This window comes from Haliotis rufescens, unplaced genomic scaffold, assembly GCF_023055435.1.
Source record: "Haliotis rufescens isolate VD_foot unplaced genomic scaffold, xgHalRufe1.0.p SCAF_13, whole genome shotgun sequence".
NCBI lineage: Eukaryota > Metazoa > Mollusca > Gastropoda > Lepetellida > Haliotidae > Haliotis > Haliotis rufescens.
This window is the reverse complement of record NW_025963813.1, coordinates 21,269,238-21,413,416: the sequence shown is the minus strand read 5'-3', so window position 1 is coordinate 21,413,416 and position 144,179 is coordinate 21,269,238. Positions and strand designations below refer to the sequence as shown.

General features: G+C 40.2%; 1 protein-coding gene across 1 annotated transcript; it reads right to left on the bottom strand.

Annotated features, from left to right (window-relative positions):
- Window positions 1–57,153: 57,153 nt before the first annotated feature.
- On the bottom strand, window positions 57,154–121,727 carry LOC124132314 (neuropeptide Y receptor type 4-like). Its single transcript, XM_046496160.2, has 2 exons — window positions 121,365–121,727; window positions 57,154–58,986 (listed from the first exon to the last, which is right to left on the bottom strand). Exon 2 carries the CDS (start codon window positions 58,944–58,946, stop codon window positions 57,702–57,704), a length of 1,245 nt encoding a protein of 414 aa, XP_046352116.1. The 5' UTR covers window positions 58,947–58,986; window positions 121,365–121,727; the 3' UTR covers window positions 57,154–57,701.
- Between the last annotated feature and the right edge of the window lie 22,452 nt (window positions 121,728–144,179).

Below are 144,179 nucleotides of genomic sequence, written 5' to 3'. Positions count from 1 at the left end.
CTGCCATGAGTACAATGCTGTGGAAGCCCTTGTAATTATAACAGAGGGAGCCTGCTTTGGGTGGCTTCTTCATAGCAACGTGCTTGTCGTCCAGGGCCCCCAGACAGTTGTGGTAGTTCAATCTGGAGCTGAACATCTCAGCAACCTCCTTCCACTCTACTTTAGTTTGGGGACAGCTGAGCACTTCGTCCCTGAATACCTCAATGATTGCTTTGCACACCTCTGGTAAGAACTTGCAGATTGTACTTGCTTCAACTCTGAAGCTGTACTGTAGACTTGGATAGGAATTTCCAGTGGCTAATAAGCGGAGGGTGGCAGCCAGCTTGAGTCCAACTTCAAGCGGTTCTCTCATGAATGTGGTCTGTTTCATAAGGTGAGGGGTTAACTTCTCCACCATCTCTTGGAACAGGTCGGGTGTCATTCTCAGGTAATTCCTGTAGCCTCTGGGATCTTCGTTGTGGAGTTCTATCAATAGTTGATCATAATGCCCGAACTCATGTCTTCTAGCCAACCATTGCCTATCTCACACTGTCCTTGCTTTCCTAGTTCTAGTTAGGGTTGTCTCTTCTTCTTTCTCATGCTCTTCCTCTTGCTCTTGCTGCCTTTTCTCCTGCTCTTCAAGAAGTAATAGTCCTGCAGCTGCAAGATATAGACACCTTCTCTGTTCTAGCAATAACAGTGTTTCTGGTATTCAGCATGTTGTATCGTCCACAGCGAGTCGAGGAATGAAGCGTCTCTTCACTTTGGAGTTTATATACATACGCCAACAGCGGGATTTGAAGCGTGCCGTTAAGCTGGACAAAGCGGGACCAAAAGTGCAGGGACAAAAATCATGGAAGTGTCAGGGTGGCTTAAAGGTTAACATGATTTTTCCAAATGAGTTCACAAGGATATCGCATGAGTAGCGCTTTAGGTCAATATATTCACAAACAATCGCCGCCAAACAGTATGTGAACCTCTCCAAAATTATGCAGTACTTCAAACAACCATTCAATGAGTATTGTTATTCCACAGTTAGAAAGCTTATATACATACCATGGTGATGTACTTGGGTCATGTAAACACATGCAACAAGGATGTCGTTTCCTAGATTCAACAATGACCTAAAAATTACAATATATACAGCATTATCCCCAATTACATGTCCTTTCGACCCGTGAAGTTTCCGGGGTAGAATAGGTCTTCAGCAACCCATGCTTGCCGTAAAAGGTGACTATGCTTGTCGTAAAAGGCGACTAACGCGATCGGGTGGTCAGGCTCGCTGACTTGGTTGATGCATGTCATCGATCCCAATGTCGTGGATCGATGCTCATGATATCAATCACTGGATTGTCTGGTCCAGACTCGATTATTTACAGACCGCCGTCATATAGCTGGAATATTGCTGAGTGCGGCGTTAAACAACAAACCAATCAACCAACCAACCAACCAACATGTCCTTTCACATACTTGACTAATGAATTTCTTATTAATACAGTGATACCACCTGACAGTCTTCCAAATACTTGGAGACTTAAGTCCTCGATTTCCCCATCAGTTCAGAAGCATGTACCTATGTTGAGTCAACTACATGTACATGTTGAGAAACGTGTGGGCCGCGACGTCAACACCGTCCCCTGCTTGTGGCAAAACGAATCTGTTTCTTAAACGTTTTAATTGACTTGTGAGCAGCAGAATCTCTGCACTTGTACACAGCAGACGTATTTCAAAATTATCAAATCATTTTATCAGTTTAACAAATCAGTAAATGCACTATCGTGTCACTTGATTGTCTGGTTTGTCTACAGGCCGCAGCCGCATGGTAGGAGTACTACTTTGCGGCGTCTGGCAATACATGTCCTTATTTTATGCCAATTGTGTGAATTTTGTTGACGTTTTGTATACACAATTGTGTGTTTGACAGTCGAGCTTCGTTAAGATTAATGTTTCGATATTAATGTTCCATATAAGAAAATAGTTTGCTTCTGTTTATCCGAGGTACATGATAAATGATATACATTATTTAAATAGATACATAGATAAATGCACAACTAGACAAACAATCAATTATACAGAAATCATTATAGCACAGTGTACCCTTGGTATGAACCTTCAGTTTCTTTTGATTTTTCACGCATGCAAAACATAATACATAATATTACATAGAGACGCTCGTTATATCTACACTGTTGGACCTTCTGATAGGGCACTGCGTGTTTGTTTGTCTGGTCTACATCCAAAGTTTACAGCGTGGCCCAACATATCAAAGGCCCTTCAGGTTAAAGAGTGTTTCGTCTAAATAGTGATACCTCTTTCTCCCTGGGCGATGCCAGTCTGTGGCCAGTTAAAATCTGCAGACTGATCCCTCTTGAGGACTGAAATAAGCTAAAACAAAGCACGGATAATACTTTCAGGAGATGACAATCAGAATGTGATGGCAGCTTTCGACGATGTCGTTTTGGGGTCGATAGGTCTCTTTTCAACGAGTTTTTGTTAATAAAACCATCATTCTTTAAATGACATCCTCAACACAGAGCATCCTCGACGTCACCAGCTGTTTCAAATTGTAAAGCAAGCGCCGCATTACATCTGACAAGTAGACCCAAGTAGGCGGCGTCTTGGTCGTGGCCCACTAGACCCAACACCTGTACCCGACGCCACATACATTACATATAGTGGATGAAGCACAGCCGTACGTGTGTTGTTGATTGGAAGACAATTCTCACGTAGGTAGCTTCCTCAAAGTCAAGTGACTCGAGTCGCGCCATATATGACGATGACCTTGCAGCATGAAGAATGCAAGATTGTTTAAACATATTTCCTTGACATCAAAAAGGTCAATTGAACTAGGGAGAACGTGTGCAACTTACATATACTCTTCACAAAAGGAAAGGCAATACGGATGTTTTGGCAATAAAAGCAAAATTAGCGGACCAAGAGGTGCAAAAGGAAGAGGCTTAATGTGTTATAGTCTCAGCGATAAATTTCCCGGATCAAAATGATCACAACAGGGACATGAAAACCATTAGTCGCGAAACACGTACGATTCGGGAAAAAACGCACCCAGTACATTAATAAGAAGGCCATGGTGCTGCACGAACTGCACGTGCAGCAGCACTATGAACGGTATCAAAGTGCAGGGTTTTTGATTTCCTGGCGTCTGCGTCAATCGAACAGTGACAGTTCAACAACATGCAAGTGTAAAGAAACAACGTCATAGGCCGCTTGCAGGCAGGGGAACCCCGATCAGCTGGAGCCAGGGTTTTCAATGTAGCACGATCCCAAGACTATTGGATCGGTTTCAACAGCATGGGTCAACACGTGATCGGCCAAAGTCGGGGCGACCAAGAGTAACCACCCCGCCCAAGATCGCTACATCCGTCTGCGCCACCTACGTGAAAGGACGACCGCAGCCACCTTAACCGCATCCCAAATACCCGGACTGCACAGAATCTCCGACCAGACGAAACCGTTTAAGAGCAGGATGCCTACGAGCAACACATGCTGTTCGACGCGAAATATCGAGTCGACAACATCGTCAACAACGACTGCATATTGGTGTCGTCAACACAGGGTATGACCTCAACTGCGATGATGAGATGTGCAGCGACGAATCAAGATTTCTTCTCCGTCTAAGGGATGGCAGGGCACGGGTCTACAGACGTCGGGGAGAACGTTACGCAGAAAACCGGGTACAGGAAGTGGACAGGCTTGGTTGGGGTAGCGTTATGATGTGGGTGGCTATCTCTCATCATGACAGGACAGGTTTGGTCAATATCCAGGGCTAACTTACGACTCAAAGATACATCAACGAAATTCACCTACCACACGTCCTCCCCATTGCAGCCAACGGCAACGGTGTATTCTAACAGGACAACGCTCGATCGCATACAGCACGGATCACAGGAGCCTGTCTACACAACAAGAACATTGATGTTCTCCCCTGGCCTTCCAGATCCCCGGATTTGAACCCGATAGAGCACCTGTGGGTCGAAATGGATAGATGGCTACGCCAACGTCAACCACAACCTCAGACGTTGTGGATTTTGCGTTGCAGGTCGAGTGGGCCTCAAATCCCCAGCATATGACTCGCATACTCGTCTCTTCCATGGGCAGATGCCAGGCCGCTATCGATTCCAACGGGGGACATACGCGTGATTGATGGTAGCTGACCTTCACCTAGGACTTTAAATGACTTAGATGACAACAATCACCAATTGTTCTCTCCACAATATTTTGGCTCAACTCCTTGTACGGTTCCTCGTATAAATGTATTTTCCTACCTCACACAAATCAGGCTTTGCGTTTCTTTTTTTGAAGAGTATATAATAAGAAGGAAGAAAATGGTTTCATTGTTCTTATGAAATGGCATGACGTGAGCTCATTTCCAGTCAAATGGATGGGTGAAGCATTGTAGAGATTTATGAAAGATAGTAAATAATGGAGTTTAAATTTTATCTGCTAGTCGTTGTTCATGATCTTTGATTAATGTTATCAGCACCACTGAATTTATCACACGATACAGGCTTGATAAGGTCGCCAATTTCGTGCTCATGTATACTTGCGGGAAAAATAACCGTGCTTCATGTGGAGTTAAAAAAAATAATTCTGAAATTAAATAATGCATCTTTCATTAGATATTCATGAAGATATCTCAACTTGTAAGGTCGTGATTCACAGTTTGCACGTGCTTGTTAATGTACGCCGCACAATGCATGTTTGCGTGTTCGTTGGGAGCATGATAATTACACATGGATTTTAAATCAGAAAGGCACACTTTACTTGTTAGCTATCAGATGTTCATAAAGACTTATGCAATGCCACGGCTTGGTGAAAATCAAAGACAACGACTATGCTGCAGACAGAAATGGCGCAAAACGAAGACCACAACTCATCATTGTTAATGGAAATTTGGTATGACGTACTCAACCGGGACACATCGTTCGAGATCATGTCCTATCATGGAAATGCAGGGACGTAACGTCACTTTGTAGCATGATAATGTCCGCCCACGTGTAGCACATTCTGTGACAGTTTTATTGATTCGGCCTAACATTACTGTGCTGCTGCTAGATGTTGCCACATGCATGTGATCAGAAGCATTACCTGGGTGTTGAGCACTACATGTGAACAGAAGCATAACCTGGGTGTTGTGCCCTGCATGTGATCAGAAGCATTTCATGGGTGTTGTGCCCTACATGTGAACATAAGCATTACCTTGGTGTTGTGCCCTGCATGTGATCAGAAGCATTTCCTGGGTGTTGAGCACTACATGTGAACAGAAGCATTACCTGGGTGTTGTGCCCTGCATGTCATCAGAAGCATTACCTGGGTGTTGTGCCCTGCATGTCATCAGAAGCATTTCCTGGGTGTTGTGCCCTACATGTGAACATAAGCATTACCTGGGTGTTGAGCACTACATGTGAACAGAAGCATTACCTGGGGGTTGTGCCCTGCATGTCATCAGAAGCATTACCTGGGGGTTGTGCCCTACATGTGAACATAAGCATAACCTGGGTGTTGTACCCTGCATGTGATCAGAATTATTTCCTGGGTGTTGAGCGTTGCATGTGATCAGAAGCATTACCAGGCGGTTGTGCCTTGCATTTGATCAGAAGCATAACCTGGGTGTTGTGCCTTGCATGTGATCAGAAGCATTACCTGGGTGTTGTGCCCCGCATGTGATCAGAAGCATAACCTGGGTGTTGTGCCTTGCATGTGATCAGAAGCTTAACCTTGGTGTTGTGCCCCGCATGTGATCAGAAGCATAACCTGGGTGTGGTGCCCCGCATGTGATCAGAAGCATAACCTTGGTGTTGTGCCCCGCATGTGATCAGAAGCATAACCTGGGTGTTGTGCCCCGCATGTGATCAGAAGCATAACCTTGGTGTTGTGCCTTGCATGTGATCAGAAGCATAACCTGGGTGTTGTGCCTTGCATGTGATCAGAAGCATAACCTTGGTGTTGTGCCCCGCATGTGATCAGAAGCATAACCTGGGTGTTGTGCCCCGCATGTGATCAGAAGCATAACCTTGGTGTTGTGCCTTGCATGTGATCAGAAGCATAACCTGGGTGTTGTGCCTTGCATGTGATCAGAAGCATAACCTGGGTGTTGTGCCCCGCATGTGATCAGAAGCATAACCTGGGTGTTGTGCCTTTCATATGATCTGAAGCATAACCTGGGAGTTGTGCACGGCGTGTGACCAGAAGCATTACCTGGATGTTGAACCCTGCATGTGATTAGGCCAGGTAAATAGCACCACATGTGTCTAATTCAAATACGTATTCTTCAACTTTCCAACAGTCAACTGTAACTACCTTATAGTTAGCAAACACTACCTGCAATCCACTCACACAGTATACTTAGATATAAGCCTGATTTAACAAGTGAGTATTACCACAGACCGCCAGGCTTTTACGTGGCGAGATAGTGGCACACACCTCCAAATTAGGGTCAATACATATCATCGGATTATCCAAAGTATACTCAACTTATCCGCGGATGATTCGCAATATTAAACTGTTGTATATGTTGAATATGTCAACCATGATAACGCCATTACAAAATCAGCTGTATTCAACTTATTACTTGGTAGACATGTTTATGCGCATAAGACACAATGCACGTTGTTCAACACAAATATTTATACCAAAAGCATTATAATAGCTGGAATACTTTACACAATAGTCTTCAAATATTAACTGCAAACCCATTCACCCAGCACCACCATATTCTAAGGCATAATCCTAACGTGTGTAAAATATATTATCATGGCCCTCGTTATGGCGTCCACAGTGCCTTGAAACTGTTAATTAGGGCCAAACAAAAATATGTTAGTTTTACAGAAATCGCAGATTTTTTCCGTGTTTTATTTGCAAATTTTTATCCGCAAATTACAATAATAAATTTCGGCGTTTTAGTGAAGGCACGGTATCCATTAAAACTTGGTGTTTTCTTCTAAAGCTTTGGTAGGACATTGATTTAAAAACTTATCTAAACACAAAAAAATTATTTGACCTAAGTTTTCTTGCAGGTATATGCCCATTCTGATTGGTTGGTCGTGTTTCCGCATTTAACTGTCATCAATTAGGGACCCACCATGTGAGGTTTTACAAAACAATTATCTGTTGCAGAAATAAATGTGGCCAAAAAATTATGCCTCGTTTTTTTACCCCAGACATTGTGCACGTACTGAGAAAAAGTGTTTGAAATTTGTTCGCTCCTCCTTTGAGAGCAAAAACACATATGTCTTGACGCAAAGAATGCAACAAACCTGTCGTCAAAAATCCTACTGACAGTTCACAGAACGTGGCGATTGGTGCCGACTGAGATTAGGTATCTCCTTGCGACATGCATTTTTGATGAGTATTTTAACTAGTTCTACAGTTCATAAAATTAGAAAGACTCTTTACAAAAGACTAATTAGAGGTTCCCTCCGGTATGACTGTTCGTGGTTCCCACGCATTGAACATAGAATAAAAGAGTGGGTAAAATGTCACAGAAACTATACATATTGATTTTATAGGAAATCATGTGAGGTACAAATATTCACATGATCTATTTGAAGACTTTAATATACACATGTGCGTCACGGTTACCTACTTAATTCGTATGGAGTTAAACTACGATGCCTTGTAGATACATATATATGCATAACAAAACTAAATAATCTACTTTACATGCAAAAACACTGTGACCAACTGCATGAAAATGCCAACGATCAGGTATAAAAGGTTTCTGTTATGAAAATATCGTCTTCGTTCATAAGGTGAAATTAAGGAACGAATGACCAAGTAATTGTTTTTCGTTACGGGTAGGCAATTCAAATAGTGCATGCCCACAGGTTTGCTTGTAATATGTGTGAGTGTCCTCTCAACGTCCAGGAAACCTAATTGTTGTCTGTCGAAAATGTATGCATGATGATCATTGTGTTATTTTCCGAAGGTTGAATATTACCACGGTGTCCTTCAGGAGTCTTACACATGTAACGTGGACATGACTAAGCAAGTGCACACGCCAATGTACTTGACGGTTGGGTATAAGAATATTAGTTTTTGATTATATCATAATGGTCGGAAGGAACATTATTCTAGATAAATATTCTCATGGCAACCTGTGATTCTTGAATTGTCACATATACAGTTTATAAACATGCACTGTCACAAACATTATTAAATGTATATATTGTCACAGCAGTGAGCTTGAATATATAAGGTTTGTTATCTTGGGATTAGTAGCGAAGATCCTATTATGATATTAGATTAAAACGATTTACCGAACGTTTACAACTGAGCTGATTTCACAGTCAGGGTCACCTTTAACAACACATTAAAAATATAAATTGTTACAGGAAAATCGCATGGAATGGAATATTGTGAAAGAAGTGTCATCTGGAATCTTTCTGGACCATGTGTTGAGCAATGTACGTGCTGACAGAGTTCTCTGATTTACGCTTCCTTTGGTTAATATTGAGTAGCTACTTTGGTAGGAATGTCATTTAGGTGTTAGAGTAGTTGCTTGTATAGCCAGTGTTTATTTAGGAGTTAGGGTCGATAGGTGGATTTATTAAATTAATGTGAAGCATGTGAAGTTAACGTGGTGTATCATAAATTATCCTCCACTATTGACCAGTCACAAGAACTGCTATGCTTTAGCAATCTAACGTGTAGGACCAGTTATAGTCCGTTTGCTGGAAAATCGTTCGGATGAAACGCAAAACAGATATAAGTCCGAAAGCAACAATTCGTCTTTAATGGCATCAAAGTTATTTATTTGTTCATACCAACTCGTCACCATAATTTCAGACATTGTCATGAAGTAGAAAAAAAAGTTGTTCAACAAACACTCTTGTAATTGTTAGTATTTAAAACACCAACAATTACACGAGAGTTTGTTAAACAACTCATTGGATCGTCATATATCAAGATGCCATAATATATTGAGTAAATAAGTTCGTCTTAAGCTCTGTTTGTGACACGGAATGCTTGATGTGATTGTTCATAGACTATGAACTTGTTTTTCCCATCTTCACTAGGCAAATATCAAATCCTTCAGTAACTCAAAGATCAGAAAGTGCAACTGTCTTAGATTTTCTATGTTGCATTACAGGGCCTACAGAATCAGCCATCATTTCTGATATGAAGTGACACATAAACATATCCTTTTTTACAGTTGATGTTTTATATCTAATATATATATCTCTATAATAATGCCCTTCCTTAACTTCTCATAGTGCAATGATGAGAAAGATTCTGTTCTATCATCATTGTATTTTTCATCTTTGACTGGAATAGCCCTTGGTAGAGTTTAAGGATTTTCATGTTGTATATATTTGTTGTACTAATGTGGTCAAGATGGATGCACAGCTCTTAATTGGGAAATCTATCTCCACTCTTATTTGTGCTGGGTCCCACTTCTTTCCTTGCGAATCCAAGTGTTTTTTTTAATTCCCCAGCAAGTTTTATACTATGTTTCCACTGTTTAAAGTCAGTGTTCCATTTGACCCATTTAGTGTGATACTAGAACCCATAAAGCTAAACATTTCAGTATTGGATGAACATACACTATAATATCCATCAGGCATAGGTTGATGTTCTTTGTTTATTTAGAATACATTGTTTCCTCACACAACATTTATGTTGGTCCACTGGGGGTAATATGCTATATCGCAGAGAGCAACTTCAAGTTGTCCCATTGAGTTATCAACAGAATGAAGCAGTTGAATAGACTGTCTGTTTGTTATTCCCGGGAGTGTGACATACATATCAAATATAGAAAAGGCTAAATAATAACTTCAGTATAGAAGGGAAGAAGAATAAAAGTATAGAAGCAACTGACCTCACGACGTCAATGATTGTCTTTGATGTCTCAGGTACCAAGTTTCAAACTCAAATTCCCTGATATCTTTAGAAGTTACGGGGCCACAACAACGAACATTCAAACAATTGTAAAGAAAATTAGTTGTAATGAGGTCTTGAGTATTGATGACAGAGATGAATACTACTTTAATATGGATCTCTGGAGAACGGCGGGAAAACGGAACAACTTACATTATCAAGGTATTTATACAACCACTAATCGTAATCCAACTGTGGGTAGGTTCTTCTATTGGTCTTGATAGATTTTTAGAAAATAAGTCTATAGCTGATGCATCAGGTAACTGGTTCTACATTCCACTTGACTTATTACTAGAGAGCCACATGCCCTTCTTCCAAGCATCCCTAGGTGATAGGTTAGAATGAACTGTTGATGTATTCGGTAGAGTAATCAAAGCTACTGGTGATGCAGAAGCTGGCTATTCCATTGAAAAGATCTCATTGGAGTATGATATAGTAACATATCCCAAATTAACAAGACAAATTCAAAACCAGAATACTGGAAGTTTGGCCATTTTGTATGATCATGTCCTCCGCCATCGCAAAGGGACAAAAGTGATATGCTGTGGAACATCCATCTGGATATGCCAGCTAAATCATTGAAGTTTTTTTTAAACTGTTTCGAAGATCCCTGAACAGCATTTTACAGGGAATCTGAGGAATTCTACAAACCCCAGATTACTAAAGTAGAAGTGACTATCGAGGGTGTGCCTAATCAGTTATACAGTCAAGGCATGCAAGCATATCAACAGTGGGAAGAAGTTAAGAAACTACCTTCTATAAGACATAGTCCGGAAGTCAGTGCGGTCGCAAAAGATCTAGCTCTTGCAGATGTATCACTCGAAGTATGTGCTATTGCTCGATATGCAAACTACAGATGATGAACAAATAATGGGCAGTGTTTAGAGAACAGAGAATGCTAGTGAGGGTTTCACAGATAATGAGGAAGGCTGAAACGGCTGGCAAATTAAATTTATATTAGTATGTGATTATGGATGCTCAAGTTAATAAACAAAAAGATACGTGCAAGCAAGCTATTAACAATCTTTAAACAAAAGAACGTCACTGCACCATCATCTCCAGTCACACAGATTGTGGGAAACAGCCTTTATTCTCGACATTACACAAGGCCATTATTACATTTTTTCGTGCATATTATTATTCTATATCATTCTATAAATGTTAATAAAACATACCTATCAAGAAAATGGGTAATGGAGGATCCTGAGGTGCACAAAGGAGAACCATCCCTTTCTATTATAGGCGACTGCAGAGCGAGTAAAGAACTTACCAAAAGAAAGATATGCTGTCATATTTAGCATTCTCCTGGGGACATTTTGAACATAGTGTTTGTGGTCTTTCTATAAATTACAACATAGTCCTGAAAGATCTCAGAAAGCGGACACGATGGATTGCCCTGTTTCCTTGCAAGGACCCTGATTCATTTGAGGAATGTCTCCGCGAAAGTGATGTTATTCCCACCAAGGGTGAGCGAGATCAAGTTAAAAAAGTGTTAAAAGAAACTAAGCACTTTAAACTCATGTTCAAAACCGACTAACCAGCTGCGTATACTACTGTTTAGCAACTGCTTAGCAAACTATAGCAACTGGTCCACAAAATGTAGAAACTGCTTAGCAAATTGAACACTTACAACCATTTGCTTATACATTACTGTGGTGGCAAATAACTCAATTTTCCACTTTAAAAATTGCTTAGATGCCGGATGAAGGAATTAAAAAAACTATGTTTATGAGAATTGAGTATAGACGAGGAGCTACAATGAATCAAACAATAGTTTGGCTATTTTACAACTGTACACAATTATGGCTAGTATGTTTCTTCCTATCCCACCAGAAAATGAATCCCACCAGAAAATCAGCTGTATCTATGTGAAGCTCTCGAAGAGACCCATTTGTTGTAAATGCTTTAAGTGAAGTAAGCTGTGAGTTTTACCATAAATACAGAATGTTCTTAGCGCCATTTATTACTGTGCTGATAACGGCTAAGTACTGTCAATGTGAACATAGGTGCCCACCTAATAATAATAATAGTAGTAATTTATATCACTGAATTTTCTGTCCCCTTTGACACCAATGTGATTGTCAAGAAGCGGACCTCGCTTTCGAAATGTCCCACTTGCATCCCAAGTACCAAGTTGTCCTACTCCTGATTGTTCTCGGTGCCTTAGGTTTGGTACCTCCCAATCCGCTGACTGACAATTGGAGAGTACCCGGGTTTGCTACCAGGAATACAGCCCACCTGACAATCTGGGTAATGCAGACGGGTGCAGTGTTGGGGAGTCTTCACATTCTCTGAAAAGCTCTTGGTGGGTTTGACTAGGCAGCGCTTCCTGGGAGAAGTCCCATTTGCTGTCTGGGCTGTGTGTAGAGGGGGGCAAGGGCCCTAAGCTGATGATGAGCCTAACCAGCCAGACTGTGCCAGGATCACCCAAACCCTCTTTGCTGCATTTTTTATTTTAATCTGTAAATAATAACACCAATAACAATAATGGAAGTGGAAACACCAACACAAGTGGAGAGAGTTACCTCCCTTCGGACCATAGGAAAGTAGCAGCAGTTAATAAGGAGCTCAACACAGTTCATAACCTGCGAGCAGTTCACATACTGAACGGGTTAAACATTGGGCTCCATAAGCGGCTCTAGCTGGGATTGTTATAGCAGCAATATGGTTTCTTAAGTCAGTGAAAACACCACCAGTTCAAAAAGAGGCAAAAGCCGAAATAGAGATACATCCCCATGTTATCCCATATGAAAAAGATACTACTCCTATTACAGATGGTTACTAAAATGATTACTAAAGCACCAGCACCCAAGCTAGATTTTAATGGTTATGATATTGGCATGAATGTCCTTGATCTAGGTCTAGATCGTGACACACATTTAGACATATGTTCCCAGAAGTGTTTTGCACAACAGCGGGTGAGAGACATGTGTGTAAGTTTGTGCTGATGGGAAAATCCACGACTTGCGGAAGGAGGTGTGTTGGTGAATATTGTGGTATACGTGTCATGGCAATAAGGAAAGGACATGTTAACTTTCTATGCTCTGTGTGTGGAATTGGAATCAAAGGTCCATTTTGTTTATGCAAGGCTTAGGGAGCGGACAAAAAACGGATCCAGATTTTTTATTTTAAGAAGATGGAGTACCTCAATGAGAGAAATAGATTGGGTAGAATTAACATTTATAATACAGACAAAAAGAACAATTAGTGATTAGTTCACAGTTAATTATACTGCACAATGGCTCTTGTCAGAAAGCTGAAAGCCTTGGTAAAAGAGGTTATTCACGAATGAGAAAAGCTGAATTGATTACCTCTCTTGGTTTGGACTATAACAAGAGGTTCAGGTTGGGTTATTGACACTATATATTTAGATATAGCAAATCATTATACCTTTGAAATATATTTTACCCCCATATTATAAGAAGAAAAACATAATTAACGTAAAAAATACTGATGATTACTGCTTAAGATGGGCATTTAGATCTGCCTATGTCCTGCAAACAAAACAAAAATTACACAGTTACATTGTCTGTAACCAAGCCTTGGTTAGCTCTTAGCCAAGTAAAGGTTTATGTTATGTAATTGTAGATTGTTTTTTTTGTCTCTTCAAGGTGGATAAAGACAAAGTGTTCAGTATATATAGATAGATATAGATACATTGAGTACATTATACAGCTCATCTTTGAACTTGATATTTTCTCTATCTCTCCACCTCTCTGACCTCTGTCTCTTTCACTCTCTCTTTCTCACAGGGGGCACGGGTGGCCCAGTCGTCTATGGCACTGCGATTCGCTGTGCAGAGTTGCGTCCCTTGGGCACGACAGAAACCTATGATTGTGGGTTCGAATCCCGGTTCGCCCCGATTATGTTCATAGGTTTGTCAGCACCATACCCGTGCTCGTGGGTTTCACCGAAGTGGTAAACGTCTGAGACCTGCATCACTTCGGGATTCTCCCACATTAAGCTGACACGCCGTGATATAACTGGAATACTGTTAAAAGCGGCGTTAAACCCAACTCACTCACTCACTCTCTTTCTTACATGCAATTGATTGATCACAACAAAAGAAATATACATTTCGGAAAGGTACTGATAATCCCTAGCTGGCTTAACAGTATCTCTGTGATCATGCGAGCACAGTTAACAGTGACACATCGAACATGCAAAAGTTTGGATTGAGGAAAACTATAAGAGGTGCAACCCTGAGTGGTATATTCTCCCTGCAGTGTTTTATTTTTATAAACAACGACCGTGAGTCGCTTTTTTCTCATATTTGTTTTGTTTGTTTGATTGGTGTTTAATGCGACATTCTGCAATATTCCAGCTATATGGCACCATTCTCTCAATAATCGAGTCTGGACAATCCATTGGTTGACATCATGAGCTTCGATCTACACTAATGGGATACAATCAATTGCATCAACCAAGTCAGCATCTAATTTACGACGTCATGAAGTTGCGGGCGCTAAAGTGTTCGAATTTCCAGAAATGACGTCATGAAGGTACAATGTTTAATCATGAAATAAACCACGCTTCGTTCTTCATTGTTCTTTGATATAGATACATTGTATTATGAATTCTTATAACACCTACTATAATAGGTAACAGTGTGATACAACGAACCATGTGATGTTGTGTGATGTAATACTTATGGCATGCTGTTTTGTGGTAGGCTAACTTTTCAAAACGTCATAATCAATCTCGAAGATCTGCCGAGAGAGATGCCATGCAGCGTTGTAAATTATATAGATAACTCCTGGAGCTAATGGATCAGACTTTACATTGATGTCAGATGATGCCACTGCTTTGAATGTTTTTTAGTCATGCCCCTATTTTGTCCTCAGACTGAACTTCCTCTCATTCCAAAATCATATCAATGACGAACATGTATTCTGTCAATATTTTACTTGGTGATGGCAGTAGAAGGGTTCCCGTTCTTGGGTCATCTTTGAGGTCCTCTCTTTCCTTCTCGAAATCAGCTGCCCGTCTCTTAGCAGTGGCGAAGAAAGGGGCTCAATCCCCTAAAGCTGACACCATGTCCGCTTGAATGGTTTATAATCGATGACTGCGCGGTAGCCAATTTTGTCCATTTTCATCAGAGTATGCCTGGTCACTTTGCTACCTGCAGAAATATGTTGCCTGATGCCTGGGTATTAGGTTCAAATGCATACAATATACACTTCGTAGTTAGGCTCAGAAGCCACCCCTCTGATGTTGTTTGGGTTGGATAAATGGCAGACAGAGATAGCCTGAGGAGCTGCAAGTCGCTACGTAGACGATTCGCCGATCACGGTGTTCAATCCCAATTTATTATCATATGATGATGAATGCATATTTACGTTGCCCGTATCCATCTTCCTGATGGTGCTACACATGTATTACCCAGGACAATATGGGCAGTGTGGCATTCTTATCTTCCTGATGGTGCTACACATGTATTACCCAGGACAATATGGCCCAGTGTGGCATTCTTATCTTCCTAGGCAGTATGCAACCTTTTAGGCGCTACAATGTACTACATTCACATTCCTCGGATGGATATGTCGAACGAAGACAACTGTATAAAGAGACACCCATCTTGCCGAGTCAAGAGAGTCCACTAGCCTTTTTTTTATCAAAGTCTAGTTTCAACCATTGCCACATCAAGCCCACTTTCCTGTGCTAAATATGATTGGTCTATCGCACATATCGAAAGTCCAATCAGCGACCGTATCACAAAATCAACATCCACGACTGGTACACCTTCGTATGAAAGTGATTTACCCCTGTCTGTCATTGTTGACGCGAATATGTATTTTTCATCTTTTAAACCCTTGAAAGATTGCCTATGTTTTTGTGTCAGGGATGAAATCGCGAATGTTTTCGTCGCCTATGGTAGTCTCCATTTTTTGTGAAGCTATACGAGACAAACAGATCTGATTGGATAACGCGTTTTCATTACAAGTGGCACAACTCGTGGTCTACGTGAGTCGGAGCCAGGATCGAGCCTAGAATGAGGCAAGGGTTGAAACCTGGCTTTGGTATAGGCTAGTTGACACGCTTGCCTCGGGAAGATGAGAGACACAATGCATTTCGTAGCCCTTGCTTCAACATTGGGTGGGACCGAAACCCCAGGAACACCAAGGAGTCAAGCTGTCAGGAGGCGATCACTCATAAGCGCCTTTGACCTTTGGCATTCCTCGCAAAACAAACTGATCTTGACAGCCGTGATGAACTGAAATGTGTTCCGATGGTAGTTCACTCATAGCGCAATGAAAATCTGACGATTCTACCCGACAATCTAGGAACATGTTGTCGCCTCTATATACGTGTATGCCTTTGGAACTCATTGCTAGTAGCACTACGATTAAGCCCAAGCCCATTACAACTTGTGCTTACAACATTCCTCAGCTATGATCCTGCAAAGTGTAGGTTAGGCTTTTTGGCGTACAGGAAGAAAGCTTCAGATTATTCCATGATTGTATGTGAACCAGTCAGCCTGATGCTGCTTAGTCAGTCAACTACCATATACAATGTATTTTAAGAGAATAAACACAAAAGTGCATATACATATTTGTACCTATTCTGATGACCCCATCACGTTCAGTTTTACACTTTTGACATGCACATGTGTAATTATCTTAATGTACAATATCAATATAATATATATATTAACATCCTGTTTTGCTGGAGCTTCTGTTGTGCTTTGATGAATAGTTTAGCATATCACCGGGTAAACGTTATTGCACATATCAACTGCCGATATGTGAACACATTCACAAGAATATATGGACCAGTGTCAGTGCGACTTCAAGAATAGTAAATCCTATATCGTGCCTGAACACATAATGAATTATCTTTCAAGTCAAGCTTTCTTTTTTCATCTTAAGCGATAAATTGTTCCGTGCAGGTGTTCCTTCGCACGCTTCCCAATGTATTGGTAATGTATGAATATATTGGTCTTTAACATAGCGCGATGCACAGACATACCCATTTTTGCTTGCGTACCCACATTAATCAATGTTACCACATAACAAACACTATAAAAAGCATAGAACTTCATGTATTCCAGCAGAAGAAGTACTTGGGGTCTATTTTCGTCTCAGCAAAATCTAGGAAGATGAGTGTTTCTTATGCTCATAGCCCTTGAAGCCCCAAGGTAAAGTGAATTGAACGTATTAATCAGTGTTTGAAGTGCCCACTCGAGCCGTGTTTTAAATGTAACAGTCGTGACCGGAAATTAGCTTCCAAGAAATGGATCATGGCAAACGGGAATGTAACTCAGGCTGAATTGATACCACTTCACAATGCTGTGTGTCGACACCTGATATCAGCGTTGTGTGTCGACACACAATGCTAATATCAGGGGTCGACACACAATGCTGAGTTACAGGTGTCGACTCACAATGCTGATATCAGGTGTCGACTCACAATGCTGAGTTACAGGTGTCGACTCACAATGCTGATATCAGGTGTCGACACACAATGGTGATTTACAGGTGTCGACACACAAGCATGATTAACAGGTGTCGACACACAGTGCTGATATCAGGTGTTGACACCCAATGCTGATTTACAGGTTTACATTTGCTGATTTACATGTGTCAACACACAATGCTGATGTACAGGTGTCGACTCACAATGCTGATTTACAGGTGTCGACCCACAATGCTTATATCAGGTGTCGACACACAAGGATGATTTACAGGTATCGACACACAAGGATGATTTACAGGTGTCGATTCACAATACTGATGTCAGATGTCGACACACAATGCTGATTTACAGGTGTTGACACACAATGCTGATTTACAGGTGTCGACACACAAGGATGATTTAATGTATTGATTATTTAAAGATCTTAACACACACTGATCATTTACAGGTGTATCAACGCAATGACGATGTGTATGTGTTGCAAAGTAAGGGCGTGAGTTGGGGTCAACAGCGAATCCGACTATAAATGATTGTCCATACACCGTTATTTGCGGTATGATGAAGTCAATTTGGATGCTTTTTAACGGCAATGTTTGTACATATATACAGATGCTATTGGCGCCGACAGTACTTTAATCCTGCTGTACTTTATCCTCGGACGCAAGCGTCCTAGTGCTTTAACTATAATGGTTCAGGGCAAAACTATACTTTATTACACTTTATAAGATAGCTACACCATAAATGGCAAAGAACAATGAAGAACGAAGTATGGTTTATTTCAAATAAAACATTGTTCTAGCATGACGTCATTTCTGGAGATTCGAACATGCGCTTGCAACTTGATGACGTCGTAAATTGGACGACGTTCTTTTTTAGAAGGAACTGTCTTGTGAGTTGTTCCCCATATATGTCGCTGGACAGCGCAGATGAACGCAATGGCTGAACGATCGCACCCAAAAGTTAGAGAGATATGACAATCGGTATTGGGAGAAAAGGTACAGACAATCGACGTGAAAATTGTGAGAATATGCGGGAAAGACCACATTTATCCCCTATGTTCATAAATAGGACATGTCCGATATTGCCACGGTCGGATTCAAGTTAATGAGTGAGTGAGTGAATGAGTATGGTTTTACGCCGCTTTTAGCAATATTCCAGCAATATCACGGCGGGGGAGACCAGGAATGGGCTTCACACATTGTACCCATGTCAGGAATCGAACCTGGGCCTTCGGCTTGACGAGCGAACGCTTTAACCACTAGCCTACCCGACCGCCCCTTCAAGTTAATGAGTCCTGATAACTTAAATACGGGTATATATTTTTATAGCGTGTACTTTTTACTAAAATCCTTAAATAGTGAGGGAGTGAGTATGGTTCTACGGGGGACACCAAAAATGGGCTTCACACATTGCACCCATGACGGAAATCGAACGCGGGTCTTCGGCGTGACGAGCGAACGCTTTAACCACTAGGCTAACCGATCGCCCACATCCTTCAAGAGGCTTACGTAATGTTGATATCGCACTTTAAGAAATAAGAGACTCCTGGTCGTTGTGTATCGTACAATAAAACATATATTGTATATGTAGTTTACATCAAAGATTACGTCAGTGTAAACGGAAGCACACACATGCCATACTGGATGTACAATGTACTTTGCTTCAATGCAAATATTTCAAGATTTCACATGGCATGATATTACTAGGCCCACTACATTCATATTTCCTCAGCATATTAATCATTCAGTTGCCAAATAAAAAAGTATGGTTTTCAGCTGATCCTTTACTCCGTGCATGCGACTTTGCACTGAGAAGTTGTAAACTTCCATTAACTCTTATCTGTGAACATTACATGGCCATGCCCCCCTCTATGTCACCAAAAGTATCTAAATGAAAAAAGGTCCTCGCTAGAAAACCAATATCTCAACAGTAGCAAAATCGCTTTTCGCCAAAAAAGACTTGGTGGAAGCGAACTCACAACAAGACAAAACATACGATATCAACCATTTTACTTCAAGGACCAGCGTTTTACCCGAGAACCAGAGGGGAACTGATAATGGTTGTGGCAACTGTTTGAAGCTGCCTTATAACAATAACATGCGACTATTATTCGGACATCAGTTTCTAGATCTGCTGTAAGGGGATACAATGTTGGCCAATGCTCTACATGAGGAATCAATAGCATGGGAAGGAAAAGCTAGCAGCTATTGTCCTATGGTTCCTATCGGACGAGAACTTTATTTTCAACACCGTCATAATATATCAATCGATTAGTGACATACTGATGGAACGAAATAAGAAACATATGAACTGGGATATTCTAGACTATTCTAGACATCCTCTATGATGTAACTTAATTTAAACCAAATGATCTCCAATGCCGTACTTTATTAGTTCATATAGGGACATAGTTTCATATGTAGCATTCAGATTGATGTGCGATGCCTGTGTGTAAACATCCTGCTTAAGCATGACTTTCCAGACTCATGTCAACAACGCTTTTATAGTAAAAATTCAGAAAAATATGCCGAGAAGAATACAGATATATTAATGCGCATTAACTCTCTCTAAGTTTCATTTGTTTCTAAGACGTAATTCCAGTTTGCGTCATGAATGTCTGAGGTCTTGACCTGGATTAACAATCACCGTCTACAGAGTCTAGTGTCGATTCTCGGAAATGAAACATTCATTGACTCATTGTCCCTGTAACACGCTCGTGGGTATTTAATACACTTAAAACGAACTATCTCCTTTGAAATAATGAGAGATTTCTACACGATTAGGTTTACTCTGGAAGTCTATTTAATGGATGATGGTTTTTATACATTGGTATAACCTTTGTCTTTCAAGCGTCTGTTTCACATGTTAAATGGCGTGTACTATTCGATTATCTCCGCCCTTTGAAATAAATGTGTTTTACTAACTACTTTACCTTTCTGGCGGTCCTGGCGTAGTTGCCAGATACTATTGTTGATTACACAGAACACGGGCAAACCGTGATGAAACACAGGCGAAGGATGACACCCAATAACCCGTATCTGAGAAACCACAAGAAAACACAACACGAATGTTGCTATTATGGTATCAATGTTATGCACTCGACATCTAAAAAACCAACTGAATAATTACAAATAAGCACAGTTGCATAAGTTTTAAATGGTGTTCTATTTTAGGATTGTATTATCTTGTTCAGCACATTTTCTGAAGTTACCATGTGTGTACGAAACAACCTAACCACTTTTCAGACAATGTTTTTTTTAATACAAACAATATGCAACAAGCAACCGTGCTGTAAATGAACCTGAATTAACTGTCGTTCAACTGCATTTCCATGTTGAACAAGAGTCGGCACGACAGGGCGACTCGGTGACTTTCCATTCTACAACGTTTTGGATAGAAGTTCAGGCTCAGTGTTACATTGGAACAAAGTTGTGGATGTCACCAACGTATTACTAATTGCGTATGGTGCCGACAAACCATGGATCATTTGTCAGGACGAATCGTAGATTTCGGACCCATGCTCAGCGGATCCTCAGACGACTGGACAATCCTTGCCTCACAATGTTACAAAATAGTATTATAACCCGCGTTATAACTATGCACAGTGTTCAAATAATCGTTATGTTTATGTGTAAACACCATGTACCCATTTTGAGTTATAAACACTGACGTAGAGAACAAAGCAAACTATGTCAATATGAAACAAGGTCTCCTTCTTACTGCAGGTTGCAGGTTTTTCATATATTCTGGAAGACACTCAATAAAACAAATCTCATTGGCCATGTCTGCATGGTTCAATGACTAAATGGCTTGTAATGTAAAGCTTTTAGTAGCATATCATTGAAGCTGTGTCAATAGTATGTGTTACACACACCTTTAGCAAAAACAACGTAATGATGTTCTTTTGTCTCTATTTCGAAATCCCGCTTTCCTTTTATGCACCGATGCCTGTCTCAAATGAGAAGTATCGGTCCGAAGTTTCAAGACGTTTCCCTTAACGGCCGAACACATCTGGCGCTTATTTGATCATTAATTCGTGATTAAAGATAAAATGAAATCTCAGCAGATTGTTAGTTTTGGGTCTCGTGCATTCAAGATATTTTAGGAAAGCTTTTGAAGTTTTTAACATTAATACTTGTTGTTCGATTCATCCCAACTCGCTTTGCTGCTTTGTTTCGTGGAAATTACTAACGCCAATTGATGATAATTTTGTCGATTCTAAGCTCCCAAAAAACGCAATCCTTCTACAGATCCTAATTAACTACAGTAAGACATGCTCTAGTTCATTTTGTGTTATTGACAGCTGTTAAATCAGAGATAATTGTATCACGAACATTCTAACTACCCTTGTCAGGTACAAAGATATTTTCGTTTGGTCGCGTCCTTTATATGCGTAAATATAATAATAAACTATCAACCACCAAATGTTAATTACAAAATAATCTCAGTCAATGCACTCCCATTGAACGACACTCTCGCATCTCCCATTGCTAGCGTCTGTGTGGTTGGCAGGATGAAAAGTTATGTGTAGTGTTTGGTCTTGTAATGAAATGTTATTATTCGAGATTATTATATCGTTCAAAGTAACTTACTTCACACTTCACCTTACACACAGTTATCTGTTATCAGGATACAACTTTACATCCGATCTACAGCGAGGCGTACACCTTATGTTTCTAGATAAACGACACAAGTTTTGCCTTAAAGACGGGATAGACATGGTTAATTACATGGCTTCTATATACAGACTATAGCTGAGGTGACATCTAGGTGTCCATTCCACCATGGAATGGTGTCGTTAGCTGTACACTACCGAGGCTTCTCTCCATGATGGTGCCTGAAGTTTACTAAACTAGGAGTAACACCACGCACATTCGCACTTTGAAGACATTGGATATGTGTCAGAGTAAACACATCATAGTGTCCTTTTATTCAGTCCATTCGCAAGAAGAATTCTTGTGTCTGGGAGTTGGATTATTAGTTGTTTTGCGACGACTTTTACAAAACACCATTTACATATCGATATAGATCGGCAGCCCCATTGTGACGTAACATGTCAAAAGGTTAATGAACGAATCGTGTTCTGTAACTTCGTTGGAGTTGACAGTCTTCTCAGCTTCAACTCAGAACCATCGTTATTTCCAAACTTTATTTGAAATGTGTCGACAGGATGAATTCAGATAAATCACGTGTATGCGAAAGGTATAAAGCAAGGATGAATATTATTATTTCCGTCTTTCATAACACTCATCGCTTGCTTCACCATCAAAGGTTATTCCCTTATTATATGGCTGTTGAGGGGGCACGGCACCGGTGATAATTGTCATTTATAAACGCCTGAAACTGATGGACTCTCCTCCCACGTCAAGCTGACAAGTCGTGATAGAACTGAAATACTGCACAAAGCAGCGTAGAACGCAACTCATTCGGTTACGGCTTGTTGATGAAATAAGATACACGATTTACTTATTGGTTACTTAATACGTTGTAACACTCGTGTGTGTAAAAAGACGTGTTTCTGCAAACCTAACTTACATATACTTCCAAATGACCTTTAACTTTGCTGACTTGCATTGATGTATCACAGTGGATGCAATACGCACTGACCAGTGACCTACATTTATGTTTCCCACATTTCATCTTCTTTTCTCTGGGATGGGATGATTAACTTTCTGGCATTCAGAAAGGAATGAGTAATTGGATTGTTTCTATGTCAGTAAGTATGCATTGTAGCGCTCATTTCTATTCTTTTATAAATTGTTCAGAGATGGGTTGTAAAATTACGTCATTGTCATCAGACGTATTTCGTATTAACTGTAAAGCCTTGTATCAATGTATCATGGCTCACAAAAGTATCAAATAATGCGATCATGTCCCGTTATAAGAGAATTCATACGAAATTAACACACCATGGTCTTTGGCAACTAGCTTTTCTTTACCCGGAATATGGACCTGCTTTACAGCTTTGTGTGAAAGTCTCATAACACAGTATACTTTCAAATGAGTGCAAGCTCTGTAATAAGCAAGCTTTCGACTAGTACAGCCACATTATTTTATATTGCGAAGCGCTTTTTCAGAAGAAATTCGTTTTTCTCACATTGACTTACTTGACGTTAAAAAATATGGTGATTTCGAAATGCAAGACGAAACAGATATTTTAATCATTCTTATTTGGGGCTGAACCAGAATTTAATCTCAATCTGGACCAACACATCTGGGAAACTATCATACCATAATTCGACTCGTATTTGTCCATACTAAAGCATATTTTGATATATATCTTTTAATGGATATCTGTCTTCGTATAATTTACAGCTGTCGGAAAATCTACCTTCAACTTACGCTTAAAACATACATTAAATGATCTCGACAATGTTGTCAGAAAGACTATTGTGTTAAAAAAACATAGCAGCCTCATCGACTCTACTTTTCATGTTCATTTTCAGTTTGCAAAATGACAGCCTTTGTTTGGAACTTCATCTGCAAACGTATGATGTCACTTCCGGAAGGTGATGAAACTGGTAGACCTCCACTTCCAGTGTTTCCTCTCCTTGTTTTATTACACCGCTCAAATCGACTCCACGTATTCCCTATCAGTAAGAATTTATACGGATCAACAAATATGTTTAACTGGTGAGATTTCTCTAAAGTTACTGAATAATATAAAGATTTGAAGTAGACCGTGTACATGTATACTCTTACAAAAAAGTAGGGAATCGTGAAATATAAATGTTAACACCAAGTATTAGACACATCCTATGCAACAAAATGTGTGCCCTTAAAACTTAACACCAAAACATATCAAATAGTTTGCACGTGCCTCACACAGTAGTGCCAAACCCGTGCGAAGGGTGTCATTTAGGAGATAAACATGCTGAGTTTTCAATGTAGAGATGAGTTAACGTAATGAAACTTAGCTCTCCATTGAAAACCTAGTCTGTTTCTCTCCATTCGACCATGACTAAATGAAACGCGAACGTTTTGGTGTCAGCTGATACACTGAGGGAAACGACATGGGTTGAGTCCAGTGTTTTTGAGTGGGTTGTCGATCAGCAATTAAAAATAATATGGCTCTCTCCATGCTCAAGCAGTTTGTTTATACCGTAATACTTCACTCAAACTTATGACATGCAGTCAAAGTATGTAAGCACGGCAACTTCGTAAGCTAACGCGAGGTGGGAACCCCTAAAGAAAAACAAGCAAGCCTTGCAAAGGTTTCGTTCAACACCGTACGTCAATATTACGGTCGTATATAGAAAAAAGAGCAAGTCCTCCTTTGTCCTCAAAACTAGAAATACATTCTCTTTGTAAATTTCTATCGTGTTTTCTGCACGATATGTATTGCCACATATTCTTTCAATATTTTAGTAACCGCAACTTTGCTGTGTTTTCAATGTATGCAGTATGATTTGTATATTTGTATTATGTCCCTGTGAGTGTGAGAAAGTTATTTGATAGCTTTTGTCTTCATAAATAGAGGAGTCACTACGACATTAACATCAAATTGCATTATGTTGTGTTCAGGGGCTGTGTTCACCGCTATATCATGATGACGTTAAGCTATCAGCTGTCTCACTGTTAAAGCTTGGAAGTCACCCATCAACATGACTAGTTAGTGGATATGTATCATATGGAGAAAACTTAAACATATTTGACAAAATGATAGTTCAATTATTGTGTTCTGTTCGTTGTGTTTAAATAGAATACGCCTAATAACATGGTCCTTGGAGAGTGTGGCAGATTCCCTCTCCAAAATGTCCACAAGACAAGAGCTATACAATAATTGTCTAAATTAATTTACCTAAAAAAAATAATTGACTACTTTATCAGCCGTACACCATACTTTAATCTCTTGGTGATGCTGGGAGATACAGATTGGCTACTTGAATTAAGAATATTTAATTTGACGTAGGATGTTGTAAAGTCTGGATTCTGTAGAATATTGGAGGTGAGGATCTTTCTATGTATACCAAAACCTGACTCCCCAACACACCCGGGACATTGCACGTGGAACATGCAATATCTCCGTAGTGGTCAAATCCTGATCTGGACAGTATCATTATTGTTGATTTTCATAATCAACAGTATAACGTAAGCTTTCTTCTCTTGCTTCAATGCCATATGTGTGATCATGTTGGGAATACCTCGTCTCCAACGTGGTCAACGCCAAAGGGTTATTGGCATGCTTCAAACTGGTGGAACTGAAAAGATCTCGATCTGTCATTTGCATACTTTGGAACAGGTTTCTGCAGACACAAAATGTTGACCATCGGCCCCTAGCAGGGCGCCCTACGTCAAATTACATGTCCAAGATCGATTAATCAGAAACCAGGCTTTAAGAAAGCGAGTCCAAACAGCCGATCTCATCGATGTTCACTTACGCCAGGCCACCGGGGTTAAAAGTACTTGCCAGACGATATGAAATCTTCTGCATGCCCGGCGATCATGTGTGGAACGTTAACGAATGGGCACATTCTTGCCAGACGCGGATAGTATTTAGGGCGTTGAAACTCGAATTATCATGACCTCGTGTAATGTTTTCAGATGAGTCCAAATTCACTCCGGATGTTTCGGATAGGTGCTGACGTTTCTTGAGGAGTTCTAAGGAACGTAGTACGAACAGCAAAGTGAGGCAACATGACAGATTTGAGGATGGGTCTGCAATGATATTTGGCGGGATCACTATGACTGCCAGAACGCCACGGCATATTGTTCATGGAAGGGTCACTATACAATACTACATTTGTGCCGTTTGTGCGCAATCCTGGCCAACCTTTTGTCGTTCAAGATGATAACACTTGTGTCCACCGTGCACGTGTAGGAACTGACTGTCTACACCAGCAAAGCGCCACCCGATGATCGGTAGACGTGTACACCGACATCAATGGAAACACGCTCGTTAACCGAAATGAACCAGGCGCACCAAGAGGACTGGACAAACCGCCCTCAGATTGTCATTGGGTGATTGAATCGGACTATGGCACGCCGTATAAAGGAACGTTTGCCCAGTCGTGGGGGCTGACCCATAATTGATCCAGTCATCTCAAACGTTCAGTTTTAACTAGATGCCTTGTCATTCATGATTGATTGCACCTTTACAATACACCGCCAACATATTCTGTTGCTTGTCATGTTATACCTGGTCCTTCCTTTTCCTTATCCTTATCATCATTCGAAACCTCTTTGTATTTCTGTAATCATCTGTTATTTTCGATGAAGATCCGGGTAGAGACTAGAACTTCAGCAACCGATGCTTGTCGTAAGAGGGGACTAACGGGATCGGGTTGTCAGGCTCGCAGACATCGTATCCTAATTGCGTAGATCGATGCTCATGATGTCAATCACTGTATTATCTGGTCCAGACTCGATTATTTACAGACCGCCGTCATATAGTTGAAATATTGCTGAGTGAAATGCCACGACTGTCACAGGAGCAGAGAGATAGAGAGCCAACGGTATGGCCGAAATGGGGGCAACACAGGTCCAAATTGCCAGAAGGTTTGGTTGTACAACATTGACAGTAGCCAGGCTGATTCAACGGTACAGGCAGACAGGGTGGACACGGGACAGGACTAGAACCGGACGACCCCGAGTGACAACACCACTGGAAGACGGTCAGAAACGGCTCATTTACCTGCGAAACAGATTCGTAACGGCGACGGCGACGGCAGCAACAGCGTTGGGACATCCCATTAGCCAACGTACTGTACTACGACGACTTCGTGCTGCTGGAATCCGAGCGTATCGTCCTTTCCGAGGAATGGTACTGACTGCTCAACATCGATGCCTGAGACTGCGATGGGCGAGGCAGGTTCGACGTTGGCAAGTGAGAAATTGGCGTCGAGTGCTGTTTACTGATGAAAGTCGGTTTAACTTGTTTCTAAATGACGGCAGAGAACGAGTTTATCGACGCAGAGGGGAACGTTTGGCTCCGGCGTGTATTCGAGAGGTCCATCCCTTCGGCGGGGGAGGTGTCATGGTGTGGGGCGGTATTTGTGGAGATCAGAAGACTGACGTCATCGATGAGGCAGCATGCATTGAGGCAGCTGGAGGTCATACACGCTATTGAAGGCAACTGTGTCGACAATGAACTTGTAGTGTGTCTGACAATTTTGTGGTGACATTTCATACAACTTTTGAAAATGAAATATCTTACCCCACCATGGTTTACCTTGAGCTTACATTTTACCTGTGATTGCACAATTTCATTCAAACTGTCGTTGAACAATCATTTGTTACCCCTCCCTAGATTATATTATACTTCATACCAAAACCTCTTCTTGTTATTTGTTTACCGATCATGGAACTCGAACTATACTTTCTTTTGCCGCCCAGTTTATATAAAATACTTGACTGCAATCAGCTAAAGTTTTTGCAATAAGAAACCAAGTGTAATACTACTGTGATACTAATACTCTTTTATATGCAGGATATCACCTTTTAAATATTTTTGGTGTTGAAGGCCGATGCCATTTAGTACATAATAGATTAGTCTGTCTGTCCGTCTGTATTTAGAAGTGGTCTTTAGGCTGTGAGACGATAGTTCATATCATGTGTTTGTTTTCAAAACGTGTTTATTTTTTAGAACACACCATGTGTGTATTCCGTCTTGGATTTAAAAACATTCCTTCGCATATGTTGTATGTATTTACATTCTAAAAACATTTCAATGTGGAGCGTTGAGCCTGTTTGATCGTTGTTAAACTTTCGTTTTTATTTATTTCTTCGACTCAAATCCTGTCCATGACTATGCAATATCCAATATCTACCTTCCATTACGATAACTACCCTGGATTAATTTCTATTGTTGCTTCGTTTTGAGCCCGAATTAAATTGCACGACGCCAAATTTCAAGTACTCCCCAGAAAGAAAGTATACTCAACAACAAACGCTCCTGTGACACCAATATTTTAGTGTATTTTTCAAACAAGTAAAGTTTGGTTTTCACTATTGTAGTACATGTATGGAATCAAGTCACAAAAACGCAACTGCTAGAGAAAAGCATGCATTCCATGCAAAAGTTGACTTTTATACAAGCCCCATGCATTTCACTACCCAAGAATGGGTATAAAACATGTGCGTTAACGGGATTCCATATGCATTGTTTAGCATCGTGCGGACAACAACCACTCAGAAAAACAACAAAATTATGCAATTATACAACATTATGAAATGCCACGCCTGTCCGAAAATGAGCGTCTGCGAGCCATTGGTATGCTTGAAGCAGGATCGAGTCAACGTGATGTTGCAAGACAAATTAACGTCCACAGAAACACCAGTTGGTGTTTGTGGCAACGATGGCAACAGACGAATGCAGTCAGAGACCATCCTCGGAGTGGCAGGCCACGTGTAACCAATAATCGACAAGACAACTGGATTCGACCAACACACCTACGAAATCGATTCAAGGCAGCAACAGTGACTGCAAGAAGAAGCCCTGGCCTTCGACGAATATCTTCACAAACCGTACGTCGTCGCCTCAGATGTGCAGGGATTTTCGTCAAAAGACCCGCCAGACGTCCCATTTTGACAGGAAACGTCAAGCACGTCTACAGTGGGGCAGACAGCGTCTACGCTGGACGGCCATGCAGTGGGGACAAGTTCTATTCACTGATGAGTCTCGTTTTCACCTCAGCCACAGCGATGGACGGATTCGAGTGTACCGACATCGAGGTGAACGTTACGTCAATCATTGTGTCATGGAAGAAGATCGGTTCGGGGGCGGCAGCATTATGGTATGGGGTTGGATTACAGCAAGAAAGAGGACTCGTTTGATAGTGGTAGAGGGAAATCTCAATGGACAGCTCTACCGCGACGAGATCATCAGCCCTGTTGTTCTACCGTTTTTGCGTCGTCATGGCCCAGGCATTACCTTTCAACATGACAACGCCCGGCCTCATATTGCTCGACTTGTTCAAGATCCCTTCAACAAAACAACGTGAATGTCATCCCCTGGACGGCTCGCTCCCCTGATCACCAATCAAGCACATGTGGGATGAGATGGATCGGCGCCTTCGACGTCAACCACGTGTTCCACAGACACTCCAGGAACTTGGAAACATGCTTCGGCAGATATAGACAGATATCCCACAGGAATTTGTGCGACGCCTGGTCCATTCCATGAGACGAAGATGTGTTGCTTGCATCGCAACCAGAGGCGCACACAGACGCTGTTGATTTGTAAATTGACATTTTTGCATGTTCATGGGTTTTTTTTATGAAATCACGCATTTTCTGAAGTCAGTATGGCAAATTAAACCATTTGAACACCTACAGGAGTCGTTTATCTGTTGCAAACCGAAATTGTTTCAGATTTGGTAAAAAACATTACTTTGCATTAAATTTTATTCAATGTCACAGGAACTTTTGTTGTTCAGTATACGTGCTAACCAACTGATAGGAATTTCAAAGGTGATGCGGTACCACAATATTGCCGTTCTGTGGACGGAAATGTGCGAAGGACAATATATAGTGTAGTTTATAGGTTAAGTGTATTTTATAACAGCCCTGTTCGAGAATATTTGATTGGACGTACACAATAGTGTGTCTGTCAGCGTCCCGGGCAGGCAGGTAGGCACGATACTACATACATTTATATGCTATCACTGATCGATATCGTGAATCTTTCAGCATTAAAACAGCACAGATTGCATCTCTTGATTACACTGTGCTTGATACGACACATAGATGCATCCTCATTGTATGGGTCATGCAGTGAGTTTTTCTAAGGTGTGATGCTTTTTCAAGGTAAAAACACGTGAAACAAACTACTAAGGCTGTCATAGTCAGCTGACATAAATGTGATCATTTGCTTGGCGAATTCTCTCCTGAGAGATTTCTTTACTCGGCCTTTAAACACAGGCACCTGCTGAGACTACCTCCCGGATGCATGGCACGCTTTTTCTATCTTTAGCACTAATAGCGAAATCTGAGACGGCCAAGTTGAGAGAAATCTGAAAGAGAGATGCTTCGGGTGAACTGAACCTAAAGATGGTTTTGAAGTAAAGATCACTGACGTTTATAAAACAATGTATGTGAACACATAGTAAACATTGTTTAGGAACCTGATATCTATTTTCATAACTTTAATCAGTGATAAAAATGCATAATTGTTATTGGTTATTAAAGCTATCAATCCTATTACGTGCTTATTGCAGCCCTGCCCACCAACTATTTGCTGTAAACCTGCCCTGCACTACTGTATCCGTGCTCTCACACTACCACACTTTGTCGCAGGATCACGAGGGGTACATGAGGTTTAATGCGTCCTGCGTTAGATTTTAAATCACGGACATTCTTTAATATGACATTGTAACATAATTCAAACAAAGTCAAAATTGATAGAAAACAGCTGTTCGTTTGAACTGAGGTCAGCTTGCGCTATGTCACGTGACTTCCACTGACCCGGAAAAAGCGTGCGGCTTTTTGCTCTAAAGCGGGGTATAAAGGATATATTCTTCCTCTCAGAAATCAACGTGCAGCATGACTTGTTCGTGGCAGGGTAGACGAGATTTATTCCCCCGTTGAGACATTTATTCCCCTCCATGGCTGGATACAAAGTATTTTATCAAGATCACGTGGACAATTCAGATCTCATCATTCTAACATGGAGGGGGCACGGGTGTCCCGGTCGTATGAGGCGCCGCGATTCGCTGTGCAGAGTTTCGTCCCTTGGGCACGACAGAAACCTATGATTGTGTATTCGAATCCCGGTTCGCCCCGATTATGTTTCTGGGTTTGTCAGCACCATACCCGTGCTCGTTGGTTTCATCTAAGTGGTAGGGGTGGTCGGGTAGCCTAGTGGTTAAAGCGTTCGCTCGTCACGCCGAAGACCCGGGTTCGATTCCCGACATGGGTACAATGTGTGAAGCCCATTTCTGATGTCCCCCGCCGTGATATTGCTTGAATATTGCTAAAAGCGGCGTAAAACCATACTCACTCACTCACTCATCTATAAGGGGTAAACGTCTAAGACCTGCATCACTTCGGGCTTACCTCCCACATTAAGCTGACACGCCGTGATATAACTGGAATACTTTTAAAAGCGGCGTTAAACCCAACTTACTCACACACTCACTCTGACATGGAGGTATGATAAGATTTGTTGTACATATGTCCTCCATTATTTCTCTACCTCTGCCTCTATTTCCTTTTGTGTACTGCCCTACTCTACTTTCTTCATCCGTGAACTCAACTACCTTATGAATCATTGCCCTCAGCAACCTTCTGTACTATTGCCCTCCACTATCTGATGTCTCACTGCCCTCCACTACTTGCTGCGTTCCTGCCTCCACTGCTTGCTGTGTAACTCACCTCCGTTACTTGCTGTCTGTCTGCCTCCACTACTTGATGTCTCCCTGCCTCCAGTACTTGATGTCTCACTGCCCTCCACTACTTGATGTCTCACTGCCCTCCACTACTTGACGTCTCACTACCCTCCACTACCTGATGTCTCACTGCCTAAAATACCTGCTGTCTCACTGCCCCACTACTTGCTGTGTCCCTGGCTCCACTGCTTGCTGTGTAACTCACCTCCGTTACTTGCTGTCTCTTTGCCTCCACTACTTGCTGTCTCCCTGTCTCCAATACTTCCTGTATTTCTGACACACACTACGTGCTGCGTTCCTGCCTAAAATACCTGCTGTCACCCAGCTGCACTACTTGCTGTGTCCCTGCCCTCCACTACTTGCTGTGTTAATGCCCTCCACTACTTGCTGTGTTAATGCCCTCCACTACTTGCTCTGTCCCTGTCCTCTACTACATGCTGTCTCCCTGTCCCCCACTACTTGGTGTGTTCCTGCCCTCCACTACTTGTGGAATCACTGCCTCTTCTACCTGCTGTGTCCTTGCCTCCACTACTTGCTGAATCACTGCTTCTTCTACCTGCTGTGCCCCTACCTCCTACACTTGCTGTGCTGTGTCCCTGCCTTCACTACTTACTGTGCCCCTGCCTCCACCATTGCTGTGTCCCTGTCTGCACAACTAGCTATGTCCCTGCCTCCACTACCCGCTGTGTCCCTGCCTCCACTACTTGCTGTGTTCCTGCCCCCACTACTTGCTGTGTCCCTGCCCCCAATACCTGCTGTGTCCCTGCCTCCCCTACTTCCTTTGTTCCTGCCCTCCACTACTTGCCCTGTCCCTGCCATCCAATGCTTGCTGTGTCCCTGCCCTCCACTACCCGCTGTGTTCCTGCCTCCACTACTTCCTGTGTTCCTTCCCTCCATTACTTGCTGTGTTCCTGCCCTCCACTACTTGCTGTGTTCCTGCCCTCTACTACATGCTCTGTCCCTGCCCTCCACTACTTGCTGTGTCTCTGTCTCCACTACTCGCTGTGTCCCTGCCCTCCACTACTTGCTGTGTTCCTGTCCTCCAAGTGAGACATAATATTTATCAACAAGTTTATATTTTAAACATGCTTTCCATGCACCTTTCGAAACGGACATAAAATACATTTTCCTGGCGTACGTGTACTTCAAAAAGAGTTTCATATTATAATCATTTTGGTTTATCCGCGTCCACTCTCAAGGCTACATATGCGAAAAGTTCGATGAACTGAAATAAGTAGAAAACTGTCCGTGCCTCAACTACTTGCTGTGTCCCTGTCCTCCACTACTTGCTGTGACCTGCCCTCCACTACTTGCTGTGTCCCTCTCTGCACTACTAGATTGTGTCCCTGCCTCCAATACGTGCTATGTTCCTGCCTGCACTTATTGCTGTGTCCTTGTCCTTCGATAATAGCTGTTTCCCTACCTCCATTACGTGCTGTGTCCCTGCTTCCACTACTTGATGTGTCTCTGTCACCGCTACGTGCTGTCTCCTGCCTTAACTACGGCTGTGTCCCTGCCTCCACTACTTGCTGTGTTCCCGTCCTCCACTACTTGCTGTGACCCTCCCCTACACTACTAGCTGTGTCCCTGCCTCCACTACGTGCCATATTCCTGCCTGCACTACTTGCTGTGTCCCTGTCCTTCGTTAATAGCTTTTTCCCTGCCTCCACTACTTGCTGTGTTCCTGCCTCCACTACGTCCTGTGTTTCTGTCACCGCTACGTCTGTCTCCTGCCTTAACTACGTGCTGTGTCCGTGCCGCCACCACTTGCTGTGTTCCTGTCCTCCATTACTTGCTCTGTCCCCGCCCTCCACTACTTGCTGTGTTCCTGGCTCCACTACTTGCTGTGTTCCTGCCCTCCATTACTTGCTGTGTCCCCGCCCTCCACTACTTGCTGTGTTCCTGCCCTCCATTACTTGCTGTGTTCCTGGCTCCACTACTTGCTATGTTCCTGGCTCCACTACTTGCTGTGTCCCTGCCCTCCATTACTTGCTGTGTCCCCGCCCTCCACTACTTGCTGTGTCCCTGCCCTCCATTACTTGCTGTGTCCCCGCCCTCCACTACTTGCTGTGTCCCTGCCCTCCATTACTTGCTGTGTCCCCGCCCTCCACCACTTGCTGTGTTCCTGCCCTCCATTACTTGCTGTGTTCCTGGCTCCACTACTTGCTGTGTTCCTGGCTCCACTACTTGCTGTGTCCCTGCCCTCCATTACTTGCTGTGTCCCCGCCCTCCACTACTTGCTGTGTCCCTGCCCTCCATTACTTGCTGTGTCCCCGCCCTCCACTACTTGCTGTGTTCCTGCCCTCCATTACTTGCTCTGTCCCCGCCCTCCACTACTTGCTGTGTTCCTGGCTCCACTACTTGCTCTCTTCCTGCCCTCCATTACTTGCTGTGTCCCTTCCCTCCATTACTTGCTGTGTTCATGCCCTCCATTACTTGCTGTGTTCCTGCGTCCACGCCTTGATGTGTCCCTGCCTCCATTACTTGCTATATTCCTGCAGTCAACTACTTGCTGTGTCCCTGCCTCCACTACTTGCTGTGTCCCTGCCCTCCACTGCTTGCTGTGTCCCTGCCCTCCACTGATTGCTGTGTTCCTGCCCTCCACTACTTGCTGTGTCCCTGTACTCCACTGCTTGCTGTGTCCCTGCCTGCCCTCCACTGCTTGCTGTGTCCCTGTACTCCACTGCTTGCTGTGTCCCCGTACTCCACTGCTTGCTGTGTCCCTGTACTCCACTGCTTGCTGTGTCCCTGCCCTCCACAGCTTGCTGTGTTCCTGCCCTCCACTACTTGCTGTGTCCCTGTACTCCACTGCTTGCTGTGTCCCTGCCCTCCACTGTTTGCTGTAACACTGCTTATACGTGCTGTATCATTGCCCGTCACGACTCGCTCTACGCCAGCCCCAATCTACATTCTTGTTGTAAATGATAAAAACTGACACTCGGGGAGGAGGGAAATTGGAGAGGGCTGCAGTTAAGACCGGAGTGGGGGTGATTATCCAATTCGAATATCCGAGAGAAAAATGAGACAGAATATTTATCAACAAGTTTATATTTTAAACATGCTTTCCATGAACTTTTGGAAACGGACATAAAATACCTTTTGGCGTACGTGTACTTGAAAAAGAGTTTAATATTATAATCATTTTGGTTTATCCGCGTCCACTCTCCAGGCTACATAAAAACATTTGTCGTTTGAACTGACATCATTCAGCACATTTCCTCATTTAGATTGTGTCCAAATATAAAATGAAGATCTCGCGAGGGACATTCTTTGGAATATCTCTATTTTACAGAATATCCACGAGATAGAGCGATATTTCAGAGAAAGTGATGAGACGAATGACCACATATTATGTTACACCACTTATATGAAGTACAGTATCAGTAAAGTATTTTTAAGTGCAAACGATGCACCTAATCAGGATGGTCTTATAACTTATGTTAGTTCAAATGCTTATCCAAGGTTAAGAGCTCTGGCTGACCGCTAGGAGGTTTTATTCTCTAACGCCCGCGCCTTGTCGCCTCAAACTTTTATAAGCTTAATGCTAAATATACTCCGTGAGAAAATCCCGAACTTGAGTTGGTGCCGCAGTAGCGTCGGTAAAACTAAACTAGGTTTAGTGCATTTTATGCTTTCTTGTCCCCGCCTACCTGTCAGAACCCCTCTTATTGAATGAAATAAATGTATATCATGTATTTCAAATGACACTACAGTTGAATAGCTTTATTTGTTTAATTGTGTTTATTTCAATGAGAAGAAGGTTCCTTTCTCCATATTGCATTAATCGACCATCGGTTTTCAAACAGATCTACTCCGTGCATACTTTGTACATTTATATATAAAAACTGTTGTACATTGCCGTCATGTGATATGACAAAAGACCTCTGTAAACTCCTCATTATGCTGTGTTCATGCCCTGGTTGTGTTATCAGGTTTGTTGCACTCTAACGATCTAACTGCCGAGCTCGTTTTATTCGTTTTCAAGCACAACCCTTTCTCCGGCTATTTGATGAGTACGGTAAGGACGTCACATCTATTTTTTTCGAAGTCTTAACATGAGTGACAATAATGTGAAAGGTTAGAGACAAAGGCAGAGTCCCTTATTTATTTATTTATGTATGTATGTATGTATGTGTGTGTGTGTGTGTGTGTGTGTTTGTGTGTGTGTGTGTGTGTGTGTGTGTGTGTGTGTGTGTGTGTGTGTGTGTGTGTGTGTGTGTGTGTGTGTGTGTGTGTGTGTGTGTGTGTGTGTGTGTGTGTGTGTGTGTTTGTTTGTTTGTTTGTTTGTTTGTTTGTTTGTTTATTTATTTCAAATCCCACATTCATTTAATTAATCACTTTTAAGTGTTCAGGATGTTAATTTTTGTTAGTGTCCATTTTATGTGTTAGAAACACTTTTCTATATGTTGCAGTCGTAAAAACAGTATCTTAAGAAAACATTGTCAATTTCAGCTGTACAATAAGAATATTAGTACAAAATGTTGGAATGTATCATTTATATGTGTATCATGAGTATTCGTATTGATTTTGACTGTGGGATTGTTCGTTTTCGCATGTCATTCAAGTGGGAAGTATCATAACTCTTGGGTAACTCGTGGATACCTGGTGTTTCGGGGTCGTAAAGCAAGTCTGGTCACGGTCTCGTGAAGCTCCGCACCCCCGCTGTAATTCCATCACCGTTCGGCAAAGTCCGGTGGTCATCCTTGCACAGTGTCATCTCATTCGTTGTTAGAGAATTAGTGACCCGATTATTTCATTCTCTTTAGATTTAATGGCATACTCTTACAATGTATTGACTTGATGTATTTTTTCTCATACATGTTTGCTATGATATTCATGTTTTGAAAATGTTTTTGTGACTGTGATTTTTAAAACATTAGGGGAAGATCCATGTACTTACAGATATTTCTAATGTATTTTTTATCGTTTCTGCCTCCTCGATAATTGTGCATGGCTGTTGTAGATCTTAAATGCTATTGCTTGCAATTGACAGCTTATGTTCAGGGCTTGTGAATATAGTAGTTAGTTTGCTAATATTCAGATGTTCCCCTCTTAAGAAACAGACATGGCTAAGCGCTCCAGGCTATCGTATTCCCCGGCTGACCAGGAGAGATTGCAGGCAGGTATAAAACCCATGTCAAGATCTTGTGTCTTTACCCCCTGGCCGTGTTAAATCGTTTACGGGTCGACTTGTTACTGGGCGGTCATTCGAAACTTTGGTTTCGTTAGTAATTGATTACGCGGCACTTTTGATCTAATACAGACTCACTCTGGTTGTATTGAGCTAACGTATTAGCTTGGTTTTTTCATACTCAGTTTTTCTAGTAATCCGCAGATAACCAACCTTCCCGTGATTGTCTAGCTTTTGGGGGAATTTTAGAATTTCCTTGCTCAATCAATTTGACTGAATCCTTTGTCTTTTAGACTAGTTATTTCCAGACGTTCTCGTCAAGTTTATTATCCAAGTGATATTTTAGGTATAGGGCCTCTGTGTTAATTTCCCGCTATTTGACCCAGCCGAGGTTATTCACTCATTAGAGGGTATCCTACCATTAGTTACACGCCGAATTCGTCACACACCTCAAAATAACATAGACTGACTGGTCTACTCTATGTAACCTAAGTTTTAGAATAGAGTGATCCAAGAAAAGTACATAAGATACTGTAGAAATGTATGCTTGTACGTTTTTTTTGTTAATTATATACACACAAAGACATATCATGCTATAATTATATAAAAATCCTTTATTATTACTGGTAGTAGCACTGATTAATTGATTAAGTTGACTGTCTCTGAACAGTCATTGTTTACTCCAACCCTGCATAGAAGCCTGCAGCATCCAGGAACTGGAGTGGAGTCTTGAGTCCCTGACGAAGCTGGTCTTTCAATCTCTCCAGATAGTTTTCAGACTCTCTGTAGACTCTCTTGCGGTTGGGTAGAGCTGCTCCAAAATCAATCCGGGACCTCTTAGCGCGGTAATCCCTATCGAGTTCTCTGGTATAACTTCGAATGAATCGGTAGATTTTCGGATGGTCGTGGGGTTGTTCTCGATTGAGTCGGTTGTGAAATCCCCCAAGGTCGTTCCTCTTGCACGGTGCTGCTGTCTGGTGATGGTTCCAAAGACGAAGGGGAAATCTGGCTTCGAAGACAACCCACTCCATCAAAATATGCCAATGAAGCCCTTCGCACGGGGAACAACAAGTGTCTCATCCATGGCGTCAACCAGATGCCTTGTACTTGTCCAAGAGGGAGGTGTGATAGTGCCGCATCTCGCTGTACCCACTGCTTCACGTAGGGATCTTCTTTGTAGGGGACGGCTAAGCCAAGAGTCTGTGTCTTCCCACACAGCTTGACTGAAGTGGAAGTAGCAGCGCTTCATTTCAGCAGCTGGGAACTCAGACTGAACAGTGCGAATTACAGCTGGTTCAAAGTCGGTCTGGAAAGTTCTCACTGGAGACGTGTAACTAATGGGATATAATCCATTAATGCGTTGACTCAGGTGTTAATTGGTCGCAGCCGACGTAATTGACTGTCTACGTATCTTGTCAATGTTTTGACAAAATGTTGTTTCAGCTTCTCTCATTTTATTACTGTAATACAGTTGCTTAGCTAATCAGTTTGTGCACTGGCTTTGATTTATTTAATCAGAGATCATTGTCAGTATAGATCGAGCTTATATCCTTTATGTTGCCGCCTATTGATACAATTAACTGCTAGTAATAAACCTGTGAACCTATCATCGCGTTTCAATTTTTACTTTATTCTTGTTTGATGACATCCCTGATCACTGGAGCACAGCTCCGTGATACCGGCATACAGCGGTGCGATTACCCGCTATGTTGAAGCACAAGCCTGTACTGAACTAAACTGTTAATACCTATTACGACAGAGTTGACTTGTGATGTTCAATTCTATATTATTCTCATGTGGAAATACCCCAAGTCGTAAATTAAAGAAGGGAGCACAGGCTGATATTATCGATGGGCTGACCAAAATGGAGTCATATCTTTCTTAATAGAATTGTTTAAAGTTTTAAATGACTTTGATAATTTGAAAAAAAAAGAAAATAATATTTTCAACGAGACCTCATTTATACAATACGAATTTGATTTCTAAGTATCATATACACTGAAACGAATAATGATAAATAGAGCCTGTTGTAGTACTACATCTGCCACATATGAAATATGGACATTGTTACCTCCAACCGAAACTACGAGCTGCTTGAATTACAGTTGCCTGACAACCACATGTAGACACAGGGTATGTCATTGACTGTCACAAATACCAGGGTATGCCATGGACTGCCACAAATACCAGGGTATGTCATTGACTGCCACAAATACCAGGGTATGTCATTGACTGTCACATATACCAGGGTATGTCATTGACTGTCACAAATACCAAGGTATGTCATTGACTGCCTCAAATAGCAAGGTATGTCATTTACTGCCACAAATACCAGGGTATGTCATTGACTGACAAAAATACCAAGGTATGTCATTGACTGCCACAAATACCGGCATTCCATTGAGTGTCACAAATACCAAGGTATGTCATTGACTGCCACAAATACCAGGGTATGTCATTGACTGCCACAAATACCAAGGTATGTCATTGACTGCCACAAATAACGGCATTCCATTGACTGTCACAAATACCAAGGTATGTCATTGACTGCCACAAATACCAGGGTATGTCATTGACTGCCACATATACCGGCATTCCATTGACTGCCACAAATACCAGGGTATGTCATTGACTGCCACAAATACCAGGGTATGTCATTGAGTGCCACACATACCGGCATTCCATTGACTGCCACAAATACCAAGGTATGTCATTGACTGCCACAAATACCAGGGTATGTCATTGACTGCCACAAATACCAGGGTATGTCATTGACTGCCACAAATACCGGCATTCCATTGACTGCCACAAATACCAAGGTATGTTATTGACTGCCACAAATACCAGGGTATGTCATTGAGTGCCACACATACCGGCATTCCATTGACTGCCACACATACCGGTATTCAATTGACTGCCACAAATACCAGGTTGTGTCATTGACTGCCACAAATACCAAGGTATGTCATTGACTGCCACAAATACCAGGGTATGTCATTGAGTGCCACAAATACCGGCATTTCATTGACTGCCACACATACCGGTATTCAATTGACTGCCACAAATACCAGGTTGTGTCATTGACTGCCACAAATACTAGGGTATGTCACTGACTTTCAAAGCTGAACAACGAACCGAAGACGACGACATGCACATTGAAAATTCCTTCATGGTGGATGTGATTTTAAGAGCGTTTCAGTTACATTTCCATTGAAATGCTTACAAACAAAATACAGTTATCTGTTGAAGAGACATTATTGTGTGGGAATTGCTACTTAATAACATATTTGTTATTATACAATGATCCGGGCAAGAGATTACTGTGCTGAAGCAGGACTGCATTGAATCGTTATATAGACATGGTGTTAATGCAAAGATTTGCAATGGTTGATGAATTCTGAAATAACGACTCGCTTATCTGTTGCAGCAGCGAGCGTCAAATGTATTTTGCGTATCCGTTTGGGCTGTACACGAATATCCTGCCGGAACCGACTTATAGTCGTAGTGTTGGTTTCTGATGCAACATCAGTGTACGCAGCTAAAGGTTACAAACGCCTGGTGACAAGTTCCTTCGTTAGATAGAGCGTCTGATGACATAGTCCTCTGTTAGATAGAGCGTCTGATGACATAGTCCCCCGTTAGATAGAGCGTCTGATGGCATAGTCCCCTGTTAGATAGAGCGTGTGATGACATAGTCCCCTGTTAGATAGAGCGTCTGATGACATAGTCCCCTGTTAGATAGAGCGTCTGATGACAAAGTCCCCTGTTAGATAGAGCGTCTGATGACATAGTCCCCTGTTAGATAGAGCGTCTGATGACATAGTCCCCTGTTAGATAGAGCATCTGATGGCATAGTCCCCTGTTAGATAGAGCGTCTGATGACATAGTCCCCTGTTAGATAGAGCGTCTGATGACATAGTCCCCTGTTAGATAGAGCGTCTGATGACATAGTCCCCTGTTAGATAGAGCGTCTGATGACATAGTCCCCTGTTAGATAGAGCGTCTGATGACATAATCCCCTTTTAGATAGAGCGTTTGATGACATAGTCCCCTGTTAGATAGAGCGTCTGATGACATAGTCCCCTGTTAGATAGAGCGTCTGATGATATAGTCTCTAGTTAGATAGAGCATCTGATGGCATAGTCCCCTGTTAGATAGAGCGTCTGGTGACATAGTCCCCTGTTAGATAGAGCATCTGATGGCATAGTCCCCTGTTAGATAGAGCGTCTGATGGCTTGTGCAACAACTGGGGAAACTCTGGCGTGACGAGCGAACGCTTAAACCACTAGGCTACACCCCCACCCCTGTAAAATGTAGATCTCTACGAGTTTGGGACCTTTTCTCAAAATTTGAAACATTTGGATACGGTCGAAATAGCTCTACTTGTCATAAGTGACGTCATTTCGTGACACAATGATTTGCCAGGCAGGCTGAAAGCAGCGTTTCACAGACCAGCCTAGCTTCTTTCAGACAAAAGGCAATCACTCTTACGGGCAAAGCGATGGGATTGACGATTGACAAAAGGCGATCACTGATATTGAAAAAAATATTTCTAAGCAGTTGTCACTTTGCCTATACGCAGATGCCTATTTGTAAATGCAAGGCTGCGTTGCTATGCAAAGCATTTCGCAAGCTCTAGTATGCGTTAGGTTTGCCTGTTATAACGTATGATGCCGCGGTATGGGAAACTGAAGAGTACAGTTGTGTAACTAGAGTTCAAAATCGGGCGCGCAGATATTTTTAGGTGTGGGGAAATATACCCATTAATGTTTCAGCAAATGGGGACATGTGATTGTCATTGGAAATCAGTTTGGGGACATCGCCGGAGATTGGTCAACATGAACGAGAGTAGACGAAATAGAGTTGTGTTTGTATGGGCGGAAATGTGTCAGTCAAGACATTGTAAAAACGAGAATTGCAAAGATGTTAACGTTTTCATGGCTTGTCCATTAGTTTCGTGTAGGTCTCAAGATATTGTGATGGAAAATATAGAAATATTAAGTTCGTGGTGGTAGTGTATTATTAAGGCTAAATTACCAAAGAGTTAGTACGATTTAAAACAAGCATTGGCAAGTAGTGGTTTGCATAGCTTGGTGTGAAGCGAGTGCTGAGAAAGTTAAGTAGTGGGCATTTGGCCCCTGCTATACGGCCCACGAACACGTGGTATGAGAAATATAATCGCACATTGGAAAATTGCTGCAAGTGTTACTATCTAATCATTCGTTACCAGCACAGGAACATTACCATAATTGCTTTCCAAGAAAGAATGCACTTTTTTGCTTGTAAGAGCACTGTTAATCAGTTTTAGCATACCAGAGGTTCTAGGATACAAATACATGATGTGCGCACGAAAAAATAGTATTCGTTCTTATGTTGTGTTATCCATTAGGTTACCAACAAATTGTCCATTTGAATCCAATACTGAACACATGCAGTGCATCCTATCATTTGTGAAACTGTCCGTGATCATGGTCACGTTTATGTGTTTCGCTTATGAAAGGTCGTACATGCTGTCTATGAATTACAGTATTTTCTTGTTTCCGTAAAATAAATGTTTCCCCAAATCAGACTTGGTCGTCATGTTAAAGGTGTCACTAAGCAGTGCAGACGCTGGCAGTTCTGTACATGTATTAGTTTGACGGGGTGATTTCAGAATATACCGAGAAAAAAAACCAGTACGTAAGCAACAAATAAACGACACTAATGTAACCTTTGTTTATTTTATTAATTCAGTTCGTCGTGGCTTCACACAGTGTGGTTTCACTTTGAAAGTACTGAATCTCTTTGCTATTCTATTCCAAGAATAAGCCCGGCATTCACGATGTATGTACGTTTTGATTCTCCATGATTCATATACCCTTTAACTGTGTTTCACCATGGCGCACGTTCACCGAACTATTCGACAGTGCTTCTCCGGTGTTCCAGTTGCAAATGCTCTTTGACAGTGGTACTCCGATGTTCTAGTTGCAAGTAGTCTTTGGTTGTGCTTTTATGGTGTTCACGTTTCTGTTGTCTGTGCATGCCTGGTGATCACGTTGGACTTTCTCTTTAACTGTGCGTCCCCACTTTTCACTTTTGCCTGTCCGTCGTTCACGTTGCAAGTGTTCTTTTTCTTTGCTTGCTCTTTTTTCACGTTGTAAGTACTCTTTGACAGTGCCTCCCAGGAGTTCACTTTGGAGGCATTCTTTCATAAGGATTGTCCGTGTTATTAACTGCACAGATGCTTTGGTGATGCACCCAACGGTTTACATTGCAAGTGTTCTTTGATTGTGCTTCCCCGCTGTCCATGTGCCAGGTACTGTTCGAGCTTGCACCTCCGTACAAGTACACTTTAATTGTGCTTCGCTTATGTTCACATTGCACGCACCCTTTGAGTGTGCTTTCCCAGTATACATGTTGCACGTACTCTTTGAGTGGAGCTCCCCAGTGTTCGTGTTTAACGCTGCCGTACACATTGAGTGGAGTTCCCCAGTGTTCACGTTTAACGTTGCATGTACTCTTTGAGTGGAGTTCCCCAGTGTTCGTGTTTAACGTTGCACGTACTTCTTTGAGTGGAGTTCCCCAGTGTTCGTGTTTAACGTTGCACGTACTTCTTTAAGTGGAGTTCCCCAGAGTTCACGTTAAACGTTGCACGTACTTCTTTGAGTGGAGTTCCCCAGAGTTCACGTTTAACGTTGCACGTACTCTTTGAGTGGAGCTCCCCAGTGTTCGTGTTTAACGTTGCACATACACATTGAGTGGAGTTCCCCAGAGTTCACGTTTAACGTTGCAGGTAATTCTTTGAGTGGAGTTCCCCAGAGTTCACGTTTAACGTTGCACGTACTCTTTGAGTGGAGTTCCCCAGAGTTCATGTTTAACGTTGCATGTACTCTTTGAGTGGAGTTCCCCAGTGTTCGTGTTTAACGTTGCACATACACATTGAGTGGAGTTCCCCAGTGTTCGTGTTTAACGTTGCACATACTCATTGAGTGGAGTTCCCCAGAGTTTAGGTTTAACGTTGCATGTACTCTTTGAGTGGAGTTCCCCAGAGTTCACGTTTAACGTTGCATGTACACATTGAGTGGAGTTCCCCAGAGTTCACGTTTAACGTTGCAGGTAATTCTTTGAGTGGAGTTCCCCAGAGTTCACGTTTAACGTTGCATGTACACATTGAGTGGAGTTCCCCAGAGTTCACGTTTAACGTTGCACGTAATACTTTGAGTGGAGTTACCCAGAGTTCACGTTTAACGTTGCACGTACTCTTTGAGTGGAGTTACCCAGAGTTCACGTTTAACGTTGCACGCACCCTTTGAGTGTGCTTTCCCAGTATACATGTTGCACGTACTCTTTGAGTGGAGTTCCCCAGAGTTCACGTTTAACGTTGCACGTACTCTTTAAGTGGAGTTTCCCTAGTGTTCACTTTTAACGTTGCACACACTCTTTGAGTGGAGTTCGCCATTGTTCATTTTTAACGTTGCATGTACTCTTCGGGTGGAGTTCCCCAGTGTTCGTGTTTAACGTTGCACATACATATTGAGTGGAGTTCCCCAGTGTTCACGTTTAACGTTGCATGTACTCTTTGAGTGGAGTTCCCCAGTGTTCGTGTTTAACGTTGCACGTACTTCTTTAAGTGGAGTTCCCCAGAGTTCACGTTAAACGTTGCACGTACTTCTTTGAGTGGAGTTCCCCAGAGTTCACGTTTAACGTTGCAGGTAATTCTTTGAGTGGAGTTCCCCAGAGTTCACGTTTAACGTTGCATGTACTCTTTGAGTGGAGTTCCCCAGAGTTCATGTTTAACGTTGCATGTACTCTTTGAGTGGAGTTCCCCAGTGTTCGTGTTTAACGTTGCACATACACATTGAGTGGAGTTCCCCAGTGTTCGTGTTTAACGTTGCACATACTCATTGAGTGGAGTTCCCCAGAGTTCACGTTTAACGTTGCATGTACACATTGAGTGGAGTTCCCCAGTGTTCGTGTTTAACGTTGCACATACACATTGAGTGGAGTTCCCCAGAGTTCACGTTTAACGTTGCAGGTAATTCTTTGAGTGGAGTTCCCCAGAGTTCATGTTTAACGTTGCACGTACTCTTTGAGTGGAGTTCCCCAGAGTTCACGTTTAACGTTGCATGTACACATTGAGTGGAGTTCCCCAGAGTTCACGTTTAACGTTGCACGTAATTCTTTGAGTGGAGTTACCCAGAGTTCACGTTTAACGTTGCACGTACTCTTTGAGTGGAGTTCCCCAGAGTTCACGTTTAACGTTGCACGCACCCTTTGAGTGTGCTTTCCCAGTATACATGTTGCACGTACTCTTTGAGTGGAGCTCCCCAGTGTTCACGTTTACCGTTGCATGTACTCTTTAAGTGGAGTTTCCCTAGTGTTCACTTTTAACGTTGCACACACTCTTTGAGTGGAGTTCGCCATTGTTCACTTTTAACGTTGCATGTACTCTTCGGGTGGAGTTCCCCAGTGTTCGTGTTTAACGTTGCACATACACATTGAGTGGAGTTCCCCAGTGTTCACGTTTAACGTTGCATGTACTCTTTGAGTGGAGTTCCCCAGTGTTCGTGTTTAACGTTGCACGTACTTCTTTGAGTGGAGTTCCCCAGTGTTCGTGTTTAACGTTGCACGTACTTCTTTAAGTGGAGTTCCCCAGAGTTCACGTTAAACGTTGCACGTACTTCTTTGAGTGGAGTTCCCCAGCAGAGTTCACGTTTAACGTTGCACGTACTCTTTGAGTGGAGCTCCCCAGTGTTCGTGTTTAACGTTGCACATACACATTGAGTGGAGCTCCCCAGAGTTCACGTTTAACGTTGCAGGTATTTCTTTGAGTGGAGTTCCCCAGAGTTCACGTTTAACGTTGCACGTACTCTTTGAGTGGAGCTCCCCAGAGTTCATGTTTAACGTTGCATGTACTCTTTGAGTGGAGTTCCCCAGTGTTCGTGTTTAACGTTGCACATACACATTGAGTGGAGTTCCCCAGTGTTCGTGTTTAACGTTGCACATACTCATTGAGTGGAGTTCCCCAGAGTTTAGGTTTAACGTTGCACGTACTCTTTGAGTGGAGTTCCCCAGAGTTCACGTTTAACGTTGCATGTACACATTGAGTGGAGTTCCCCAGTGTTCGTGTTTAACGTTGCATGTACACATTGAGTGGAGTTCCCCAGAGTTCATGTTTAACGTTGCATGTACACATTGAGTGGAGTTCCCCAGAGTTCACGTTTAACGTTGCACGTAATTCTTTGAGTGGAGTTACCCAGAGTTCACGTTTAACGTTGCACATACACTTTGAGTGGAGTTCCCTAGTGTTCGTGTTTAACGTTGCACGTACTTCTTTGATTGGAGTTCCCCAGAGTTCACGTTTAACGTTGCACGTACTTCTTTGACTGTATGCCCCGGTGTTCACCTTGCACGTACTCTCAGTGTTTCCACGCATTTTCACATTGTACGTATTTTTGTGAGTTTTCCAGTTTTCACGTCGCAAGTGAGTACTGTTTGACAGGGTTTCCCCGTGGTTCATGTTGCAAGTGCTGTGTGTCCCGTCGGTTCACGCTGCATGTAAACTCTGCAACGAAAAGCGTTGCCGACATCCAAGCAAAATCAATACCAAAAATGAATTTGTCGTTTCTGCATGGACTGGGATTGATTTGAGTGGAAAGAATTAGGTACTGCAGATATTTGGTGAAAAGATGGTACAATCGGAAAAAACACCAGCTTTAGATCCAAGCGCCGAAACACACCAACATGACATGCACATGCAACATCACATGTTGGGCTCTAAAAACGTTGGGTTTTCATTTGCATGCTATCATAATTTTAAGTGAAAAGTTAAACCATGCCACGCCTGACGGAAGACCAACGAAAAAAATGTCATCGGCCGGAAAACAGGAGACTCATCTTCAGCTGTAGCCAGCTTTCGTCAATGTAGCACCAAGCACCATTACAAGACTGTGGAACCGTTATCAGACACACGGGATAATACGCGACCTTCCTAGATCCGGTTGACCACGTATCACTACTAGAGCACAGAAAAAATTCAAACGGCTACGTCACTTTCGTGAAAGAACCACCACGGCCACTTCTACAGCTACGGCAATACCAGGGTTGCGTAGGGTATCGGTCCAGACAGTGAGGAATGTTTTACGCGCTGATGGTATTCGAGCTAGACGTCCAGTTCGAGGTGTAATTTTGACGGCCCTGCATCGTCGGCTGCGACGTCAATGGTGTCATAGTAAATGTATGGCCACAACTGCGATGAAGATAAGTAAGGCTTAGTGACGAGTCACGTTTTATGCATCGCCGTGTGGATGGTAGACGTCGTGTTTACATGCGTCGCGGGGGACGCTATGCACGAAACTGCATACAGGAAGTGTACAGATTTAGTGGCGGTAGTGTGATGATGTGAGCAGTCATCTCCTATTTAACGGTACAACGTTACACGTCCTTCCCAATATGCAACAAGTGACGTCGTTTTCCAACAAGAAAACGCTCGACCCCGCACGGCAAGACTGACAACAGCTTTCTTCGGGAATCACAACATCCAGGTCCTGCCATGGCCCTCAAGTCTCAAGAACTCAACCCAATCGAACATTTATAGGATGCACTTGATCACTGCGAAGACGTCAGCAACAACCACAGAACCTCCGACAGTTGACAAAGGCCCTGCAGGCAGAACATTCCCAGGACACATTTCGGGATATGATCGCTCCATGGGACAACGATGCCAGTCGGTTTTGGACTCTAATGGTGGCCATACAAGCTACTGTTCAAAGTGTGCCATATGGAACCTGAGTCAGTGACAATTGTGTGTGCCAAGTTTGAACAATCGATTACCAACTGTTGGTTGTTTATATTACATATGAATATACAATGTCATTTAAAATCACTTTTGCGTGTGTTTTTTGTAGTGTATACTTTTCTTTGATTGCAGTGTCCAGTAGTTTACGATGTAAGCACCCTATAACCCTGGCTTGAGTTCCATGGGAATCACGTATTAAGTACTCTTTGTCTTGTGTTTTCCATTGTTCACGTAGTAGGTACTGCTTGAATTAGGTTCCCTGGTGTGAACATTGCATCTACTCTATGACGTTGATACCTCCTGGTTCACGTTGGTTGTTGTAACATTCCCCATAGTCAACGTTGCAAATATCAAGGAGTGTAAGGAAACACGTATTTAGAAATGTGTAACTGTTCCTACACGCACTGTAGTGACGTTTTCGGAGTAAAATACATTCGGAGTGAAATGCCGTCTCCTCGGCTTATGTATTACCTAGGTAAAAAACAAGTGAGTGATAATCTCCTAGCTGTACGTTATTGTGTAGATACGTGCAAATGTATGTTTGGTGGCAAATTCGCCAGACTCAATAATCGCCACACGTAGGCTATCACGTGAACAAGAAATGTGTATTAGTTACGTGAACAAGAGTAGAACCTGAACTCATTCCTGTCAAAATATAAGTTTTCACCTCCGTCCAATGCCATACTGCCAGTCATTGTACCCCCACACTGACAATATATCCTTCAGACAGCTGCAGCTGTTCACGCTTATTACTTTCACAATTAGGTGTCATGGCTGCTGTACAAAGTCTACACACGGACACTTATACACGGTGGTCGACCCTGATACATACCTGTCGACGCGTCTACTCAGGTTTGATAATTTCAAAAATGGCAACAGTGTGCCAAGTGACAAGAGCGAGTTAGTAGTTCCATTTTTCTTTGGCCGTGTCACTGAATCACACCTCACCGAAACCGATCGATTGGGTATGTGCAGGTGTAGTAACATTTAATTGACAGAAATAAATTCGTATTTCCCTCTTGGCGTAATCGTACAGCTCGATCTGCAATAGTCAGAAGAGGACATTAGTGTCAAAAACGTTAAAACACTTGTCATTCAAGTCTCCTGGGGAACTGAAAAAACCTTCCTCGGATGTTATTAAGCATGCCTCCAGATGTCTCCCTTTTTCAAAACGAAGAACACATTTATGAGACATTCTTCAGACATTTCATAAAATATATGGTTTATGTTCATTTATTATATTTTCAAAGGTTATATCGATCATGTGACCTGTGTGTTGAAAGAAGAGTATGTTTCCAGCATCTCTGTTTACCAGACTGCATGCAAGAAACATATTCCCACCCTTGATTAATCAAGGCTAAAGACAAGTTATGAATTATTTATATCTTATATATGATACAACTATCATATTATCTTTGTTAGATTGAGGGTCAAGTAACTGTGATATCAGGAATGATATCCGTCTCTACAATTTAGATACATGATCTTATTGTTTCTCTTAAACTGGCCCATTTGGCTGGCTAGACTGCATATAACATGTCGCTATTTAATGCCCACGTTGACAGAATAATTTGTATTTGTGTATAAATGCAGTGTAATACGTATATAAAGCCATGGATATCTCGCCAGACACTTGTACACTAAATCACCATAATATGATTTCTACAGTTGACACATATTGTAACAACAACGTCACCTTTAACAAGGTTGACATTGAATTGAGGCAGGTTTGACAAAGGACATGTACGTGCACTGTATACAAGGTTATATATATATATATATATATATATATATATATATATATATATATATATATATATATATATATATATATATACATGTACAGTGTGCGTTTCAAATTTTGGATGAATATGCCTTTGAATCGATTCAGAAAGCAGGGAAAGTGCCCTTTATAGTAGCAAGAATAGTAAGTAAACTTCCAAAGTAACTGTTAAAATTCTCTAATATTTTCTACATTCATATTTTATTTTGTTTATATTGTGGCAACTATGGTAGCATTTGGTTGAACGAATGTCAAATTTGTTGCTTTATGTGAGTGACGAACGATATATTCCAATCGTAGTGAACGTAACTACTGGCTTGTCAAGAATTAGCATGGATACTGCTGAACATCCACTCCTTCACACTATACTCAGTGTACAACTGAAGTCGATGAAGTGTCCTTATTCCATAAAAGTTGTTTTTTTTGTATGTAGTAGTATGGCAGTTTAACCCCGACTGGTCATATGGTATTTCCTGTCGATGGTCATAAGTAAACACGACAGTAATCTGTGAGAATGTAAAAATCACGTTTTCTGATTTCCAGACTTGGTACCTGACCCAACTCATGTTTGTGAAAAAGATCTATATATACTGAACAGCATTGAAAACGCACCACCATGAAAATGGATGTATTTTTATCCGGGCTTATGTCATATGAAAATATATAATTGAATGAGTAATATACGACGTTCTGGACGAAGCATGAAGAAGAACAGCTCGTCAAAACACATTCCTAATTTTTTGGTGAGTGACAACGCCAAAACGCAACAAATTGCGTGCGCATCATGAAAAACGTGTTTTGTTTCACGGGAAGCATGCAGAATAGGGCTATAGAAGACATACTTTTTTAAAGCCACATCACTTGCTGCTGCAGACGTAAAGGGTACTGACACAAGAAATGCCAAGATTAACAGCAGAGGAACGTGAACGTGCCTTGGGCATGCTTCAAGTTGGTACGTCAAGTAGAGTCGTTGCACGGCATCAGTCATAACCATCGAACAGAGCTCCATGTTTGTCGTGGAAGAGTTAATGCCCTTTACTACAGGAATAACATATTGGCAAATGACGTCATCCCATTCTTTCATCAGCACCAGGATATGCACACCTTCCAGCAAGATAATGCAAGAGCGCACACAGCACGTGTTTCAACACAGTACCTAGGAAACAATAATGTGCCTCTGCTTCCGTGGCCAGCCCTGTCACCCATCTATCGCCAATTGAACATCTATGGGATTACCTGGGACAACGCCTCTCACGTCGTCCGAAAGTATGGAACCTGAGAGAACTTGAAGATACACTACGTCAAGAGTGGAATGCTATCCCACAGAACACTATTCGCAGACTTATTCGATCAGTGAAAAGACGTTGAATGGCCTGTGTTGCTGCCAATGGCGGACATACCAGATATTGACTTTTCATTTTAACCCTATGTGTCTTCCTCACACTGATGACGTAAATGTAATTACTGTGTGTTTCCTTTGTCGTCTTTCTTAATAATCCGTCTATGTCTGTTCTAATTAAAATCGATCATTGCTGAGGTTGTTTTTGTAATATTTCAAGATTTATTGCTGGTGCGTTTTCAATGCTGTTCAGTATATATATATATATAGTAAGATTAGGGTATCCTGTTAGGGTCTCACCCTTCACAGAACGCCTTGCTTTCGGGCGGGCGGTTTTTAACTTTAACTGCAAATGTTTCCATTTGCCTTACTGTTATTTTACGGAATTTTCTACTGATAACAGGAGCAGATTTGAATCCATGGCTTGAATCCATTGAATCCATCGCAGCCACTTTGGCTTCTGTGTGCACGTGCATCAAGTGCTCTTCGTGCGGGATGGTCAATTTCATTATGATTAGATGTTGCGTTTAGATGCAACGCCACGGTATTGTAATTGTGCATCTCAAAGATAGCTGCATTCATATCAACAGTTCCCTTATATTTGTCGGTAGCATATCTCGAAAGAAAGTCAATCTTAATTCATGCATGTTCCTCAACTCGCTAAAGTAGACTGCCATTTAATGTATATAAGAATATCAACGTAATATATTAGTGACGAATGCAATGTAGTTCACACATCAGTTAACATGTATGACTTCTATCGTCTTGCGTTGGTGGCGGCACACTGATGCTCTACTTCCGGATGAAGAAGGTTTTATGGAATTTGGAAATCAGCGCAATCAACGAGAGGTTGTGATATCGGTCACTAAGTTTTTGGAGTACATCGTAATGTTGGATAATATATTACTCAGGTGTTGGTGATGTTCAGAATCTTTTGATCAGGCTGTCTATGTTGGAGAACATCCAAAATATGTTCTTTTTGGATTCAAGTCAAGGAAGAATTGGCTGGCCAATTCATGCTATGTATTGTGTACCTCAGACGATTTGGGCCCTCTCTGGTCAGAGACCGCCTCCGTGGTCTAGAGGTAGAGCGTCCATCCGGAGAGCGGAAAATACAGGGTTCAATCCCCGACCGCGTGATACCAAAAGACGTTAGAGGATGGTACGTGTTGTTACCTAACCTGGCGCTAGACAAATCAAGGGGCTAAAACAAGTACTGGTCGCCTCGGAGACCAGCACTGGCAAACACACACACGCGCGCACGTTCATACATAATCAATAATCTTACAATGCAATAATCTTGGAGGCGACGTTAAACCCAATTTCACCTCACCTCTCTGGCCAGACATTCGAACGAAGTCGTCATTTCTGCATAAAACATGGACATAAAATCTGACGCTGACACGCGGGTGAAGGGACTCATCGGGATACCTGACATCACTCAATGTTCTACTCCTTATCACGTTTTGCTCGGCAGTTCTCCCCAAACCATAACTTGCCCGCCACCAGTTCTGCCATGTCATCTACACAGCAGTCAGCAAATCGTGAAATTCCAAACAAAAATGAACTGAAAACAGAACAGAACAGATTTCAAATGTATTGCATTCCATTTGACATCATTTTCCTGAGGCAAGCTTGACCACCTGCCGATATCAAAGTCTATTTCCAGACAACATTTCTAGCCAACAAATTATGAATGGATTATTGCACATATGAATAGTCCAATTAGAGAACAGTTTACAAAATCTACATCCGTGTTGCGAAAACGAGGTTGTTGCTATGGCCATAGCCTTCGCCTGTTGAATTTGAGCTGAAATTATTCCAAACATTAAGCTGAGGCATATATTTTCGAAATGATTAAAAGATTCCAATCAAATCGCCCAAGTACGATTATATCTTTTGGCATGTGATTGTTTGTTAAATCAAACGACTGAACGCTTTTCGCAATGATTGAGATGCCGTGCTATTCGCAGTGTTACTTGACACTGTCAAAGATGTATGTGCGTCGTTGATATTTGGTAGTTTTACTAGTCCGTTTGCCTTTGTTATCATAAGAGCGATATGTGGCAGCAATAAGCATATTTACTGAGGTAATCTGTGATTTTGTTTATCTTTATCTAATGTGACCGACCAAGTCGTCTGCTGTGGTAATCATCCGTGTATGCCCATTCGGAATTAGAACAGCGATTTGCTTGGATATCGCGTTTTCATCACAATTGACACAACTCTTCTAAACGGGGTGGCGCCCCGATCGAGGCAAGACAAGTAGGCTTGAAATGGCAAACTAGTCTTTGATATGGGCTAGTGGACACTCTTGCCTCTGGAAGATGATTTCACATCGTCTTACCAAAATTGAGACAGGTTGCTGCAATAGCCGGTCTCCGAAATCAACATTATTCATGATCAGTTCTTTGTGTCTATATCAGTTTAGTGAAAATAACGATTGCTCATTTTCCTCAGAATGTGGTGACAATGTGTGTGAGATTTGTGTGATTTCCTGTAACGAAGAAAGTTCAGAAGTCGATTTATGTACCCGACCAATCGCTTCCTGTCCTGTGGCCTTGACCATGAGCCATGTGTAAATACCGCTCTGGGCTCCCTCAGCATGCACAGCTACAACAATTTGTTGGTTCGTGCATTCACATGCTACCATCTGTTGAGATTGAACTCAGCGGAATGGCTTTCCCAATAGTTATCAGTTAACGTTTTACTGCCATGTATAGCACTATTTGCCTGTTGGGGAGAAATACCCGTGTTCGAATCCTTGTAACAAGGTGCTCTTCACTTTGCAGAAAGAAACAACTAATGTGTAATGTCTTATTTTGTCCATGGTCATTTTTAGAATATCAGAGGCATTGTGATCAAGTGAAGCCTGCATGCACATGTTACACGTAATGTAACTTTAACATATGTCGATCATCCATCTGCGAGGGTGCACGGGTGGCCCAGTCGTCTAAGGCGCCGCGATTCGCTGTGCAGAGTTGCGTCCCTTGGGCACGACAGAAACCTATGATTGTGGGTTCGAATCCCGGTTCACCCGATTATAGTTCTAGGTTTGTCAGCACCATACCCGTGCTCGTCGGTTTCACCGAAGTGGTAAACGTCTGAGACATGCATCACTTTGGGCTTTCCTCCCACATTAAGCTGACACACAGCGATATAACTGGATAACTGTTAAAAGCGGCGTTAAACCCAACTCACTCACTCGTCTGTCTGCGTCACGTGAAGATCAGCAGCAGCTGGGTGCACCACACACTGCCCATGTCACGGTCTTGTGCCGCTCTGCTCCCAGGCTTTATTTCCCACACTGCTCGGGGGGGTTATATGTACACTCAGATATTTATCATGTATTTATGATGATTGTTGCCTCATCAATAAGTGTTCATAGCTTGTTGTAACTCTGTAATTTTACAGTAAGATAGCTTTTGTTCAGCGCTTTATTGTGAAACTTACATCTTCAGTATGGATATGGTATTTAGTTTGCTATTCGTGTTTTCCCCAGTCCAGGGGAGATTGTCTCCTCGGACGTCCGCGCGCTGGATCTTTAGACTTTTTCTTGATCTCGTGTCTTCAATCTCCAGCTTTCGTTAAATCTTTGACCCCTGTCTGGCTACTGGAGTAGACATGTTGCGTCAGTAAGTGGTTTCGGGGCGCTATAGTCTGGTCGTACTGAACGTAGCTCAGTAGCTAGGGTTTGTTATACTCAGTTTTTCTAGCAATCCGTGGATAACAAACCTTCCCATGATTGTCTAGTAGTTAGTAACTAATGTTTCCAATACACCGTTTTTCTAGTAATCCGCGAATAACCAACCTTACCGTGATTGTCTGGCTATTTGGGAACTTTAGTATTTCATTGTTCAGTCAAAATACAGAATCTTTAGTCGTTTAGACTTATTTGATTTTCTGACGTACTCGTCTATTTTTGAGACTAAGCGACTTAGTTTAAGGATAAGCCCTTTGTGTTTATTTCCCGTTATTTAACCCAGCCGAGGTTATTCACTCACTTGTGTTTTAGTTCATGAGATCAGTTAATTGACTCAGGTGTTAATTGGTCGCAGTCGACTTAATTGGCTGTCTACGCATCTGGTCGGTATCCTGTCAAAGTGTTGTTTTAGCTACCCACATGTTTATTAGTGTTATAAAGTTACTTTTGCTCTGACGTAATTAATCAGTGAGCTATGTCAGCGTAGATTGGGTTTTTCTTATTTTCTATTATCATCTCTTGGTACAATTTGTGCTATTAATAAACCTGTGAACCTAATACCACGTTTCCTTAAGTACTTTATACCTGTTTAATGACACCCCTGATCACTGGAGCACACACCACACACAGTTGAGCAGTGATGCTTCTTTAACGTTAATACGGCGCAATCAAAACCACTTTCCTTGTGTCCAACTAACTATTTTATATAATAGGATAACGGATATCAGTACTCGCCCGTTGAAGATACCACTGTTTATAACAATAAGCTGGTATTACACAGTGTGTACCAGCAAAGCGTGTGCTCGTGTGCTACCAGAACTAGTTGCACTACTCTAAACATCCCCAAGTTTATTCAATGGTATTGCTTGTAGAGATCATAGATCGCTGAGAGGAGCTTATGGGTTATGCGTTTGTAAACTTTTAGTGCATGGCCCCGTTCCACAAAGTGATCGAAGCGCAACGGCAGTTGTAAGTCAATGTGAAGTATGGGAGTTGCGGTCACCTTAAAATGGTATCTTTGTGGAGCGGAGCCCTGATTTCTAAAGGTAGGCCGTTGTATGGTGTAAGATAAATACGTGTCAACTTTTAAGGTGTTTGAAGTATTATTCTCTTCATCTCAAATAGAGTATGCTGTGGATCGCGTATATGTCTGCATATATACAAACGACAGTGAACTTTTAAAAAGCTAAAAGAAACGGCAAGAAATAAATAACATTCTCGCCCCCGTTTAATACAAATGTTAAGAAATTCGTGAATAATCCAGGACTATTCGCGAGTTATCCAGTCATTATGTCAGAAAATAAAGTTGCTGATGTGTAAGTGTATTTAAAAAAGTTTAAACGAAATGACTTGATAATGTTTTCATATTTATCACATAAAATCTTATTATGCAAAAAATCTGGTAAATTGTCAATGTGTAAAATAAATGGAGTGCAATCATCGTAAATACTGTGCTGTATCGTCGAAAATATATTATTTGTATACGACATTCACAGACCGTTGCAAAATTATTGTCAAACCATGTGTATTCTTCAAAACAAATGGGGGAGTCATTTGACCCTGGGGAGTTATCTGAGCCTACGACGGGGGAGTCGTTTGGGCCTTAGGGGAGTCATCTGAGCCTAGGCTCAAATAACTCTAGAGTCGTCTGAGCCTGGGGAGTGATTTGAGCCTCCTACACCGGAAGCTTGTGTCGTAGTTTATACTCATAGTTTACATTCAGCTATGGGTCTCGTGCATTAGGAGTATCGCCTGCCTGAAACTTCGCTCAGACTGAACAAGTTACCTAATAGTTTTGGACGGACATAATCAACTGACATTTAAACATTTCAACCTACGAGTACATGGAATTATGAAAACAGTGAGTTGAGTACAGCGTGTGATGTTCGTAAATTGAATCAAACATATTACTATGTCTAACATAGTCTATGTGGGGAATACAAACAGTAAAATCATTACATACTGCGTGTACTGAATATGTCATGTCGATGAAATCAAATTCCGTACATCGTTCGACTAATATTTATGTATGTGTCACACAAATAACTTTTACATATACGTCATTTATAATACTTGTATTGTCTCATAAAGCATATAATTTGATATATCTAGTGTCTAGGGGCAAAATGAAGAAATCATTTAATTAAATTTCAGTAACAAGGTATAGCTGGCGTCAAGGCGGCTGTTGTTCCTGATGGAAATTGTACAGTCACTCAAATGAACAGATGTTAACAGGCAATAGTTACGGTAAGAAATTGATAGTCGCACTGAAAATGTCACAGCACTGAATCGGCCTCTCTCGCCAACATAAGAATAACTTGGCATCAGCTGTACATTTATATTAACAACCTCTAAATTAAAAACAATCGGTCTAATAGCAGGAGCTGCAACGAGGAGATTAGACATCAAAACACACTTTATAAGCAACTGACGTTTTCTACAGGTTAGGGTAAGTACGGTGTGCTGGTATGTATTTAGGTTTATAGGTTGTGTGGGTGATGATGATATGTATACGGGGGATACAAGATCATGTTATGTGTCTGCTGTAATGGTTGTATGTTACAAATGCACTTTATGTGACCTAACACCATTGGTAAGTGGTAACAATGCTTAATCGCGAATGTCAGCATGTTGCCATTTCAGTGCCAAAACCTATCGACAGTGATAATAACTTGGGGCATGCATAAAGATGAGTATATATAGATACAAGTTCTGTATGCATTTAGTGATTATAATATTAGAAAATATATAGTTTCACTCGAACCATATAACATTTCTGCCCAAGTTCGTTCAACCTGCCCATATGACACTATGATTTTCAGATCAGTAAGAAAATACATGATAATAAATAGTCACAGAACATTTTATCAAAGATACTTAAACCATCCTTCACATTGTGTGATGACTTTAAGAAGCTCTTCATCGTGTATCCTATACAAAATACATACATGCTTACATACATACGTACCCACTGATCAGAGGCAGTGATGTCTGATGGCAGCATGGTTATCATATAACAATTATTCATAGTCTGGCATTAGTGCTCACATTACTTCACTCTGTTCTCAACGGCTGCTGGACCATATAACAGCTCCCACACTTATTAAGTTTAGAATAAAGGAAATACTGAAAGTTTCAGGTAGACAAGCAATGTGTGAAATATCAATGGCGTTTATTGCAAAGAAAACGTATTACGACCTTTAAGATACATTTAATTAAGCAATCATAAGAGCCAAAAGAAAAATATTCAAATTTCTAATTATCTAAAACCAGTCGGTCTCAATATGCATGATAAAAGATAGCAAAGCGTCACAAAACCAAGACCATGAATACAGCTCCTTTACTCATCTCATTTACCAAAAGGTATAAGACGTTTTAAATCTTCTCTAAATGTTTGGTTCATGAAGGCGTAAATTACAGGATTAACTACATTGTAAGTAAAATACATGTAAAATACGACAAGGTTGAAGGGCAAGAGTCCATGTGCCATCAGCCAGGAAGGCAGGAAGGCGATGATGAACACCAACGTAACTACAAACAACATGGCTGCCGTTTTGATGTTGGCATAAACGTTTGTCTCGCGTAATGTGCTTTGTCGTTTAACGGACCCCTTGGAACCGGCCTGGGTTTGATTCTGTTGTGGAATATCATTTTTTTCAGCACTTGCATTGCCATTGATGGTTGTCATTTGTGTTTCCCCCGCAGCCCCTTCAGCTCCGGCTACACTGTGATAGTGACTCCTCTTCTTACGCTTGGCTTTTTTGGCTCGTCTCATAAGAATTGACTTGTAGATAAGAGTATAAAGTACTGCTACTGCTATGAACGATATTATGTACACAGCAGTATATACCTTTTGATAGCCTTTCGTGAATTCTTCGCTAACAATGAACTCGTTCATTCCACATTGTCCGGTGTAAACAACTCTAATTTCAGAAATCTCATATTGTGTAATGTTTTCATATTGTGTTGGCATGTCAGGTATAACGTACGTACCGGGTTCTCTAACCGGCGCTTCCTGGGCAGAATAGTGAATCACCTCGGTCTCCGTCAGGTTCAATGTTACATTTGCATATGCGGTCATGTTCATGTATTCATTTCCATACACACCAAATGACAGGGAGGTGAGTGTGCCGAACGTTATTGACATCAGTGCAAGACATCCAACAGTTATTTTAGCTCTTGCAATGGTAAATGCGTGTAAGAAAGGATGGCAGATACAGAAGTACCTGTCAAAGCCTATGGCTACCATAATACATGCAGAAAAGGGAATGTTTGATGTTTGGAAAAACATAAAGAGTTTACAGAAAACGTCGTACACCACAACAGATCGTAACATCTCAAATGCGATTGTGTATGGAATAATAACTAGACACGTGAAGAAGTCACATCCCGCCAGGGCAAGAATGAATATCACTGAGGTTGACTTATCTCGTCGACGAAAGAAAATGTAAAATGCGATAGCATTTCCGAATACCCCCACTACACTGTAGACGACCAGCATGACCGTCACGACGATGTACGATGGTTGGGGGAATGGATTGTCCTCCGTTGTGTTTGCGGTGTAAACGGACATATTATCCATGGAGCTGGACATCTCAGGCGGTTAATGAGCTCCTGCCCAGATGAAACGCCTTCTGAAATGAATTAGAAACATAGTGTTAGAAAAACTCCCGAGTTAACTGACGCACGGTGCTCTTTAATTTCCTTGATGATTAAACTGTTACACATCAAATTATTTAAATTGGATTTCGCTTAACTTCCTTTCTCTCATACAAGCCCACGACACACATCTACATCCACTGAAACCGCCTGGTCTATGGAAGAGAATGCTATCATGTTTTGTCCAAGAATCAGGACAAGTACTACGTGAACAACAGTGTAAAGTTAAACGGAGCAGAGTAAGACGAAATGTTTTAGTCTTAAGGCTGCATTGAACGTATTTTGATTTAGCCGCAAAATCGAGGCCAATGGAGTAATTGAGATGCACCGCTGTTTAAAACCTTTATAAAATACGAACTCTGAACTTACATGAACCAATTCGATTATTTTGCATACAACATCATGATAGGAATTCCAATTTCATATTAAGTTTGTGTCTCGTGTAGAATAATATGTACCTGTTTTAGCTTTAGCTTTCAGACATGGAAGGATAAAGTTATAAATCCTCCACCGAACTTTGACATACACTTTCGTTATATCTGATAAGTGATGCGAGTGAGCAATAACATTCCAAACTAAGGGTTAATAATTCCGGGGTTAATGACACATTTATGTGTCAGTAAATTGTGCATCAGATTGTGCAAGATTGTTTGCATATTGCAAATTTGCGTACTTTGTAATAACATGTAGATGGTTGACATCAGACAAACAGCAATATGTGCTTTCTTTCTGATATCAACACGTAAGAGAGTCAATGGTCATTTTGGTTCAAATATATAGGAACGTTTTTCACAAACTAATGACAGGACGTCCCTGTTGATACGAAATTGTCAACGGATACTCAACAAGATAAATTTATTTCATTGTTCCACATTATCTGCTTTTCTAAAAGGTTAAATTCAAAAGACGGGGGGGAACGGAAACGTACGAGTCAAACTCCGGTAGAAAAAACCCATGAACATTTACATAATGCTCGCGCAGGCGGTTTATGTAGCCAATTTTCAGTAATAGAAATGAAAAGCCAGGATTTTATGGACCGTCGAAAATTTAAACTAGATAGTATTTAGTCAACATTCAAATATCAGAATGGTGCAAAGGTTGCCTTTTCAAAATAAGGTGGTTCAGCAGTGGAATTAGCGATGTGAACGACTTTCTGACAGGAGAAGTAAAACAAATCTCACATGACTCTGAAGTGTGGTGTAGGTACACCCATGACCATAGTGAAGCCTGGAAGAAGGTACACGTGTTAAGGCGCAGAAGTGTCTCGCAAAGTCTGTCACAGAAGTATTCAGACCTCGTCAAACTGAAAAGACCCAAATGGGCAGACATCTGCAAACAACTACCTTACATTTGTGATGCATCAAAACGTGCCTTCTTTGAATCTCTCCCTCACGACGATGACAATGAGGAGAATCAGGATGAGGAACAAAACTGTTGTAATGACAGCGACAAGACGTTTTGAAAAGCAGAATAAAAAATGTGAATGTGCTGTGTATTTTGCAGTATTCAAGGATGCTCACAACGGAAGCACAATGTATTGCTGATGGAATATTAAGGTTCTGGAATTGCTTGTTATACTGTTCAGATATGTGTTAGTGTTGCACAAGTTTTGACAGATTTAATGATTTAATTAAAAGAGTGTTGAAGGTTTGTAGAGGCAGAGCAATAGACCTGAGTTCTTTGTATTCATTTTAATCAGGGAGTGCTCAACGCAGTAGCAAAAGTATCAATTTGAAGTTTGTGTTGGTTTTTGAATGTAATGAAGTTATGAGGGGTTAGACCTCAATTTGTCTGAATTCTAAGATTTTTCGTTGCAGAAATATGCAATGATACAGTTACGTTTTAATTTGTGGAGAATTGGACTAATCGTTTTAATTTTTAACATTGTGCTTGGGAAGTGTTAGTTGAATGTTTATAGTTACTGTTCATGCTATTGGGCATTGTGAAACGTTGTGAGAGTTACATGATAAAAAAAAGCAACATCAGGGAAATGATACTTTGGATATAACCTGTACAATGCAAGTGTTCATGTTGCACCCTCTTACAGTGTGTATTTAGCACAGAAAATTACCAATGAACATGTTGTTTTGAATTTGATAGTCTTGGTGAATGATTCCCTCTTGAATAAAGATGCTATTGTGTCTGAACCTGTATTTTTATCTTTCTGCTTACGATTGATCGGGTCTTAAGAAATTGATTTTTGGTGATGCCATATTGAATACTAGAATATCATGTAGACATTTTACATGAAAACTATTTCGTTTATCAAATATTATTTTCTCGTATAATTATGACAAATCTCAGGTAAAACAAGTTAAAATATAATTTCAAAAAGATTTCAGGATTTTCATGACTTTTGCATTTGAAAAATTCACTGACTTTGGCCGTCTTGCCTGTATTATTTTGCATATGATATTTTCAGTTTTCCACGACATAAACAAGTAAACCTACTATTCTCTGCCATGGTTATAATTGTTTCCCTTTTTGCTAAAAGTTAGCAGAAAGATTTTTTCATTTCCTCATGCAATTTAAAAAACAGTGTTCTTTGCCTCTCCTGTAAAGTTGCAAAAAGTGACTAAGGCTGGTTTGCTTTGCAGCCCGTCATGTAGAACCGACGTAAGAAGTCTGTCTCTGAGTAATAATTGTTGATCCTGACTTGTACAACAGAATGTCAGCATGATGCACCATTCATTTCTAATTGAAATAACAACTTTCAGACAATTTAATCTTATTGCCTCAAGATGTATATATGTACGCGCTGCAGTGCTGTAGATGCGCTGTTTGGTTCGAACGCTTTTTATATATGTCATGACTGATATCTTTGTGTTGTTTGGCGCGTAAGCCTCCTATATGGCAGTAGGTTAATAATTATTTGAAACACGAACAGATGCACACTCAGTTTATGCTACTTTATTACTGATGGTGCGGGACCAGGTCGTTAATCAAAATTAAATTTGATATGTAGAGATCATTGCGTTGTTTTCATTTACGCCTCCTTGCAATGCATGTGTGACTCTTAGCAACAGATTTTATCGAATTTATCGAAATTCCAATTAAGCAGTATATATGTGAAGACTTCCTTATGAGCTATCCCTTGTATGTATGTTGGTTTGAGTATCATTTTATGCTTGTGTGTAAACTCTATCGTTAATTAAGAAACAAGTATATTCCAAAGAGGTCTATAACTTACCCAAATATTAATTTGTTTTGCATACTCAAAACTCAACCTCAAATATTATTTTATTACAAAATATTGTATTGTACATGCATTGTTAGTTAGAAGAAACACCCATACCTTGCAAACGTTGAACTATGGGCCTATGGCCTTTCAGTTTGCAATGAATAAAACAATTTGAGTATATATATACGCTTGTCGACATACTTTAATCAGCAAAAAGTACATTTGAATTGTTCATATTGAAATATGAGCCCGTTCTTTGTGAGATTAAAGGAGAAAGTGCCATTGATGTACTATATGTGACCCGACAAAGCAAACGTGCATATCCCCAGGCCACTTTACTCACTATATCGATTACTTGCCGAAAAGTTGTCATATTTGATTCCATTCATGTTATATCTAAGTTTCAGTATCAGGTCATCGTGGAATAATACAACGTCCAGACGTCAGTTCCTCTCTTGTCTTAATTGAACTTGAAACAAAGCGCGTGAGGTTTCTAATGAATAATTATTTCCGTCCTGTCGTATGCAACGTGTTCTGCGGGGGCTTATTTCCGTCCTGTCGTATGCAACGTGTTCTGCGGGGGCTTTATTTCCGTCCTGTCGTATGCAACGTGTTCTGCGGGGGATTATTTCCGTCCTGTCGTATGCAACGTGTTCTGCGGGGGATTATTTCCGTCCTGTCGTATGCAACGTGTTCTGCGGGGGCTTATTTCCGTCCTGTCGTATGCAACGTGTTCTGCGGGGGCTTATTTAAATGGTATCCGTGCTTCCGTCCGTGCGTGCAACATGTCGTTTCCGGGGCAGATCTTGAAGACCGTACAATATTTCTCATACCAACTTTGGCACATAAATAGGTCTAATGGTGAAGTGGTGACTTTTGATAGTTTGGGAGTTTTAAAAAACATATTTGTCAGCAACTTTTACATCGACTGAAAATGACGGTATTGCTCGTTTCCGAATTAGATTTTGAAAACCGTTTAATATAGGTCTGGTGGTGAACTGGTGCCTTTTGGAAGTTTGTGATAACTGAAAAACATATATTTCGTGTTTTCATGGCCACACCATAGACGGCTGTGCTTATTTCCGAATCGGATCTTGAAAACCGTACAATATTTCTTCACCAAACGTGGCACATAGACAGGCCTGGTGGTTATCTGGTGAGTTTAGATAGTTTATGATATTTGAAACTATATTGTTTTTAGTTTCCAACAACTTTGACTTAGTCTGAATATAGCGGAAGTACTCGTTTCCGAAGCAGACATTGAAACAAATATTTCGTCACCAAACTTGGCACGTAGATAGACCATGTGGTGTACTAGTGTCGCTTGAAACCATAACATTTGACATACAATCAGTATGACTAGTTGGTGTATTCACAACAAGTATTTACCATTGCGAGGGATATTGACGATTTGTCCTCTTGTTTGTATGCAGACATCGTGTAACTCAATAATAAGCCCCATACTCGGCTTTTAGGTCAAATAGTATTCTCATATAATTATGATTTGAAACGCAATAAAGACTCCCTCTTTCGACAAAATATTTATGCTGACTAATGAACAACAAAAAGTACTCAAATTCATTACTAAACTGCTTATTTGAAAAACAACAACTAACCGTCTGTCAGTGAACAAGCAATCAGGTTGCACTTTGCAAACACAAATATGCCTCAGTACGCGCTTACTCTTATTGTTAATAATGTCTTATGTAAATCTGTTGATTGGCTGCGCGTCATTTGGATTTTATACTTCTAATTCCCCTATCTAAAAAGACATGAAAGCGCCTAATTGAAGTGGTTGTGATATACTTACTTCCTACGACCTCTAACATCCAATGGGAGTTTGACCTTCCAACTGTAATTCTATAAAGAATATAGAAAGTAAAGAGACGCACAATTACATCCTCGCGGCCGGGGTAATGGGTGGCCCAAAACGTAAGAACAAATAAAATGCAAGACATTTGTCCCACACATTGTGTGCATCGTCATCATTAACACTTATAACATGAAACTCCTTACGAAGCCAATAAATTCGCCAGTCGCAACAAATAGGAGTTACAGATAATGTACATGGTAGGTAATATGTGACAATACAAGTGTTTGGTGCAATTGTTTTATGGTATTAAAACCTAAGTCAACAGCTTGTATTGTCACTAGGATATGTACACTGTACCATCACCAACGCCGACCACACTCACAGGTTAAAGACAGATGTTTGGGGACTTTAATGGTTTGTTTCTTTACATACACGCACGCACGCACGCACGCAAGCACGCACGCACGCACGCACGCACGCACATACATACATACATACATACATACATACATACATGTGTTTGCAAACTCGTGTGTAAACATTATTTATCGTTATCTGATTTTTACAGTTTAATTAGCCACGCGTAGAATTGGGGCGCTTGCTGAAATATTCGGAAATTCGAATAACAATAAATAACGTAAATCATGAAGAAGACACCACCAAAGATGATTAAGTTTTGTTCAACATCGCACGTCACTATTATGACGTCACATCGATCAGTGTGGCACAACATATCTTCCGATACATCGCTCAATGTGGCGCAATATACATGACGTCACATCGCCCAAGGTGGCACAACATATATGACGTCACATCGCTCAGTGTAGCACAATATACAAGAGGATACACAGAGAAAGGTGCCAAATTTCGAATTTTCCGTTGTTCCTAAAACTAAAAGGTTTCTCCGTGTATTTTTCAGAATAGAAACAGGGAGTCAACATATGAAAAACTAAAGTAGTGATATTTGAAGTAAGTGCAAATTACTAATCAAAATTATTATTATATTGATATGTTTACCTCGAAGGAATTTATTTCCACAGAAACAGAAGATTTATATTCGCCTTTAGAACATTCATACACAACACAACAAAAGCTATGCCCGTCCCCCTTGGAGGCCTTGTAATATACATGTAACACTGGCATCTTAGGTAAAGCATTCGATGTCAAGATCAAACAAGTCCTCATATATGACTCAGGAGGATGGTGGATATTTACGAATACGTAGACTTAACAAAAAGAAAGTCCACAGACCATCGACGTCGGGTTGTAATGGTATGTGGTGAATTATGAGTATTTCCCTTTTGTATGATTACAATAATGAAAAATATTATCAATTATTGGAGTAGTTCGAAACCACAGAAGACCCTGTTAAACTATTGCAATGTGTATTGATTGTGGCTTCAAATCATAGGGCATTAAATGGCTTCAGTTTTCTTAATATATTCCTAATTAATGTGGCCTTACGTATATTTTTTATAACCTCAGCAATTACAATAGACTGTGTATAATATATAAGGTACAGCCAATTCTTAACCATACATGTGCGTTCTCGACATTGTGATATAGACAGTAGTCGGTAAGGTAAACATGGAATCTTTTGAAAAATGTTTGTTATTCCCCAGGTAAATGTCCTACGCACTCCTTACTTTCAGAACGTCTTACCACCTATAGACACTGTCCGCTGGAATGGCATACCGGAAGAACAAAGAATGTACTCCCTGTAACTTACGAGCTATTCGTGATGAGTTTCACCACCTCTTCAATTGTAAAGCTTTTGATCACGACATAACTGTTTACAATATATTACAATGGCATCAACAGCTGAAATAATAGCTTCTCAAATGTCAATAAATACTATTATCTTAGGGCCTGCTTGTAGGAGTGAACGATATGTGACAATTTATTTGCAATTTCTAGTCTAATAAGCAAAGTTGAGACCATTGTTGTAACAGTTATTTATTTAATGCTTTGACAACTTTAACTTAGTTTTGTCTTAAGCACTTCTTATCCCACTAATTTGAGATGCCCAAGTGAATTTGTTTACTACCTGTATTTACATGCCCACATATCCTCTCACGGAGGGTCACTAAATGTCAAAGAATTGACCACAAGGCGGAAGTACGGGTTTCTCGTGATCAGTAACGAAATCGATGCATTACTACCAATATTGCTGCTTCCGATGAAAATGGATAGTCCCCTGATTGCTGGTGAAGTGTATCTATTATATGTTGGCACGAGTTGTTGGTTCACGATAATCACTAATTTCAATCTGTCGGAACCAGACCATCCACAGATGACACGTTTGTCACAAACAAGATAGGATGCTTGGCGGTACCGAGTCGGTGAAGCTAAACCCCTAAACTCCACGAATAACCGCCAGGAGAAGTTGATTAATAAATAATCTGTCATAACTTATGAAGCTGAATTTCTACATTTATTGAAAGTCTCAGATCACGGTACCTAAGCAGTTAGCTTAGACAGTGTTACTATTTTCGACTATCAGAGGTTATCTATGCATCTTGAACAGGTTCATGAAATACTAAATATTGCTGTGCTAGTCGTTTTTCTAGTTAGTTGATTTCGATATTAGTATTTCGAGCCCATTATCATGTTGTGTGTAAACATTTGGAGAGTTTTACGTTTTCCTCAGTATGTATTTGAAGGCATTTGCAAAGCATTTAGAGACATCATTAAAGGTTCGCATTATCAAGGTCATCCTAATGCCACACTGCTTTGGCAACACGTGATTAACCAACAGGTTTTGTACGACTGATTTCTCGTAATGTCGAAAAGTAAAACAAAACACAATGGAAATCTAACTTGCAGATTTGTATGTAAGTAGATGAAAATAATAATGAAGATGAACAGATTAGATGAACTCTACTAATTCATTGAGACGGATTACTTTATCATGCGAAAAACTTTGACCGTGTGCGACGCATTATGAGTTTCGTCAGTAGCAGCTTACAGTTCACTTTAGAAATGTTACATCCTGCGTACCGCAACTTCTTACGGGTATTGCTGCTCAGGGACAAAATCACTACATGTCGTCAATAACAAAAACACAAATCAATTTCTTCGGAGCAAAACAAGCAACATCTGATGGGAACCAATCAGCGTCTTAATTGGAATTGCGAACATAAATTGATATTCCCGCTTGATCAACTCCAACACTGAATAATGAATATTGTGTTATGTTGCATTACAAAGTGAACATCGAAAGTTCATTAACGTATAGCACAATTGCAATGTTTACGAGGATTGTGTTGGCGAAAGGCAATGATCAGAAAATTGTTTTTCCTATTTTTGACACATATTGCTTTCACTTGATATAAAAAAGTGAACAGTCAATTAGAATGAATGATATTCGACATAATTCGCGATAATAACCATCTGAATGTATATATAGTAGAGCAAGCAGAGTAAGTACCGAAAACCAAGAACCAAAATTTACTATTTTCATCCTCTATTCAACCCCTGGAAATAATGACTTTCCAATAACTTAGAATTTTAACTGTGATTAACATTAAAGCAATCATCACATTAATAATTGCAACGCTATTTGATACATACGCATACATTCGACACAACGGTAAACGGAGGGTATTTCATGTGTCTCGTGAAACATATTTCTCGTGACACATGAAATATCCTGTTTAATATATACATTTTGTTTAGTTGTCTTCCGGAAAATTGATTTTTTTCAAAACAAATGTTAAACCTGAAAACGTAAATTCTCCCGTCCTAACGCGCGAGGATGTTTCCTCACCCGTTGTAAGTGCACGTGCGACTTAAAAAGTAGTTCCGTATTTGAAAAATCTTACAAAATAGAAAGAAAACTAATAAAAACAATGTGATGACAATCATATATTCGGACGCGACTATATACAAAATCAACACTCAACAAACAATATTCTTGAAATCTACGAGACCGTTGGTGGAAGCGAAAGAATACACGTTGGTCAAGTTACATACACACTTCAAAAAAAGGTACGCACAGGTAAATTTATTGTATCTAAAACAGCCGATATATTCATTTTAGTTTCATATATACAAATATGAAATTTTAGAATCCGATGTAGTCACATGTTGTCGTTGTACAAAGGCATTGAAAGCTGTTTATTGTCATGTCAAATATGGCCACAAGGTTGCGCTCGTGCGACCGACTCGGGCAGCAATCACGGCTCTGCATCTCCTCGGCATTGATTGGATAAGTGTACGAATTCTGTCATGCGGAATTCTGCACCATTCTGCGCCATGTAACGCTTGTAACGCGTTGTCCAATTGTGGGAGTGTCTGCGGTGTTTCTGACGTTGACGTTCACGTCGATCGAGTTCATCCAAGAGGTTTTCGATTGGGTTGAGATCTGGAGATCTTGAGGGCCTGGGCAAGACATTGATGGCATTATGAAGGTAATCTACCGCGACACGAGCTGTATGCGATGGAGCGTTGTCCTGTTGAAACAGGTCCCTCTGGCGATTCATGTAGCGATTTGCTGTCAAATTACCCTGAACCACAACCAGATCCACAAGTCAGATCTCGTGGTGTAGGATTCGGACCCCCACACCATGACACTACCGCCAACGATATTGTCGACTTCACGTACACAATGTGGGGCAAAACGCTCATTTCGACGACGATGAACACGTTGTCTTTCATCTCGCCGGTTAAGAAGAAATCGTAATTCATCGCTAAACCACACTCGACTCCAGTTTCTCAAATTCCAAGGCTGTAAAGTATGGCACAAACACAAGCGTCGCTGCCGATGGATCTGTTGCAAAACAGGTACGATAACTTCTTGGTCGGATTCCAGCCTCGCGAAGATGTTGCAACAGAAGACCGCGATTCCCCTCTTTGGATACGTCCTATGGCGATGTTCCGATCGGCAACGGTGAGTCTCGGCATTTTCGAACTTGAAAAATGTTGATAATTAAATGACACATTTTTGGCTTATGCTTGCCTTTTTAAAGCCACTACCAGGAGTTACGAATGCCATTACTTGCACGTGCATTTTGCTTTACTGTTTTCCTCCGTGACATTTTTGAACAAGTGTGAAAACAATGCCGTTTAGGACATTTTAATCGACAAAGGCTGCGTTTTGACGCACCGTTTGTCGAAAATCGGGCCATCAACATTTTCCAATAACATATATCCAATTTATATACCGGATTTTTTTGTTTAGTCAGGTTCAATGAACTACATACTACCTGTGCGTTTCTATTTTTGAAGAGTGTAAATGGCGCTATGCGAGACGAACATTCTCGATTGAAAAGTTAAATGAGACATAGTTCCGTCAAAGTGGCACTGCAGTTTAATATGAAGTGTTATGTTCACTGCAATGGAAATATCACTTTTCTCAACTTCAGATAACACAGTCTTCCACACTGATGCATATAATATATGTAGATATTTATTCATGGTATTAGGTAATACGTGTAAATCGACAAATCAGCGAAATAGACCCCCTTACAGTTCATGGCTACTGGTCATGTCTCAAAGTCATGAACAATATGCCGGATCTTGTCTTCACTTGTCGAATTAAAAGCAAAAGCTCCCCTCATTACTTGTTTTCAGCGTACCTGGATTACCTGAAAATTTGGAAGAACTCACCAAGGAACATATTGAAGAGGATTTACAGTATTTATTTCGTGAAATCAACTTTGACAAACTGGTAGAAATGCATTTGACAGTAAACAAGAAAACAAGCAATTTTATGGATAACAACTTCTGGTCTATTGCATTTAGCGATATTTCGACATTGATTCTTTCATGCCAAGCATTTACAGATATTGATAACGTTGTAGAGATCTACATAGGAACGATGCTTAATGCAATAAACCAGAAGTTGTTATCCATAAAGTTCATTGTTTTCTTATTTATTCACCAACTTCTGGAGTGTCAATCAAACAGTTACATCTGACAGTTTTGCTGCCACATGATCTATTGATGTTGATGAGTTCCTTGGTCAACAGCAAATTATAACCAGAGCAAGCCAATTGATGGCAGTGTTCGCTGATTTCGTGCTCCTCGGGAGTGAGAACGCATGTCCAGAGGATATACCTGCCGATGAAAGGACTAAGACAATTCGTTCAGTGCGGCTGGACGATGATCGTGAGTACGAACCTTGTTCTTTCGGATCCTTTATCTTCTCCATTGAAAGACATGAAACAGAGAGCATATCGTTTAAGTATATATGTGGGTAAAAAAAGTCATCGACAAACAGTTGTGTGCGCAAAAGTAAGCTCACTCAACCGACCTCAATAGTCTGACAAACTGAAACGCAGAATGAACCCACGTGTTGCTATGGTTCTGCAGAATGAAGGATGTACAGCAGAATGAGGCCGCGTCATGCTATGGATCTAACTGTACAGCAGAATGAGGCCACGTGATGCTATGGATCTGACTGTACAGCAGAATGAGGCCATGTGATGCTATGGATCTGACTGTAAAGCAGAATGAGGCCATGTGATGCTATGGATCTCACTGTACAGCAGAATGAGGACGCGTCATGCCATGGTTCTGACTGTACAGCAGAATGAGGCCGCGTCATGGTATGGATTTCGCTGTAGAGCAGACTGATGCCGCGTCTTTCAATGGATGTCACTGTACAGCAGAATGAGGCCGCGTCACGCTATGGATCTGACTGTACAGCAGAATGAGGCCGCGTAATGCCATAGATCTGACCGTACAGCAGAATCAGGCCGCGTCATGCCATGGATCTGACTGTACAGCAGAATGAGGCCGCGTCATGCTATGGATCTAACTGTACAGCAGAATGAGGCCACGTCATGCTATGGATCTAACTGTACAGCAGAATGGGGCCTTGTCATGCTATGGATCTAACTATACAGCAGAATGAGGCAACTTTATGCTTTGTATCTAACTGTACAGCAGAATGAGGCAACGTGATGCTATGGATCTGACTGTACAGCAGAATGAGGCTATGTGATGCCATGGATCTGACTGTACAGCAGAATGAGGCCGCGTCATGCTATGGATATAACTGTACAGCAGAATGAGGCTATGTGAAGCTATGGATCTGACTGTACAGCAGAATGAGGACGCATCATGCCATAGAACTGACTGTAGAGCAGCATGAGGCCATGTGATGCTATGGATCTCACTGTACAGCAGAATGAGGCCGCGTCATGTCATGGATCTAACTGTACAGCAGAATGAGGACGCGTCATGCCATGATCTGACTGTACAGCACAATGAGGCCGTGTCATGCTATGGATCTTACTGTACAGCAGAATGAGGCCGCGTCATGCTATGGATTTAAGCATACAGCAGAATAAGGCCGTGTCATGCTAAGGATCTAACTGTACAGCAGAATGAAGCCGCGTACCCGTCATTCTATGGATCTAACTGTACAGCAGAATGAGGCCGCGTCATGCTATGGATCTAAGCATACAGCAGAATAAGGCCACGTCATGCTATGGATCTAACTGTTCTGCAGAATGAGGCAACGTGATGCTATGGATCTAACTGTACGGCAGAATGAGGCTATGTGATGCCAACGATCTGACTGTACAGCAGAATGAGGCCGCGTCATGCTATGGATCTAACTGTACAGCAGAATGAGGCCACGTGATGCTATGGATCTGACTGTACAGCAGAATGAGGCCATGTGATGCTATGGATCTGACTGTAAAGCAGAATGAGGCCATGTGATGCTATGGATCTCACTGTACAGCAGAATGAGGACGCGTCATGTCATGGATCTAACTGTGCAGCAGAATGAGGACGCGTCATGCCATGGTTCTGACTGTACAGCAGAATGAGGCCGCGTCATGGTATGGATTTCGCTGTAGAGCAGACTGATGCCGCGTCATGCAATGGATGTCACTGTACAGCAGAATGAGGCCGCGTCACGCTATGGATCTGACTGTACAGCAGAATGAGGCCGCGTAATGCCATAGATCTGACCGTACAGCAGAATCAGGCCGCGTCATGCCATGGATCTGACTGTACAGCAGAATGAGGCCGCGTCATGCTATGGATCTAACTGTACAGCAGAATGAGTCCACGTCATGCTATGGATCGAACTGTACAGCATAATGGGGCCTTGTCATGCTATGGATCTAACTATACAGCAGAATGAGGCAACTTTATGCTTTGTATCTAACTGTACAGCAGAATGAGGCAACGTGATGCTATGGATCTGACTGTACAGCAGAATGAGGCTATGTGATGCCATGGATCTGACTGTACAGCAGAATGAGGCCGCGTCATGCTATGGATATAACTGTACAGCAGAATGACGCCATGTGATGCTATGGATCTGACTGTACAGCAGAATGAGGACGCATCATGCCATAGAACTGACTGTAGAGCAGCATGAGGCCATGTGATGCTATGGATCTCACTGTACAGCAGAATGAGGCCGCGTCATGTCATGGATCTAACTGTACAGCAGAATGAGGACGCGTCATGCCATGATCTGAATGTACAGCACAATGAGGCCGCGTCATGCTATGGATCTTACTGTACAGCAGAATGAGGCCGCGTCATGCTATGGATTTAAGCATACAGCAGAATAAGGCCGTGTCATGCTAAGGATCTAACTGTACAGCAGAATGAGGCCGCGTCATGCTATGGATCTAAGCATACAGCAGAATAAGGCCACGTCATGCTATGGATCTAACTGTTCTGCAGAATGAGGCAACGTGATGCTATGGATCTAACTGTACGGCAGAATGAGGCCGCGTCATGCTATGGATCTAACTGTACAGCAGAATTAGGCCATGTGATGCTATGGATCTGACTGTACAGGAGAATGAGGCCATGTGATGCTATGGATCTCACTGTACAGCAGAATGAGGACGCATCATGCCATAGAACTGACTGTAGAGCAGCATGAGAACGCGTCATGCAATGGATCTGACTGTGCAGCAGAATGAGGTCGCATCATGCTATGGATCTCACTGTACAGCAGAATGAGGCCACGTCATGCCATAGACCTGACTGTACAGCAGAATGATGCCGCATCACGCTATGAATCTCACTGTACAGCAGAATGAGGTCGCATCATGCCATAGATCTGACTGTACAGCAGAATGAGGAAGCGTGATGCCATGGATCTGACTGTACAGCAGAATGAGGCCGCGTCATGCTATGGATCTGACTGTACAGCAGAATGAGGCCGCGTAATGCCATAGATCTGACCGTACAGCAGAATGAGGTCGCATCATGCTATGGATCTCACTGTACAGCAGAATGAGGCCACGTCATGCCATAGACCTGACTGTACAGCAGAATGATGCCGCATCACGCTATGAATCTCACTGTACAGCAGAATGAGGTCGCATCATGCCATAGATCTGACTGTACAGCAGAATGAGGAAGCGTGATGCCATGGATCTGACTGTACAGCAGAATGAGGCCGCGTCATGCTATGGATCTGACTGTACAGCAGAATGAGGCCGCGTAATGCCATAGATCTGACTGTACAGCAGAATGATGTAACGTTATACTATGTATCTAACTGTACAGCAGAATGAGGCCGCGTCAGGCCACAGATCTGACTGTATAGCAGAATGACGAAGCGTCATGCTATGGATCTAACTGTACAGCAGAATGATGCCGCGTCATGCTATGGCTCTCACTGTTCAGCAGAATGTGGCCGCGTCATGCTATGGATCTAACTGTACAGCATAATGATGTAACGTTATGCTATGTATCTAACTGTACAGCAGAATAAGGCAACATGATGTCATGGATCTAACTGTACAGCAGAATGATGTAACGTTATGCTATGTATCTAACTGTACAGCAGAATAAGGCAACATGATGCCATGGATATAACTGTACAGCAGAATGAGGCCGCGTCATGCTATGGATCTAACTGTACAGCAGAATGAGGCCGCGTCAGGCTATGGATCTAACTATACAGCAGAATGAGGAAGCGTCATGCCATGGGTCTAACTGTACAGCAGAATGAGGCAACGTTATGCTATGTATCTAACTGTACAGCAGAATGAGGCCGCGTCATGTTATGGAACTTACTATACAGCAGAATGAGGCCACGTCATGCCATGGATCTAACTGTACAGCAGAATGAGGTAATGTTATGCTATGTATCTAACTGTACAGCAGAATAAGGCAACATATTGTCATGGATCTAACTGTACAGCAGAATGAGGCCGCGTCATGCCATGGATCTTACTGTACAGCAGAATGAGGTAACGTTATGCTATGTATCTCACTGTACAGCAGAATAAGGCAACATGATGCCATGGATCTAACTGTACAGCAGAATGAGGTCGCGTCATGCTATGGATCTAACTGTACAGCAGAATGAGGCCGCGTCATGCTATGGATCTCACTATACATATCCTAATCAAACTCTACTACAATGGACACTGTGTACCTTCATCTCACGTACATACCTGTCACATGCCCTGTCGTGTGACGCGTGCACCACCTCGGTGCTCTTGTACGGCTCGAAAAACAACTTCGAACACTGCCGGGCAATCAAAGAACTTCTTGACAAGCCTTGTGACAGGAAACACTATCAGCTGCTACGTAACCATCTTTGTTGCTCCTGAAATGGTTGGAATGGCAATGTCTTGTCCCCAAGCCCAAGCGGCACATCCGCATCGATATTTCAAGACCCATTTAAATTGACTGAAAACACGTGCCAATTTATAATTGACTACTGTCTGACCTGTTTGTGTCTTTTCATACAATTTTGCCAACTTTGTATTTGTTGATTATTTGCTGTACAATTACACTCGACGAATGTTTACAAGCGTCGGTCCTTGTTTCTAGACGAGTACCACATAACAATCAAACAATTAGACAAACAGTTTGGGACTGTTCACTGCATCTTTTGCGAATTCCAGTTGACGAGAACATACAGCGCCTGGCCAAGTTTGGCTAACGTGGCGGGTGAGCTTTGACGACGGCGTACATGTCTCAAGATCACGTCCCTGAAGTTCTCTATGGAGTAAAGGTTAGTATTCATGACTGGTTATTGCATTGTGGTGATGTCTTGCTGCTTGGGGTAGTCAGTTTCGATAGTTGGACTGTGGGCACGAGCATTATCGTTTTGAATGACAACATATGGCCCAGAATGGCGTGTAAACGGCACAAATGTTATCTCGATAGTACTGTTGAGAGGTCCTTCAATGGACAATATGCAGTGGCGTTCTGGCAGTCATAGTGATCCAGCCCAATATCATGACAGAGCCAACACCAAATCTGTCATGTTGCTATACGTTGCCTTGCGCATGACATTCGTAAGGACGTCTCCAGAAACGTCCACATCTATACAGAAAGTCAACAGTGCATCTGGACTCATCTGAAAACACTACACGAGACAATCGGCGAATCTCCCAGTTTCTACGCCCCACACACAACTGCCGTCATGCTAGAATGTGTCCATTTGTTGACGGTAGTACAACACGTGGTCGCCGAACATGTAGATTGGTGGACAGCAGACGATTACTAAGGAAAGACAATTTGATATTCTATGGTTATCCCGGAGTTTGTATTGAGACCAGATAATCTTTCAGCTACAGCTACAAAACCAGATATATTTTTAATTTACACAAAGAGCAATGCTATTCTTTTCTAAAAAAAACGTATTGCAACATTGTGTTTTTTGTGGCAGGTAATTTCTTTTTTTCAATAGACTGTTTGGAGACTTTTCTGGGACAAGTTATATGTTTCGATAAATTCCCGGGCACCCACAAGAATATCAAATGTTTCTAATCGTCTGGTCAATAACTTTAATTCCGGTGGCCTGGCGCAAATGAACATCGATTTGATTGTCTGTTGATATCTTAAAGCCTGGTTTCTAAGTAATCGATATTGGACTTGCGTTGTATAAAAAATGATTAACATTTTGTGACTGCAATAACCTGTTTCAATGTCTGCAAATCATAGACTGAGACACATTGAACATATTGGCTACCTCTCGCTGATTTCTACCAGTTTGAAACATGTCAATTGCCCTGGGGCGTTCATCACAAAGTAGACGACGAATCCCCAAATCTGATCATAAATGCTACATTTAAGTGAGGGTAGGGAGCTCACGTGTTACTGTGGAAAATTAAAAAACAACAATACTTATGGCTCAGAGCGATTTGACGTCCTTTCTCTGAAGTGTCAAAATCAACCAATACTCCGTACCTCCCGCACAGCCTTGCATGGTCCCCATGCAATGTTTCGGGTGTGCTGGGTGTGTTGGGCGTGTTGTACGATACAATGCATTGTCACTTCTCGGTTGTATTTGTTGACATATTATCAGCTGCTGTTGAACGACGTCAACAAACACTGGGATCTGGCACTTGACCGTAAGTAAGGCGTAGAGGGCTGACCGATGATTTTAATCAGCATTCACAATGATTTCATACAATATACGCATGGAAATTATACGCTAAGGTTGATCTCACTTTTGAAATGCAACATTTGAACTGATTTTGTAGGAGGATTGAATGATTATAGACACTGTGTTCCTTGTAGAAAGTCAGGGGACGCAGCACACCCTCAGACATATGTGTGTGTCTACTACATGAAAAGCGACCTTACCTTCGCCCCAGGTAGACAGACCAATGATTGTTGTTCAAGTGCACGCCGGCGCAGTGACTTCGTTGTCAGAACTGACATTACATTTACTTTTCGAAGGCCTTCACATATTACTTGAAAATTAAATCACGTGTCATTCAAGCTTTGCGTTTATGTGGAGACGGTGCAAAGTATTTTATGTTTCATGAATATGTCAAAGTAGGTTCAATATGGCAAATCAGACGCCAAGTCCTTTATGGCTGTGAAATCAAGTCTGGCGACATGCAAGCCTGGCAGTGTTTACACACCTAAACTGCCATGCAAACGAAAGTATACATCCATTATTGATATGGTGGCTAAAAATTAAATAAACAAGAAATGGTTATTCGATGGTAATGTATTTGATACGGATACAATTGTTGTATTTTGGACCTTACGTAGGCAGCGTTTTGACGACTGTTTCCAGCGTGGTAACGTTTTGATAACGATTGTATTTTTTTAGTCAAATCAAGTGTGTATTTTCTTTTCCTTGTCAGTTTAGGCGAACAATATGTTGAATTCAACAGTTGGGAATGATTATGAAACAGACATCATTAATAAATTTCTTGAGAACGATTTTCTATTATGTTTACGTTTATAGGTTTCTTAATTAGATTAACATGTACAATTTCTAACTGCACTTTATTGTGAACATGTTGCCTCATATATGATATGGTATGGGTTGGAAGCTGAAGTATGAAATGGATAGATACTACCTTTGATCCCTGTTATGGTAGTACTTAAAGGGCGAAAGAAAAAATTGCCGGCAGCAACACCGTTTCTTCATTATTATGATATAAATGTAATTAATACATTCTGAATTCTGATGTTACTAAATCCAGTATCAGTATCAATATTTATGTATTCCCTTGCTTACCCTCGGCAAATACAAAAGCTCTGATATTCGTTTCTAAAGAATGGGGGACAGACGTAACAATCCCTACACATCTGTCCGGTGAACTAATGTGGTGCCATTGACGCACCTGTTTCTAATCGGTTGTTCCTTTCACTTTGTATTAACGTGGTCGTTAGCTATGACTACTATCGTATGTCCTATACATTTGGTGGCGTGACGAACAATTTACGTTCAACCCGATACCATGAGTTTCAACGGAATTTATTGACGTCGTAGTTTGTGATAATGTGAACCAAATCGCGTCCTGTTTGTAATGTACCAACATATTATATCTGACAGCCTCGGCGTCACTGCGACACAATGGAATGGGTTCAACCTAACGCATGGTATAAATAGGTAATACATGCTCATGAATGTTGCATGCTGGATACTGGAAAATGATGAAAGGAAATGGCCGTGAATGTACATTATGACTGTGTCATCTTGCGACGTGTTTCAAATGTCAAGCAGGCCACGTAAGTTGATTATCGTCAACAGTAACTGCTGCTGCGGTGACTACATTCTTCATTGACAACTATTGGAAGGACATATTAATTACGCTATAAGACACAGACAAAATACCAGCATCATATCAGAGTTTGTACAGACGTTGTTATTAGAAGCACACAAGAAACGGACATGCACCGGTAACTATAAAAATACTAAGAAACACACAACAAGAAGCACACAACAAACGGACATGCAGTGGTAACTATAAAAATACTAAGAAACACAAAACAAGAAGCACACAACAAACGGACATGCACCGGTAACTATAAAAATACTAAGAAACACACAACAAGAAGCACACAACAAACGGACATGCACCGGTACCTATAAAAATACTAAGAAACACACAACAAGAAGCACACAACAAACGGACATGCACCGGTAACTATGAAACTACTAAGAAACACAAAACAAGAAGCACACAACAAACGGACATGCACCGGTAACTATAAAAATACTAAGAAACACACAACAAGAAGCACACAACAAACGGACATGCACCGGTACCTATAAAAATACTAAGAAACACACAACAAGAAGCACACAACAAACGGACATGCACCGGTAACTATAAAAATACTAAGAAACACAAATATGCTGCAGAAAATATATGAGTAGTATTTGAAATGTGTAACGTAGGCATGCAAATTCCTTATGTACTGTAAAATGTATCGATAAGAAGAACATACGCTGTACATTGTCACAGTCGGAATGACATGAACGCAGTATAACACACAGAAGAACTGGACAGGGCTTTCTCGACTTCAAGTGTGCCGTTCACATGTGTGTAGCTTCCAAGTTTAAATCAAATTATACGATGATTATATTGATACACGCATTTATACGGATCGAGCCTGATGGGATAAAGGCATCGCCAGCATGAACAGTTGCATAAACATGTTTACTACCTTCAGTACAAATAGCAATTAATTAGTATTTTCAAAACATCTTTATGTTATCTTGTGGGACGCTCCTCAAAATCCCTTGAGAATTCTGTCTAAAAGTAGATCATTTATTAAACTAACTATTTATGCCAACCTGAAAGATCAAATGTTGTGTACTATTCTGTTAAAGACCCAGATACAGGCAATTTCAACAGCTTCAGAGCAAAAAAGCAAAACACAGCTTAGGAACACTGAGATAGAAATTCCTTTGAAAACGCCCACGTTTGATGTGCATATCTTTTTGTGCTCTCAGAGAAGAAGGACTCTGACTATTAATATCATCGTTTTAGAGTTTCACGTTGTATGAAGCGTCATACTTCCAGGCGACATTGTCCAGTACCATATTGCAATGATTTATAATGTAGCATTATTCTTTTACGCACCATCGAGCGTTACCAATTTAATTAGCTATGATAAATTCATCTTCTAAACTGTGTGTTTGAATTGATACAGAACTCTATATCAGTTACCTCCCTTTGAAAACTAGTCTGACTAAAACTGAGATATAGAAAATAAAAATATTACAGAACTTACTTTACACCTACCGTTGTTTCAGTCTCTTATCATGGAAACTTTGTATCATAAGGTAATCACCTCGTATCGACTCTTGTCCTACAATTTTGTTTGAGAGGTATGGCGGAAGCACATGCTTAAACCTGCTTAACATCGACATATATACAAGTCAAGTGTATGCCTATTAATACCTTATGTTTGATGGTTCCGTGGCATCGTGCGTAGTAACGTTAACAGGGTCCTCCTCAACCAGTACTCAAGACCTGGTTTACATCGATAATTGAACATGTTACGACAGAGACTGTTTCAATATATACTTCATTAACATCATATACCAAGATATGATTTCGTACCTTTTTATAGTGACTTTTGTACATAACATTTTACAATGCACGAAGCTCGAGCAGTGAAGCCAGAGTACAAATGAAGAGACTACTTGAAGGAATTGTAATTGCGTAGTAGTCATCACACGAGTACTTCAACAACCATACTACAGTGTGTTCTCTCTAACCAAGCCATCTCTTTACATTATAGTATAACGTATACATGACTTCTGGTCCATGCTCCTCTCATCCGCTGGTATGATTACATACCATGTGCAGCAGCTCCATGTCTCAAATCAATGCGCTACTTAAGGTTCTTATCAAATTACGTTATCAGTAGCCCGATAACTTGTCCTCTGTCCATAATCCCCCAGACATTGGAGAGGATTATGCTGGCTCTCGACAAATGAAGGATCGTAATGATAGCTATCTTTGTAGTATCTACCCCAGATTGGCTGCGGACTGGAACCAATTCGCAAACTGAATATCGGTAGATTTACAGAGACGGCCTATAAATAGCCCGATTTAGGGCTAGCCGTGCTGTCTCCAGTGTTAGTAAAGTACAACAATGGCTGTCACGAGTACTTGATAAAATAGATATCAGACGTAGCAAAGGGTAACGATCCGAAGCTAAACCATCCCTGTCTCATGTTCATGTAAATGTGAAATATGTGGTTTGCGACTGTCTTTCATCGTGTTTATATGTCGAGAACAGCGACGAGCTGTTGTAGTTAGCGGCATAATCTATCAAAATGTCAAGATACATACTAGTATATCAATACATATTATATTGATTGATCTAAACAGGTCAAAAGGAATCGCACCTCGCCTCACATGTGTGGTATTAATAATTCAAGATAATGCAGGTCCTAGTGAAGGTATTCAAAGCACACGAGTGCAATCACGTTTTCATGATAATATCGTAAATCTGTCGTTTTGGTACTCGTACATTAATGCCACAAAGCAGTTATGGTTTTCACATTCACATCAAATCGAATACGATACTCATCACAGCAAATATCCATAAGACGTATGATCACCATGTCACTTCACTCTTTTGAAAAATGCTTGTGATTTTCCTCGACGTTTATTTTGCAATGTGCTACAAACATGCTTGAAGCCAGAAATATCGTTGTTGTTCTTTCAATAATAGTTGAAAGGATTTTTCTTTTAGTTCCTAATCACTTTCTCAAAGAATAAACACCAAATAAAGACTAACCACCGACATCTTCAAGGGTTTGCTTGACATTTTGCAATCACGTTCAAATATGTCAAAACGTTTAATTTTCCTTTCAGTTTTGTACACCTCTGTCCAACAAACCTACGGAAAACCTCATCCTCGATCATTTGGGCATTTGAGATCACACATACTAGTATCTATCATCAGAGGTTCGGGACAATTGTCAAAAATGACAACAAATGCTATCTGAAGTTCACTGAGCAAACAATCTGTGAAATGTTGCATTTTACACATTCATCACATCTATGTAACATTTTGGGGATAAGACACCCACTCAAAAAGTAGGCATCCCAATGGGCACCAAATGTTTCCCCATTTCTTGCCCATCTGTTTTCGGAATTGTCGGAATTTCATATCGGATTGGCAAAGTAAAACAAGGTAATTTGGACAAGAAGTTTAACTTGTTTAAGCTTAAGATATATCGATGATCTGATTTCGTTAAATAAAAATCAAATAGATAATTCCCTTCCACTGATTTACCTCGGTGAACTAGACATAAAGGAGACCAGTGAGACTGCTTCTTTTATTTCATATTTAGATCTATGCATCAAGATTCATAGTTACACAAGAATGTGTGACAAGAAGGAGACTTTAACTTTATACAGCAGCTCCAATCATTGGTGTCTACACTTCACAAATATTGAGGTACAGTCGAGCATGCTCTTTCTACGAAGATTTGGCTATTTGACGTCCAAAGGCAGTTCTCTATTTTGACTTGTACCCCATCTTCCCGTGTTTATTTTCAGGTGAACAGTTCACTAGCTTTTTCTTGTGTTTGTGGCGGGTGCCACCGGTGGGACTGGTTACGCTCACATTGTCGCGAACATCAGCATTCTTGTATCGTCACAATTTGATAGCTATTCATAAAGACACGCTCATGATGTAGTCGGAATCGTACAATCGTCTCTGCTGTAGGCAGAGATTACTTATGAACATCGAAAGGTTACCTGTAATATCTGAAAGACAAACATTCATATAGATATTAGAACATAGACATTATAATGTAAAGACGTCTGAAACTAGTGTTTACAGTGTAACAATGAACTTCCACGTCTCGTTCGAACACACATTTTGGAATGAGTTTTTGAACATATTACTCTAACCCTCAGGAAGCAAATACATTCTATATTTCGAGTTACATTCGTAAGAAACTGACACATGATATACCATGCAAGACACACTGTGATGAGTTAAGTTAGTTTCCGATTATTAAACACGGGTGGCATATTCACAATCCATAAGCATTAGCAACACACCAGAGTTCTCTAAACAGTAGTTGCACCTCAAAAAGATCTGCCTACTCAAGCATGTATAAAAAGACTTGAAAGCAAAATGCGATCTTCGGGAAAAGATTGACAGTGAAGAAAACATGTTCCAGCTATTTCATTTCATGTCCATAATAACATTAACTTTTGCTTTGTTTAAACGCTTTGAAGTAAATCCGCCGTGGGGCTATTTCATAAAGAATTTATTCATTCCGCTTTAATCTGCTTCGATGACGTGTATAGATGTAATGCACAAAAAGAAATCGATATTGAAGCTTGATGATACCAGGCAGTATAACTGCAGAATTGAAATGACCGACACACCTTTTGTTCCTGTAACGTCAGTTAATCATGTAAATCCCAATATTGAAGTACTTTCAAACCTATACACCAGCTTCAATATAAAATGTTATGTCCCAAGTGAAATGGGGTATTATCGTCAGTTTTGTGTATCTAATGGGCAAATGCAGTTACACTGTAAGTTTCTGAGGGTAGGGAACAACACTCAAACACCCAGAATGACTACTCGGCTCATAACAAATAACAACGATTATAAGACTTGTGGACAACATCAATAGAGTGGGTTTGCCTATCCTAACCCGTTCCAAGGCGTGAATCATCTCAGATATGGTGCGCGGAGATCACAAAGAATGTTGAGTTTTATGTTTATGTTTACATACATCTATAACGAAATTAGTGAATACATGACTGGAAGTATCTGTATCTGATGAACAGAAATATTAACCTAAACTTGAGCAAATCCGTATGTCTGTCATTCTCATGAATATATTGTTATTTGAAAATACATGTTCATATACACACAATAAATAAAGTGTTATATTACTTCCCACAAAGAGTGTCATAATGATGAAATGTGTGCATATTCTACGTTCGCACTCCGTAAACTATGCTTCATGCATCCTTCGAGACAACCATCCGTGACAAATAGTATCTTTAGAAAGTTATTTCCCCTATCGCGTATCTTGCATCGTATGTCAGATTTGCAGTTGCAAGAAGAAACACTTATAATTGTGAAACGATAACTGACAGCTGAACAGACAACAGGGTATTTTGGCCAGAAAATGGGAAAGGCGTATGTAGTCGCGCTGGGGAACTCTTTTGCAGTATCGGAACCCTTTAACGAAACATACCGTGAACACAAATTAAGAAGAACCCTTGCAAATTAAATTAAATTTGTTGCTTCCTGTAATGAAAACATGTTTCTCCTCGTCTGGAAATTACAATGCATCTGTACTCAAGTGGTTTATGTGGTTTTCATCTAATCTTGATAGTTGCGCAAGACCCCAAATCTGCTGGACAAATCCCGACTTCTCTGTGATTGAAATATCGAACGCCCTTGTTATCGTCAGCGGAAATAATTGCATTTAAAACATAGCAAGAAAATCGAGATATTTTCGGCATGTAGAACATGTTAAAGAAGGGTGCCGGTCATCGGAGACAAAGGAACAAAAGTGGGGTCGGTCGCTGTGTTGCAAAACGAGCGATTGAAGATTTCACGAAACTCTGCCACATTCTGTGATTGATTTGTGAAAGTTATATCGACTGATAATATTAATAATTATTTTTAATATGTAACTGCCAGCAGTATTTAGGCAAACGAATAATAACATAATAAGATAATCCCATTGACTCATTGTCAAGTATTGTGCTATATATTTCATTTGCACGTGCATGGACACTTGAATGTCCGTGTGTATAGACATGTATATTCAGGTATGTTTTGTCCCGTGATATTGTTGCTACGCCCATTCGTTAGTTACTATAACTGTTCGAAGATCAACATAATCACATAACCAGTCTGAGCCACTTCTCGACACATTTTCAGTTAAGTATTCATGGCAGAAATCTGAGCTGATTTCTTGTCAAATTAACTGATGTGCGTAAAAAATGACCAGCTGGCAAGATAATTTTGTTGTTCGATGTAGTACGTAAAGTTGTTGTTGTCAATTCATAAGAGCAGGATCTAGAAACAAAAGTCGCCCAAAAACAAAAAGGCGTATCTTATGTCGCACCATATATCCGGAATACTGTATATTGAAAATGTCAACATTCAAGGAAAAAAGAACACCATAGTCATTATTGCAACATAAGTACAAGTGTCACGTTCTAGCGTTATATTCCCATAGCAGACCGATGGAGATGTAATACGTCGACATGTAACACCTCCTCACTTCAAAACTGGATTTAAAGACATTTTCCCATCATATGATGGTTAGGAGAGTTTTTGTTATGCTAGCGTCTATCAGGCAACATCTAATGACACGGATTTGGCTATGATTGTCCTGAATAAAGTCAATAATATAATGTATATGATGTAAATGTAGCTGGTCACATTTACGTTACAATAATCAGCATCAGTTACACGGCACAACAGTGTCAGAGTTTGCACCATACCTTGTCATTATGCCAACACGCGTCTGTACCTAATTAGTCACATTATTTGCCCTTCGCAACAACACAGTCGCGGGGTCCACGATAGTTTAATCATTACGATGTTAACCTTGTTGGAATGTAAAAACGGGTCATCCGGTGCAAATTAGCACAATAAATGGAGTCCTTGGTGTCTTCATACATGCTGCCTTTCATCTCTATACTCAATGCTGGACTTCGATCCATTTACTGCATCAAAGCCTATGTACATGACACTGATGTTAATATGATGGCGGCTAACAGAATGAGGCAGAAATGCTTTGAAAGAAGAAGACTGAAGATACCGGGCCGCCAGGCCTGGAACGTCAACTGGAAATGTATGTCCACCAGGCAAGGCGAATTCTGGCATCGTGTGGCTTCTTGTGACAACTTGCGATAGCTTGAGTGACAAGTACTCCGATGTATTGTGCATGTGAAATATTCTCCCCCATATTCTCACATTTTGCAATACATCAAGTTATATGTAAAGCTTACCGTGTAATCACACAGACTGAATGTTTATTACATAAAGAATAATTCATACTGATAAATATTAAATATGTATATCAAATGTGAAAATATGTTGTTGGTGGTCTGGATAATGTTCGGAAGACGTTTTGAAATTATTGATTCAACGTATTTGCAGTGTGAGGGTATGTCCAGCGGATTGTAATACGTTGGGTGTTGTGTCCAGATGTGAAACTACATACACCGCATAGGGCACAGTGGAAAATGCATCAATATTTCGTCTCACAACTCATGACTTCAATGTGTTGCACAGCAACAAGTAGACATCTTCAAATCTACTGACTTAAATGCGTAAACGAATGCTACTTTGGCCGGATCAATTGATGTCCGGCAAATACAACATCTTGTAATAACAGCCCACTGAATAGTAACTGTAGCAATCACATTACTGGATTTGTTGACGTCATACACCAAGACAGACAACAATCATCCACCAAGTGAGGACTGGCTATCACACAGACCCTCACTTGAAACTTGGTCAGTTTAATATGTGACTAAAAAGTAGTGACAGAACAAAAGTCCTTTTTGAATACCTTTTTGAATGATTGAACTCATAATATAGTTGTACTGAATTCATTCACCGTTCTACAAATTATTAAACAACTCAAAGACGAAGGGGTCGCCATTTTGTTTTCAATGAGTTCAAACACATATTGTGCTCGAAGGTATACATGTAACGCGGTAATGTCAGAATTTGCGAAATAATTAAACGAAGACAATCAAGCATGTAACGATATCTCTTAGAAGCACTACACTGACAAGCACATGTACAAACATGTACGCCAATATAATCGATTCCTATGCTTTTAACATCAACACAGACACAGCTTACACGTGTATTAGCGTGCATTCCATACTGACGTTGGCGCTTCAGGTATTACATGGCAGGCAAGTGATCTAAAGGCCATACACAATGACCAGGTGTTACATGGGCCTCAGTTAACTTGTCTCATGTACAATGACACACAATGCGAATGATGGCTCCTACTCATACTGATGTCTTTAATTGTCATTTACAATATGGTTGAACATGACGTCCTGGTGTCGTGTCTCCATGTTCAGTTACGGTCACGGACTACAATCATGCATATACAGTGACAAGCATATATATATATCAACTGTACAAAACATGACATGACGATACATTTCAAACAGCAGTGGGTTAATTTGTTTAACGCCGCTGTCATAAATTCTTTAACTTTCTCACGGCGGCCTGAAAATTATCGAGTCTTGGCCAGACAAGCTTATGACTGTACGTATGAGCAATAACCCAAGGCATAGGGCACGATGTCACGCAATTAACCACGACATGGGGCACGATGTCACGCAATGAACCACGACATAGGGGGACGATGTCACGAAATGACACGCAATGACACGGCTCTTACACATTGTCATTTGAGAAAGCAGCGACATGCATAAGTATCAAACATGTACATATATAACACATAAAACATATAAGTGCATTACACATAAGCTATCCATATGATGATGCTTGAACACAGATTTGAGTTTGGTGAAGTATGTCGTAATGTATACACGTGCTTTCATCAAATAATAGCCTTTTTGATGTCTCACCGACAGCACAAACATCACAATCAATTCATTTTCTAATCTATGTTCAACGAAACGATTGTGTACCCTTGCCTGAAGCAAAAGCAAAGGGCTGACTGCAATAATTGTTGAGACACATATGCATTTGTGGACAATAGTACAGATGGTAACTTTGTATATATGCACCTTACGATGATACAATTGGTCACCATTTAGTTTACTGACTTCATGAGAACACCTCTGTATGAAATAGAGTGTGTCTTGCTCATTGTTGCATTGCTCATTTTGTAATCAGGATATACGAACATAAGGCCTAAAGTCGAATATGGGATGGGATGAGGTAAAGCTCAGGTGCATCATATTGATAATCTCCGTGTGATGCATGAATATACAGTATTGGTGAGTAGACTTTCAGGGAAACAAATCAGACTGGCTAGCAAGCACCCTACTTGGAGTATAACGTTAAATGCTCTGAGTCTCTGTGATCTACCTCAGTTATACGAAATGACGGGTTGCAAGTCAAATTCCGTCAATATACCGTCAGTATTCTGTTTCTCCCAAACGTTCACATTTAGTTCATTATATATTCCACCGTTAAGGTTTGTGTTTACATTGAACCGTTGTATCGGAAACATATGTACTGGTCCTGGATGTTTTACTGGTTGTAAGTGTCAAGTGTTCATTTTGACATGCCATGTGCGATAAAGATACTACATATGGATATGTCTGCACCAGCGTTTATTGGAAGAACTGATGTGCCTTTGAGTATCTTCTTTGTTAGGAAAAAACACACTATAAGGCCATCATGTGATAATATGATTTTAGCTACTTAAATACCTAAAAAAGGTTATTGTATAAGTATGTAAACCACTCTGATACAACGTACAGCTGTATTGGGGCGTAAACGACCGCTGTAGCCCTCGGAATAATTTTAGCGACTATAATTCAGACTGCGTCCACGATTTCATGGACTCGTTTCCTGAACATAAGACATCAATCGATATGAGGTCAGTGGATTATGTTATACACCACGTTTGGACGACGTAATTTACTTCGACATGTACACTGTAAATGAAAGGACAATTACATCTGTTAAAACTATTGACAGTAACATCACAGTCGACACATGACAGTAACATCACAGTCGACACATGAAAGTAATATTACAGTCGACACATGACAGTAACATCACAGTCGACATATGACTGTAACGTTGCAGTCGACACATGACAGTCACATCACAGTCGACATATGACCGTAACGTTGCAGTCAACACATGACAGTAATATTACTCAGTCGACATATGACTGTAACGTTGCAGTCGACACATGGCAGTAATATTACAGTCGACACAGGACAGTAATATTACAGTCGACACAGGACTGTAACATCACAGTCGACATATGACTGTAACGTTGCAGTCGACACATGACAGTAACATCACAGTCGACATATGACTGTAACGTTGCAGTCGACACATGACAGTAATATTACAGTCGACACATGACAGTAACATCACAGTCGACATATGACTGTAACGTTGCAGTCGACACATGACAGTAATATTACAGTCGACACATGACAGTAATATTACAGTCGACACAGGACAGTAACATCACAGTCGACATATGACTGTAACGTTGCAGTCGACACATGACAGTAATATTACAGTCGACACAGGACAGTAACATCACATTCGACATATGACTGTAACGTTGCAGTCGACACATGACAGTAACATCACAGTCGACACATGACAGTAACGTTGCAGTCGACACATGACAGTAATATTTTAGTCGACACATGACAATAACATCACAGTCGTCATATGACTGTAACGTTGCAGTCGACACATGACAGTAATATTACAGTCGACACAGGACAGTAATATTACAGTCGACAAAGGACAGTAACATCACAGTCGACATATGACTGTAACGTTGCAGTCGACACATGACAGTAACATCACAGTCGACATATGACAGTAACGTTGCAGTCGACACATGACAGTAATATTACAGTCGACACATGACAGTTACATCACAGTCGACATATGACTGTAACGTTGCAGTCGACACATGACAGTAATATTAAAGTCGACACAGGACAGTAACATCACAGTCGACATATGACTGTAACGTTGCAGTCGACACATGATAGTAATATTACAGTCGACACAGGACAGTAACATCACAGTCGACACATGACTGTAACGTTGCAGTCGACACATGACAGTAATATTACAGTCGACACTTGACAGTAACATCACAGTCGACATATGACTGTAACGTTGCAGTCGACAGATGACAGTAATATTACAGTCGACACAGGACAGTTCCATCACAGTCGACATATGACTGTAACGTTGAGGTCGACACATGACAGTAACATCACAGTCGACACATGACAGTAACGTTGCAGTCGACACATTACAGTAATATTTAAGTCGACACAGGACAGTAACATCACAGTCGACATATGACTGTAACGTTGCAGTCGACACATGACAGTAATATTACAGTCGACACATGACAGTTACATCACAGTCGACATATGACTGTAACGTTGCAGTCGACACATGACAGTAATATTAAAGTCGACACAGGACAGTAACATCACAGTCGACATATGACTGTAACGTTGCAGTCGACACATGACAGTAATATTACAGTCGACACAGGACAGTAACATCACAGTCGACACATGACTGTAACGTTGCAGTTGACACATGACAGTAATATTACAGTCGACACATGACAGTAATATCACAGTCGACATATGACTGTAACGTTGCAGTCGACAGATGACAGTAATATTACAGTCGACACAGGACAGTTACATCACAGTCGACATATGACTGTAACGTTGAGGTCGACACATGACAGTAACATCACAGTCGACACATGACAGTAACGTTGCAGTCGACACATGACAGTAATATTTCAGTCGACACAGGACAGTAACATCACAGTCGACATATGACTGTAACGTTGCAGTCGACACATGACAGTAATATTACAGTCGACACATGACAGTAATATTACAGTCGACACAGGACAGTAACATCACAGTCGACATATGACTGTAACGTTGCAGTCGACACATGACAGTAACATCACAGTCGACACATGACAGTAATATTACAGTCGACACAGGACAGTAACATCACAGTCGACATATGACTGTAACGTTGCAGTCGACACATGACAGTAACATCACAGTCGATACATGACAGTAACATCACAGTCGACACATGACAGTAATATTACAGTCGACATAGGATAGTAACATCATAGTCGACATATGACTGTAACGTTGCAGTCGACACATGACAGTAATATTACAGTCGACACATGACTGTAACGTTGCAGTCGACACATGACAGTAATATCACAGTCGATACATGACAGTAACATTACAGTCGATACATGACAGTAACATCACAGTCGACACATGACAGTAATATTACAGTCGACATAGGATAGGAACATCATAGTCGACATATGACTGTAACGTATCCAGATGTTTCTATTTTATTGTTCGGGGATTTAAACAGCAGAACTGGCACAGAACAAGACTACATCGGAGATGATATCTTTCACTATGTGAAAGGGGGTGAACATTATACCAACCTTTTAACCAAGTTCGATATGCCACGAATATCTAGAGACCAGAAGGTGAATACGTTCGGTAGATCTCTCCTGGAAATGTGCACACTTCTGGACATCCATATTATCAATGGAAGGGTTGGGGCAGACTCCGGCGACTTCACTTTCATAGGACATTTGGGATGCAGCGTCATAGACTATGCGTTAGCTTCAACAGATATATTTCAACATATTGCAGACTTTGGCATAATGTCCCGCTGAGAAAGTGATCATTTACAAATCCGTGTGAGCATTCGTCATAAGGGAGATGCGTTCGAACCTGAGGATAGTCAGTTACATTATTAGTATATATGGACTGATAAACTTCGTGAGACATTCATGATGAATATATCATCGCCATGTACCACTGATATGCTGGAACGTGCAGCTTTATGTTCACTCTCAGATGCATCTACTGCAGTGACTCTACTGACAGATGCTATTCTGTCTGCCGCTTGTGTGTTCAAAAGGGAGAATAGACGTAAAAGGCATAGTGACTCCCCATGGTATGACAACGAATGTCTTACTAAAAAGCACGAACGCTGTCATGCACTAAACACTTTTCGGGTTACTCAGAGCACTGAACATCTAGCCAAGTACAACAAGGTACGCATTGAGTACAGATCCTTGTGTAGGACAAAGGGGGACCAGTATCGACAGCGTAATAGAGTAGAACTGATAAACTCAACTGGTGACTCCAAAGGTTTTTGGGACATTGTCAAACGTGTGTCCGGGCGTCAACATCATCACAATCCTATCTCCGCGGGAGTGTGGGCTGAATATTTCTCAACATTATACACAAAAATTAATACTGATCCTCCTGACAGTGACGATACTTATGTCCGTACTTATGTGAATCTCATGAACTGACAGAAGACATTCTTGACTGTCCTATAACAAGATCAGAAATCACAGACAGTATTCGTGCCATAAAGAACAATTAATCAGCTGGAGTTGACCATATCATAAGCGGATACCTAAAACACTCATCAGATGTTATTTCTCCTTACTTGGAGATTATATTCAATAGTATGTATGAAAATGGTGTTTTTCCTGAAAATTGGTCATTAGGAATTATCATTCCATTACATAAAAAAGATGACGCAACAGTTCCAGATAACTATCGAGCCATAAACCTTCTGAGTGTCCTTAGTAAAGTATTCACTTCAATTCTATGCAAGAGATTAGTTTTCTGGACACACTTTGTGTTATTTCTGAATGCCAGTCAGGCTTTCGGAAGGGGTATTCCACTGTAGATAACTGTTTTGTCCTTAAATCTCTCGTACAACGATTCCTTTCACGTAAAGGGGGTAAGTTTTGGTCGCTTTTATTGACTTCTTTAAGGCGTTCGATTCCATACAGCGTAACCTTCTTTGGAGTTTGCTTTTTAAACGGGGATTAAGTACAAAAATGGGTAGAATGTTGCAGTCAATCTACAAAGACGTTAAGGCAAGTGTAAGGTCTAACAATCGTATGTCTGAGGCATTCGATTGCCCTTTGGGTGTCAGGCAAGGCTGTGTACTTAGCCCGTTCTTGTTCCAATTTTTTATAAATGATAATAGTTCTTGAGATGGAAGAGGAGTGTCCGTCTTGGTGTACAGCTCCATCCAGACATTATCCACATCCTGTTACTTCTATTTGCAGATGATTTGATACTCGTTGGTGATAGTGTTTCTAACCTTCAGAAGAAACTAAGCGTCCTTGAGAATTTTTTGTAACACTCTGAAAATGTCAGTTAATATGTCCAAGACCAAAGATGTTGTATTTAAAAATGGTGGTTGTTTGTGACGTTTCGAAAAGTGGTTTTACAAAGGGAAAAGTGTTGAAGTTTCTTGTGGTTATACTTACTTGGGTTTGTATTTTAATAATAGGCTTAACTGGGCTAAAACTCTTGATAAGATTGCCCTGCAGGCGAAAAGGGTATGGATAACTATCCTGAGAGGTATACATTCGCTAAAACCTTTTTCACCAGATTTCTACTTCCAAATTTTCGATGCGAAGCTTATGCCAGTGCTTCTTGTATGGTGCCGAGGTCAAGGGGTTTGAAAATGTTGAAAAATTGGAACCTGTGCAGTTATATGCTTGTTTTGGGGTTTAAAATTATCCGCATCAAACAATGCTGTATTGGGCGAGTGTGGCAGATACCCTATTCGTGTATATGCTTTGACCAGATGTGTGAAATATTGGTTGAACATACTAAAGATGCCAGACTTCCGTTTACCAAGAAAGTGCTACAATATGTTGTACGTATGATGAACATGGTCGTGTCAGCTGGGTAACTAAATTAAGGAATTGTCTTTGTAAACTTGGGTTCGGAGATGTATGGAGGTTCCAAATGTATGGAAACCGAAAGATTTTTCTTAATATGTTCAAACAACGTTTGAAAGACAATTTTCAGCAGATCTGGCATAGCGAACTTCTTGCAAGTTCACACATGTCATATAATGCTTGTTTTTTAAACTTATGTTAAATGTGAGCCTTATTTGTCATTCTAAAATTCGCAAAATATGAAAACAACCCTCACGAGATTCAGACTGAGTTGTCATACTTTGGAAATTGAGAATGGACGTCACTATACAATTCCAAGAAATTTAAGAAAATGCAAACTTTGTAAATTAGACTGTGTTGAAACCGAGTACCACTTCCTGCTTATTTGTCCCTCGTATGTCAAGTTACGGCAACTATATCTCAAAGCAAAGTTCTATTGTCATCCTAACGTCCATAAATTTAATATGCTTCTGTCATCACCAGATACCTATATTATTACAAATCTAGCAAAATACCTATATTATGCAAATGAAGTAAGAAATGCGAAACTAAAAGCTTAAAGCCTGTCTGTACTCAACGTTTGTACACAAAGGCCTGTGGCCTATATGTATTGGAAATAAAATGAATGAACGTTGCAGTCGACACATGACAGTAACATCACAGTCGACATGTGACAGTAATATTACAGTCGACACATGACAGTAATATTACAGTCGACACAGGACAGTAACATCACAGTCGACATATGACTGTAACGTTGCAGTCGACACATGACAGTAACATCACAGTCGACACATGACAGTAATATTACAGTCGACATAGGATAGTAACATCATAGTCGACATATGACTTTTACGTTGCAGTCGACACATGATAGTAACATAACATTCGACACATAAAAAAGAAACATGACAGTCGACAAACAACATTAGTATTACATTCGATCTATGACTATAACATGACTGCCGAGCTATAACAGTAACATTGCTATTGATCCATGACAGATCAAGAAAAGTGTCACGTTTACTGAAGAAAATATGCTGCATAATTCAAATAAGTTGCCTACCCGTGACAATGGTTTAAGAATTACATGTGTTACAGTTTAATGCACGCCCTTCAACCGACATGGACATACACACCAATTCAGCTGATATGCTGTGACAGATTGGGTGCATATTCTTGGAGAGTCAAGTTATACATGATGTTGAAGGGCTCCATTCCTGACTGCAATCAGTTCCAATTAGTACCAATTAGTCACTGATTCCTCTGCGTATATTACATCATTGCATAAGGAAAAGTCGATGTATTCACGACCTATACTGCCCATTAACATATGATACAGAAAAACATGAAACCTCTGTACGATCCAATTGGAGTCGACGATGAAGAAGCTGAGATTGGACCGACATCATCTGCACATACCAAATCCAATAGATACAGTCACGGAAGTTGTGTGACTTCATTCGTGTTATCGATTTTAGGCTCCTTGATAGCCAACGGCCAGATTCAGAATCTCGGAGTCTTCAAAAGATAAGTATGTAAATACCGCGTCCCCTATCTTTCGCTGACATAATCCTTTGGACATATTCTCCCTCCCTGTTGTCACTATCATTTAATACACTGGAAACAAAGAGACATGCACATATATTGCAACAGAGTAAATCGCCCTGTACACAGGCGACTGACTATGCTGGTTTGGGTATCTCAATATTAACTTTAGACATAAAAAGATCTTGTGGTTCCAATTACCCGACCTATCCTATAAAATGCATCAGACCCTAATGTTTTGTCGCAATTAATTAACTTGACATTTCCTGCGCCGTGTTCTCGATCACCAGTTTCTCGATTGCAATAAAATTCGTGTTACCACACTTGCCCACACGTCTGTGTCAAGGAACATTTCGATATCTCCATGAAGCAGTGATGGGATCTGGCTACGCTAAATGATTATGCTGTATGCAGTGCATCGAGTCTACGAATTTTTTACATGCATTAACCGTTCCGCTTTTCTTGACAACATCATGGCGAACTACTTTTCCATCTTCGCACAGTAAGAAAGAACGACTGTTGTGAGTGAAAACAAGGATGACAGTAACGTTGGTACTTATAATAGTGATTGTATGCGCGATTCCGAGCTGATGAACACAAATGAAGACGCGGAGAAGGAAAAAACCGCCTACGCCGACGACAGTCGAAACAATCCAAAAGAAATCCATAATGAAGATTTTTAAGATGCTTTTAAAATGCTTTTAAAAGATCATTTCAAAGGTTTTGCTACTAATGGCCGTTTTGTGACTTCTTAATTTTACCAGTGGCTACCTTGAAATAAGTATCTGTAGCCTTGTGCTTCTTTGTCAACAATTAATGTTTCAGGCCTGCATTTCCAACGAAAAAGATCAAAAGGGGAGAAGATTGAAATTTTGTTGGTACAATATAAAATGCAAGATGATGAAATACAAATATACAATTTTAAAATAAACATATAAATTTACATCTTCCCGAGGCAAGAGAGTTAACTGACTATAAAAGTCTAGTTTCCACCCTTGCCGAACTAGGCCTGTATTATGGAGTTACATTGTGCTGGACTAACGAGTCTATGCATAGTCCAATCAAAATCGCGCACCGAAATCGAAATCCGGTTCGTTAACTGTCGTTCAGATTTCGGTCGATTGCAGGATTTGCAAAGCATGTGCACCGCCAACTCGTTGTCAGCAAATATTTTCCAACTTTTTTCATGTTTTTAATCAAGGTGCTCACGTGATTTGATGCATTTCGTGTAAGACACGTTTTATCACAATATTGATATTGATTATCGATCAGATCGTCCTGACCGGGCGCCACCATTTTGTGTGAAGCAAACGCAAGTGAAACGAGAGGTGGAATCTGATTGGTCCATAGGAGAGGCTTAGAAGGGACATAGCTGGTAATACCCACTGGTGGCGTTACGATCAAGCCCAGTAATTCCAGCCTAGTTCGGCAAGGGTGGAAACTGGACTTTTAAAGTCAGTTAACTCTCTTGCCTCGGGAAGATGATAAATTTATGAAATACAAAATTGAAATATAAATTATAGAAAATTTTAGAAAAAGAGTAGTTTTATCACTCGAAGCTTTACGGCACAAAACAAAGAAGACATTTACATGTCACTCGTAAAATTAGATATTCGGTTTTTAAATCAATCTAATTTTCTCAGGAGATACAGTACTTGTCGTGAAATGATACATTGAATGCTTTTAGAGTGACACACAACATAGCTTTGTTTTAAAATTGTAAAAAAACATACCTACCTACCATCTCTAATGTTGAGAGTTCTGTAATCGAAACCACAATATATTTATTTTTTGGCCTTAGTATGTAGATTATAGCATCTGCATGTACAATCAGTATCAATCACTTTCAAAGTCTTTAGGTCCCAATGTGTTGTAATAGTTATCGCAATACTGATACCTGTGTCGCAATAATGTCTTATTGTTGATATAAATGCGATGTTCAAAAATGCGAGCCAAGACCACTCGCATTTTTCGCATTTAATTCACGCTCGCGTTAATATCAAGATTTACAGTATACTGCAATACAATTTTCAGGCGTTGACAATATTCTGTCAGCAAGCAATACAAGGAACTATAGCTACTATAACGTCTATCTATCTCACCTACATTGTTGCACATGCAAAGGAACGTTCTGTAGGTACACTGGACTCTTTTGCACGGTTTATACCTTTATTTCACAAAAAGATATTTAGTTGACGATTGGAATGTACTCTTTATTAGCTGCGAAAGCAAGATTTCTTTCTAAATGTGAACGCATTTTCTATTCCTCCAATTATGAAACGGACCAAGATATTTATTAAATCAGCCCAAAGTGCTCTTCCAACAGCTGTAACCACCGTCCACTGAAACAACTCATTTCGCCCCAAATGTTTAGGAATGTCGATCAAAATCACCAGAGTGTAAAGTTGTCTTTACAAAATTGCCCTTATAGTTAAAATGGGCCTGATATTGCTCATCCGTAGGCCAGTTCCATTAACAAATCATTTACAGAGATCGGTTGGTGTACCGTTTCTTCCTTCATCGCAGACAAATTGTATTTAGCCTGCAACACGTTCCACGTAGAGGCCAATCAATCGAATTCTAAAAGAGAATTCTCTTTTAATCGCAGCTCATTAGCCTTCATCAGACGTGTTTTGATTGTAAATTAATCATACAATGTTAGTGTCAGCATTGCAGATTATGTCTAGTATGTTTAATATCATGTGAAGACAAGACTATGTTTTTTTTACTTTTTTCTATTTTTATTGGTGATTCTCGTGTATGAATATAGATACAATAATAGGTAACACTGGTCGTGCAAACCAACTAGGACATGGTAAAGTATATAACCTATACTTATATCACATTTTGTTAGTGGGTTTTCGGTAGGGAGGACCACAGGTTATTTACACTTATAATGGCTTAGAGGTGCTCTATTCTATATTTAAAGTGTCTACAACACTATTATCGAATGATACTTCATGAGATTTTGACTATACCTGTTCCATGATACTGATTGATTATTAATCGTTAGAAAGCATCATATCTAAAATGGCAAACTTTGTACCATAACATTTACTGATGGGTTTATAGGTATTAATCTATATGTAAGTGTTCACAACGCTGTTTATAAATAACTTTCCGTAAGAATTTGACTGTGCCCAAAACAAGTTGTTGAATGATAATGAATGAGTATTGATAGTTAGAAACCTTCACTTATGAAATGGCAAATAGCTGTTTTAATTGTTATCTTCCATGTTTTGTATATTTTACCTAAATAGAAAAAAAATCCAGCAATTATTTAACTCCACCACTTCTTATTATAAATGCTGAGACTTCCAGTGTTCTTCTTATGGATAATGTCTGACAAAATATAAATTGTCACTGTAAACTGCAGGGGCTTGGCAGGTACAAGTAAGTGCAAGGAAATAATGAATATTTGGCGTAAAAAGAAATCATCATTTATCTGTCTACAAAATGTGCACATTTCTTAGAAAGATTAAAATTTTATGCGAAATGAATGGGGTCTCCGGAGTATAATAGCTCCACCTACATCTAATGCACGGGGAGTGGCCATATTCTTTTGAACTTTACAAGGTGAAAAAAGAATGAAGACGGACTCTTTATTAATGTTTGATATAGGTACAGAAGGCATAGAATCATACCAACAACCCTGAAGCTAGAGACTGTTATAGACAAAATTGAAAGCTGTGATTTGGTAGATGCATGGTGAGAATCAAACAGAAATAGTCGAAACATACTTGGTGGAAACAAAAGCCAAGGCAGCAAGCACTTCTTGATTTCTTTCTAGTCTCACAAGACATGTATAACTTGACTTTACCATTATTCCCGGATACAAATCTGATCATTCTGTAATAACTTAATCACTTTCAAATTCTATCAATACTTTAGGTAGTGGATATTGGAAGTTTGATATTTCACTGTCAAGAAACGAGGAATATGTAACTATGATTAAAGACTTACTTAAAGAAACAATGGAAAGTGATCATTCTGATATTGCAATTCTGAAAATTGATGATTGTCTTTTTCTAGAAACATTTTTAATGAAGGTTCATGGAAAATCAATTTCATTTTCAGCATTTCTCAAAAAGAAAAAAAGAAAATCATACGCAGAACCAGAAAGTAACATTTTGGAAACTGAAAATATTATTACGGGCGATTTCCAAAATATCAACGAAACTACGTTATCATAGCTATCAAAATAGAATCTGCCGTTGAAAAGTTAACAGAGGAAGAGCTACGTGGAATACAGATAAGGAATGGAATTAAATGGTATGAAGAAGGAGAAAAACCAACAAATTACTTTTGTCATTTGGAAAATAGAAACTACACTGATAAGCTATTTACCTCGTTTAATGACAGAAAATGTGAAACAACTGACGGAAAATCAATATTAAATGAACACAGGGAGACCCCATCTCGCCGTATTTTTTTAATTGTTTAGCCGAAATTCTAGGAATTACGTATCCTAAATGCTTTTCTTGAATCGATAAAAATAGCAGTTGTAGCTAGATATCTGAAGATAGACAATTATGGTAATCCAAGTCGCTTCCCTTTCTCCTCACTCTTCAAACTTGAGTCAAATATTAAGCAATATATTCATTTAGATAACCCATGTTGGAAAGATGTCTTGGATGTATATAATGAATACTATGAGATCAACCATGTGAATGAAAAATGTTTTAAAAGATATATTATTTGAACCACTTTGGTTGAACCATTGTTTTACAAATCCCACTTAATAATCGTAAACTGGGTTAATAAGGGTATTCATCGAATCAAAGATATTTGTAATAAAGACAGCTTCATACGTTTTGATACCCTTATATTGGGATATCAAATTTAGGGAGCAATATCAGATTATAACCAGCGTCTTCCTGAATCTTGGCATCTTTAGATTACAAACTCGCACAATATCAGAATATTTGACCAGGGTATTAGTAAAACGTTGGGATCTATTCTCAGCTTTACAAAGGGCTCTAAGGCTTTTTACAACAAGTTTATACATTCCCAAAGTTCCTCCATAGCAATAAAGAGATGGGAAAATATAACTGAGGTAAACATCCTCTGGAAAAATATTTTTATGCAATCTAGAAATTGTACAAAAGATACAATATTGATAGACTTTCAATATTGATTTATTTTCCATATTATTGTCACAAAGTTAGCACTATTTAAGATTAAACTCACTGATGGTGACATCTGTAGTTTCTGTAACAAAGAACATGCATTTATGTGTTTACTGTCCACATGGTCAAAAGATCTGGACTAGCCTGAACACATTTCTTAATAGGTCAGTGAGAAATAGGTTTCTTTTCACCAGTTCTGCCATATTGTTTGGAGTTGAACCAAAATATATCATGATTAATCATATATACTGGCGGCAAAGAGATATACATATATTTCTAATAAAAACATGCCATGCCTTGGACCATTTACAAACGTCCTGAGGGATATATTCAGGATTAAAAAGCACACAGCAAGAAATAATAATAGCATTCCAAATTCCAACAATAAGTGGCAAGAAATGATGAACAGATTATAATGTTTGAGTATAAATCTAGTATACAACACCCCATCATGCCGTAACATAAAATATATTGCAATAGATACCTTTTCCTTATATGTAAAATATTGCTGGAATTAACAAAGTGGGAATAAAAATAAAATGTTAGTGTAGAAAACGCTTGATGATTATTATAATGATTTTTTAAATGAGAATTGACCCTTTGTCACTTAATGACTATAACGCATTGTGTCGTGCAATTATGCTTGTCGTAAGAGGCGACTAACGGGATCGGGTTGTCAGGCTTGCTGACTTGGTTGATGCATGTCATCGTATCTCAATTGCGTGATTCGATGCTCATGATGTCGATCACTGGGTTGTCTGGTCCACACTCGATTATTTACAGACCACCGTTATTTAGCTGGAATATTGCTGAGTGCGGCGTTTAACAACAAACAAAACCAATATGAAAACTGTAGCTTCAATGCATGTTCCAAATCATGTACATATGACAGGACTTAACGCTCACATCATTAAATTATAATTCCAATTAGCTCTTGTCATACATTTCAACGTCAATTTTGCCATCCAATATAGTTCGAGTGGTAAACAGTATGAGGTTTAGACATATTATAAAAAAATCCAAATGCAGAGTAAAGGATGACGTTAATATGGACCAATGTGTCAGAAAAAATGGAACTGTTCTTTAGGCGGTGAATAAAGACATGGCCATTGACTTATTCTGGGAACATAAAGACAGCAAATAAAGACCTCGCTGATTAGATATCGCATTTGTCGCTCGTGGCAGTGTATTAATGGTCCTTCACGTCTGCGTCAATACATCTTTTGGGTAAAGTGCAGAGTTAGAAACAAATAACTAGCTTCCCCTTGGCAACATACAACCTCTGAAAACAAGTTTTGTAAATAGTTTGTCTAATTTGTGAAAACTAGTTGAAACAACTAAGGATGCAAGGGAGGGTCTCTGAAATAATAATGCCTTAATAGTAAAAAAACAACAATGTGTATAATAGTTAAATTATTCAGTCTGCCCTGGAAACGAAATTGTGCTTGTTGTATTTAATAAAAATACGCACGTGATTGATGGTTTATATTTGATTGCACCAAGAACCCACTAATATTATAATAAAGTCTTCAGACTTCTACATCCTTAACCGATCATGGCTGTTTTCATGTGGCAGAGAACGGCCAATCGATTATTAGCACAGCTGAAACATGTAATGAGGTGAAAACTCGGCAACACAGGTATACGATGACTGTTGTAAAAAAGATTATGTCCTAGTTTTCTTAAACCGCATTCTATTACTTTCCTTACTGCATTTTCGCATCAAAATCTAAATTCATATCTCCAACGTCCCGGTGTTCGGCAACTGTGGTCCGTGTGAAATGGGCAACGTTCTATGAAACATGCCTACACCTAAGTGCTTGCTACACCATGTTCCTAGAGAGACATGCATCAACTTAGGCGTAAATATGCTTCAAAGAAAGTACCCTTTGCTGCTAGAGTGCTGCTCCTCCAGGTTATCGTCAGCTGGCGCAGTATCAGCCGTTCCTCGGAATGTGACAATGTATTTCTAATGTTTGTTTATAACTCTATACTTCATTCAGGACAATTTAGTTTGACCTTGTGTCTTCCGAGTACATCTGGCAGGGCAAACTGTAGATCAGCAAACATTCTTCATTTGTATAAAAACATGTATCACTCATTGTTTACCAAACCATATATACATGTAAATATATCTGCAGCCGTATCGTTCTCAGATGATAAAATCGTTCTAGATATGCCTTGAGCACATATGAATGGCAATGTAGGTGACATCGCACTTATGCATCTTTTACGATGTAAAACGGGCATGGAGTAAATTCACACATCCCTGATGGTAGAAATGTCTTTACGGTCTTTGGTGATAGGTTTAACATTACCTTAATGGAGTACAGTTCCTTGGTTTACTTGAAAGCAAAGCTCCCTACATTAAGATAAAGTAGACAGGAATGTGTCCTGGATCAATTAGTTCCTGGTTTTAAAAAAGTCACAGGAAAGAAAATGGTTACAAGTTGACAGATGAGGAACAACTACATGACCTCGGAGATTGTTGCCTGGTTACAAAACTATTGTAACAGAGTGCATTTGATGACTTGGATCAGTCTGTTATTTCTCTTGTTAGGCCAGAAATATCTGTTCTGGGCCAGACACTTAATCTTTGGCCATTAAGCTCCGCAAAGCTTATTCATTACTTGAGTTCGCTTGTGTAACAAAAGATCCGATGTATGCTTTCTATAGGACGATGAAAAATGTTGTATTCCTTTTACTAGAAAATGGCAAGGTGGCGGAGACGATAATGGTGGTGAAGGTCACGAACCGCCCTTTTACGTTAATATACACAAGGACTACATTTTATGTGCATTGAACAATATTATTTGTTACGTAAAATCTGATCACCGTTCTGTTAATTTGTTTTACTTGCATACTGAATTGATCTGTTAAATTTTTAAGTTTCGAAAGACGAATCGACACCTGAAAGAAATTTACAGGCGGTTTATCCCTGAATGAATTACGACACTTACGCAGCTGAATTTAAGGATAAACCTCCTGTACATTTGTTCAGGTAACGATTCGTCTTATGAAATCTGTGATTTAATAAAACCACGTTAGGTTAATCTCTACTCTCCCATAACAAACTTACATGTTTGTTAAGATTGGCAACGATACGTGATGTGTCATCGATTGAGTCGGATAGGTGTCAAGACCTAAGTGGAGGTTTTCTTTTGTTCCCTTTCATGTTTGCTTTCATACACCCAAACAGTTATATAAATAATAAATAAATATATATTACAACCATTACAACAACACACAACTACATCATCTTGTGCGGATGTCTTGTCAACCTATGAGAAAATGAGACTACCCTTGCAATGTTTAGTTAAAAGACAATACATCAAGAGTCCAAGGCGTAACAGCACATGACGCACTCAATGTCAAGCTGTATTGATAATTCTGAATTTGACAATATCATTTTCTAAGTTGTCACTCATCGTGTCTGCTGTTTATCATAAATGACACAGTGTGGGCCACTGTAATTTGATAATGACATCATTTTGCCTAACATCGGCCATTATCAATCTCGTTGCGGAATGATGTCATAGCTAGTTTACATACTAACACAGGTAAACACTGCGTCTGGCCGCACGGCTTTGACGACTCGGGGGACTGCGAGTGCCTTACGTACCAGCTGATATATGAGTAAATGAAGTTCCGTGCAGAAATTTGAGTGATTATTGTTTAACGCCGCATCATATATTTTGAACAAAGACGACACTGATTTAAATGAGGAAACAAACGACAGATTGCCGATGTAGTTAATATTGAACACTGCCGGGAAGGGGAACATTCCTTTCCCGTGCAACGTTTGGGCGTCAAACCTCTTTCAATGTCAGTATCAATCATTCCTCTCTGTCAGTGCCCAGCAAACCTCGACATTTGATGTTTGAATAGCTCTAAAAATAGCTTCACTCTAATGTTGGTGGAATCGATAGCCAGGTCGAATAATGTCACGCGACTTTATGGTGACGTAATCCATTGCTGATGACAAGTTACCAGACCAGTGTTACACAGACATCTGTTGTATTCTGAACAGCTCCTTACCATATGTTATTGTTTATATTTATTGGATTGTTTTAAGGATACGATCATACTATTGACAACGGATATCAATTTTAACAATAAAATTGGTAACGCTGTTTTCAGGGCATTGTCATTGGCAGAAGTACTCGGTCCGTTCAACTCCTTAGGGCAGTTCAAGACAGACGAGTTTATGACAAACCTCAAGCTTCTGTAATTGATAATGGCCCGACAAATTCCGTTATCCTTATAATATATACATGCATTCATCGTATTCATGAACCTCAGTGCGTTATTTAACTTTACGAAAAATATCACCATTTGTAGTTGACCTCCGATCTGGTTTGCATCATCGGTGGTTCGAGAAGGGAGCTAACTCTGTTTGCCTAATCGAAAGTTCGAGGTGGGCCCACATTCGAAACTAAACGCAGTTGTTGTTGAGAATATGTATACTACGTAAACAAGACCGCATTACGAACTGCTATTTTGTCTATTTAAAATAAGTATTATGACTTATAATTGGATTAAAATGTACAAATGCGATGGCAATACAGCAGAACTCACTTCTACGAACATCGCCAAACTAGGTCGTGGGGTCATTAATATTCATGAGTTATTCCTTTTATGGAACAAGTTCTCGGAAACGTTTGATGTGCGAGATCAAATCAAGTGTAGACACATTTTCAGGCTTATATCGCCACCAACACTTATGATAAGATTAATGTGTTATACTTGAAACAGTAGAATGAGTGGTATTGCCTCTGTAAATTTAATGTGAAGCAAAGCAAGTTTCTTGCTTTGTAACTATTTTTTTTAAACTAGTGTGGTCAGCTATGATGACTTCAAAGACTGTTGTGCCTTTCGTGGAATTAACGTGACACGAAATGATTTATAAAGATATTTCCCATCAATATTACAAAATGAGAATAATATATAATGTCACATACCCATGCAAAGTAATGACAAATGTGAGCCAACTAGCCTAAATGACTTCGTCAACCCAATGAAACCCAGCGATTTACAAATGTGGGCCCACCTGTTTCGATCACTATAAGACGGGAACAATGTGGCCCCACATTTTAGACAATGGTTATTAAGTAAGCCAAGCTAATGAAGCTTAGCGATTTTTTAATGTGGTCCCTCCTGTTGCAATCACTATGACGGAAAAACGTCTACCCACTAGGCGATATACAAATGTCGGCCCACTTGTTTCGATCACCATATATGACGGGAACAATGTGGGCCCACATTTAAGAAAATGATTATCAACACTAGTATCTAAGTAGAATTTCGCGATTAATAAATGTGGTCCCTCCTGTTGAAATCAATATGACGGAAGAACTGTCTGCCCACATTTAGGAATTGATTATCAGAACTAACGAAACAACCTAACGAAGCTAGGCGAAATACAAATGTGGGCCCACTTGTTTCGATCACCATAGATGACGGGAAAGATGTGGGCCCACATTTTAGAAAATGGTTATCAGCACTAAACCAATCTTAGAAGATGTACGGATGGTAACATAAATATATAATGCATTCAAACATGTAATTAAGAATACGTTTTACCTTAGGGATAAGCTGGGCATTTAATAGCTGGACCAACGACGTACAGCGTGGGTGACGCGATTTCTCGCAAATACGAAAACAACGGAGATGGCTCCCGTTTGAAATTAGAGTGACCTCCCTTTCCCAATATGAACCACTGATAATGCGGTTTCGCCGCAATTCTTCTAAATACATATTTTCTTTCTCGGGGATGCTGTCACCAGGCACCCACATAGGTTCCATATCGCTGGCAGGCCAGTCGCAATGCAGATTTCAAATCCATCGTGCCAGAAAGTGTCTTTGAAGTTGTATTAGTACAATGTAGATATGACATGGTATTTTTCAAAGGCATCCTACTTTACTGTAATGGTTTGAATGTTTATATCACTAATGTCAAGACACGTGAAGATCCGGGGTAGAACAGGTCTGCAGCAACCCATGTTTGCCGTAAAAGGTGACTATGCTTGTCGTAAAAGGCGACTAACGGGATCGGGTGGTCAGGCTCGCTGACTTGGTTGATGCATGTCATCGTCTCCCAATTGCGTGGATTGTCACTGGATTGTCTGGTCCAGACTCGATTATTTACAGACAGCCGTCACATAGCTGGAATATTGCTGAGTGAGGGGTTAAACAACAAACAAACAAGTCGATAAACTGTAAGTAAATTAATGCGGTAATCATGTGTTTCTTGAAAGATAAAATGCGCATCATTTCACACATGTACAGAATTTCCAAATTTCCAAAATTCGAAATTTATATTAAATTCTTAATGGCATGTGATTAGTTGGTTGCAACTAATATATCCTCAACGACTGATGAAAGTATACATGTTATGAACTTGGCCATGTAAGCTTGGACTCACATCAAACCATGCAATCGCATTGTCTGCCATCTGGCACGACGTGATCACATTGTAAACACTTGTTTCATACTTGTCACATCAACATCACATCGGAATAACACGTGATATTAAGCCTCAAACCGAAACCCTGTCTCGTAGAATTACATTGTGAAATGATGAATTCAAAATCCCAATATGCCACAATTAAATCAAATCGACTGTGAGAGCTGTTGGCATGCTTACAACGGATCGGCCTATTCTGGATGGAAGATGTCTAATGTGACAAGTACAACAATCCAAAAATTAAGGATTAGATTGAAAGCAACAGTATATATTGAGCCAGATTGCAATAGCGTATCTGCTGTTAACTGACGACTCGATGGTCGGCTCATATGGAGAAGTGGGTGTTTTTGATGATCACGTGCACGTCCTGGGCAGTGTTGCAAATTATAAACACACCCACCCACCCAGGAGGGCAGATGGTATTGCTACTGTGAGACGCCTGTCGTGCGTACAATGTGTTCTCATAGTTTGTGAAACCAGGAATACTGTTGACATACAAGCTGTTGAGTTCCATTATGGCATCTCTTGCTAACTGATGAAACCGCTTCCCTCTAGCCCTGACTGTGTGGTAAAGTTCATATGTCTGTCTCGCAGATGGCCCTGTGGTATTACCATAACATTTGCTGGAATAATCCCCAAATTCGGACTTGCTATATGCTTTTGCATTTAATCTTTCCTTCAATAAAACAATAAGGTCCTAGGCGTCAAACATTTGGATTCACGACCGTGAGTATTTGACTTTCCTTGCTGACATGTAAGAATGTCCGTTCACAAAAAGAGGATAACAGTCAAATGTACACGTCATGCAAAGCAATACTAACGATCACAATTCATAGGCACGTATGACATTTCCTCATTTTATAATCATCATCATCAACTACAAAGGCAGTTTCCATTTTTTTAACTTATACACAAGGTCTTGTAAAAACAGTTATATAGAAATATCTAGGCTTATTAAATATCCAATTGAACCCTCACATATTAGATGCATACACGTAGTATATTCAGTTTCCCCGCGGCACAGGTCGTATAACATAATGTTAATATGTTATTGTTATACGTTTATGAAGGACTACTGTAGTGTTAATCAACTTTGTCGTTTTGTCTCATAACATCTCTCAACAAGAGTTTCGGCCATCTTTTCAACAACCTCTCTATCATGTGTTTATTTGTGTTGAACTCTGCTTGGCTCGTTCTCATGTTGCTTTATTTAGATACGCTAAATACAGATTTCAAAAATCATATTTCTCTCACCTGTCAATGGATCCGCACTCAGTAGATACGCATTAAGAGTTGAAGTGACCAATGGGTCTGTTCTCCATTACAGTATACATAAACCTCAGCATGTAAGTAACACATATCAGACGGCAAGAGGATGAATTGGGACAGATAACGTGAAAGGTAATTCCATTATACACACTAGTATCTGGTGTCTCAGAAGCGTGTTGATGCGTCAGTGTGTTTGAAACCCTCGAGCACGGGTATGGTGCTGACAAACCTAGAAATATGATTGGGGCCAATCGGGATTCGAACCCACAAGCATAGGGGTCAGCAGCGTTTTGATGTCACGGTAGTATTGGTGCCTTAGAAGGAAGACATATTGGTGCAACGATCTAGAATTCATATCATTCGAATTTATATATTTTATATTCTAGTAATTGCTTGAGCAAAGATCAGTCAAGCAAACGACCGTGTGATATTCATTGTGATGAGACATATGAATTTATGTAACTGTCAAAATATAACCGAACGAGTTTGATTTAGAGAACATCGTTATGCCTATATAACCTGAGGGGCACATGACTATACCTCTCGGTTGATTTGATGTTTGATTTCCAATTGAAAATAATTTAATTTAGCGATATTGTATCAGATGATGGGTATCAGACTATTTATCTTTGACATTAATTCATTTGATTGGGTTTTTTGGGGTTTTTAAATTTTGGTGGTGGTGGTGGTGGGGGGGGGGGGGGGGGGGGGGGGGGGTTGCGGCACAAATTTATAACTTTTCAAACATGGTAGGGGTCACGTGGTTGCAAACTTGTGTTTTATCCCAGTCTCCATTGAACCCATTTACTTGTACACAAATGTCTACTCGACCAGAGATTACTTTTTCTACACTGTTGCAGGAATGAGTGACAAATACATAATCAACATTAACAAAAGTCAATTCTATCCTTCTTTTCTTCGGCGGTCGGGTAGCCTAGTGGTTAAAGTGTTCGCTCGTCACGTCGAAGACCCGGGTTCGATTCCCGACAATGTACGACTTCTTTTGCCTCTCAGTTTATTTAGCGTTTACATGTGAAATTCCCCCCCTCCCCCCCCCAACATGTGCCGACTTCTACCTAGAGAGGCACCTCTCATTTGGCGAGAGAAGAGTGGACACTGGCATCACTGACGTACCAGGGATTGTTCATACGTAAGGGTTTGATTTACAATACTAATCTGTAACACTATCGTAACCACCCTAATGGTCTAACATTATTATACATTTATATCTGCCATGGTACATGTACACGTTTATTCATTTGGGATATCTATCTATATGTCTGTCTATCTATATGTCTGTCTGTCTGTCTGTCTGTCTATCTATCTATCTATCTATCTACGTCATGCTTCCGTTCAACTGATGAATGCAAACTACATAGGTTATTATATTCTCTTAGATAAATTGCATTATATTGCTTGCTTGACTTTTTTCCGTCATCGCTGCCAAATTGGACGCAATTATTAGAACTAAGTAAGACATTCGTGTCGCTGTCGACATTCTTTTCAAAATGCTTTAGAGACATCTGATTTGATCGATAAATTGTTGTATAAACGTTTGCGTTGGCAATAATGAGAATCAGATTCCATTCTACGCAGGACTTTCAACACACAAAGCAGTAATCTCCTAATATCCGAAATCCATGTTCGACAAAATTGATGTTCTATAGAGTTCCAGTGAGGTGGACGTATTCGCTTGAGTCCTATTATTGGTGGATTAACAACACAAACCAAGAACGCGCGCGTCTGTGGTCAAGACTAGATACATCCATGATACATTTGGCTGCAGATGCTACTAACGGTTCAAGCGTACCCGAAAACTGACAATCATCCGTTGGATGACTTATCAATAACAAAAGAATGTTGATGGTACAATAAAATGTGATATACATTTCATACTCTTTATGGAAAGTTGCTAGATTGTAAACACGAACCTTACCACCTTTCTCGTCCCACAACATGTACATCTAAACATGTTTCGGTTATACACATACGTACATGTTTTGATATCATTAACATAAACCATGTATGTCCCTTTATCATATAATGGGTAGGTTTCTCGGCAGGATAAAGCCAACGGATAAAAACGATATCCGTTGGGGTCATATGCGGATAGAGATGCAAATATCAAAGGTCAAGTAGGGACTACTTTCACTGTTTATAAACAAACATGGCGTCGCCCTCGTTATTCGGCGATCGAGTCAGATTTAACCACCGGGAATCTGGATAAACTACAGAGATAATTGCTTTCATTATCAAAAGAACAGTCTAATATACTAAAAATCAGTGTCTTACTGTGACGTAGCTAAGGCATTTTATAAGTTTTGGCAACTTTGGAGATATAAATTTCGACACAATTTTGCGAGGGCACGAGGCCTAGCCAAGCGGGATCAGTAGCCATATCTGTGCTTGTAGACCTGCTGCTTGAACCTTTCTCCACAAATTAAAATAGTTGGATTTGGCCGAAATATGTTTGAATTGTTTCCCTGTTTCGTTTTGTCGCTTTGTGTACATCTGACTACACTTCTTAACGTTATGACAGGACAGACCGACTGTCAACAAAGTCTGACCGTGGCCGTGACGTCTCATAGACTAGGGTTAGAGTAACTTCCCTTTGACAAAGGGCAGTTACTCTAGCAAACAGACCGATGGTTGACGCGAAAGGCAATTAAAAAGAATTGTTGTTTTGCGTATATGTTGCTTCGCCACTGTATAAGAAAGAGATTTCAGTTGTAACTATATTGGCTACTGTCACTGTCCGATTGACACATCACTTACCATGTGACGTAATAAATATTAATGCGCGCATTCCAGGAAAACTCGCAATGTTTCGGTAATGTTTGTGAGAGAGGGAAAGCGATTTTGAAGAACAGAATTAAAGAATGACATTATATGATAAAGAGGTTATCACGCTTGTGTGTTTGGGGATGGTAAATATCCTGTATTAGGAATAAACACTATGTATTTAGCTCGCCAAGGCTCGCTAAATACAATGTTTATTCCTAATGCAGGATATTTACCATTCCCAAACACACTCGCGTGATAACCTCTATTGATCAGTAATTTAAACATGAATAGAATTGGGTTTAAAACCCAAACGACTTCAGTGCCTTCGTGTTCTTTAGTATTTAGAATAAACATTCAGAGCTATCTTGATCACGTTTGGCAGCTTCACCTCGTGTAGTTTCACATGGTATAGTTTCACTGGTGTAGTTTCCCCTGGTGTAGTTTCAACTGGTGTAGTTTACCTTGGTATAGTTTCACGGATGTAGTTTCACCTGGGGTAGTTTCATCTGGTGTAGTTTCACCTGGTGTACTTTCACTGATGTAGTTTCACCTGGTGTAGTTTCATCTGGTGTAGTTTCACTGGTGTAGTTTAGCCTGGTGTAGTTTCACTGGTGTAGTTTCACCTAGTGTAGTTTCACTGGTGTAGTTTCACCTAGTGTAGTTTCACTGGTGTAGTTTAACCTGGTGTAGTTTAACCTCGTGTAGTTTCACCGGTGTAGTTTCATCTGGTGTAGTTTCACTGTTGTAGTTTCACCTGGTGTACTTTCACTGGTGTAGTTTCACCTGGTGTAGTTTCACTGGTGTAGTTTCACCTGGTGTACTTTCACTGGTCTAGTTTCACCTGGTGTAGTTTCACTGGTGTTGTTACACCTGGTGTACTTTCACTGGTGTACTTTAACTGGTGTACTTTCACTGGTGTAGTTCCCCGTTGTAGGTTCACTGTTGTAGTTTCACCTGGTGTAGTTTCATCTGGTGTTGTTTAACCTGGTGTAGTTTCATCTTGTGTAGTTTAACCTGGTGTAGTTTCACCTGGTGTAGTTTCATCTGGTGTAGTTTCATCTGGTGTAGTTTCATCGGGTGTTCTTTCACCTGGTGTACTTTCACTGGTGTAGTTTCACCTGGTGTAGTTTCGCGGTTGTAGTTTCATCTGGTGTAGTTTCACGGTTGTAGTTTCACCTGGTATAGTTTCATAGTTGTAGTTTCATCTGGTGTACTTTCACCTGGTGTAGTTTCACGGTTGTAGTTTCATCTGGTGTAGTTTCACCTGGTGTAGTTTCATCTAGTGTACTTTCACCTGGTGCAGTTTCACCTGGTGTAGTTTCGCGGTTGTAGATTCATCTGGTGTACTTTCACCTGGTGTACTTTCAAGGTTTTAGTTTCATCTGGTGTAGTTTCACCTAGTGTAGTTTCATCTGGTGTACTTTCACCTGGTGTAGTTTCATGGTTGTAGTTTCATCTGGTGTAGTTTCACCTGGTGTAGTTTCACTGGTGTAGTTTCACCTGGTGTACTTTCACTGGTGTAGTTTTACCTCGTGTAGTTTCACTGGTGTAGTTTCACCTGGTGTACTTTCACTGGTGTACTTTCACTGGTGTAGTTCCCCGTTGTAGTTTCACTGTTGTAGTTTCACCTGGTGTAGTTTCATCTGGTGTTGTTTCACCTGGTGTAGTTTCATCTGGTTTAGTTTAACCTGGTGTAGTTTCATCTGGTGTACTTTCATCTGGTGTAGTTTCCCTGGTGTAGTTTCACCTGGTGTAGTTTCACTGGTGTAGTTTCACCTGGTGTAGTTTCGCGGTTGTAGTTTTATCTGGTGTAGTTTCACCTGGTGTAGTTTCACGGTTGTAGTTTCACCTGGTGTAGTTTCACGGTTGTAGTTTCATCTGGTGTAGTTTCATCTGGTGTAGTTTCGCAGTTGTAGTTTCGTCTGGTGTAGTTTCACCTGGTGTAGTTTCGCGGTTGTACTTTCATCTGGTGTAGTTTCACCTGGTGTACTTTCATCTGGTGTAGTTTCATCTGGTGTACTTTCACCTGACGTAGTTTCACGGTTGTAGTTTCATCTGGTGTAGTTTCACCTGGTGTAGTTTCACGGTTGTAGTTTCACCTGGTGTACTTTCACCTGGTGTAGTTTCACGGTTGTAGTTTCATCTGGTGTAGTTTCACCTGGTGTAGTTTCGCGGTTGTAGTTTCATCGGGTGTTCTTTCACCTGGTGTACTTTCACGGTTGTAGTTTCATCTTGTGTAGTGTCACCTGGTGTAGTTTCACGGTTGTAGTCTCATCTGGTGTACTTTCAACTGATGTAGTTTCACCTGGTGTAGTTTCGCGGTTGTAGTTTCATCTGGTGTAGTGTCACCTGGTGTAGTTTCACGGTTGTAGTCTCATCTGGTGTACTTTCAACTGATGTAGTTTCACCTGGTGTAGTTTCACGGTTATAGTTTCATCTGGTGTACTTTCAACTGATGTACATGTAGTTTCATCTGGTGTAGTTTCACCTGGTGTAGTTTCACCTGTTGTAGTTCCATCTGGTGTAGCTTCACCTGGTGTAGTTTCTCCTAGTGTAGTTTCATCTGGTGTACTTTCACCTGGTGTAGTTTCACGGTTATAGTTTCATCTGGTGTACTTTCATCTGGTGTACTTTCATCTGGTGTAGTTTCGCGGTTATAGTTACATCTGGTGTACTTTCACCTGGTGTAGTTTCACCTGGTGTAGTTTCACGGTTATAGTTTCATCTGGTGTACTTTCATCTGGTGTAGTTTCACCTGGTGTAGTTTCGCGGTTGTAGTTTCATCTGGTGTACTTTCATCTGGTGTAGTTTCACAGGTGTGGTTTCACCTGTAGTAATTTCACCTGGTGTAGTTTCACTGGTGTAGTTTCACGGTTGTAGTTTCACCTGGTATACTTTCACCTGGTGTAGTTTCACGGTTGTAGTTTCATCTGGTGTAGTTTCACCGGTGTGGTTTCACCTGTAGTAATTTCACCTGGTGTAGTTTCATCTGGTGTAGTTTCACCTGGTGTAGTTTCACGGTTGTAGTTTCACCTGGTGTACTTTCACCTGGTGTAGTTTCGCGGTTGTAGTTTCATCTGGTGTAGTTTCACCTGGTGTAGTTTCGCGGTTGTAGTTTCATCTGGTGTAGTTTCACCTGGTGTACTTTCATCTGGTGTAGGGGCGGTCGGGTAGCCTAGTGGTTACAGCGTTCGCTCGTCATGCCGAAGACCCGGGTTCGATTCTCGACATGGGTACAATGTGTGAAGCCCATTTCTGGTGTCCACCGCCGTGATATTGCTGGAATATTGCTAAAAGCGGCGTCAAGCCATACTCACTCTCTCATCTGGTGTAGTTTTATCTGGTGTAGTTTCACGGTTGTAGTTTCATCTGGTGTAGTTTCACCTGGTGTAGTTTCACGGTTGTAGTTTCATCTGGTGTAGTTTCACCTGGTGTAGTTTCGCGGTTGTAGTTTCATCGGGTGTTCTTTCACCTGGTGTACTTTCACGGTTGTAGTTTCATCTGGTGTAGTTTCACCTGGTGTAGTTTCACGGTTGTAGTCTCATCTGGTGTACTTTCAACTGATGTAGTTTCACCTGGTGTAGTTTCACGGTTATAGTTTCATCTGGTGTACTTTCAACTGATGTACATGTAGTTTCATCTGGTGTAGTTTCACCTGGTGTAGTTTCACCTTGTGGTAGTTCCATCTGGTGTAGCTTCACCTGGTGTAGTTTCTCCTAGTGTAGTTTCATCTGGTGTACTTTCACCTGGTGTAGTTTCACGGTTATAGTTTCATCTGGTGTACTTTCATCTGGTGTACTTTCATCTGGTGTAGTTTCGCGGTTATAGTTACATCTGGTGTACTTTCACCTGGTGTAGTTTCACCTGGTGTAGTTTCACGGTTATAGTTTCATCTGGTGTACTTTCATCTGGTGTAGTTTCACCTGGTGTAGTTTCGCGGTTGTAGTTTCATCTGGTGTACTTTCATCTGGTGTACTTTCACCTGGTGTAGTTTCATGGTTGTAGTTTAACCTGGTGTAGTTTCACTGTTGTAGTTTAACCTGGTGTAGTTTCACTGTTGTAGTTTAACCTGGTGTAGTTTCACCTGGTGTTGTTTAACCTGGTGTAGATTAACCTGGTGTAGATTAACCTGGTGTAGTATCACCGGTGTAGTTTCACCTGGTGTAGTTTCACTGGTGTACTTTCACTGGTGTAGTTTCACCTGGTGTACTTTCACTGGTGTTCTTTCACTGGTGTAGTTTCATCTGGTGTAGTTTCACTGTTGTAGTTTCACCTGGTGTAGTTTCATCTGGTGTAGTTTCACCTGGTGTAGTTTAACCTGTTGTAGTTTCACCTGTTCAGTTTCACCTGGTATAGTTTCACAGGTGTGGTTTCACCTGGTGTACTTTCACTGGTGTAGTTTCACCTGGTGTAGTTTCACTGGTGTAGTTTCACATGGTGTACTTTCAGTGGTGTAGTTTCACCTGGTGTAGTTTCACCTGGCGTACTTTCACTGGTGTAGTTTCACTGGTATACTTTCACCTGGTGTAGTTTCAACTGGTATAGTTTCACTGGTGTAGTTTCACCTAGTGTAGTTTAACCTGTTGTAGTTTCACCTGTTGAGTTTCACCTGGTATAATTTCACAGGTGTGGTTTCACCTGTAGTAATTTCACCTGGTGTAGTTTCACCTGGTGTAGTTTCACTGGTTTTCTTTCACTGGTGTAGTTTCACCTGGTATAGTTTCACTGGTGTAGTTTCATCTGGTATTGTTTCACTGGTGTAGTTTAACCTGGTGTAGTTTCATCTGGTGTAGTTTCACTGGTGTACTTTCACCTGGTGTACTTTCACTGATGTAGTTTCACCTGGTGTAGTTTCACTGGTGTAGTTTCACCTGGTGTACTTTCATTTGGTGTACTTTCACCTGGTGTAGTTTCACGGTTGTAGTTTAACCTGGTGTTGTTTCACTGGTGTAGTTTAACCTGGTGTAGTTTATCCTGGTGTAGTTTAACCTGGTGTTGTTTCACTGGTGTAGTTTAACCTGGTGTAGTTTATCCTGGTGTAGTTTCATCTGGTTTAGTTTCACTGTTGTAGTTTCACTGTTGTAGTTTCACCTGGTGTACTTTTACCTGGTGTAGTTTAACCTGGTGTAGTTTAACCTCGTGTAGTTTCACCGGTGTAGTTTCATCTGGTGTAGTTTCACTGTTGTAGTTTCAGCTGGTGTACTTTCACTGGTATAGTTTCACCTGGTGTAGTTTCACTGGTGTAGTTTCACCTGGTGTACTTTCACTGGTGTAGTTTCACCTGGTGTACTTTCACTGGTGTACTTTCACTTGTGTTCTTTCACTGGTGTAGTTCCCCGGTGTAGTTTCATCTGGTGTAGTTTCACCTGGTGTACTTTCACTGGTGTAGTTTCCCCTGGTGTAGTTTCACTGGTGTAGTTTCACCTGGTGTACTTTCACTGGTGTAGTTTCATATGGTGTACTTTCACTGGTGTATTTTCACCTGGTGTAGTTTCACTAGTGTAGTTTCACCTGGTGTACTTTCACTGGTGTAGTTTTACTGGTATACTTGCACCTGGTATAGTTTCACCTGGTATAGTTTCACTGGTGTAGTTTCACCTGGTATAGTTTCTTCTGGTGTACTTTCACCTGGTATAGTTTCACTGGTGTACTTTCACCTGGTGTAGTTTCAGTGGTGTAGTTTCACCTGGTGTAGTTTCACTGGTGTAGTTTCTCTGGTGTAGTTTCATCTGGTGAAGTTTCACCTGGTGTACTTTCACTGGTGTAGTTTTACTGGTATACTTGCACCTGGTGTAGTTTCACCTGGTATAGTTTCACTGGTGTAGTTTCACCTGGTATAGTTTCTTCTGGTGTACTTTCACCTGGTATAGTTTCACTGGTGTACTTTCACCTGGTGTAGTTTCAGTGGTGTAGTTTCACTGGTGTAGTTTCACCTGGTGTAGTTTCTCTGGTGTAGTTTCATCTGGTGTAGTTTCACCCGGTGTAGTTTCACTGGTGTTGTTTCACCTGGTATAGTTTCACAGGTGTTGTTTCACCTGTAGTAATTTCAACTGGTGTAGTTTCACCTGGTGTACTTTTACTGGTGTACTTTCACTGGTGTAGTTCCACCTGGTATAGTTTCACTGGTGTAGTTTCACCTGGTATAGTTTCACCTGTGTAGTTTCATCTGGTGTACTTTCATCTGGTGTACTTTCATCTGGTGTACTTATATTCCCGGCCGCATCATACCAAAAGACTTTTAGAAATAGTACCTGTTGTTACCCTGTCAGGCGGTCGGCATTAAGGGGCTAAAACAAGGGCTGGTCGGCTCGGAGTCAGTATACTGTGTCTGAGTGGGGTATTCATGTCAAACTGCGGCATGGTATCTCAGTGGACTAGAACTATAAAATCGGCATTAGTCCGGACCAGTACAAACGCACGCACACGCACACACACACGTACATGCACGTCGCTGTATAAATGCAATAATCTTGGACGCGACGTGAAACCCAATTTCATCTCACCTTCAGATGTGATGGGACAGAAGGAAACTGGACAGGACGCGGAAAAGTATCACTACAAGTATCACTACCCCTCTAAATGCCACAACTCTAGCATACTGTCTTATTAATCAAAGCGATCTGAAAACCAACAAAATACAATGGACTCAACTGAAATAGTGTTCACACTAGATTTAAAGCCCTCTGTGCTCTTCGTGATTTTGATGTCTCTATTAATACCACATCCAGGCGCAGCGATGACTACTGCCATAGGCTAATTTACGTATCACGTGACCGAACCAACAGTCCCTCTAGCAAACATGACACCCAGTCCGAGATTAGTAAACGATCCACCCCGTGGAGATCCGGGGTAGAATAGGTCTGCAGCAACCCATGCTTGCTGTAAAGGGCGACTATGCTTGTCGTAAAAGGCGACTAACGGGATCGGGTGGTCAGGCTCGCAGACTTGGTTGAAGCATGTCATCGATCCCAATTGCGTGGATCGATGCTCATGATATCAATCAAAGGATTGTCTTGTCCAGACTCGGTTATTTACAGACAGCCGTCATATAGCTGTAATATTGCTGAGTGCGGCGTAAAACAACAAACAAACAAACCAACCCTGGTTTGTAAACAAACACGCTTAAACTGAAATCAGAGCAGCCCGGTCCAGAGGAATACTTTCAGTGCGATTTACATATTTCTTTTGCATAATTATTAAGATATGCTACCCCAAATGCGAGAGGGAAGGCATGGCAATATATCAATACACATCAAAATGGCCGCATCACCAGAAGCTTATACGTGGAGCAGTACAACTATTGTAAATAAATTAAGAAATATCCGCAAATGGAAAAAAAGTTTTACACGTCTTAGGATGATTTATCAATGAGAGTAAACTACACAATGTGTAGTCACATCTCGCTGACCTGTGACATAGGTACCCTGTTGACCGCAAGGAACTCTGGGCAGGAGAGTTCACTGATACGATATTAGATCAGCTACAGACAGACATATTTACGTCATCCTGTTGACTTGCGAAAGGGAGGTAACCGTGGGATGCCACGATTAAGTATATTACTATCTACTTATGAACATGATTAGGTTCAAAACATAATGCTGAACGTGTTCAGAAAATAAATAAATAAATCCGCGTAGATGTGAAGAATAGTGTGTGAATGCAGTGATACCGTTGCCAAAAGCAAATCTTGTCTACCATACGCTCAAGAATACATGTGGACATCGCGGATAGAGTGGGGCAATTTGTTATTGTTTTATTATTTGGTTGTTTTCTGGTGATATACTTAAAGTGAAGGGTCGTTTCAGCGTTAGTAATAATCAAAATCATAAAAAAACAATTCAATATTTGTCCATGGCATACAGACAGATCATTATTAATATTTTGGCATTTATAGACATACGTGTGTCTTTTCAGTATAGCTACTGAAAATTACTACTCTGTGTGCCAAGTTCGTGGGCCTTGTCAGTCAATAGATATACTTATTGTTACATTTGCCTGGTGTCCCGGTCTGTACCTGGATTAATGCTAACGCGGCCAAAAACTTAACTCAGTCACTCATAAAACCTTATTAAGTAAATAACGCTTTACTTCCCATGGAAAACACATCACAAAGCTGAGCGTATGACTTATGTCCGTGTTCTGTCCTTGGTGCAGGAGTTTCACCGTTTTGAGTTATGTCCGTGTTCTGTCGTTGATGTAGGGCTGTGTCCGTATTGACTTATGTCCGTGTCCTGTCCTTGATGCAGGACTGTGTTCGTATTGAGTCATGTCCGTGTTCTGTCCTTGATGCAGAAGTTTTTCTGTATTGTGTCATGTCCATGTGCTGTCCTTGATGCAGGAGTTTTTCCGTATTGTGTCATGTCCGTGTACTGTCCTTTGTGCAGGACTGTGTTCGTATTGAGTCATGTCCGTGTTCTGTCGTTGATGCAGGACTGTGTTCGTATTGAGTCATGTCCGTGTGCTGTCCTTGATGCAGGAGTTTCTCCGTATTGTGTCATGTCCATTTACTGTCGTTGATGCAGGACTGTGTTGTATTGTGTCATGTCCGTGTACTGTCCTTGATGCAGGACTGTGTTGTATTGTGTCATGTCCGTGTGCTGTCCTTGATGCAGGAGTTTCTCCGTATTGTGTCATGTCCATGAAATGTCGTTGACGCAGAGCTGTGTCCGTGTTGACTTATGTCCGTGTGCTGTCACTGATGCAGGACTGTGTTCGTATTGAGTCATGTCCGTGTTGACTTATGTCCATGTGCTGTCCTTGATGCAGGGGTTTCTCCGTATTGTGTCATGTCCGTCTACTGTCATTGATGCAAGACTGTGTTGTATTGTGTCATGTCCGTGTTCTGTCCTGGATGAGGAGGTGTCTCCGTATTGTGTCATGTCCGTGTACTGTCCTTGATGCAGGACTGTGTTGTATTGTGTCATGTCCGTGTACTGTCCTTGATGCAGGACTGTGTTGTATTGTGTCATGTCCGTGTTCTGTCCTGGATGAGGAGGTGTCTCCGTATTGTGTCATGTCCGTGTGCTGTCCTTGATGCAGGACTGTGTTGTATTGTGTCATGTCCGTGTTCTGTCCTGGATGAGGAGGTGTCTCCGTATTGTGTCATGTCCGTGTACTGTCCTTGATGCAGGACTGTGTTGTATTGTGTCACGTCCGTGTACTGTCCTTGATGCTGGAGTTTCTCCGTATCGAGTCATGTCCGTGTTCTGTCCTGGATGAGGAGGTGTCTCCGTATTTTGCCATGTCCGTGTTCTGTCCTTGATGCAGGACTGTGTTGTATTGAATTGTGTCATGTCCGTGTACTGTCCTTTCTGCAGGACTGTGTTCGTATTGAGTCATGTCAGTGTGCTGTCCTTGATGCAGAAGTTTCTCCGTATTGACTTATCCGTGTACTGTCCTTTATGCAGGACTGTGTTCGTATTGAGTCATGTCCGTGTTCTGTCCTTGATGCAGGACTGTGTTGTATTGAATTGTGTCATGTCCGTGTACTGTCCTTTCTGCAGGACTGTGTTCGTATTGAGTCATGTCCGTGTTCTGTCCTTGATGCAGGAATTTGTACGGTGACCATTACGTTACTTGTATTTTGATATTTTCCATATACCGTTTAAGGATTTCTGACGTCATACGTGCAATCTCGTAGCTTTGGAATGTGGAATGGCGTGTAATGTAAAAGATTATTTAAGTTTCCTCAAGTTCATCGGTAACAGATTATAGTGAAATGATACTTTTTAAAAAATATTAAAAACAGGACAAATATTATTGAGAAAGCAATTGCTATATGCTTTCCTATCATTTGCGTCATCTATATTTTGGGTTGTCATCATTGATTAATGATGCATTTTAACGTTCAATCGATTATACTGACTGGGCAGCCATCACTATTATGGGCAAAAGCATATTACTAGTCAGGGACATAACCACGATACAGTGTAGTCTCCTATTCTAAAATATATCCTCAACATTGTAGCAATTAAAAAATGTTTGAGCAAACATAAATGCAAACATAAACATGCACTTTAGAAACTACACAATAATGGAAATGGGTATGGCTACAAAACAAACTATCCATGTAGTCACTCGTTTGGGTCGACGGGTTATTTATATTCCTGACCTTCAGTGGTGTTACAGTTTGGAATGACTACCTTTCATGAAGCAATGCTAATCGATATGAGGCTACTTTCCATTACTACAAAATTGTTAATGTTTCTGCGGGCTTCTTCTACGGCGGAAATCACAGTGATTCTTATTAACGCAAATATGAGCGTGGTGCACACAGGTACAGATTTAATGGTGCAAAACTTTAAAATTCGAAAAGTGTTCAAGCAATAAGGTCATGTTCTGAAATTCCTCCTTAGTTCTACGCATACATGTTTATATCATGCTGCCATTCAACGGAGATCTGATTGAGCGTGTGTCATATTTCGGAATCCTTCAAGTCATTACCAAAATATTATGGTACGTGCATATAAGGATATTATGAATTCATTGTTATTTTGAGGTCTGTTTCGTATTTGGTAATGTAATTATTGATACTCAACTTGAAACATTATAAGAATAATACATGTATACACACACGCACAAGCACGTGCACACGCACACATACATGACCGCACCTCCACCCCATCCGCCACCACCGTCACCACCGAAATCACCACCCATACCGACAATAACACATAACGACGAAACCCCAAACAACAGGCAAAAAAGATCTAAAAGTGTTGAATTTGAGTTCGTTATATTGTAAATCTGGAATCGATGTTGTGTTTCAATTCTCCAATGGACTGGGCGACATGTTTGCGCATGGGATCACTGTTCCTAACATTTGCATCGATTTTCAAAACACTCATGTGTGTCCATTGTTCTCAACGATCCGTGCGCAGTACCCAATTTGATATTCTCTCGATGATATATAATTTCACGTTGATGTTACCTTATGCGTATTACGAAACTCATCGTTTCAAGCAGAAGCACTTGTCCATCTCTCCCCAATGTCATGCGAGGTTAAGTGCAGTATGTTAACATTTCGCGCGATGATGCGTATGTTGACCGTATGCATCCTTTCACAAACAAAGTAGGACATGCTCGCATACGTTTAAACGAACACTTGAAAACAAACACTCGGTTTTCAGTTTGTAAAATGTTTGCATGTTGAATGTTTTGTCTCGGTGCCGCTTTCATATATTGTCGGTAACACTGGCAATGAGCAAAGGAATTGGAATTACATCCAGGTGTGTGCGCAATACTGTTGACGTGATTACAATTATGTCTGGTGGAAATTTGTTATGTATAATTATATTATTTTTGTAGCCAATGGTATAAAATGTATAATATGTTGCAACATAAAATGCATATAGTTTTGAAATAATATAGTGTTGTAGATTATTTCATTATTATCCGATTCGACTTTTGCACCTTTATACTTCTTTTGAGATTGAATAATTAAGCGTATGCAAGTTTCCGTAGAATCAACCTTATGCAAATTATAAATTCGTACCTTCTACTTTCCGAATGTGCCGGGCATCAGTCTTGAAACGAAATGTTCAGGTGGCCGTTAAGAAACCTCCATACTGCTCAACATGCCGCGGCAGGGTTTGAGAGACACACACAACTTCATCCAATATACCTTTCTTCGTGTGATTCCAGTGAGAACCCTTGACAAGATCTTTCAAACAACTACCAAAGTGCACACAAAAGGTGGATGCTACTCAAAGATAGCTGTGCATACACGAAAAAAATGTCTTGGGTATAATGAAGTCCAAGTTAAGGAATATCACTTCTTCTTGGAGATGGTCAAACTTGCAAACGATCAATGTGTGATGTGAAACGCGCGGCTGTGTACGTCCACACTGGAGCGTTGATAAGCTCAACTGGTGGAGTTCTCGGCGTATCTATAATAGTGAGCCAGTCATGTCTGTGGAGCCTGGTCACACGTCACCACAATAAGGACACGTCAGTGGCGAACACACACAGAGAGGTGATTGTATGCACAATGATCTAATATACATTTAGCTTATTATCAATTTGTACATGCTTCCATACCGTGTATGTGTGTCTGATAATCACATACCTTTCACATGTAATTGTGTAGGATGTACATGTATTTCCTCGGACGATCATGTGGACAGCTCAAAAATTAACTTAGGCAATGTAGCGGGCACTTCATACGAAATATATTTAACTTCTGTTTACGATAACGTGTTCATTTTCATTACGAATTATATTAGATCGCTCATGAAGAAACATATATTTATGCAAATATTATACTGTATGATATGTTGCTTATATCTGTTTATTGTTGTAGTTTTTGTGGTTACCATTTGTACTTGTAGTAACGTCAGGATAAATACAAGCAGGGTGCCAGATGTTCATGGTTTGCGGCTGTAGATATCATTAACCGATGAATATATGACCCCACCATGTAGGTACTGCATTGCTTTGTGCAGATACTACATAAGAAGGCTGCCTGAATAACATCACTCACATACAAGTGACCATTATACAATATATACGATACTACATAAGTAGGCTGCCGGGAAAAAACATCACTCACATCCATGTGACTAGTATACAATACAATATATACGATACTACATTAGTGACTAACGATACTACATTAGTAGGATGCTTGACTAATATCAGAAACACACATGTGACGAGTACTCAATATACGGGATACTACTTTGAAAGCATGTCCGAATAACATCACTCACATACATGTGACTATTATACAATATTTTCGATACTACATTAGTAGGCTGCCTGAATAACAACACTCACATACAAGTGACTGGTACATTATGCACGATGCTATATTAGTAGGCTGCCTGTATAACATCACTAGCACACATGTGACTAGTACACAATATACCCAACACAACATTAGAAGGCTGCTCGAACGACATCACTCACATACAAATGACTAGTACAGAATATACGGGATACTACATCAGTAGGCTGCCTGAATAACATCACTCACCTACAAGTGACTAGTACACAATATACACGATACTACATTAGTAGGCTGCCTGAATACCATCACTCACATACAAGTGATTATTATACAATACAGTATATATACGATGCTACATTAGTGACTATTATAAAATATTACGATACTACATTAGTAGGATGCTTGACTAACATGACAAACACACGTGTGACGAGTATTCAAAATATACACCATACTACATTGGAAGCATGTCCGAATAACATCACTCATATACATGTGACTTTTATACAATATAGACGATACAACATACGTAGGCTGCCCCAATAACATAATTTACATACAGGTGAAAAGTACGCAATGTATACGATACTACATTAGTAGGCTGCCTGAATAACATCACTAACATACAAGTGACTATTATACAATATATACGATACTACATTAGTAGGCTGCCTGAATAACATCACTCACATACAAGTGACTATTATACAATATAGACGATACTACATTAGTAGGCTGTCTGAATAACATCACTAACATACAAGTGACTAGTTCACAATATACACGATACTACATTAGGAGGATGCTTGACTAACATCAATAACATACGAGTGAATAGTTCACAATATACACGATACTACTTTGGAAGCATGTCCGAATAACATCACGCGCATACATGTGACTATTATATAATATTTCCGATACTACATTAGTAGGCTGCCTGAATAACATTACTCACATACATGTGACCATTATACAATACAGATTATATACGATGCTACATTAGTAGGATGCTTGAATAACATCACTAACATACACGTGACTAGTTCACAGTATACACGATACTACATTAGTAGGCTGTCTGACTAACATCACCAAAATACAAGTTCATAGTTCACAATATACACGTTACTACATTAGTAGGCTGCCTGAATAACATCACTAACATACAAGTATCTAGTACACAATAAACACGATACTACATTGGAAGGCTGCCTGAATAACATCACTAACATACAAGTGACAAGTGCACAATATACACGATACTACATTAGAAGGCTGCTTGAATAACATCACTTACATACAAGTGACAAGTACACAATATACACGATACTACATTAGAAGGCTGCTTGAATAACACTAATCACACACAAGTGACAAGCAGATGTACACAATATTCACGATACTACATTGGAAGGCTGCCTGAACGTCATTAACATACAAGTGACTAGTACAAAATATACACGATACTACATTAGTAGGCTGCCCTTTCCGCCGCAAAACAGCATCGGCAAGATTGATGTGCTGCATCGCACAAAATCGTCATTATCCTGCGACTTGGAGAGGAATTCACTGATCCCATGACAGCTGAATCTTACTAAATGTTGATCTGAAATCCGGAGAACGCCAACTCGCACATGTGGTGATTAATCCGTTATAGGACAGGTAGGAAAGATACGATATTTGTTTGGTGAAAGCACGTCATATGTTGTAATGTGTTCGTAAAAAGTAATAACAAGTTACGGGAGAATATCAATAATGTTAAACACACACCTATACGATGTCTATGTAATCCATGAACGTGCGTGGTTCTGGATTGGCTGTGCCTGAACCTGATGCGTTCCCATTTACTGCAGTGACTGCAAACCAAGGGACCTGCACCAAGGGAACCCCAGTCTTCACAATGAGATACCCAAGTCTAGTCAGTCATAGAAACGAGTTATCTTTCCATGATCTGCATTAAAAGCAATTCTACAGGAAGCATGGGACGGAAGATGTAGCAGAATATCCATTGCGACATTCCGCCAGAGTTGGAAGCTGTATTTAACTTAAGAAATACAATAATTCACATAGAAGGAAGACCACGTTGTTGGAGCAGTTGACAGCACCAGAATTAGGAGTTATGCGTTGCAGCCATGACATTTGTCCACCTGACGTTGCAGAACTAATCAACATGAAACTGTTCTTAAATCAGATATCTGCGTTGAGTCTTCTTCTACAACAACAACAAAGGCAGCTGTCTTTGAATTGCAACCTGGAGAATAATGCAAATTGGCTGTTAAATGTAAGCAGACTGAAGACTGGCATATCGAGAATGTAAGCAGACTGAAGTGAGTGAGTGAGTGAGTGAGTTTGGTTTTACGCCGCTTTTAGCGATATTCCAGCAATATCACGGCGGGGGACACCAGAAATGGGCTTCACACATTGTACCCATGTCGGGAATCGAACCCGGGTCTTCGGCGTGACGAGCGAACGCTTTAACCGCTAGGCTACCCGACCGCCCCTATGCAGACTGAAGACATGCATATCAAGAATGTAAGCAGACTGAAGACTGGCACATCGAGAATGTAAGCAGACTGAAGACTGGCATATCGAGAATGTAAGCAGACTGAAGACATGCATATCAAGAATGTAAGCAGACTGAAGACTGGCATATCGGGAATGTAAGCAGACTGAAGACTGGCATATCGAGAACGTAAGCAGACTGAAGACTGGCATATCGAGAATGTAACCAGACTGAAGACTGGCATATCGAGAATGTAAGCAGACTGAAGACTGGCATATCGAGAACGTAAGCAGACTGAAGACTGGCATATCGAGAATGTAAGCAGACTGAAGACTGGCATATCGAGAATGTAAGCAGACTGAAGACTGGCATATCGAGAATGTAACCAGACTGAAGACTGGCATATCGAGAATGTAAGCAGACTGAAGACTGGCACATCGAGAATGTAAGCAGACTGAAGACTGGCATATCGAGAATGTAAGCAGACTGAAGACATGCATATCAAGAATGTAAGCAGACTGAAGACTGGCATATCAAGAATGTAAGCAGACTGAAGACTGGCATATCGAGAACGTAAGCAGACTGAAGACTGGCATATCGAGAATGTAAGCAGACTGAAGACTGGCATATCGAGAATGTAAGCAGACTGAAGACTGGCATATCGAGAACGTAAGCAGACTGAAGACTGGCATATCGAGAATGTAAGCAGACTGAAGACTGGCATATCGAGAATGTAAGCAGACTGAAGACTGGCATATCGAGAATGTAACCAGACTGAAGACTGGCATATCGAGAATGTAACCAGACTGAAGACTGGCATATCGAGAATGTAACCAGACTGAAGACTGGCATATCGAGAATGAGCACTTCTCAGTTCCTTCATCACATCCATTGTAGGAGATTGCGAAATAGTTTAACGCCATAGCTGGACTAATTTGAAACGGTTTTGTAATAAAGGAATGCTCCATGGGAACAGTCGCGAGGACACATCAACTTATTTTTGTCATTTCAATCTTAACATGTTGCTTCATCGATGTAAGATATAGAGGATTGTTCTTGTGTCGAGTAAAATATTATGTTCCTCTCACCGAGTGACGGAGAGAAAGGAGTTATTTTCACGAGTGCCTACGGGTGGCTGACGGGGATAAAGGAGATATACGCCACTCGTGAAATATCTCATTTTTCCCCGCCACGTAATGAGAGAAACATAATATTTTACTCGACACGTGAAATATCATATTTATTATATACCTTTTGTGTTGTTGTCAACCGGGAAATTTAATTATTTCATAACAAATGTAAAACCTTGAAACGTAAATTCTCCCTACCTAACACACAGGGACGGTTCACAACCTCTTGTATTTGGGAGTAAAAAAGTAGTTTCGAGTTTGCAAAATCTTAAAAAATATATGTATATAAGTAACAAAAAAAACACATTTTGGGTCACGATAATTCTGTATCATACATATAGATATAGTAATATACAAAATCAACTTTAAACTAAAATATTCGAGGCCGCTGTTTGAAGTGGAAGAATACACGCTGGTCAAGTAACAAAAATTCGCTTTGCGAAACGAACAGCCGAGTTAAGTGAGAAATTTTTCAGTTTATAACAAAACATTTTCAAGAGAATAACAAACGGCACGATGCGATATTAACTCCATGAATGACCATCTGTAATTATTTTGCCTTGTCAATGTGGAACTAACGTTAAAGGGAAGTCGTTAAAACGCCGCTTTTAACAGTATCCCAGTTATATCACGGCGTGTCAGCTTAATGTGGGAGGAAAGCCCGAAGTGAAGCAGGTCTCAGACGTTTGCCACTTCGGTGAAACCCACGAGCACGGGTATGGTGCTGACAAAGCTAGAAACATAATCGGGGCGAACCGGGATTCGAACCCACAATCATAGGTTTCTGGCTTATCCAAGGGATACATCTCTGCACTGGGAATCGCGGCGCCTTTGACGACTGGGCAACCCGTGCACCCGGAGACAATTGGAGGAGAGGTCATACTTGTATGACAATTGTTCTGTCAATGTGTTATGTTCACAGCAGTGAAATATCGAGTGTTATGTACCTTGCATTAACTATATCACTCTTCTCAACTTCCGAAAAATCGGTCTTTCACACTGAATTATATAATTAAAGTACATATCACAGGAAGGGAACGAAAAGTGACCGTGTTGTACACATTAAAGCTCTGGGCCCTTGCCAATTGTACACGCATCCCACTGAGACTTCTCCCAGGAACCGCTGCCTTGTCGAACCCACTCAGAACATTTCGGAATAGGGGGGGGACTCAAAAGTCTTCGAGGAAAACATCAGGGATTTCATTTTGTGAGCTCATGGGTGGGTCATCAGTGACAACTGCATCAGGTAATTTAGGGAGAACAATGCGAACGTCCATTTGCAATTTCGGATCTGCTACTTTTGAAACTTGAGGTTTCGTGCAAAGGCGCCTGACGAGTGTTGGCAGTTTGTTAACCTGGTTCACGGCGCATATACAGTTTCAGTCGCCGGAGCTGGTCGTATATATTCTTCTCTGTCAGAAATGCATACATTGGAATGGCTTCAATAATTTGCTATTTATTCATTCGTGGTATTTTAGACCACACTGCTGCTTTCGCAACTTAAGTTGGTACGTCCAGTTAATTCTTGGATGGGTTCTGTGCCTCCCCCTGGGGTTAGTCCAATCTCCAGTTTGGTTGGTTTGTATACCGGTGGGAGGCTGACTGGGCTCCGGAGGTAAAAGATGAGTTTCTTCTTGACGTTCTGTAACCCTGTGTTGAACCTGTTTCGGGGTTTAGCCCCACTGAGTGATGTACGTTTGCTTCAGGGGAATACATCCTCCATATCTAGGCCCATCACGGAGAGGCGTACATCATCAGACCATTATTATTATTACTATTATTATTATTTATTATTATTACTACTTTTTGTTTAATTAGCAGAGATATTTATGGTATGGCGGACGTGATGAGGCTTTATGTTTACATTTTGAGTACTTTCTGTTCATACGTTTCTATTCCCAATATAAGGGGACATAGACATGGAGTAGTTTTGCTGATAATTGATAAAAACATTTTTTTTTTTGTAGTAAATAGTATCGTTTAGTTAATGCATCCATGGGACGACGATGCCAGTCAGTTTAGGACTCTAATGGTAGCCACAAAAGATAATAAGAACAGATGACCTTCCCCTTGAAAATCTACTGTTCCAAGTGTGTCATAGGGAACCTGGGTCAGTGACAATGATGTGTGCCAAGCTGTTGATTATTTAAGTGATGTAAAATATACATCTAAAACCACTTTTGCCTTTCTTTTATACAGCAGCGTATGTGTGCATTCTGATCTACTCAGATCATGTAAACGTTCTTTGGATGTGTGTCATGACCCTATACAATAACTACGTTTCAAACTGTTACAAAACCATCACTTATTAATTATCTATGGTAACCGTCATCAAGGCCTGTTATATCTAAGATCAACGACACATTCCTTCGGGTGGGAACACACATCCATACTCAGTAAGGAGACCCGGGCTACTGTCAGATCCCTGTGGTGCTCGTTATGAGCCATTCCAAGCACAGAATTTCACTCTGCCAACATAATATGTTTGTACATGAGTCCGCATCCAATATCAGATCCATCCTTTCCCCAAAGTACGCGACAAAAGATTCTCAAGAAGTACCCTCAAGAGACGAATACCAACGATGTCGTCATTTTATGTCGCATGTCAGGACAATTAACATCCAACATTATGGCTATACAGATTACATGCCATCAGTACGGCCGCCTTCACTAAAAGACGACTACGCCTGTCGTGGGCTTTTTTTTGTTACACATAATTTTTATCCAGTTATTTTCCTCGGAGGGTTTCTTATATATGTTATGCTGTGCTGGACATCTCGGACTCTGTGTGCGATGCAACAAACAGAGTACTAGCATTAGCAACACTATTTCGTCTTATCATACCCTTCATACGACTGGGGGCTGTATTACCTGCGTAATTTCCAGCACGTGTTTCTTTTTACAAACAAAACGTGGACTTTAGCAATATTGGTTGTCTTTCACCATGTCAGCCGCAAGTTATAATCAGAAAGGTTATTCGCTATCGCAATGTCTTTTGCTCATTTGGAAGGTCCGTGGTACGTGCCCATTAGGTAAGATTAAAATTTAAAACTCACAATAACTTCATGTTTGTTCAATCTTCACGATTGTGGAGTCAATTTTTTTACTTGAAGTTATCTTCTGTCATGTGTATCAAGATGAATAATACATCGTTATGTCTTTTTTGCTTTTTACCAACCTCTGAGCAAATCGGGGCGTTCGCTAGTCACGCTGAAGACCCGGGCTCGATTCCCGACATGGGTACAATGTGAAAAGCCCATTTCTGGTGCCCCCCGCAGTGACATTGCTGGAATATTGCTAAAAGCGGCGTAAAACAATACTCACTCAGCGAATCCCCTTGGGTCAAAGAAAAATGACAGCTTTTCCGAAACCTCACGTCTTTTTTGATGCAGCTTAGCATTACCTGATTCAGTCATCAACACATTTTAGTTTATTGTGTCAAATATGTAAATGTTGAATATAACAAAGTCCTACTGTCATCCTTATGAACGTCTGATAACTTACTCATTTAGTGATATCTGTCTTTTTAACTTACATTGTACAAAACTAGAGGGTCACAGTAGGCCCTTACCATGTCTTGCCCTTTTCTAGTTATCAATGATGATCAGAAATGCTGTCTCCTCGGGCATTATTTTTATGGTATAGCTACTAAGTAGATACGTTTAATACTTAAAGAAAAGACATCATGTTCTATTTGCAGCACTTGTCCACATTGAACATCCGTTTACAGCTAATGTCAAAATCGATGCTCAAATTGTCTACGCCTCCTATGTTTACAACGATTTAAAAGCTGAAAAAGTAGGCGGCTTGTAAATACGACCTAGACATCTCATCTGTCGTCGTCTACCATACCATATTCAAGACGTGTCACTCTCCAGATGTTTTATTGACGATGAGATACACGTGTATATAAAAGTAAAATTATACTGAATACACAATGTAAATATACATTTTGGAAAAAATTATATATATTTTTGACAGTGACGTAATAGTTCTTATGCATGACGCACGAGGGTTACAACATATCCGATTGTTACGTAGAGGTTGTCACTACTGCATAATGCACCACTATCACACTGCAATGCTTTGACTTATTAGAATCGTTCAGTTCACAACTTAAATAGCCAAAAGTGATATCTTCCTATCAGTATTGATGTATGATGAACAATGAACCCTTTTCCTGATTTATTTAAGAATTCTTACAAACGTTTGCACGTCGGTTTTTCGATTCATCCCTTAATGAGCCGACAAAAACACACAGTCAATCCTTATAATTAAATTCGACAAGATATACATATGTTATCTATAATAGTTTAAACTTAGCAGAAAAAAAATGACGAGATTGATAAACATTCCAGGTGTAGGAATACATACTGTTGCGCTACACGAATCAGGTGACTGTTTGATTTGACTTGACCCGCCCATAAAGTCAACAGCCAACCAACGGTATAGTGTAGCAGCGAGTATGTGATATATGTTGGTGGAGCACACACAACACGAAGCTACTTGTCGGTTCAGCCATCTTTATTTGGAGTGCATCATAAACAATCATAATAATAATATACCCTGAAAATATAATAAAAACATCAAAAGTACTATCGCAGCGATGACACACAATTACCTATATATGTAGCAGGTTGTAAACTATTTCTAAGTAACTGTATAAAATTGTCATTTGTAAATACTATGTGAACCCATTATAGTCACACAAAATATTAATTTAGAAGGATAACTAGTTATTAAGTTTGACCCATATATATCACCATGGAGACACAAATAAACCAATTCCATGATTACACATACTTATCTCAATACCAAGAAAAACATCGGATACAGATAGTAGCCATGACATATGCATCATGTCAATATTTCTTTCAAAAAAGAAATATTACCAATATAAATCATAAAATACGTTACGATCCCTATATACAATTATGTTCCCCACTTACCACTGTGTGGCATGACATTAACCAGAGGCATGCTGTCACATTCAAGGGTGGGTTAAGGTCACGTCATTCTATAAAATATTCTGTAAATAAGTTATAAAAACAACACATGTCCCAAACATACGTTCTTATTCCATATGACATTCATACAGTTATAGGTTTAGGAAATGTTTAAATAATAATTTAGTTTAGTAAAGTTTATACTGGTTATACAGTATTTAACAAGCTAACATATTGTATAGATGCAATACGATACAACATAGATTTACATGAATTAGATTCCACATACAACTAACTGTACTGATAGTTGAAATACCCACTTTACTTTAACTACCAGCTAAGTTTTTTTATGCACTGATGCATTAATCTAACACCTCTTAAGAAATACAAAATGTACAAGACCATATACAGTATATGAAATACACAAATCAAATAAACTATCCTGGATAATGATTTCCTCAAATCACAAGCACCGAGTTCCAAGAATACACACAATATTTAACAGCCACAATCAGCAAGGAGCTGATTTTAAGGGAAACGATCAGAGTGACCTCCTGAAACACATGTGTAACACGGCCTACTAGACATGCCTGACAGAAACCTTTAAAACTAAATACACAGTAGATAGATAGAATGAGCTGACCGGAGAAACAAAAGTTGAAAGACAAAAGAAACTTGTGCAGAGTGCACGCGCATGGGTCAAATCTGGCCTGACCCAGTAAGGTGGATATTGTTAAGTGCAAGGTGCAGGGCTAGACTTATTGTATTGAGGACTTGTGTAACTTTGTAGTGTACTGTATGTAAAGTTAAAAGCTGAAATGAAACATCTAAAATATCTAACTTATGTGTATAAATACTTAAAGCTTGGCCTCGATAGCATCAAACAAAGTTTAAAGGACCTGTCAATCAAGGCAAGAGGCGAGAAGATCTGCAACTGTCAGACTGTAACGAACCGGAACAATATACCAGAAGAAGGCGGTCGTTTCCAAATTCATGGTTAGTAACTGTCAGATTCAAACATTAGTTTACTGAAAACGGAAAGACACATTTGGAGAAATGCGATGAGAAATGAAACACAAAGACATGAACTTTGTGGAGCCTGGACGAGCGACCCTTCACGTTGTTGTTGCATTCCTCCTCTCCCTCCGGCCTCGGTGGACAGTCTGGCAGCTGAATATGCATGAATGTCGCTGTATGATGTTTTTTACATGATGATACAGGTGAGAAGAAAGGGAATGCCCTCGACTTTAATTGGGATTGCCCGACATTCCGTAGTAATAACAGTAGTCTGCTTCGGTTGGCTCGGCTACATTTTTGTACATGCATTGGGAAATGGATGCAATAACACGTGACCAGTTCAGCTAATTAAAATGCAGGAATTACAGTGAACACAACGAAAATTTATTTATGTACGAACTTGCGAATTGGTTTCAGGCTAATGAAATAATTACATGGACTGCAAACTAAAACAAATCGAATCAAACAGTAGTATAGACAATGACAGTTCTGGACCACTACAGAGGGATTTTTTCATGTCAAAATGATGATGTGATTCGACGATCGTCATGAGATTATACTAAATTGTAATGAAAATATTCTCTATTATTTTTGCTCATAAGCATTACATTATTTTGAACAAAGTGATATTCAACATTTTTACTAAGTTCTTCATTCATTTTACTAGGAGACCAGACTATATTCTCTTTTTCGAAATTTGAAAGACACAATTGATGACCGTATTTGGTTGGTTTGACATCACTGATATAATATATACCCTGTGGTAATTCTCTCCATTTGATTGGCTTCATTATTATATACCTATGTAAGCATTTGTTTAAATGTGATCAAACAATCTATTTTTAATCTCCAACTAGTTCTTTGGTTTTGGCACTGAATAATTGAAGCGCTGTTGTCTCCCTTGTTCTATGAACTTTTTTTTATCGCCTTCACTAATACCATTGGTCTAACGAGAATTTGACCGAATCTCCTGCTTCATTGCATTGTATTTTGTGAGTTCTGACAACACTAAATAAAACTCCTCCTCGGATATCTTACAATCGGCCAGTGCTGTTGAAATATGATCCTCAATGCTGTTCAACTTTGCTTCGGTGAGCATCCTAATATTATCACGTTTTAATGCTTTCTTTTGCAACTTAAGAGAAATAAATTTTATCGCTATTCCCGCCAGTCCTGAGACTCTGGCCACTACTTCCATGCCAAGTACGATAGGCTCGGCGATTATAGTTAATAATAAACCAACACCGGCTACACTGAGTCCCATGCCAGCTGTTATGAGCATAGTGTCAACTCCATCGAGAGCATTCACAGCTCTACGATACTTTTTATACAATCCAAGTCTAAGTTCCCTCTCCTTCTCTATTCGATGTTTAATATTGCTTATTTGATGTAAGCGAAATCCATCAACAGTATCAATCTTTTCAGATGCTTCATCGAGTACCGGATATAAACCCATAATGTATATTATTATATCATATAATAGTCTTTAATTGGTCTTGCTTCAATGTTTTGAGAGTATACATCAACCTTATGAAATGTATATTATACGGCATAAATATCTTAGTAGTAGTAGTGGTTTATTTCAGTAAATCAGGCCACAGGCCCATTTTACAATATATATTCAAGCATTCAAACATGTTGCGCCACAAGTGCATGTAGTAATATCAATACTAATCAGTACAAGTGTATCTGAGACCGTATACATATGATGGTAGAATTAATAGTTTATATAATGGACAACTGCTTGCTCCTCATTTTAAGAGAAAAGAATGTAAACTTGGCAAGATTATTGATTGTGAAAGCATAACTGGTAAAAAATCCAATTGTATCTATGAAGTATGGGAGAAGAGTTACTCCCCTTTCTCCAGTGTTTAAAATCAACATCCCATTCGACTCATTTTGTGTGAGACTATGTCCAAAAGGCTTAAAAAATTCATCATTGAGTGAGCATACGCTGTAATACCGATCAGATATAGTGTACACATCTCTATCAAAAAATAACTTTTTATTTTCTCTCCCATCACTTATATTGGTCAAACGCAGGTAAAACGTTACATCACATAGAGCGACTTCAAGTTGTCCATCCGAGTTATCGATAGTATGAAGCAGTTGAATAGACTGGCCATTTATTATTCCTAGGAGTGTAACATACATATTAGATATACAAAGATACTATATCATAACTTAAATATGAAATCAACTTTTACAGTTGTTTTTTTTAAATTTCCTGATATCTTTGAAAAATACAGGGTCACGTCAACTAGCGATAAAATGGTGCATGATTGGTTCCACAATCGAATGCAATTTTGGCAGAACCAGTTAAACTTTGCCATATGGTGTACCACAACAGGATGTGGCATATCTCTTTATGCCCCAGGATTTGAACTAAATAAGTCTGTTTTATCATTTCACGTTTGCTATCAGATTAGACGTATACTTAAAGAAATTAGTGCCCCATTACCGCAGGATCAAGCCTGGAATACATCAAATAATCCATACAATAGGTTCATGTATGAGCGTATTTGTCAGGAATTTAATGTTTCTACGAGTAAAGATTGGCGTCTGAGTGGAGTTAACCATGGTCTAGGTATTCCGTACACTGGTGCACACTCTGTTAAAGAAGTCAGCGATGATTTACTGAAAAGAGGTCGGCTTATTCCGAGCCTTGCTCTCTCGAGTAACGAGTGGGGAGATGATCGTATGAACTTTAAGAGTGGTGTTACTTTCACCATCCAAAAGGTTGAGCAGTTGTAAGAGTTAATGAATCAATAAGAACTTATGTATGGTCAAATCTTGGTGCACAATCGCAAACACGAACGGGAATAATCGGTTCTGGGACGGCGTTCGATGCGCAAAAACAGTTTGTCGCAAATGTGTCACAAGTTGACATAACATCTTCTATAAAGCGTTATCAAGATGTATTACAGTACGCTCAATCCAAAGAAGACTATGTTTATGCGCCGGAACGATACATGTCTCCGAGTAATATGGAACTTAAGATCGGTCAAGTGATCGGCTATAATAATAAAATTGTTATTGCTACCGATCAACAAAAACCAGGTATAAATTCAGATATTAACACTGAAGTCATAACACAAACAAACACAGGCGAAACGGGAATAGTCAAGCCACAGTCACCACAACAGTCATCTACTGACGCACAGCCACAAGTGCCGCCACATATTGCCGGTAAAAATCAACAACATATCAATGAAAAAACAGCGCTTATAATAGGTGGAGTCTCGGCTGGTTTACTCATGATTTGGATAAATAGTCTTTAACGGATAAGTACAACAGTCCAGCAATTGCTACGATCAGTGCCCATAAGTTTTGACTTAGCCAAGTGGTGGTCTTAGCTAATAAATTCAAGAGCCAGGAAACAATACTCCCTATTATACTGGGAAGTGCAGACGCAGCTTTCCCAGCGAGCTTTCCAAGTGCTTCTCCTAATGCTTTTAAAAGTTTTTTTATCCACTATTTTACACCACCCTTATCACTAGGTGGTGTGCCACCTCCTGTACCGCCTGTACCGCCGGTTAACGCGAAAGTCAAAATCGATATAATAAATCCCAATGCGGTTAAAATACTGGCAATGGTTATTCCCTGTTCTCTGAACAATATTTTAATTTTATCCGCCAGTGTAGTATCATTGCTGAGGACTTGATCGATAGTTTCTCGAATTTGACATATTTGTGAACAAAGTGCCTTTCTATTACTCGAAGCAGCTTCGAGGCGGGCCGATCTTTCTTCTTCTAAGTTACGCAATCTTTCAGCAATGCGGCATCTAATGTATTCATCACCCACCTGTTCAAGTTTTGTTTTCTCATAAGCTATATGCTTGTCAAGTTCAGATAGCTTTGCTATATTATTGATGAGTTCACCCCGCATTGTTCGCTTTGCCTTGTCAAGTCCTCGTAATTCCCTTATATTGTACTCAAATAATGGTGATACCTGTAATGTGTAATTATCGTAGTAGGTATCCAAGATTTCCCCGAGTCCGTTCGAGGCCCACCTCGAGCTTTCTTCCAAATTATCTTTATCTATAGCACCGAGTTCAGTACGCACAGTCTTAAGAGCCTTAGTAGTTTTCGCGGGAAGTTTTTCTCGTGAGTAGTCTACAAAACCTAATTCATTACGAACAATGTTGATGCCATGTTTACTGGCTATCGTAGACAAGGCTAGGGACTAAGGAGTATGAGAATTCATAAGGTCAATATCTGGAGAGCCACGCAGACGCAATATTCCTTTACTATCTATCGTAAACTTTGAATAGTCATGACCAATAGGAGTTTCTTTTAAGGCATCGTAATAATCATTTACGGCTGGCTTCAAAATTTCATCGTTAAGATTCATAAAACTGGTTTCATCAGTACCCACTTCATTTGTACTCTGGTTATCAAAGCTATCTAGATTAAAATCATCAATATTTATATTAAACATAAGTAAACATAATTACGATATAACAGTGTCTACGCAATACGGACGCAAGTTAACCCACAACGTAGACTTCGGGATCCATTAGAGGTCAAAGCAATTCGCCAGTCTGTAACCATAACTAATAACCCGAGTACCATTGATCAGAATCAAACACTTCTGGTTTGCTTTCCTAATCTATGCCCTCACGATGTGTTAGTTCCGGTAATTGTCCAACTAGCATTTACAATTAGTTTGAATTCTATAGATGCTGACAGGGAGCTTGTTCAGGACATAGGCCGTGGTATCGTTAAGAAAATAGCGAATACAATTAGTGGTAATGAGGTTTTGAGTATCGATGATAGCGATGTATGTTTCTGTTACATGGATCTCTGGAGAACGGATAAAGACCCGGAAATCATACAGTACCAAGGTATTAGTAATCGGAACACATTGAGACTGCGTATGGGTGCTGATAGCGGTGATAATACCATCGTAAAAGATATCGCTGTTGCTGATGCATTAGGTAACCGATTCTATATTCCGCTCGACTTTGAATTACTAGATAGTCATATGCCCTTTTATCAAGCATCTTCACGCGATAGGTTAGAATACGAACTCACTTTTAATGACTACGGTAGAGTAATCAGAGCTGCTGAAGATGCTAACTATTCCATTGACAATATCTCACTGGAGTATGATATGGTAGCAGATCCTGAATTAGCCAGACAAATTCGTAAACAGTATACCGGAAGTTTAGCCATTTTGTATGATCGTGTGCTTTGACACTGAAAGATCACAAGGAACATAAAGATGCGATGTGGAATATCAATCTAAACATCCCCACGGATCATTGAAGGGTATTTTAATGTTGTTCGAGGACCCATCTGATGTATTTAAAAGAAATACCGAGAAGTTCTACAATCCCAAGATTACAAAAGTAGAATTGACTATCGAGGGCATGCCTAATCAACTATATAGTCAAGGAATGCTAGCGTATCAACAATGGGACGAGATTAAAAAAAGCCCAGAAGTTAACCCGGTCGTGAAAGATCTGACTCTGGGGGATGAATCGATGGGTGATTACCTCACCACGAAGTATGCGCTGTGGCTCGACATGCGAACCACGGACGATGACCAATTACAAGGTAGTGGTCGGAGAATAGAAAATGCCTGTGAGGGTGTTACTATGCAGATAATGAAGCTCAAGGAAGTGGCTGGTAAATTAAATATATACTTGTACGTGATTATGGATGCGCAACTTAATATACAGAATGGAAGATTCGTGCAAGTGATCTATCAATAATCTTTTACCTAAAGAACCACACTGCGCTATCATATGCGGGCAAATGGGTTGTTGAAAAACAGCTTTTATTCTAGATATTTTACAAAGTCATTATCGGGACGTTTTCGACCATATTATTATTCTGTGCCCGACTATAAACGTTAATATAACATACCTATCGCGAGATTTGGTCATGAATGATCCCGGGGTGTACAGAGTTGATATCCACGTGATCGTGTACAACACTGTTTACGAGTATGTAAAATAAAAAGGAGAATCAACACTTTTCATAAGAGACGACTGCAGCGCGAGTAAAGAACTTACCAAAAGAAAGATATGCTTTTGTATTTAGCATTCTCCAGAAGACATATGGAGCATAGCGTTTGGGTCCTGACTCAAAAATACAACTCTGTCCTGAAAGATCTCAGAGAGCAGACCAAATGGATAGCCCTGTTTCATTGCAAAGACCGAGATTCATTTGAGTAATGTCTACGCAAAAATGATGTTATTTCTACTAAGCTCAAACGAGATAAAGTAAGAAAACTGTTAGCGGAAACGAAGCACTGTAAACTCGTATTAAAAACCAATCAACCACCTGCTTATACAGCTGCTTAGCAAATTTAGCAAAATATAGCAAATTATAGCAACTGCTTAGCAAAAACTATAGCAAATTGAACATTAGTGGTGATTATGTAATAATGTGGTTTGAAATACTCATACTTTTGCAATATTTTATTATTGGATATGTGATATTTTATTATATTAAACTTAATTATCTCCTTAGGTATTACATTATGGAATGCGATGAACTTATCGAACAAATGCTTTAAGATGAGCTGGTGGTGGATAAATCTTTAGATAAACATAGAGAAAGACTCGCTGCTGTGGTAGCTGGTGGAAAATGTTCCAACTATTTAGGGGAAAATTATACCACTAAAAAATGACCGAGGAAGAAATTAAAAAACTGTACGTGCGTTACGAGTTTATACTAGGAGTTACCATGACTAAAACAATAGGTTTGGCTATGTTACAACTTTACACAGTCGTGGCAAGTACGTTTCTTCCTATCCCGGTAGAAAATCGACTGTATTTATGTGAATCTCTCGAGAAAGACCCATTCATAGAACACGCTATAGGCGCTGTAAGCTGTGTGTTTTATCATAGATGCGGAATGTTCTTAGCGCCACTTACCACTGCTTTAATAACGGACAGGTATTGTCAATTTAAACATACATGCCCACTTAATAATATAAACAACGAAGTTCAAATAAATAATGGAGACGGAAATTGCACCACAAGTGACCGAGGAAACACCAATTGCAGAACAAGTGATGGAGGAAACACAAGCGATTGCATCACAAGCCAGAGTGACTAAGAATCCTAAAAAATCACAGCTGGTAGGAAGGGTGCGCAAGTGAGGAAGGCAAAGGCCCACAATTCAAACATTGAACAGCATAGCCCTATTCAAACTTGGGCTCCCTATGTACTAGGGGTTGTTGCTATAGCAGTGGTATGGTTTTTTAAGACCGGAGAAGAGAAAACACCACAAGTTCAAAAATAAGATGAGGTTCAATTAAAGTTAAGCCCTCATGTAATGTTATAAAAGCAATGACTACTCCAGTTACAGATGGTAAAATGTTGGTAAACGTGGCGTATCATTCAGTGGTGGTCACTGGCTTGGCCATTGGCTATGCCCTTATAGCTAAAAGGATTACTAAAGCCACACCATCCAAGCTAGATTTTAATGGTTATAATTTCAGTATGATGATTCTCGATATAGGATTAGCAATGGCAACAAAAGATATGCTTATCAAACAGGGGCTTATCCCAGAAGACATAATGAAGTAATTTCAACATTTAGATATTTTTTATACATAGTATTATTGAACATTTGAATATTTTATAAACATAAAAAATCGCATCAATTGCGATGATGGTTGGTGGAGCTATTGTTAATGCTCTAGCTTTTTCGGGGAGTAATTATTTATTTTCTACTCTGAGGGAATCAAACACTAAAGAAGTTGAAGAGGAGAGTAAAAGACATAATAAAGCATTAGAACAACTCGAAGCAGCCCAGTCACAATGGGCCAGGTGCAGAATGGAGAGATGAGATTTTATTAATGATGAACTGCATAAACAAGGACATTCAATTCAAACATTTAAGGATGTTGAATCTGCCATGCATGAATACCTCCTCGTTTATGGAAAGACACTTGACCCAATGCCAAGGCCAACACTCACTCAGTTTTATACACCATCAGAGGCTCAGAAAGACCGTGAGTTAGCGTTTATAGTGTTTGGGTTGTCTGCAGTTGCTATATATAGCTACACAGTTATGCATAAGCCATGACCTATCAACACACTATGACAGGCTGAGTTATATCAGCTATGTCACCCTGACTGCTAGCTATGTCGCACCGACTGGCTAAGCTATAAATAGATCTGGCTGGTTGAGAGACTCAATATGTGGTTTGCATTTAGACAGATGATATGATAGGTGTATAATCATGAATCTGTGTGGATATACACTCATGGGGAAGCCAAATTCAATGTCAGAAACCATGCGTTGGTATATATTGTGGTATTCATGCTTTTGACATCAGACAAGGAAATGTAAATTGTACATGTTCTGTATGTGGGATAGGTGTCAGATGTCGTTATTGTTTGTGTAAGAAACACGGCGCTGATAGGGTTAGGAAGCAGATTATTTACGCTAGGAAGAGAGATTACATCAGAGGAATAGGTTGGGGAGAATAAGATATATGGAAATATAACAATTTAGACATTTGACTCATTTTGTATACACCACAGGTGTTTTCATCGGACAGCTGAAAGCTTTGGCAAAACAACGTGGTCTACGCGGTTATTCTCGAATGAGAAAAGCCGAATTGATTGATTTACTCGGTTTGGAACATAAAAAAAACCCAGACTGTTAGAGAACTCAAAGCTCGAACTAAAATGAATGAGCTGAGAGGTTATTCTTGAATGAGAAAAGCTGAATTGATCACTTTACTCAGTGTTGATAAAAATCAACCAGATGATGAGTTAAGATTTGTACCCACAGACAGTGTTGATAAATATCTAAAAGGTTGGAAAATGGATATTAATTCCAACATGGATGTTAATGATGTTAATCCCATCATATCGAGCAAAATTAACGAGGAGTTAGATGATTTAAATAGTATAAAATACCAGCTAATGGTTAAAATGTCATTGAGTAAAAATGACGCCAAATATACCGAACCTTATTTCTGGAGCAATCAAGAAGTTATAACCGAACCCAAGTCTATAAACACATCATTAGATGCATCAATTCAACGGAAAAAGGAACCTTTAGAACGCTGGACTAGTAGAGGTTCGGGTTGGGTTGTAGACAAAATCGATAGTTTATATTTGAATATAGCAAATTATATGCCTTTCAAAGGTGGATCTTTTATATATTTACCCACATATTATAAGAAGAAAAAGAAATAGTTAATGTAAAAAATAAAGGCGATGGCTGTTTAAGAATTGCGTTTAGATCTGCATTGTTCCCCACAAGCCATCTGGATAGACCTTTGAGCTATCCCCAAAACGACGGACTTAACTTTGATGATATAGACGAACCTACACCAATCTCACACATTGATAAGGCGGAAAAGCAAAATAATTTAGCTATAAATGTTTTCGGACATTCTTCTAAAGGAATTGTTGTAAACAGGATAAGCTCAGCCCCAGAACATATTCCCAGAATCAATTTATTTCTAATCGAAAAAGATGATAAATATCATTATACATGGATAAAGAGTTTAAGCAGACTATTATGCGATCAAACAAAACATGATGGAAAAAAATATATCTGAGAAAAGATTCCTGCATGGGTACAGCAGACAAGATTTATTAGAAGTGCATAAAGAAGACTGCAGAGGTGTTGGACAGACTGCTATCAGGATCCATATGCCTAAAGAGCGAAAAAATATATTAAAATTTGAACATTATTGTAATCAAATGCCAGTACCGTATGTAATTTACGCCAACTTCGAAGCGCTTATCAAACCGATAGAAAATACCGAACACAATACTGAATGTAGTTTTACATACAAAACTCAAGAACATATTCCTTACAGGTTTGGATATATAGTTGTAAGGTATGATGGGAAAACAAACCCGCCTGTGATTTACAGAGGTCAAGATGCAGCGGGAAAGTTCCTAGAATACCCACAAAATGAAGAGAGATTAATCATGGAAAATTTATCGCGTAAGAAACCCATGTGTATGATGAGGGATGATTGTACAGCCTATAAGAAGTCAACAATTTGTCATATTTGTAATAAACCCCTGAATGGGGATTCTGTAAGAGATCATTGTCACGTCACAGGTAATTATCGAGCCGCGCATAACGAATGTAACTTGAAACTAAAAATGAATTCTCAAACAATACCCGTCCCCGTTGTGTTTCATAACCTTAGAGGATATGATTCTCATCTCATTATGCAAGCTATCTCAAAGACAGACGCCGGCTTAACGTGCATTCCTAATAATATGAAAAAATACGTATCATTCTCGTTGAATAAACTATACATTATACGGACAAGGATGGGAAAGCTAGAATAAAGCAAAGTAATGGGCTTAGATTCATCGTTTCCATACAGTTTTTGTTATCTGCCCTGGACAATTTGGCTTATGCCAACAATCCCGATGACTTTGCAATAACAAATCAATAACTGATCGGTTAACTCGTCATTTGTTGTTGGGAAAAGGTGTATATCCTTACGAATATATGGATGATTGGTCCAGATTTGATGAAACTCAATTACCACCCCTTGAATCATTCTATAGTAACTTTACAGAATCTAAAATAACTGATGCCGATTATGAACACACTCTGACAGTGTGGGATAAATTAGGTTGAAAGAATTTAGGCAATTATCATGTACTGTTACTCACCGATATATTTGAGATATTTCGAAGGACATGTTTAAAACAATACGGCTTTGATCTGGCATGGTACTATTCCGGTCCCGGACTGTTGTGGGATGCATTGTTAAAGAAGACCTGTGTAGAACTAAAACTACTCACTGTAGTACTCATATGCACTTGTTTATTGAGAAAGGATTAAGAGGTGGTATATCGATGTTGGCGAAAAGGTTTTTAAAGGCTAATAATAAATTAGTGGAAGGATATGATCCGAAACCCGATACGCACATATTATATCTCGACTTCAACAATTTGTATGGATGGGCTATGAGTCAACCTTTACCCATGGGTGGTTTTGAGTGGATCGATGTGAATGATATCCCCACAGATTCCAATAAAGGATACATATTAGAAGTTGACTTGAAATAGCCAACAGAGTTACACAAAGATCATAACAGTTATCCACTAGCTCCGGAAAGATTAATGGTTAATAAGGATTGGATGTCAGAATATCAACACTCCTTGATGGGCAATACTAGGTTAGCTAACATAGAAATACTCGTACCAAATTTGATGGATAAGACAAAATATATAGTTCACTATAAAAATCTCGTGTTTTATCATATAATGGGTAGGTTTCTCGGCAGGATAAAGCCAACGGATAAAAACGATATCCGTTGGGGTCATATGCGGATAGAGATGCAAATATCAAAGGTCAAGTAGGGACTACTTTCACTGTTTATAAACAAACATGGCGTCGCCCTCGTCATTCGGCGATCGAGTCAGAATTAACCATCGGAAATCTGGATAAACTACAGGGATAATTGCTATCATTATCAAAAGAACAGTCTAATACACTGAAAATCAGTGTCTAACTGTGACGTAGCTAAGGCATTTTATAAGTTTTGGCAACTTTGGAGATATAAATTTCGACACAATTTTGCGAGGGCACGAGGCCTAGCCAAGCGGGATCAGTAGCCATATCTGTGCTTGTTCACCTCTGCGGCTTGAAACCTTCCCCACAAATTAAAATAGTTGGATTTGGCCGAAATATGTTTGAATCGTTACCTTGTTTCGTTTTGTCGCTGTGTGAACATCTGACTACACTTCTGAACGTTATGACAGGACAGACCGACTGTCAACAACGTCTGACCGTGGCCGTGACGTCTCATAGACTAGGGTTAGAGTAGCTTCCCTTTGACAAAGGGCAGTTACTCTAGCTGACAGACGGATGGATTGCCACGAAAGGCAATTAAAAACAATTGTTGTTTTGCGTATATGTTGCTTCGCCACTGTATAAGATTTATAAGAAACAGATTTCAGTTGGAACTATATTGGCTACTGCCATTGTCCGACTGACACATCACTTACCCTGTGACGTAATAA

Excerpts from the sequence above, each read along its gene's own strand:
- LOC124132314 (XM_046496160.2), bottom strand. The coding sequence starts at position 58,946 with ATGTCCAGCTCCATGGATAATATGTCCGTTTACACCGCAAACACAACG.